This window comes from Emys orbicularis, chromosome 6 (genome assembly GCF_028017835.1).
Source record: "Emys orbicularis isolate rEmyOrb1 chromosome 6, rEmyOrb1.hap1, whole genome shotgun sequence".
Taxonomy (NCBI): domain Eukaryota; kingdom Metazoa; phylum Chordata; order Testudines; family Emydidae; genus Emys; species Emys orbicularis.
This window is the reverse complement of record NC_088688.1, coordinates 103,223,922-103,357,732: the sequence shown is the minus strand read 5'-3', so window position 1 is coordinate 103,357,732 and position 133,811 is coordinate 103,223,922. Positions and strand designations below refer to the sequence as shown.

General features: G+C 43.2%; 7 protein-coding genes and 1 pseudogene across 7 annotated transcripts; all 8 read right to left on the bottom strand.

Annotated features, from left to right (window-relative positions):
• Positions 1-18,681: 18,681 nt before the first annotated feature.
• Positions 18,682-19,215, bottom strand: LOC135879882 (interferon beta-like). The gene has a single exon (XM_065405915.1). The coding sequence runs from the start codon at positions 19,213-19,215 to the stop codon at positions 18,682-18,684; it is 534 nt and encodes a 177-aa protein (XP_065261987.1).
• Positions 19,216-28,541: 9,326 nt separating this feature from the next.
• LOC135879881 (interferon tau-like) lies at positions 28,542-33,899 on the bottom strand (annotated as a pseudogene).
• A 461-nt stretch (positions 33,900-34,360) lies between these two features.
• LOC135879880 (interferon beta-like) lies at positions 34,361-35,564 on the bottom strand. The gene is made up of 2 exons (XM_065405914.1): positions 34,991-35,564; positions 34,361-34,404 (listed from the first exon to the last, which is right to left on the bottom strand). Exons 1-2 carry the CDS (start codon positions 35,562-35,564, stop codon positions 34,361-34,363), a joined length of 618 nt encoding a protein of 205 aa, XP_065261986.1.
• A 6,928-nt stretch (positions 35,565-42,492) lies between these two features.
• On the bottom strand, positions 42,493-43,068 carry LOC135880618 (interferon beta-like). The gene has a single exon (XM_065406965.1). The coding sequence runs from the start codon at positions 43,066-43,068 to the stop codon at positions 42,493-42,495; it is 576 nt and encodes a 191-aa protein (XP_065263037.1).
• A 5,537-nt stretch (positions 43,069-48,605) lies between these two features.
• On the bottom strand, positions 48,606-49,178 carry LOC135880639 (interferon beta-like). The gene has a single exon (XM_065406989.1). It carries the CDS (start codon positions 49,176-49,178, stop codon positions 48,606-48,608), a length of 573 nt encoding a protein of 190 aa, XP_065263061.1.
• Positions 49,179-59,997: 10,819 nt separating this feature from the next.
• On the bottom strand, positions 59,998-60,654 carry LOC135879879 (interferon beta-like). Its single transcript, XM_065405913.1, has one exon. It carries the CDS (start codon positions 60,652-60,654, stop codon positions 59,998-60,000), a length of 657 nt encoding a protein of 218 aa, XP_065261985.1.
• Positions 60,655-72,011: 11,357 nt separating this feature from the next.
• LOC135880589 (interferon beta-like) lies at positions 72,012-72,587 on the bottom strand. Its single transcript, XM_065406932.1, has one exon. It carries the CDS (start codon positions 72,585-72,587, stop codon positions 72,012-72,014), a length of 576 nt encoding a protein of 191 aa, XP_065263004.1.
• Positions 72,588-88,143: 15,556 nt separating this feature from the next.
• LOC135880630 (interferon beta-like) lies at positions 88,144-88,716 on the bottom strand. The gene has a single exon (XM_065406978.1). The coding sequence runs from the start codon at positions 88,714-88,716 to the stop codon at positions 88,144-88,146; it is 573 nt and encodes a 190-aa protein (XP_065263050.1).
• Positions 88,717-133,811: the final 45,095 nt, after the last annotated feature.

Below are 133,811 nucleotides of genomic sequence, written 5' to 3'. Positions count from 1 at the left end.
TCAGGGTAGTACTGCTTTTTAAACTGTAAAGGATTTTCTGGTTATATTATTGTGCAATCTATTGTAACATGTTGCATCCTTCACTCCCATTACTACCTGTATTTGAGAGAGATATCAAGTGTGGTAATCCAATGAGTGACTCCTATTTGTGGGGGAGGAAGCTTTGTCAATGAATCAGTATTCCCTCCACTCCCACCTTCCAAAAAATATTAACCTCGAGATATGCAGTTTCCAGCAAACTGAAAAGTGCAGTTAACTAGAGATGGAAGCAAGAAACGATTGGCAGAGGACATTGAGAAACTGGAACATTCATCACTGTAATAGATACCAGCCCTGAGAAATTTGTGTTCCTGAAGACCAGGTATAGTTGTAGACACCAACGAGGCCCAGAAAAAGATCATCCTCATCGACGTCACGGTCTCCTTTGAGAACAGGACCCCGGCATTTCGCGAAGCCCGAGCTCGTAAGCTGAAAAAGTACGCCCCCCTGGCTGACACTCTGAGAGCGAAGGGCTACGAGGTGCAGATGGACTCCCTGATTGTCGGAGCCCTGGGCACCTGGGACCTCTGCAATGAGCATGTGCTTCAGACCTGCGGGATCGGTCGACGCTACGCATGGCTCATGCGGCGCCTCATGGTCTCAGACGCCATCCGATGGTCCAGGGACATCTACATCGAGCACATCACTGGCCACCGACAGTACCAGGAGGCGTGAGCCAGAGTGACATCGTTCTCCCACTACGAGAAAGGGACCAAGTGACCTTCTCCGTTGGATCATATGAACTGGAACCATAAACTCCCTGAACATTAAATCTCACCAAATGAGGGTCAATCCATCCTCATCATCATATCTACTCATTATACTCCACACCCGAACATAGCCACTCTATGAACTTCATACCCTCATCTCTCAATGCCTGTACTTTGACCCATCAACCTTTTACCCCCAATCGGGGATGTTGCAGATAATGTATTCCTTATGCCACCCGATTTTAAACCAAACTTGCACCCTCGATAATCTGTACGTTATTCCCTGATAACCAGAAACTTCTATTGCTCAAACTTTGTTCACTTTTTTTTTTAACATCATCTTAATAAAAATTTTTAAATATGAACTTTGCTTTGTCTTTTGGCTAGTTTAAAATTTAGGAATCTAACAGATTAAATCTATTAAATATACTAATAAAAGACCCACACAGATGAATGGAGGTTATATTGTGATTTAGAAGACTTTGTTGTGGTAAATCATACTGTCTGTTTTTAAAAAAAAATTACTTGTATTACTACTAACATCTTTGATGATCAACACTAACCATTTTAAAGACCTAATTTACTTTTCCTTATTTATGCTGGATGTTTCAGTTTTACATTTCACTCGTGTTGGACAGGGAAACTAGATCCATTTAATTAGCCTCATTTCCTGGAGCCAAATAGGCATAGAAGTAACCTATTTCTTGAGGAAAAATACTTATAAATATGGCTGATATTGCTAAGCTGCTGCAGTCCTTCTTCACCTAATTAAACTACCGTCTCCTCAGAGGAGTTTCCCACACTGTCAGGAAGCTTACCAAATGTCATCTTTGGAGTCTCCTGTTCCCAGAAAACTTACAAAGGGCTTCTGTCCAAGCCAACTGCCAAAATCTTCTGCACAAGCAGGAGACTTTTGGGAGAAGGAGGGGTACAGAAGAAAAACCTCTTTGGGAAAGAGGCCTAGTTATTTGAAGCATCAGTACAAAGTACAGAGTGGTCATCCAATTAAACACAAATACATAAGTATAGCAATTTTTTAGGGAGTGGAGAGGAAACTTTCAGCAAGAACAACTTTCCTAGGAGACGTTCCTCTTTATAAGGCCAAAGGGATCTGCCTACCTGAGAGATTGCCTGTCTTTCAATGCCAAAGTAAAAGTGCTTGAGCTTGATCCCCTCACTACAATGGAAGGGGTGTAGTAGGGCATTGGTCTTGAGGGCCCAATGGCTCTGGAATTCCCCCCGGTCTGAAATAGCATCAATTTGATGAATTTCAGGATGCATGACAAAAGCTATCATACATAGCCTGGGGAGAGGTTCAGGGTGGAGTGAAATGTAATATTTATTGGCTACTATGATGGGAGACCATGTCCTCTTTTGGTTCCTGAAGGGCATGGGGATACCACAGGACCCTAGGAGAATATCCTCTCAGCTATAACTTCAAGGCAGAGACTGCTTGATGAAACACTACAGTTAAAGACTACCTGTAACCAATGAGGCACTAGCTCACATCACATGCTCCCCTTGTTCTGCCCTCATGTATCATCATGGTTCATGGACAGACTCCACCAAATGAAGTTCAAGCAGAACATTTGAATAGACATGGTGAAAGAATTCACTTTTCATGGCCAATAACATCACGAAGCCTAGCACCAGTTATACGTCACATTGACAGAGGCCTAAAAAACCTTCTCAACTGCAAAAGCACCATCAAGTAACCCAAAAGAGCTGTTGTAGAATTGATCTGCATGATCAACCTGAATAGCAGGTGGCCTTCACCAGATAAGAACACCAGCAAGGGAGGAAAACAATTCCTGTTCATCTGGGTTTAAAAGCAAACAAGAATTCATAACTATTTAGGAACTGGATAGCTTCCCCTTCCTTCTTTAATAGGTTCCCTCAGGTATCCTGAGAATGCTGCTGGGCTCCAGCTGATTCTGGCCACTATCCATTAACCTCTTGTATGCCATCATAGTCCCAGATAGGAAACCCTGAATTTCCTGGCCCACCCTCTTTCCTCATAAATAATGCCATAGCCTTCAGTCTCTCACAGACTCAGACTTCTCCAAGTGTGATGAGCTCTCCTATTTCTTTGCAAAGAAGATTGGCAAAATCGGACATGACTTTTTAGAGAATGTAAGAGGGAAACAATGACCTACTCCCAAATGCCCAGTATGATGTAGGTCCCTAAACCAAACTTGATCCCTGGAATACCTGCAACTTGTCCAACCCATCACTTATGAACCAAACCTATGCCCCTTGCTAATGAATATCAATGTCTCATTCAAACAGTTCCCTACAAGTTACCTTGAAGCATACCTATTTCAGCCAATCCTGAAAAAGATTATGCTTGATGCAGAGGAATTTGCAAACTATTTCTCCATTTCCAATCTATCCTTCACAAGCAAAGTCTTCTAATCAGTTTGAACAGGGTGGATCAGACTGAGAGAAGCAGATCGTAACTCTCAGGGTATGTCTTCGCTGCAGAGTTAGCCCAGGTGTGTGCAGCCATACTGTAAAGCCACACATAAATTATTGTCTCCTCACTGGTGCTACACTCCACCCTATGTATTTCTAGGATTCTTGGGGGCATATCCCATGATTCTTTATGCTTCAGTAAGATGAACAGCCCTATGATTCTTTCCTAGTGAACTGTGAGAGAACTTGGCTGTCCTTCTGGAAATTGTAGGAAGGCATTGGACTAGCAACACTTTAGTGATTTAGCCTGCATCCTCACTGCAAAGTGGGTAGGTTATCAGCCTGAGTAAAGGTGGAAACTGTGATCTATACCACACCCTTAGTTAGGTCATCTAGCTCAGATTGAAAGTACTACTAAACTTGGGTGAAAGGGTTCTCTGTGTGGATGGATGGGTTGGAGTGGGGGTGGTGAGGGGGTCACATTGGTTAAAAGCCTGGGCTAACTCTGATGAAGACATCCCCTAGCTTGCCTGGACAAGTAAGAAGAACTGCAGTTAATGCTGTGAATGGTGACCAGGGTAGGTCACAGAAGGATCTGGGCTCATTAGGAGAATGCAAGTTGATTCTTTTTCATTCCTGTAATTTAAGAGGAACATAAGAACGGTCATACTGGGTCAGATCAAAGGTCCATCTAGCCCAGTATCCTGTCTTCCAAACTGGCTAATGCCAGGTGCCCCAGAGGGAACAAAACAGGTAATCATCAAGTGATCCATCCCCTGTCACCCATTCCTAGCTATGGACACCATCCCTGCCCATCCTGGCTAATAGCCATTAATGGACCTATCCTGCATGAATTTATCTAGTTCTTCTTTGAACCCTGTTATAGTCTTGGCCTTCACAACATCCTCTGGCAAGGAGTTCCACAGGTTGATTGTGCATTGTGTGAAAATTTATCTAATTTAGCTTAAAGGGTAGGGTAGGATTATATGTTATTAGATATGTGTGATGTTAGCTGTTTTAAAATCCTCTTTTTCTCTAATGCTTTATTCCAACTGCTACATACAAATATTTTGTCTTAAGAAGGCTGTTGGTCAATATCACTGGTCACAGGTTCCTGAAGGGAGGAAATACAGAAGTCCAAAAGCCAGGGTGATAAGTGGTTGGTATGCATAGGGTAGTGTACATGGGTCCTGATCTAAGCGTGGAAGCCAGATTCCACCCTGAGACAGGGTAAGGGCAAGAGGCAGAACACTTGAAGGGGATGTATGCAGAAAGACCAGAAAGGGAGAAGAAGTACAACTAGCCTTGCAACCTCCCTTCAGAATAATAGTATCTGCATTTGTACAAGTTTAGCAGGGGTAAAATCAATAGCGCAGTTATGAGGAGATAATGCTATGGACCTAATTCTGGATTCTTTGCACAAAATTAAAAATCAACAGGAGTTTGGGGGTGTGAAAGGAATACAGGATCAGATGTTTTTTTCCTATACAGTCACTATGCATTTATTGCAAGAAAATGTGGTCATTTTGTGGTAATTTACATGGTCAGACCCCAATCCTGCAAGCTTTTACACATTTGCTTAATTTTGAGAATATCCATAGTATAATTGAGTTCAGGGGACTGCTTATGTGCTTAAAGTTAAGTACTGACATATGTTTAGGTTTGTGGCCTAAATGTGCAATTAACTTAAGTAACTGTTTGTCTCAGGTTAAATAAATAATTAATCCAAGTCACTTATGCAGTAGACATGTTTTTATGAAGAAATACTTTATTACACATGTGACATTCTATATCTTGGGGGAAGCACCTTGTAACCCCCTGTAACAGAGTTCACGACCCACCCCTCTTCCTGGGGCCCGCTTGCCCTCCCCAATAAGGCTCAGGGAGGCTTCAGGATTGTGCAACACCCATGTCCTTATTAACTTAACTTCGTCCCACCACCAGTGTCCATCTATGTACAAGTTTTACAGGATTAAGCTCCTTTCCAGGCACAGCCAGCCTTCAGCTAGGAGACCTCCAGTTCCCTCCCTGACTGGGTTCTGCCTGGCTGCCCCCCTGCCTTCTGGCTCCCTCCCAGCCTTTATAGCCCTTGGCTTGTCAGGCCAGCAGGTGTTGCCAATCCTCAGGCCGGCATCAGGCCTTTTCCATCAGCCCCAATCTGCTTCCCCTGATTGGAGCTGACTGGGCAGGGGCTAATTAGGTGCTTTTGCACCAGCACCCTGCTACACCCCCATATTCCTCATTTACATATAATTGTGATATTTCATATAAAGCATGCATTGTAAGGTATCATGGGAAAGGTTATGATCTGCTGAAACCCACTGCTTCAGCTAAATATGTACATCATTAATGCATATGAAGTTATGAGATTGTGTTGTATGGTTGTCAGTAAAACATGCTGTAAATTGGGGAATCGGCCAGATATTAATTCCCCAGAGACAACAGCAAGAAAAGTAACCAAGGTCCGGGTGGGTGTCAAACAACCATCACCAGCCATTGTCCAGCAAGGGAGTTACAATTCAATGACTCACCGGCATAAGGCCACACCAGGAGAATGGCTCAACCTTGCCTGGTGACTCAGCAATACCCACAAGCCAGGGCTGGACTTGTGTTCTCCAAGCACATGATTTAGGGTATAAAACAGAACACAAGGGCCTCATGCTGGGCCTTTTCTCCTTCCCCCACCTATGCTGCAAGCAACAAGGACACTCAGAAGACTGAAGACTACAACAGAGGAGACTGGCCCAGGTTTCAAGGGTGAATCCTGTGTACTATGAACTGCTTAATCTAGATGCTGCCCAGTCTAATGGGGTTGAGAATTTAGATTGCATGCTTATGTTTTATTTTCTTTTGGTAACTAACTCTGACTCTTTGCCTATCACTTATAATCACTTAAAACCTATCTTTTGTTGTCAATAAACTTCTTTTACTGTTTCTCTTTACCCGTGAGTTTGCCTGAAATGATGGTAAATCTGCTCAGGTTTGCAAAGGCTGATGTATATCCACTTTCCATTGATGAAGTGGTGAACCAGTTAATAAAATTGCACTGCTCATTTTGAGCTGTGCAAGACGGTGCATTCCTGAGGTACAAGGCTGGGAGCTGGGGGGATTTGGCTGGTGCCTTTCTCTGTGTGATTCATGAGTGGCTCTGGGTGCATTCATGCAATCTAGCTGAGTGTGGGGCTCGACATGCTGTTTTGCTGAGTGACAACAGTGCCTGGAGGGGTTTGCTGCTTGTCATTAGCAAAGCCCTGTGAGAGACAACCCAGGCTGGAGAGATAAGGGGGCACAGTGGTTCCACAGTCCCAGGCTGCACCCCGGTGATCCGGTCACTACATAATATAAATGTTTTTTTGATATTTACAAATAAAGGTTGACTACTATGATAAATAGCACTGCAGATCCAGTGAAATGACCCGAAAATAGCTTGACAATGCACTTAGAGATTATGTACTAATATGCTTAACAATTATAAGCGACTACCTTTAGAACAGCCTTAGGCATAAAAAGGTATTGCTTGGTTCATTTATGTCTCAACAAAATGTTTGTTTGCCTTAGTTTTAAGCCTCCTGTGAGTTTGTCAATAAATAGAAAATATTGTATTTCTACTCAAATTGTCATTCAGGAACAGGGTATTGCTGTATTGCTGTATTGCTTCTATTTTGGAAATAGTTCATTCTTTGGAAATATTATTTTCCTGGTGAGCTGGAGGCCCTTGCTTCTTAAGTAGGTTATCTCTTTCTCCATCTCTTTACTCAGACATGCCCACAGCTGGTCAGTTTACAGGGTGAAGTCCATTTTGGAATGTCTGTTTTGAACTCCCATCCCAGGCAGCTTGGGAGAGATTTTTTCCTCTAGATGTTGCCAGATGAGTTTGAGGATTTCTTGGATTGCCACTTTAACATTCTCTTTCTGGGACTATTCAAGCTTTAGAACCTCTTGAGGGAACATGGAGTGTGTTGTTCTAGACTATGCTTTCAGGGATCATTTCTCTAGTTGGTGACTGGAGAAGGGTGGCTGTGAAAAGCTGATATTGCAGAGAAAATACCACCCCTTTTAAAATTATCAGAACTTGAGAGCAGCCTTGGTTCACATTGTCTTGCTGGAAACGAAACGTTAAAGTCTGGAGATGAGATTTCCGTGGGGAATAGTAGCATACAGCTAACTTTCAGCAAACACACAGTCACCATAATGATCAAGATGTTTTACAGTTCTTGTCTTTGTGAATAACTGTAAAGATTAGAGCTTGTTAAAGCTTTCATAGACTCCTTTGTTTTTCTTTGATGTTTCTTTATTGATTTATGTTTATGAGGCTTATTACTTTGCCTTTCTGTTTAGTAACTTGTTTTCTAGCACTTTTTCACCAACATCCTTCTTATTTAATTTTAATAAACTAAGCAAAGCGATATAGTAATATAACATACAGATGGTATTTTCATAGCAGGGTGATACTATTGTGTAATTCAAGGTATAAAATTTTAACTTGATGGAAATAATTATGGGAAGAAGCAACTGAAAAACAAGGGCTTCCAGTGCCCACATCAGTTTCATTTCACTGTTTTCATTGAATCAGAAATAGAAGCATGAATGAAAAAGAGAAAATATTTTAAAACTCAGATAGTCAATTTCTGAATAGTTCTATGTTTTCTAAAGGATGCTTGAGAACATAAATCCTAATCCTTCTTGCATTAATTTTACCCCAATTAGTCCTGTTATATATGATTTTACTAAAGTATTTTAAGCTAAACAAAACCAATAATTTCAAAATAAGGCCTCAGTAGAAGCTATCACCTCAAATAGAGTGCAGATTTTAAAAAGGAATAGAATATTCTCTCAGGTTTCTGGGATCCTGACTGGAATGTCATCTTGATTAGAGATTGTTTAAAAGGTGTTCATCTTTGTTCTCATCCATACCCCATCAAAACATTAGGCCAAATTACATCCTAGGATATCTATTTTTATAAGGTGTTTCTATTACTGTTGAAAACCATTTATTGGTTTGTAATAGCTGTATGATTCACAAGTGGTGAAGCAATATGCATCTTAGAGTACAAGAAGAAAAGATAACATACACATTTTTAGCAACTGAAAAATTAAGTATTTTATCTATAAAATATCACAATATCTAAAATTCAATATGTCTATTCCTGTCCTGGTTAAAAATAAGTGCTGAATGTACCACTGCAGAACTGTGAACCTGTTTTCTGGTAAAATGCTTCTTTTTCCTTCTGTCGCTCTCTGACATTAAAATTGTCACTGACTCTGGAATATTCCTATTTGTGTTACTCTCTTCTTCAGTTAACTCAGAACTATCTATCTGCAGATATCACTATAAGGCAGGTAGGAAAGTCTGCTACCACAACAGAAACTTCCTTCTGACAAAGTTACAACATTATGTGTGGGGGAAATGGTTGGACTGTTGCAGATCTCATTTCTCTATATAGTCATAAAATGTCCTGACTGCAGCAAAACCGATGAAGTGGTCTTTCTTGTCTGTGTGACCATGACATTGTCTATATCCTTTGAGGAATTTTAATAGTGTAGATAGTGGGGAAACACTTCTGTAGGAGAATTAAGGGAGTATTGCCAGATGACACTGGAAAACTTACTCATGTATCCAGGACTGAAAAATGGTACATGGGGAGTAATTCATAAAACGGATTGTGCAATTATCAATAAATGTTGGGGAGCGAGAGAACCCCATGTCCTTTAAAACATACTTTGACTGGCAAAATGATGTGTGTTTAAGCTGTTATCTCAATAGAGTTAGTTTAATATGATTGAAGAGTTCTGTCAAGATGGAGAGTAGTGTATGTGAAACAGTGTTAACTGGCTTTGCTTTAGCAGAGTCTCCCCCACTGGATTTTTTTTTTTCTTTTTAAAACCCAAACAGCTAAAACAGCTTTAAATGTTAGCCTGTGCCTTGACTGGGTTTTAAAATCATGTTAAGCTAAACTGAGTGCAGCTAACACATTTGAAAAACACCCGCTTTGCCTGTCTAGACACAGGGCCTTTTATAGTATGGTTAAAAGGAAATTATTATAAAACCATATTGTGTATATATATATTTAAAACCTTAAATAGATTACCACTATTACCCTAGATTATTAAAATTTAGATATTTTAATAAACTACTTTGACTTTTACCATTTATGCTATATTAATGATGTTATTGTTTCTGTCTTTGATTTATTTTAACACTTTGGATTTTACTTGGTTTGGACAGGGAAACTGGACTGGTCTGTTTTAATCTGCTTCCTGCAGTCAAATTTCACTTTCTGATTTTCATGCTCTAACACCAGTCTGGTATGTTGGAGTTTACATCATTTCAGGAGGCAGAGGCACTTTTTAATTCAAGAAAAAAAGAAAACAATTTTTCACACAATTAAGAAAGCAAAAAGGCATGAACAAAACATGACAACCTTTCTATTCATATTAGTTTGGGTAATTCCCCCAGGCTCCCAATACACTTCACTTTATCAGAAACTAAAGATGGCCCTAAATTAGTGTCTCTTTAAAGAAAATAAATCTGCTTATGTTCATGAAAAATATGAGTCACTGTGATTGGCTCTGCACTAAAATCTTCCATTAGTAGGTATTCTGGTTGTTTATTATATGGAAGGATCTTGTTGCAAGAGAGGATGACTAAGAGAAACAAACAAATTAAGAAGTATAAATACTAACAGGAAAGGCTAAAGTATCAAATAAAAAAAGGTTCAAAGGAGTAAAGGCAAACTCTTTGAATAAATCAGAATGTTAACAGCAAGCAGACGCAGAAGTTGCCCTGCTCACTGGAAAATGTTAGTTAGAGAACCGTTTTGCCTTCGAGACCCATGGATCCTTAATTTCCAGGACTCTGTGGACTGTTTTTTATGGGCCTGGGATCAGTGTTAGTGCAGGTCCTGAGGTAGGTACGTGGGGTGCGGTCAGACTGTTACAGGGCAAATCCTTGGAGCTGTATCTTCCCTTCATCAGCTCCATGCAGATTTCACTGAAAGATAGGCCTTAGGGATAGTCAGAGAAGACTGTGGATGTAACGGAGCTATGCTACCAGGGATCTGGAAGAGGGGCAGAGCATCTGATGGTTCCCCAGAACTGACTCTTTTACTCAATCTGCAGAGAGACTCTGTAGATCCTCTGTGACTTATGCAGATATCAGGGGATCCAGCGAGTATGGGGATGGACTTGTCCCTGCAATGATAGAACAATTTGAGATGAGCTCAGTGAGGGGTCCTGGCAGAGTTTTTCTTTCCTTTATCTCTTCCACTCATGGCTTTTTTTCCAAAGGAGAGTCTGGTTTGCCCAAAATATGGGTGATCTTGCCAAAGAGCTAAATTAATTATTCAACTTTTTCTTTTTAAAGAAAGGCAGAAACTAGTGTAGCAGCTCCTAGACTGGGCTATGTGCTTTTTAGAAGAAAACTTTTTAGAATGAATATTGATATGTTTTGCCCCCTGTACTGGAAGGGATAATGAGGCAGACAGACACTCAGGAGGAATCAGTCCCAACTGAATTGGATCTCGTAACTCTGAATAAAGTAACAAAGTAAACAGGAACCAGCTCAGCAAAGTTATTTTGCAGACAGGAATCAAGATTCCCCATAAAGGTAAAGGGTGTTTGGAGGAAAGACTGTGGATTCTGTGATAAAGAAAGGAAGAAGAGCATGTCCAATATACTACAGGCCTATAAATCTGTAGTTGCTGGGCTCTCTCATGACTTCCCTTTTGCTGATGTCTCCAAATCTTCAGGAACATTTCTTCTTGTTTTCAAGTGTCCTGCATCTCTGTAAGTGTATCAGCTGTATTCCACTTCGTTGTAACTATGTCTTATTGGGTAGCAGCCCTCTTGGCTTTTGAGGAAATCCTCCTGAACCAGCATTTCTCTGTTCCAGATTTTGCCTTTTCAGGCATGGATATGGTATGGGGGATATAGTCACTGAGGTTCAGGCAACCAGGGCCCAGGAGCTATGAGCAGTATGGGCCGGAACTCACTTCTTCCCTCAGGAGAGTGGGACAGCATTGACTCAGTGCCAAGCTGGCCTCTATCTAGGATTTTTGGGAGCAGAGTTGCTAGGAAATATAGACAGCAGCCCACTTGTCATCATGGTCTCTGGAAAGTACCCTGGTTTTATCTACTCCCTTATGTCCCAGATTCCCCCCACGCTCAGGAAGAGCAGGAAGGAGGTTGGTTAAGATGATGAGATTTTTTTTCCTGAAAATGTACCCAAGTTAACCCTTTTGTCTTAGTTTGTTTTGCTTTGTAATTGTTTTAAAGGCAAACATCTCTAAGGAGGATCTGCACCAGTTTCTAAAAAGAGTGTGGATAGTTGGGAGTGACTTGCTGGGGCAAACTGAAACAAAGCTCCTAACAGGGTAAATATCTTTTGAAGTCCAAAGGCCTGGCTTTTATTTGTTTGTTCTTTGGCCTGCCACAGAGCTATCAGGAATACTTCTAAGGGGTCAAGACTACATTTAGATTCATACACATACAGAAAATGACACCAATTTCAGATGACAACATAACTTTTTATGTTGTTAATGTTTTGTAAAGCACGTTGAGATTTCTGATGGAATGCAAATTACTATCACCGTGGGAGAAATCCTGGCCTTATTGGAGTTAATGACAGTTTTGCTATTGACTTCAAAGGGGCCAGAGTTTCACTCTGTCTTTATTTAACTAATAGGACAAACTTGGGTTTTGCCACATAAAACAGCAAAGACACATCACATGACAGTGATGTGAGATGACTTTTCATACAGCCTGAAAGTTACTTCAAGACTATGTAATATTCTACTAGCTGGGCAGGGATGGACCACATCGCTACTACTGTAGATGACTACCACTTTCCCTGACATTCCAAAGAGCACCTAAAATCTTCAGGAAGTAGTGTTTGTAATGTGGCGCATGGCAATTTGTGTGGAGCTATTCCTGCAGTCTATGAGCCTGATGGAAAGCCCTGTGGAGTTAATGGAAAAATTCCCATTAACTGCAATTGACTTTGGATCAGGCACTATAAATGGCTTCATCCATCACTGACTTTAGTGAGAGTTTCACTTGCTTAAGTGCTGCAACAGTAGGCCCCATGTCATTATGGAATGCCTGTCCATCTTGGTGTTGGGGTACTGTGGTGCTGAATGGTGCCATTTTCTTTTATGTAAGTAAAACAAAGACCTTCAGCAGTGAGGTCATTGAAGATCCCTGACATTTTAGGAGTGTTAATTCCAGTTTCCTGGCTGAATTCCAACTCAGTTATTCATATTCCAATACAATTATGTTCTTCTTGCAGTTTCATATAGATATAGAATTTTTCTTCACTTCCTCTTGTGCACTAATTTCTAGTGTTGCTGCATGCTGCTAACCAAATGAGTGTTACCTCATGAAAGTGGCTGATTTGGGGGGGTTGCAAAATCCTCCTTTCATATCCCTTTCTTACTTGGTAGGGCCAAATCCTGTTGGCTTTATTTGCTTGTGTGTATATAATCTGTGTGCAGCAGCTACATACGAGAATTAATTTTAGTCAGAGATTTATACATTAACAGATTTTTATTGGTGACCCACAATTTCTGGAAAGAACTGCACCAGAACTAACAATAAGCATTCATTTAAATAATTAACTCCTATGCAGCTATAACAGTGATTCACATGCTGTAGTCTCTGGATCACCAGCACTCGTGGTCTGTAGAATGTTTGATGGCAGGCCCTGAAGAACTGTCAGGTGAGATTGTCCTGGCACTCCTTGTTTCTGTCTGGTCTAGAATATTACAGACAGTTAAGAATATATACTATTCTAATTTTACTTGGCAATATAAACATCTACTGTAGTTGCCACAGGGATATTATACTATTACCCCTTTGTCCTGGCACTCCTTGTTTCTGTCTGGTCTAGAATATTACAGACAGTTAAGAATATATACTATTCTAATTTTACTTGGCAATATAAACATCTACTGTAGTTGCCACAGGGATATTATACTATTACCCCTTTTTGACCCAAATGGTTAGCTGAAATTCGGGGTCGAGTGGGTTGTTTAGGTTAGGAGGAGAAATTGATGATGGAAGCAGGTATTTTTGATGCAGTTCTGCTTATTTATAAAGAATGTACAAAGTCATGTTTCCCTGAACACAGCAGGAGTCAAACAGCAGGATACAATTTCTTTGCTCACAGGTTCAAGTTCCTTTCTAGCCAGCACTTGGTTTTTCTAGCTTTTTTCTCGGGGCCAAGCTTCCAGTGCCTGTGTGGCTGTTTCCATGGTGACATCTAGCTCCGCTTTTCTTGACTTTGTGCCTTTCTTTCACAGACACACAGACCTTCACAAAACAAGGTCCAGTTAAACCCATCCTCCCACATATGCTTTACATGAGCCTTTGTTTTGGATGGTGACAGGTGCCTGTGTTTTAGATGGAGGCTGCTGTTTCAGCTATTTGGTTGCATAAAAGAGCTTAACAGTTTCTTACATTTTTCCCAAATGAAGGGTGGCTGTTACACCCACCAGTGTCAATTAAATTTAGCCCAACCCATAATATGGATGCCTCTACAAATGTGGATTTGCAGACTGTGGACTGCATTTCCCCATCATAGAAAACCAGACTGGAGGGACCATCCAATATGACAGGTGCTACTGGTAAAATCCTCAGGAGGCAGGTCAGAGAGCTACAGGGGCAGGTGGGAGAGCTACAAGAGGAGATGGCTAGGCTGAGGAGCATCCATGCAGAGGAGGAATTCATTAAAAATATGCATATGGAGACCTCCAAGTTTGGAAAAAAAATCCAGCTGGAGAGGACTGTAGTTGCACCACAAGGGGAGAAGGAAACTGCTCCTTTACAGGGCGGAAGCTGGCTGCTGTTTACTTCTGGCAGCAGGCAGTACTCCACTGTTACTCCCAATCCACCATCCAGAGAGAGAGAAAAAATCTGTATGCTGCCCTGGCAATGAGGGATGAGGAATCACCCCCAAAGGGGAAGGAGGAGAATCCATGTGCCCCCAGGCTGGAAGGATTGTAGCCACCACTCCCAAGAGGAAACAAAATGTGTTCGTGGTTGGTGACTCCCTTCTAAGGGCCTGGCCTGGCATCCTGGGAGGCATGCTACCTGCCAGAGGCTCGTATCCAAAATGCTACTGAAATATTGCTGAGGATTGTCTTGCCCTCTGACTACTACCCCATGCTGCTTATCCATGTAGGCACTAATTGCAAGGTATGGCCCTGAGAAGATCAGAAGTGACTACAGGTCTCTGGGAGTGAGGGTGAATGAGCAGGGAGTGCAGGGGGTGTTCTCATCGATGCTTCTAGTTAAGGGAAGTGGTCTCGGCTGAGACAGACACATCCTGGAGGTAAATACGTGGCTGCATGAATGGTATTGTCAGCAGGGCTTTGGCTTCCTCAACCATGGGATTCTCTTTCGGGAAGAAGGACTGCTGAGCAGAGATGGGGTTCATGTATCAAGGAAGGGGAAGAGCATCTTTGGATACAGACAAGCTAATTTAGTGAGGTGGGCTTTAAGCCAGGTTCGATGGGGGCAGGAGACAAAAGCCCATAGTTAAGTCCAAATGTGGAGACCTGGGTGAAGGGTCGGAATCTGGGGGGGGAACATAGGAAATTATGGCATGGGCTAGGAGAGACAAGAGGGAATATAGAGGGGAAATCTAACAAACATCTTAGATGTCTGTATACTAATGCAAGAAATATGGGGAATAAACAGGAAGAACGAGAAATACTAGTGAATAATCACAAATATGACATAACTGGCATCCCAGAAACTTGGTGGAATAATTCACATGACTGGAATATTGGTATAGAAGGATACAGCTTGTTCAGGAATCATAGAATATCAGGGTTGAAAGAGACCTCAGGAGGTCATCTAGTCCAACCCCCTGCTCAAAGCAGGACTAATCCCCAGACAGATTTTTGCCCCAGATCCCTAAATGGCCCTCTCAAGGATTGAACTCAATGCTCAAACCACTGAGCTATCCCTCCCCCCTAAAATAAAGGTCATGGAGTCCAGCCCCCGGCCTTCACTAGCAGGACCAAGTGCTGATTTTGCCCTAGATCCCTAAGTGGCCCCCTCAATGACTGAACTCATAATCCTGAGTTTAGCAGGCCAATGCTCAAACCACTGAGCTATCCCTCAGGAAGGATAGGCAAAGGCAAAAAGAGAGAAGGCATTGCCTTGTGTATAAAATATGTATACACTTGCACTGAGGTTGAGATAGAAGGGGGAGGTAGACCTGTTGAACGTCTCTGAGTAAGGTAAAAGGGGTGAAAAAACAAGGGCAATATCATGGTAGGGGTCTACTATAGACCACCTCACCCGGAAGAAGAGGTAAAGGAGACTATTTTGGAACACCTAACAAAATCATCCAAAACACGGGACTTAGTGGTGATGAGAGACTTCAACTACCCAGATATCTTTTGGGAAAATAATACAGGATTTGGATAACGGTATAGAGAGTACACTTATAAAGTTTGCAGATGATACCAAACTGGGAGGGGTTGCAAGTGCTTTGGAGGACAGGATTAGAATTAAAAATGATCTTGACAAACTGGAGAAATGGTCTGAATTAAATGGGATGAAATTCAATAAGGACAGATGCAAAGTCTTACACTTAGGAAGGAATAATCAATTGCACAAATACAAAATGGGAAATGACTGTCTAGGAAGGAGTACTACAGAAAAGAATTTGGGGGTTATAGTGGATCACAAACTAAATATGAGTCAACAATAGCAAAAAAGTGAGCAGCATTCTGAGTTGTATTAGCAGGACTGTTGTATGAAAGACATGAGAATAATTCTTCCACTTTGCTCAGAACTGATAAGGGCTCAACTGAGTATTGTGTTCAGTTCTGGGCACCATGCTTCAGGAAAGATGTGGACAAATTGGAGAAAGCACAGAGGAGAGCAACAAAAATGGTCTAGAAAACATGATCTATGAGGGAAGATTGAAAAAATTGGGTTTGTTTAGCCTGGAGAAGAGAAGACTGAGGGGAACATGATAACAGTTTTCAAGTACATAAAAGGTTTTTACGAGGAGGAGGCAGAAAAAAATTGTTCTTCTTAACCTCTAAGGATAGGGCAAGAAGCAGTGGGCTTAAATTGCAGCAAGGGAGATTTAGGTTGGACATCAGGAAAAACTTCCTAACTGTTAGGGTAGTTAAGCACTGGAACAAACCACTTAGGCTATCACTCAACTACACAGTTTACAGTGGCGTTGCTGTAGCGCGGCTAGTGCAGATGCTTTAAGCCAACGGGAGAGAGCTCTCCTGTCGACTTAATTACTCCAGCCACCACGAGTGGCAGTAGTTATGTCGGTGCTTAGGTCGGCATAATTTACATCACTCAGGACAGTGGCTTATTCCCACCCTGAGCGACATAACTTATACTGACTTAAACTGTAATGTGTACATAGCCCTAGGGAGGTTGTTGCCAGGGATGGTCTAGATAATACGTAGTCTTGCCTCAGTGCAGGGGACTGAACTAGAGGACCTATCAAGGTCCCCTCCACTCTTACATTTCTATTATTTCTGTGAATATGATCGCTAATGGCAGGGAAGCTGGTCCATGAAACAATCATTTTCATAATGTATAAACATCTCAATAGTTTGAAAAGCCCTCTTCCACACTATAAAAATGGTTGAGAATGCCTGAGATCAACAGGAGAGGCATGTCTGTCTTCAATAATGCCAGCTAGTGACTTGTTCCCACACCACAGAAGTAATTCACTTTGGATTTTGTTTTAATGGAAATACTATTGTGAATAAGGGCATAAGGATTTGGTTATAAAATACTCTGACATCTGCTCTATATAAGTTCAAGGTATTAATAGCAATAATTGAGATTTGTATTTTATTCTTATTACTTCATCTTCATTTAAGAAATATTTTATTATTATATGAAACGCAGGCTTGATTTTGAAAGGATCTCAGAAAAAAACTAGTCTTGTTAGACTCTTCAGAATCAGAGGCTAGGTCTACACTACGGGGGGGATCGACCTAAGATACGCAACTTCAGCTACGTGAATAGCGTAGCTGAAGTTGCGTATTTTAGGTCGATTTACCTGGCTGTGAGGACGGCGGCGAGTCGACCGCTGCCGCGCCGCCATCGACTCCGCTTCCGCCTCTTGCCACGGTGGATTTCTGGAGTTGACGGCAGAGCCATCGGGGATCGATTTTATCGCGTCTTCACTAGATGCGATAAGTCGATCCCCAATAGATCGATTGCTACCCGCCGATCCGGCGGGTAGTGAAGACGTGCCCAGAGTGTCTGATATGTACAGGTACAGTTGGAATAAATTCAGTAAATATCAGGAGATAACAATGAGGGCCTGGTCCTGCACTCCTGGCCCTGAACATCTAAGACATCAGTTCCTGGCAATAGTAGTTTGGAAGTACAAGGGATGCAGATTCACACCATATAATGGAAAGATTGATTACCACACAATTGGTGGTATTCTCTAGGGAATTGTGAACTTAAAGTAAACCACTTCTGAGGTAAATGTTTTGGTAAATATGTAAATATTTTAAGATATCATAATTTTTATGTAATTAACTCAGACCATTTCTGTAGTAGATTTATAGTTTGAATAAAATAATTTTATTTATAAATATAAATATAAATATAAATACGGGCAATAAGTATATGTATAAATAAATAAATAAAAGTTGGCCTGTGGATAAATTATGACCAATCCAGAAAAATGATCTGAAAATATTTTCATAGTAGAGAAAGAGAGTAAATTAAAGCAGTTTGAGGCATTCTACTTTTTGCATTTAAAAAGTGAGCAAAACATTAAGGTAAGAAAACCTAATATATAAAATATATCTGAGTGAGTCTGCTGCTTAATTCAAGGTACAAACTTTGTAAAAGTAATTATTAGAAGCAGCAACTGAGACAGAAAAGATTCCAGCATAGGGTGCAGTTTCATTCAGCTGATTTCATTACTTCAGTAGTAAAAGTGCCCACCATCACGAGCTGCAATGAAAGAGGAAAATGGTTCAAACAGAGACAACACTTCAATAGTGAAATATTTAGAAAATGATGATGATTCTGTATCATAAGTCCTAAGTTGTCTTCCAGTAAGCCTAACAAAGAAACTCTTTTTACAAAAGGTTTTACTAAAACTGTTAAACTTTATAGGTGAACAGAGCCAGTGAAAGCAGATAGGGAATCTTGCCTGTCTTCCCCTGCAGAAGACCTAGATCTAAAGAGAGCATGGGATAAAAAGGGATGGATTTTCAGGTGTTATGAGTGGAATGTTATCTTGATTGGTATTTGTTAAGAGCAGGCCAGTTTTTATTCCCCTGTCCATTTCATCAATCTATTGAACAATGTCATATCCCTGGATATATTATATGAGGTGCATATTTCACTTTTGTATATCAGCAATATAAACAGGATATTCGCTAATAAAGGATACAACAGAACCTATAGAATAGTTTTTAAATGAAAGCACAGCACGTTTTACCTGTCTTTCCCCAAAACTATTTATTTCAATTATTCTAAAAAAAGTGTTTTGTAAAATACCTTAATTTTTAAGCCTTCTCATTTCCTCACGCATGATCTCCCAGGCACACAGGCTGTATTGCTTTTCTTTCAGGAAATTGTCTACCATATGGAAATATTTCTTCACTTTCAGCCTGGTGAAGTCCTCATTTTGTGGGTAGGTTGTCTCCATCTTTTTTTCTCCATCGAACCATGTCTTCAGCAGCTCAATTTGCTGGTGAAGTCCATTTTGGAATGCAACTATGGAACTCCTGTCCCAGGCAGTTTGGATGTGACTTTTGCTGAAGATATTGAAGATCTGTTGGAGGATCTCCTGGATTGCCACCATGGCATTCTCCTTCTGGAACTCTCTGGAGCTGAGAACATTCTGGAGGGATATGAAGTTTGAATTTTCATTTAGACATTGCACAGGAAATTGTCCTCCCATTTTTTCCAGAAGCTGTAAACTAGCTTGGTTCACTTTGTTTTGCTGGAAGTGAAGCATGTTACAGTCCACAGATGAGTTTTCGGTGAAGAGCAGGACAAGGCAAATGTGCAGGAAACTCCGGGTGGTCATGCTGATGATGACTTAGATTCCCTGTTTGTGTGTAGAGACTGGAAGACTGGAGATTGTGCAATGTCTTTCATAGGCTGATGTGTGGTATTTTTACCCATGTCTCTGAATTTAAGTATTCTGTAGTTTTTCTTTCATCACATTCTGCATCTCAAGGTTCCCATTCGCTAATTAGGACTTTTTATTTTTACTTTTCTGTTTTTTTTTTAAATACTTCTGTTAGTTGGTACTTTTCAGTGTTTCTTTCCTTTTTAAAAGAAAGTGAGCAAATTATTAAAAGCATAACAAGTTGCCTAATATCTGGTATTATTTATGTTATTGCTATAGCAAATTTCCTTTTGATCTGAAACATTTCCCAAACTGAAAATAGATCAGTTTAGCTGTACTAAGACATGAAAGTCCCTTGTAAAAGGCCATCTGTGTCCCCATCTCCTCCTAACCTTAATTCAGAACTCCCTTTAAACTTTACTAATCAAAGTAGTTTAATGAGTACATAAACTGATAATGGAAGAGTAAACACACTTGGAGAGGTTTGGGGCCAGATCCCAAGGACTAGTCCTTTGCTGGCCAGAATGACTCAGAAGGCTTATGCCTAAATGTGGCATAACAATGTGTTCTTAATATTGTTTCTTTTTTCTATCCATCCCCATCACCTCCTCCACTGCATGCTACACCTACATGTTATGTCTTGTCTTTTAGCTTTTTTCAGGTAGGAACTGTCTTTTACTGTATGTCTTTGTACAGTGAGCTTAGCAGAATAGTGCTCTGATTTTGCTTACGACCCTGAGCACTACTGCATTACAAATAAATTATAATAGATTACTCAGAACTGTCTACATGCAGATGTCAGCATGGAGCACATAGACCCACAGAAAACTTTCTTCTGTAGCATAATAACAGCAAGTCCAAGAGAAACAAAAATCCTCTTTCCAGATAATATTCGTGATATATCCTATGGAACACATAATCTCAACATGCTCCTGTGGACTTGTCTTTGAGTCTCTACCAATCTTTACATTAGTCGGTAATATTTTCTTTTCTTCTTCACCCTGGTTTAACTAATCATGTTTCTAAATTACTTAGGAACCTCTTTTAATTGTAAAGATAACTTTTTTCCATTGGGAATAATTACAATTTACAACAGACCAGACTTAGAAAGTTTCTTTACACTAGTTAAAATGTCCAGTTTTGAGTAATTGTGATGCAACAAATAATTATAATTATCAAAGTTATGTGAACTCTAGTGACTAAAATTAAACTTTTATTCATAATAGTCTTGCAGAGACTCAACTTCTACGGGAGGAAGGGGTGGGGCAGCTGGCTATTATATTCTTTTGCATTGCTGGATGTTAAGACATTTTTTCTACTTGAAAATTGAGTGTGTTGGAGATGGAGTCAGATACACTAAACATGGAACCCATAGTGCTGCTTTTTGTTTAAAAAATCATTTAGTTTTCAGATTTCAGAGTGGTAGCCGTGTTAGTCTGTATCAGCAAAAAGAACGAGGAGTACTTGTGGCACCTTAGAGACTAACAAATTTATTTGAGCATAAGCTTTCGTGGGCTAAAACCCACTTCATCGGATGCATGCAGTGGAAAATACAGTAGGAAGATATATATATACACAGAAGACATGAAAAAATGGGTGTTGCCATACTAACTATAAAGAGAGTAATCAGTTAAGGTGGGTTATTCTCAGCAGGAGAAAAAAAAACTTTTGTAGTGATAATCAGGATGGCCCATTTCCAACAGTTGACAAGAAGGTGTGAGTAACAGTAGGGGGAAAAATTAGCATGGGGATATAGGTTTTACTTTGTGTAATGACCCATCCACTCCCAGTCTTTATTCAAGCCTAATTTAATGGTGTCAAGTTTGCAAATTAATTCCAATTAATTAATTAATTAAAGAAAGTAACAGAACGCCACTAGCTGTCACCTTCAGCCCCCAGCTAAAACCTCTCCAGCGCATCACCAAGGATCTACAGCCTATCCTGAAGGACGATCTCTCATTCTCACAGATCTTGGGAGACAATTCTTGACATCTGATTTGTGTCCATTTATTCTTTTGCGTAGAGACTGTCCAGTTTGGCCAATGTACATGGCAGAGGGGCATTGCTGGCACATGATGGCATATATCACATTGGTAGATGTGCAGGTGAACGAGCCTCTGATAGTGTGGCTGATGTGATTAGGTCCTATGATGGTGTCCCCTGAATAGATATGTGGACAGAGTTGGCAACGGGCTTTGTTGCAAGGATAGGTTCCTGCGTTAGTATTTTTGTTGTATGCTGTGTGGTTGCTGGTGAGTATTTGCTTCAGGTTGGGGGGCTGTCTGTAGGCAAGGACTGGTCTGTCTCTCAAGATCTGTGAGAGTGAGGGATCGTCCTTCAGGATAGGTTGTAGATCCTTGATGATGCGCTGGAGAGATTTTAGTTGGGGGCTGATGGTGACGGCTAATGGCGTTCTGTTACTTTAATTAATTAATTAATTAATTAATTTGCAAATTTGACACCATTAAATTAGGCTTGAATAAAGACTGGGAGTGGATGGGTCATTACACAAAGTAAAACCTATTTCCCCATGCTAATTTTTCCCCCTACTGTTACTCACACCTTCTTGTCAACTGTTGGAAATGGGCCATCCTGATTATCACTACAAAAGTTTTTTTTCTCCTGCTGAGAATAACCCACCTTAACTGATTACTCTCGTTAGAGTTAGTATGGCAACACCCAATTTTTCATGTCCTCTGTGTATATATATCTTCCTACTGTATTTTCCACTGCTTGCATCCAATGAAGTGGGTTTTAGCCCACGAAAGCTTATGCTCAAATAAATTTGTTAGTCTCTAACGTGCCAGAAGTACTCCTCGTTCTTTTAGTTTTCAGAGTAAAACCTCACTTAAAACTGTATGTGGATTTGTAAAATGAAGGAAGTCCCATATGGATGGGTTGGGTGAATTTTCTATTTTGGCTAGAAGCAGGTTTTCATGATAAAATATTTACTTTCCTTTCACTTTCTTATTAACAACCTATATTATGAAAAAGGCCATTATTTTTAAAATCTAATTGACTTTGCACCATATACGCTTTTTATCATTGGTTTTAAACTTTTGCATTTCACTCAGCGAGGACTGGTAAAGTAGACTGGTCTAGTCAATCAAATTAAATTCCTTTGGTCAGCTTCACTTTCTTCTTCTTATGTCCCAGCCTGAGGCTGGTGCGTTGGAGTTTCCATCTCTATAGGAAAGTGGTTTGGTTATTGTAATCCAAAAAAGAAAGCTATTTTCACTGAAATGAAAAATGGAAAAAACCTCATGACCACATGTATAATTATATTGGTTTGGCTAAATCCCCCCCCAGGAGCAATATGCACATTCTTTTCATGTAATCTATATTTGAGGCCTTAACTGTTTGGCAATGTGTCTTTCAAGACATGAAAGCATTGGAGTGTGAACCTAAAATATCAGAATTCCAGTACTGCCATGAATTTATGCATCTTATTCTCTCACAATTTTCAGTGGGACTTCTGGGAGCATAGCATATCCCATAGTAAGATCAAGCCCCAAAAGAGGATGATTAAAAGAGAGAAACCAGTTAAGAAGGATGCATATTTACAAACTCTTAGTAACAAATTAAATAAATAGTCATGCTAGTAAAGAGAAATCTTTTTAAATAAATCCGTATATTAAAAGCGAGTAAGCATATAGGTAGTGTAGTTCCACGGGGAAAATTAGTTAGTTGTAAAGCCCTCAGCTCTTGCCTCCAAGATCCATACTTGGAGGAGTTGTTGTGGCAGTGCCTCTGATCTGCCCTGGGTTGGGAGAGGGGAAGGGGCAGGGGGAGGGAGAGAATGTGTGTGTGTGTGTGTGTGAGTATTGGCATATAGAGTCAGCTGCCTACAAGCATCGTTCCCTCCTTTCCTGGGTTGCAGGAGTTGTTCTGCATGGAATTAGAAATATGGAGGTGAGTGGGAAGGGACTAGGCTGGACTGTGCTGAGGGTGCACCCTATGAGCTACATCTCCCTTCCACCAGCCCCACATAGATTATTCTTTAATGGAAATCCCAGGGGAAGCTGTAGCCTGATGGAATACTAGTAGTGTGGCTGTCATGGAGCTAAGCTACTAGAGATCAGAAGGGGCTCCCGTGCTCCTGAATAGATGCAAAAGCAAAGAGCGCCTGTGCAGAGATCCTGAATATTCCCTGCATTCTACATAGAAACCTGAGAATTTTCCGTATTTGGGAAAAGAAGCTGGTTCCATGGGAAATGGGGCAAACTTCACCACCACCCCAATCCTGGTGAAACAAGTTGAATGGAACTGTGTGAGGAGTTCTGGTGGAGTATTCCTCTCTTTTTTTTTTTGATCCCCTAGGATGTGTTTTCTCACAGGAGGGGCAACTGAGCCAAGCAATGAGTGGTGTCCCCAAGAAGGAAGAAGCTAGTGTAGCATCTCGCACACTGGGGTATGTACTAGTCACTGGACAATTGAATGAGGGGGAATAGGGTTCCCTTGCACAGATGTCGATAATGAAACAGTTAGACATTATGAAGAATCAGTCCCATAAGTAACAAGGTAAATGGGAACCTGCACAGCAAAGTTGTTTCATAATTAAGAGCCAAGATTTTACCATAAAAATTGAAGTAGTGGTACAGAATACACGATAAAGAAAGGAACAAGAAACCCTCCATTCAGGGCAATCCTTCCAGGCCTATACATTTGGAACTGTTTGGTAGTTTTATGTCTTCCCTTTTGAAGGTAAAATTCATGTTATGTGATTTCTGGTTGTTTTCAAGGCTATTGCATCTCTGTCAGTATATTTCCCCTTTTCTATTTCATTGTAACTTTTTTTTCTGTTGAGTAAGACATTAGTAACGTATATAGCAGACCCCCCCACCCAGTGTAAAACATTTAGAATTGTATAATAAAGACACCCAGCATGGTTGATTTAGATTGAAAGCCTGGCCTCATGGACTCTGAGTTCTAATTCTGGCTGTCACTCTATGATATTGAACAAGTCAGTTATACTTTCAAAGCCACAGTTTATCTATAAGATGGGAATAGTAATATTTGACATAAGTTTATAGATAATTAAGGTTTAGCAAAGGGCTTAGAGATTCCCAGATATAAGGTTTTATCTAAATCAGAGGTTCTCAAACTGAGGGGAACACCCCCTGGAGAGGCACGGAATATATTCTGGGGAAGTGTGAGAAGCTTTTTGGGGAAAATAAAAAACTTACCGCAGGCATTTTACCCACACCAATGAATAACTAGCAAAGCTGATTCCTCCAGACATATCAGGTCTCCAGATGGTGCTGTGCATTTGACATGGATTTGATGGATTTCTGCTATGCTTGCATAGCATTATACAAAGTCATTGCCATATGTATGTTAATCTGTTTGCTACGACATGGTGTGCACATTTAATTGTAAGCATGGACCACAATCGCAGTTTTGCGTTTGCTCTTATTACAATCGATCATTGGCTTATTGGTGCAATTTGTGAAATTTCTGTGCTCCAAAAAACAGGTGCACCCATCACACTAGTAACAACGGTGTGATGCCAGTAAGCAGTATCTCACTTAAAATGTACATTACCATATACTTAAATGGCTCTGTTTGAATCAATGACTTACTGTTTTTAATATTAGTGAGAGTTTCATGTTGATATTTGTTATCAGTATATGTACTTGTGTGGCAGGAGGGGGGACGTAAACTACTAGACACAAAGAAGGTGGGGAGAAATCAAATAAATTTGAGAACCACTATGAGAATATTATCATAATTTCATCTTTTGAATATTTGTCTGATTGGACAAACTTGTGCATTTCTACATAACACAGTTGTGGCACATGGCATCATGGTCAGGGCCGGCTCTGGCTTTCTGGCCGCCCAAGCAAAAAAAAAAAAAAACGCAGCGGCCAGAACGGCAAAGCAAAAAAAAAAAAAAACCTGCGGTGCGGCTGGAGGCAGGGTGCAGGGGGACTCCCTGCCCTGCAGATGTGCCCCGGCTAGCGGGGGGAAGGGGAGGGAGCGGGGGGGGAGAGAGAAGGGGGGCAGCCAGGGCTTCAGCGGGGCGCTGCCACGAGGCCCCGACCACTGCGCCGCCTGCCGGGAGGCTCCGCGCCGCTCCAGTCAGCTGGGAGGGAAGGACGCAGGCTGCCCTGCCGAGCTTGCTGCAGGGCGCTCCCGTCCTCCACGCCGCCGCCCCCTACAGGGCGGCCGGAGCGGAACAAAAAAAAAAAAAAAAGCGGCCATGCCGCCCTAGGATTGGGCGGAATGCCGCCTCCTACAAGCTGCTGCCCCAATCACCAGCTTGCTCGGCTGGTGCCTGGAGCCGGCCCTGATCATGGTGCTGAGAGTCAATATTTCAGACAGCTTGAAAGTTAATACCCTGTAATGTGTTTCTAAGTGGGTAGGGATGGAGTAGAAGGCACCATCACTTTGTCCTGACCTTTTAAACGCCCCAGAGCTTCAGGAAGTGATCCAGGTGATGCAGTAGGTGACACTTTTATGAGGACACTCTAAGCAGTCTACCCTGAATAATTGGAGGACTAGGCCCTAAGTCAATACTGAATCCATGTCCAGCATGTTATTAGGGGGCACTTTAATGCTGGATGTTATCTTCTGGAGGAAATGTAGATCAAAGTGGGAATGGTGGGGCTCCCGAGCTCAGAGGTAACTGGAGAGGGAACCAGAAATTTGAAGCCTTGAGTTGAGGATGAAATTGGAAACTCTAAGAGGGATGGTCTTGGGCCTGAAGGGACAAAGTAGACCACACCTCCTAAAGAGTTAATAAATTGGACTGCAGCCAGGGGAACTGTAAGTACTCTGGACTGCAAACATGTTATTGGGAGTGCCAGGAGGGAACTGAGGGCAGCATGCCTGCCAGGACACACTGTCCCAAAAGCTCATCTGCTCTTCTTATAACTGTGTTTTATGGCAGAGATTAGAAACATTTCTGAGAGGCAAGATTATAAATCTGCTTCAATCATACAGTTTACAGATTGAGAATAGATTATTAAAGTTGGCAACTTTATGGTGAGAGCATAAACTTGTGTATTTGTTAAGGGACCAGGAAACAGGAAAACTGTGTTCTAATCTTGCTTTGAAATCGACACATTGTAAGACTTGGGTTGCCCACCCAACGTTAATTTAGCCCCCTTGTGCATCTGTGTTATGACAACTCAACATCAACCCCACACAGCGATTAGTGTTTGAGGAAAAATAAACAGGCAAAGGACTGAAGTGCAAAAGGGGCACTGAGTTGAAGTTGTGGTGCATAGAGTCACAGTGAATTTAGGTCCTGATTTGGCAATGTACTTAAGCATGTTCACAACTTTAAGCACTGACTTCAATGGGACTGTTCATATGCTTAAGGTTAGGCATGTGCTTAAGTACTTTTGTTGAATGGGTATATTAAGACAGAACAATAATGGGCTTTTTATTGGTTCATTTTTGTAAAAATGAAATTAGTAGAAATCACCACTATAATGAGCTGCTATTTTAAAAGTAAAATTATATTTTAATTTTTATGTAAAATTTAATAAAGATAAAATCTCTGATAAAAACATAAATAAATAACTAGAAATTGACCAATAGATAAATACTGTTATAAAACCAGTAAAATGATCTGAAAATGTTTTCATAATACACTAAGAGAATAAATATTAACAATAATTAAAAATTCCAGTGCACTTCATTTTAAATAACATAGAAAGGAATTATATGCTGTGTTGTTGTAGCCATGTCAGTCCCAAGATATTAGAGAGACAATGGGGGTGAGGTAATATCCAATATTGGACCAATTACTCATTTCAGTTCTTCAAAAAAGGTTACTATGTCAGTTTCTAAAGCTTATTGTGAGTTAGCTCCTACTCTGAAAGCATCTTAATTCCACCTGGATTCTGTAGCCAGCACTGAGAGCGAACTGTTTGTCTGTTCCAAAATAATGGATATCCCTACAGTGCCAGCCTCAGTAGCTGTAGGCCATGCTTCCTAAAAATGGTACCCCACTTTCCATCATTGCAACCAAACATGTCTCCTCCTGCTCAGCTTCTTGGTGAGTCCATGTTGGAGCTTCTATCACAGCCAACATGGGATATATTTTTGCAAAAAATGTAGGAAATCTGTTGGAAGAGTTCCTGGATTGCCACCTGGATGTTTGTCTTCAGAGACTCTGAAGTGAAGTGTGTTACTGGATTGCCAACTGGATGTTCTTCTTCAGAGACATTGAAGTGAAGTGTGTTTAGGGTGATCAGATGTCCTGATTTTATAGGGAAAGTCCCGATATTTGGGGCTTTTTTTTTAATATAGGCTCATATTACCTCCACCCTCCGTCCCAATTTTTCACACTTGCTATCTGGTCACCCTAAGTGTGTTACAGTTCAGAGATGCAATTTTGGTGGAGAAGAGCAATATAATGCAAATGTATAGCTAACGCCTAATGTCAGCGATAATTAAGAAATTTTATGATTCATTCCTTTCTTTTTAAAATGCTTCTTTGTCTTCTGACTTTTTTTCATCAATATACTTCATTCTGCATTTTAAAAAGTGAGTAAACCAATAAAGTATTATCACATAAAATGTAACGTGTAATTAGAAGCTCATAATAGAGTGAGTCAATTGCACAGAGCAAGGTCAAGAGTTATGGAGTCTCAGAAGTCACTGTTGGAGGAGGCAGTAGAGGAGGGATTCCATTCCACAGTGCAGTTTGATTCAACTGTTTTAACAAATCCAAAGTTGTAACATCAGCTGGAATGAAAAGGAGACTTGTTAAAACACATAGGAATGTGGCATAATTTTAAAAACCTCAACAAATTAAATGAAAATATCTTTCCTATACAGTATATCACCGGTTTTCTAACCAATTGTTCATATTTTTACATGTCTCCCTGAAGCGTCTCAGGGCTGGCAATATGAGAAATAATTAAACATACTCCATAAGTAGAAGAATGTAAGTATTATTTGATGGTGCTGGTGAGGTGACTAACAGTTCTGGATATATACAATTTATTGCATGTTCGCCATTTAGCCATTGCATAAGACCATCTCACATATGGTGGTTTACAAACATGTGCAAACATAAATAATAGTAGAAATACTTCCAAATGCTATTACAAATCTATGTAATTACAAATCCATTTTCAGCACAAGATGGGAAGAGCCTGATGTTGCTGCAGTGGATATCAGTTGCAATTTAGCCAATAATTATGTGGTATAAGGACTAGGTCCTATTTAATAACACTTAAAATATTATTGGCTATCTCTGTCCAGCAGTATAATTGACAGTAATGTTAATTCAGTTACTGTAGGCAAAAGTTTTGTACTATACCTTAATTTTTAAGCCTTTTACTGAATTTCTCAATCTGCAGAAAAAATCTCTGCACTTCAACGTGAATGATCTCCGAGGCACATGGACTGTATTGCTTTTCTTTCAGGAAAGCGTCTGTCCCCTGGAAGTATTTTCTCACTCTCTGACTGGTGAGCTGGAGGTCCTCACTTTCCAGGCTGGTTAACTCTTTCTCTAGACTATCTGTGCACCCAAACATACTTCCAGCGGCTGAATTTGCTGATAAAGTCCATTTTGGAACCTGGCTATGGAGCTCCTATCCCAGGCTGTTTGGGTGAGGTTTTTGTTAAAGATAGTGAAGATTTCTTGGAGGATCTCTTGGATTGCCACATCAGCATTTTCCTTCTGGGACAGTTGGAGTTGGACAACATCCTGAGTGGGCTTGAAAGCTTTCATTTCATTTATGAATTATGAGAGGAAATTTTCACTCATTTTCTTCAGAAGCTCTAAGCTCTCTGTTCACTTTGTTCTACTGGAAATGAAGCATGGTACAGAGCTGAGATGAGATTTCAGTGGAGAAGAGCAGTACAAGGCAAACATTCAGCAAACACCTGAGTTTCATCTGTGTGAGCCCATTAAGATAATCACTGGTGTTCCTAAGGCAAGAATTTTGTCTGTAAAGTCAGTATTATTGGTGATACTACACAAAGAGAACCTACCTTGTTTCTCAGATGCCAGGCTGAACTGACAATTAGGTAAAAACTAAAAACTGAGCAAATATCATCTAAAGGCAATTAGTTACTAACCATGCTGACCCCACAGTATTATATTTTTAGCAATCTGATTTTAAGAGCACAGATGCATTTTGAACTATACTTTTATTTGTAAATTTATACTTCATCCACTTAACCAGCAGGAGGAAACTGTTCCCTTTCTGAATAGGCAGCGAAAATCATAAAAGACTCCTATCAACTGGTAATTTTCCTTCATACCCTGTCATTTGAGAGAAGGAAATAGTGTAGGTATATTTAAAGTTGCTTAATCCAGGAGTAACTATGGGAGTAAAATCCTGGGCCCTCAGGAAATATTGGTTAATCTGCACTTTTCAGATTTCGTGCAGTTTAAAGAGTACATTTAAAATGTTGATGCCGGCCCAGAGGGGTTAAAAGCAGCCCTGAAGAGGGGTTAAAAGCAGCCCTGTGGCTGGGGAAAGGCTGATTGGGGAAGCAGCCGCAGCTGGCCCTATAAAGGGTGATATGGGTGATAATGTCAAAGAGCATAACTGACTTCTTTGCTCAGCATTGCCCTTTTTTTTATTAAAGGTCGGATGGAATGCATGGGAATAGGTCTACCCCCCAGCACTGAATAGGTTTGAGGTAGTTTAAAAATCAAATTCAGTGTTCACCATTTTTGCTGGTTCCTTGTCTTTTAACTTTTGCTTTCCCCTTGGCTTGGGCAGGGAAACTCATCTGGTTTGTTTAACTCTCTTCACTTTCTGTGGTCACATTTCATTTTCTGGTTCTAAAGCCCTAGCACAGGCTGTTTGCTGCAGTTTCCATCATGGCAGGGAAATGTGTTTTAATTCAACAACAAAACTATTTTCATTGAAATTAAAAAAGAAAAATCACATGAAGAAACCACAAAAACATTTATGTGCATATTAATTTGGTTAGTCTCCCAAGTCTTCCTGCACTTTTATAAGAAATTTCAGATTTTTGCTTCAACTATATGAAGGTTTCTGTAAAGCAGAGAAAGCAGACTTACCAGAGCCCCCAGACTGCCATGGGCTACGCTCCCCATTCTCCCATTACTTTCCATGGGTGTTGGGGATGTGTATTCCACACCAGGGTGAAGCCCCAAGGAAAGATGTACAAGAGAGAGGGAAATAAGTAATGTGAATACTAGAAGGAGAGGCTAAGGTAACAAAGTAAACCCAGGGCAATAAGGGGAAAGCCAGATCATGTCTTTCAGTAAATCTGCATGTTAACAGCAATTCAGGGGCACTGGAACAATTTTTATAGTGGGGGTGCTGAAAGCCATTGATCAAAAATGTAAACCCCATATATGATGGAAACCATGCAGTCACTTGCTAATATTACTTTAAGCTGCGCACCCCTAGTTCCAACTACCCTGAAGCAAGTATGCAAACAACTAATTATTAATTGAGGAAAATTAGTTAAAAAGGCCTCCGAGCCTGCTGCAAAGGATCTATGCAGGTATAGGTGCTGACTCCATGGGTGCTGCGGGGCTGGAGCACCCAGGGGGAAAAAATGGTGGGTGCTGAGCACCCACCGGCAGCCCCCCTATCAGCACTTTCCTTTCCCTCCCTGCACCTCCCTCCCGCCGCAATCAGCCGTTTCGAGATGTGTAGGAGGCTGGCGGGGAAGAGGGAGGAGACAGAATGCAATGTGTTTTGGGGAAGGGGCGGAACGGGACAGGAAGACGTGGGGCAGGGATGGAGCAGGGGTGGGAAGAGGTGGGGTGGGGGCAGGGCGGGGGTGTGGCCTTGAGGGAAGGGGTGCAGTGGGGGCGGTGCCTGGGACCAATCTGGTGCTGGTCGAGCATCCCCAGCACAATGGAAAGTCGGCGCCTGTGCATACAGGGATAGAGCCCTCTGCACATGACTCTTACCTATGCCATGTGGAAGTGTGTGTCGGGTGAGATGAGGTTCCATGGAGTCAGATGCTTTTGCATATAGTTCCCTCTTGGGTTGTTCTCCATACAGTTATGATCCATGTGTGGGGCCTGCAGTGAGATACTCACACTGGATTGGGGCAGTGAGATAAAGACAATCAAAGGCAACCCAAACTATGGTGTCACTAATAGGAGCCTCTGTAAATTCCTTGAAGTCAACAGATGGCATCCCAGCAGAAGCCTTTGCTTGTCTTTATCTCAGGGGTTCTCAAACATTTCATGATGTGGGCCTAATCTTACCAAAATTGTTCTGTGGACCATTTCCCCTCCCATTCAAGATCAGGTAACACCTTTGTGGCAGGCACACCAAATGCTTACAAAGAAAGGTAGTACTAGGAACACATTTATATAATTTGAGTTGTCTTTAAAGGAAAGTGGGAACCGTCAGTTCTCAGAATACCGCCATCCAGTACTACATGTACAGCCATGGGATAATGAACCTCAGTCTGGGACCTGCTGGTTTAGAGGCACGTACAACAAGTTAACTCTTAAAACAAACACCTATCATGTCTTGTGGTACAGGGTTTTTTCAGTAGCTGTACCTATCAGGAGTAGACGTTCTTTCCTGCCCAAGTCTCTCTGCCTTCATTCATTCTTTGGTGTAGTTGAAACCTACAGGTTATATTGACAAAAACAATTCATATGTAAATGATGATAGCCAAAATAGACTGTATGGACAAGTGAAGGATTCTGAACAGATTGGTTCACAACCTCCAAAATGTATCCCCCTCTCTGGTGGAACACGGAAGTCATATAGTACCTAGGAGCCATACAAACTCTTCAGCAAAGTCTTACTGCTTCATGACCCCTATATTGAAGAGTGGAACCTCCTGACATTCATTTCCAATGGGGCATACATTCCTGTTTTTTCCCCATAAAGGCAGGTTGCCAAAAAGTGTGAAAATTCACACACAGTTTGTTTTCATGCTCTTTGAACATTTAATGGAATGGTTGTTTGATTTCTCTTAATAACTTTTTAATAAGAAACCTCCAGATTTAGGCTTTGTCCTAGGCAGTGCTAGGATTGAGTAACAGTTTTTCAGAAATACTATCTACAGACCCAAATTTGGTAGAGAGGTAGATCCTCACTAGATCTGGTGCACTGGCTAGTTTTGTTTTGTTTTTGTTTTTCAATTAATTTTTAACTATTGTGTTTAGGGTAATTGTTAGTCATTATTCACATTACAACTGAAATTTTGATGCACTGTGCTCACAAACTGGTGGTTGTTGGTGGAACATGCAGTTCATGAACATACAAGCTTGATTTTGGGCCAGCAGGGAAAGGGCAAAAGGGTGCAGCACCAGCTGTTTACAAACCTGACCGACAGGAAGGATGGTTACGTACAAGCTTTATGCTGTTGATGCTGTGAGTCAAGTGTACCCTAGCCTGATTGATGGAGGGGGGAAATTAGGCCCCCACAAGCCTGATTGGTGGCAGATAGGGAGTCTGGGCACTTGGAAACCTGACTGATAGGGAGGCAGTTTGCCCACATATCTCATTAATGGGAGGAAGGGAGGGAGAAAAAGAGGGATGGACAAGCAACTTTGTACCACAACAGCCTGAACTCTTCCCCTTGGAATCCCAGTCTTTCCAACACCCCTTTCATCAGCCTTTTACCAAACTAGTCTATTTCATCACAATGAATTACTGCATCAGACACCCACAATTACAAATGTTGGGGTAAAATAATCTGGTAACAGGCAGAAATGCAACAACTGCAGAGTTGAAGTTGTGGTTTGTGGTCTGTTGGGGTAGTAAAACAAATTACCATAGCTGTTTTTCTTATGGAGTCACTGCTGAATCAGGATTTATATTCACAGTGTATTTCAACAGGTTCTCAACGTTAACCACTGATGTCAAGGGAGGCTTATGTATTTAAAGTTAGGCAAATGTTGAAAAGTCCTTTGCTGAACTGGAGTCTTAAGGCAGAACAAGAGAAGATTTTTATTGGGTGTTTACTTTTTAAAATATGTAATTACTGCAAATCACTACTGCTATAGGTTGCTGTTTGGTATAAATAAATATTTATTTATAAATATAAAATATCTCTGAAAAATGATAAATAAGAGCAATAAATAAATAGGAGTTGATCAACATCGAAATATTGTTACAAATCCAGTAAAATTGTCTGAAAATAATTTTCACAGTGCAGGAAGAGAATATAGGTTAGCAATAGTTTAAAATTCAAGTGCCCCTAATGATAAATGACCTAGAAATTGGGATGTTCTTTTTTGTTTTTCATTCTTGCAGCGAAACAGATCTCCAGAAGTTCCATTTTCTTATGAGTCCATGTTAGGATCTTTAAATGAGACTCATTCCAGGCAGCTAGGGAGAGAATGTGGCATGAGATGTAGGATATCTGTTGGAGGATCTCCTGAATAGCTAATGTCGCAGTCTATTTCTGGGTCTCTCTGGGCTTGAGAAACTTTTGGGGCCACATTAAGTCTCTCTCTTCTTTCTGACTTTATAGGAAAATTATCCTTCCGTTTTGTTTGGAAGTTGTCCTAGTCCACATCTGTAATGCTGAAGCAAATCCTGTTACAGTTCAGAGGTAAGATTTCATTTTTAAGAGCAGCCCCAAGCAAATTCTGAGCAAACACGTAACATGAATGATTTGGAAATCATAAGGTTTTTCTCATTCGGTTCCAATATTACCTTGTCTTCTGGCATATTTTCAGCAATATCTTCTGTTTTACATTTTCTCATGTGAGTAAATCAATCTGTTAATGGCAAGAAGTATATAAATTGTGCAATTGGAGTTCTGTAGGAGTTGGTCCCTTGTTTAATGCAGGGCGGACTGATAAGAGTCTAGAAAGGTACTGCTTGTAGAATCAACTTAGGCTAGGTCTACACTACAGCGGGGGTCCGACCTAAGATACGCAACTTCAGCTACGTGAATACCGTAGCTGAAGTTGCGTATTTTAGGTCGGCTTACCTAGCGGTGAGGACGCGGGAAAGTCGACCGCTGCCGCGCTGCCGCCGACTCCGCTGCCGCCTCCTGCCGAGGTGGATTTCCGGAGTCGACGGCAGAGCGATCAGGGATCGATTTTACCGCGTCTTCACTAGACGCGGTAAGCCGATCCCCGATAAACCGATTGCTACCCGCCGGATCGGCGGGTAGTGAAGACAAAGCCTTAGAGACAAAGGACTCCAGTGGAGGTGCAGTTTCACTCAGCAGTTTTCATAACATCATTACCTGAAGTATCACATGCTGGAATAAAAAAGGAGAATGATTCAAACATACATACACAGTTTCAAATGTCAAATATAGTTCCTGTTTTTCTAACCAGATGTCAAATCATAAATCCTGAGCCTTACTACACTTACGATCTTGTGACAATTTTTTTTTACTAAAACTCTTGAAATGTAGGGGTAAACCGAACAAAAAAAACAGAATAAGTACCCTTGACCATCCTATGTGCAGTGGTAACTGGCAGAATTCGATGGAGGGATTGAAGTGTGTGGACACAGACCCTCCGTTTTCTGGTGGTCGTGACTGGAATGTTGTTTTACTAGGCAGTTGTTGGAGGGAGGCATCTCGCTGTTCTTTTTTAGTTAGCAGTTATGATGTATTTCTGTGTTTTTCACATGGAATATTGCATGTGTGGTATGAAAGCACTAAACTATATGCTACTCTAAAACAGTTTTATTAACATGAGTTTGAAATAGATGAAATTACTATGGAAGAAAGATTGGGACCTACGTAATACAAGTTATAAAACTACCATCCATCTCTCTTCAGTTGTTTTATTGAAACAATACAATTTAGTTTCCCTAGAAAAATGCAAATATGGTACCTTCATTTTTAAGCCGATCTGTCAGTACATCAAGAATTAGAAAACATCTGGATATTTCTACACGGATAATCTCCCAGGCACACTGGCTGTATTGCTTTTCTTTCAGGAAATCGTCTATTATTTGGAAGTATCTCTTCAGTTTGAGGCTGGTGAGCAGGAGGTTCTCATTTCCTGGGTAGGTTATCTCCTTTCCCTTCTCAGCACTCAAACACGTCCCCAGCTTCTCAATCTGCTGGTGAAGACCATTTTGGAATTCCTTTATGGAAGTCCCATTCCAGGCAGCTTGGGTGAGATTGTTGGTAAAGATATGGAAGAGCTCTTGGAGGATCTGTTGGATGGCTACCTTGGCATTCTCTTGCTGGGACAGTCGGATCTTGAGGATATCTCTGGGCTTGAAAGCTGTCCTTTCATTTAGACATTGGAAGGGAAAGTTTCCACCCATTTTCTCCAGATGCTCTAAACTCTCACTGTTCATTCTGGTTTGTAGAACATGAAGCCTGTTACAGTCCAGACATGAGATTTCACTGGAGAAGAGCAGCATGAGGCAAAATTGCAGCAACCACCTGCTGATCATGATGATGTCTTAGATTCCCTGTGTTTGTGTAGAACTTGAGCAACTGGTGCCTGTTCAAGGTCTTTCGTAGACTTTTGTGTTTTTGACCCATGTCTCTGAATTTAAGTATTCTGTAGGAAAAGATTTTTCTTTCGTCATTTTCTACTTTTCAAGGTTTTTCCTGCTTGAGGTTTTCACTTTCAGTTTTCTTCTTTTTATTTAGTGGAAGCGAACAAGTCATTAGAAGAACAAAATCACAGTCATTACCTTTTTTAATATTAAAAAATCCCTACATTTCTTTCCTTAGCGCCCCCCCCACACACCCCCCGCAGCCCTCTTAGATAAAGAAAATTTAAAGGGTAAGAAGAGTGATGATTAACAGTGTCATCCAGTTACAGGTTAGAGTAGGGACCTGTCTGTCTACTCCCAAGTTCCTGTAGTTAGCACTGCTAGACAGGTCTGAATGTCTGTTACGGCAGCAAGACTATCCATGCTTTTAAGTGATAACAATCAATTTTGGCAGATGGGGGGGAAATTACTGCAGAGCTTCTTTTTGCTAGACTCTGCAGATAACAGCAGTGAAGTGATGTGTAAAGCTGCTGTTCCTTCACTTTGCCAGCAGGTGGAAAACTTTCCCTCTCTGGTGTCGCACTCAAAATCAGAAAACCCTGCTATGCTCTGGCTGCCTCATTTCCTCCTTCCAACCTAATATTATAGGGACCTCTTAAAATGTGATAAGCATGGAACAAATTCCTATGAGAGATTGGGGCCAGACAATTCTCTATTAATCTCACGCAATTTCCTGGCCATTTGAAATATGAGAGAGGAAAACCCATGTGTGTAGGGAATACCAGAGGATGGACAGAGGGCACTGAGAAACTGGGAGGTTTACTTAAGAACCTGATACCAGCTGTGAAAAGCCCAAGGAACAGGTACAGTTGAAGGGAATGAACATGCTGTCTTCTCGGGCACTTCTGAGTAGTTCCCAGTGATGTAGTGTAGTGACATGGAAGGAAGTTGTAGAAAAAGATTGTGTGGTTGGTAATAAATATGCCAGAGCGACTGACATAAATGAATGTCCCTTTCAAATGTGTTTGCCTTTTCACCATTCAAGCTTTATTCTTTTTTTAATGTGCATTTCACTGAGCTTGGACATTGCAATTCAAGTGGTCTGATGAATGAAGTTTGCATCCTCTAGCATTTCACTTTCTGTTTTTCATACTGTAGCACTAGGCTGTCATGTTGGAGTTTCCATCAGTGAAGGGGAATGGTTTTCAACCCAAAAAATGAAAAGGATTTTTTTCATATTAATTTTTAAAAAGGAAAAGAAGAAAACATAAACATATCTGTTCATGTCACTTCTTTTACATCTCCCTCCCCCATCACCTCAAGCACTTTCTTTAATCATAATCTAGAGTTTTGCCTAAACTATTTTGAAGTGTCACTTTAAAGAATGCAGTGTCACTTTAAAGGGACCCAATCATACCAGAGGCTCTGCACCCCAATCGTGCATTCACTCTAGTGGGAGTTCTCTGTGTGCATTTCCCGGCAAGTTGAAGCTTCAGGAGATAATATTTATATGAAAGAGAGAAATTTTAAAATCTGAATCTTAACAAAAAGCTAAAATAAGAAAGCAATGGAAGTAAAGGTGCATAGTCTTGCAGCATATTTACATCAGCCATTCACCTGTTTTCATAAATGTTTAATAAGTCTCAAATGCTTAGGCTGGAGCAGAAATATGTTGTTGGAGTGCTACTGTTGACTGATAGCTCTTCAGAACTACTATGCACGTACACCAAACTTGGTAGAGAAGTGGATCCTCACTAAATCTGATGCATCCTGCAGATTTATTACTAGAATTTTAAATGTTGGGTTTAGGTAATTTTTAGGCATTGTTGATGTTATAACTGAAAGTTGAACACATTCTGTACACCAAACTGGTTGTTGGTGGCAAGGAACACACAAGCCTGATGTGGAGGGGTGGCACCAGTTGGTCAGAAAACGGAGGGATAGAATTGCTGACTTGAGTGTACGCAAGCCTGATTCATATGGCTTGATTTGTGTGTGTGTGTGTCGGGGAGGGGGGGGGGGTCTGTCTGCAAGACGTGTGAATTCTAGTTGATATTATGAAGTTGTTGTCATGAAATTTCCTAATCATAGGAAACCTCTTTCTATGTGTATCCATCCTGTTGGACAGGACCTATAGCAGGTACTCAGGCTGAGGACAATGGGGTCACTTAACTTTAAATCTGTGATCTGATGACAGCATCATTACGCTAAGTAGGGTGCCCGAGTTGGGAAACCAGTTTGGCCAAGTTGGTGTTAAGGAGAATGGGGGTTAGGAGTGGAAAGCTACTGAAGGCCGACAAAGAGACAAATAACACAAACAAAAGGTTCTAAAAGAAATCACTGGGGGAAGACCACAGGACATTTGAGCAAGAGGTAGGAAGGGGATGAACTGGCCAAGGCCAGGTTATCTGAGCTGGGGGAGAAGGCTCTGTTTTTGTGCATATAAGTGATGCACTGCAACAGAAGGATGTTGGATGACCCCAAGTGACCCTGATCCAGACCCATAGAATGGCCTGGTGTGTTGAGGAATGTGAGGCAGGGAATTGCGTATATGGTTTACAATTTTTGTTCCAATCTGTGTATTTTCTGTGTGATGAAGTAAATAGCAATAGTGTGTTTGAATCCTGTGCAAAGTGTCTGGGTGTTATAATCTACACTTATTACATGGCCCCTGGAAAAGGTAAACGCCTCTGGGTGTACTTCTGGGAGAGGACATGTTAAAGCACATTCTGAGCTTCAAAGACTTCCCAGTTGATATCTCGGACGAGCCCCCACTTATAACGCCGACAGACCCCAGTTGTCAGCAGGCAGGATTGAACCTGGGACATTCAAACCTTAGTGTATGAGCCTTGACTGTAGGAGCTGAAAGCCACATGCCTCTTAAGCCAAAACTGTAGCAGACTCCTCAATCTCTAGATGGTTCAGGTGCCACTAGAGGATGACAGAGCACCACACCAACCAGGCATGAGTTGCATACTTCCCCTAGCTGAGGAAGCCCAACCTAAGCTTCAGAGACTTCCCAGCTGATATCCCAGCTCGGGTGACCAGACAGCAAGTGTGAAAAATCGGGGCATGGGTGGGGGGTAATAGGCGCCTATACAAGATAAAGCCCCAATTATCGGGACTGCCCCTAATAAATTGGGACAGCTGGTCACCCTAATCCCAGCTGCCCCAAAATGACTCTTTAAAAGGTTGTCTAAGGCAACTGCATGCAACCTGGAACAGCCCCGGAAAGTACTACTTGGAAAGACTGGGGCAGGGAATCTAATGGGACCAGAGCTGAGACAGATGCTGCGGATCTCTGTGTCTGGAGAGACCTTTTTGATCAGTGCAGAAACCACAGAATCTGCTGAGTCTGGAGATGGAACGACAGCCACTTCCATGAGGAACTCTACGGACAACCCACCCCTCCTTCCTCCTGCCCATGAGTGGAAGGCTGTGGTAGAATCTCTGAGGGAGATATTTACAAATTTTTCCTCACTTTTAAGAAGTGTGAGCTGGGATTCCCCACAGGCATGGCAGCTCCTTATGATACGGGTGATATTGTCAAAGAGCTCAACTGAACACTGCGTTCAGCATTCCCCCTTTTTTATTAAAGGTGTGATCAGGGCCGGCTCTGGCTTTTTTGCCGCCCCAAGCAAAAAAAACTGTGTGGGGGGGGGCAGGAGTGGTGAAGCAGGGGAGAAAAAAAAAAAAAAAAAAACCCCGCAGGGCGGCTGGAGCGGCAAAGCAAAGCAAAAAAACAAAACAAAACAAAAAACCCGCGGGGAGGCCGGAGCGGCAAAGCACACACAAACACGCACACACACCAAAAAGAAAAAAACACCTGCAGGGCGGCTGGAGCGGCAAAGCAATGCAAAAAAACCAACAACCTGCAGGGCGGCCGGAGCCAGGGCGCAGGGGGACTCCCTGTTCTGCAGACGTGCAGCGGAGCGCGTGCCTGGTCTAGCGGGGGGGATGGAGAGAAGGGGGGCGGCCAGGGCTTCAGCGGGGCGCTCGCCACGCGGCCCCTCCTGCTGCGCCGCCTGCCGGGAGGGCTCTGCGCCTCTCCGGTCGGCTGGGAGGGAAGGACGCGGGCTGCCCTGCCGAGTTTGCTGCAGGGCGCACCCCTCCTCTGCGCCGCCACCCCCTACAGGGTGGCCGGAGTGGCAAACCAAAAAGAAAAAAAAAAAAAGGGCAGCCGGAATGCCGCCCCTTAGAATCTGCCGTTCCAAGCACGAGCTTGCTCGGCTGGTGCCTGGAGCCGGCTCTGGGTGTGATGGAATGAAGGGGAATAGTTTTCCCCCAGAGCTGAATAGGTTTGGGGTTGTTAGACTTTTTCAGAAGAATTCCGTATTCTTCCTGGGTAGTTTCTGACTGACGTATTCCACCAATGGGGAGCTGCGTTTTAGAGGTGACAATGAGAAACTTTGATAGTCCTAATACAAAATGGCCTATTCCTGCTGTTATTATTCACATGTAATTTTGTTTGTGGTGTACACCCAAGAATGAATTTAGCCTGGGCGCGCACAGAGGTAATGACATCAGGCAGTGGGCCACTAACCTGATAAGAGTGCATGTGAGCACAGACTTAATATTGGGGGCAGTGCTAGTAAATGTATTGTGGGTAGGTGCTGGATACTTACAAACCTGACTTGATTTTGGTTGGGGGAGAGGTTATGTGAATGCAGATAAACCTGATTGATGAGGTATGGGCAGGCTAATTACAAACTAACAATTGGTGTGTGTTAAGGGGTGCATGCTATCTTGCTTACTGAGGGAAAGAGCACCAATCTAGCCTCTTCCAACACAACCGTCTACTACACCAAACATCCAAATTGACAATTTTTTTTTGGGGGGGGGGGAAATAACCTGGTAAAAATTAGAATAGTAAAAGGTGGCAAAGTTCAGGTATTCAGGTGTGGTCTGTTTGAATGGAAAGGCCAATTATCATTCTGTAACAATTATTTTTAATATGGAATTACTGCGAACTGGGACACTGATTCATCAATGTATTTAAGCATGTTCCTAACTGGAAGCACTAACATCAGTAGGATGGCTCACATACTTTAAGTTAGTCACGTGCAAAAGTAATCTCTGGAATTGGGGTTTTAAGGCTGAACAATTACAGGGTTTTCTTTTTTTATTCTCCTTTTTGGTTCAATAGGTATTTAATTCAAATCATTACTACTATAGGTTGCCATTTTATATAAAATATTTTTTTTATTAATAAGTAACAAATATCTATGATAAATACATAAATAGGAACAATAAATAAATAATAGATTGACATAAATATCCTGTTACAAATATCCTAAAATGATCTGAAAATATTTTCACAGTGCACAGATAGAATAAATAGTAACAACAGGTTTTAAAATTCCACAGCATCTCATTTTAAATCATGTATAAAATATTACTTGATTTCAGTTAGTACTTCTAAAAATGTTGGTATTTAAATTTCTTAAACTTCTTTGTGAGTTTGTCCTATATTTGAAAACTCCATAATTCCACATGGATTCTCCTGCTAGCCCTGAGGCTGAACTGCTAGTCTTTTATGAAATAATTGGTATGTCTTCACTTTCAGCCTGGGAAACTGTAGGTCCTTACCTCCTGGTCAGAGTGTCCCATTTTCCATCACAGCAACCAAATATGTCTCCAGATGCCCAACTTGCTGATGAGTCTATGTTGGAATCTCTGAATGGAACTCTCACCTCAGGTAGTTTTGGAGAGATTTTTGCAAAAGCAGCTGGAAATATGTTGGAAGATTTTCTGGATTGCCACCTTGACATTCCCCTTCAGGGACACTCGAGGCTTGACATTAGAGGAAAACTATGCACATCTTTTTTTCTTTGAATGTTTTTCCAGTTCACATTTGTTATGCTGTTATACTGTGGTTAAGCTGCATGTTACAGTTCAGAGATGAGATTTGATCAGAGAAGAGTTGAACCACAGAACTATATAGCAAACCCATAATGTCAACAATGTTTAAGGTCTAACCCTTTAATTTTCTTGTAATTTTTTTGCATCGATATCCTTCATTTTGCAATTTAAACTTTGAGTAAATCAACAGAGTATTATCACATAAATTGTAATATGGGCAGTTGGAATTTCATTATGGAGTGAGCGTATTGCATAATAGAAGATCAAGCATTATGGAGTCTTAGAAGTCACTATGGGAAGAATCAGTAGAGAGGAGGGAATCCGCTGCATGGTACAATTTCATCCAACCATTTTAACCTCTGTAGTCGCTGCATCCTCAGCTGGAATGAAATGAAATTTGGTTGAAACACAAAGGGAAAAATTAATTTTCCATTGTATTAATGTCAATACATTAAATGAAAATAACTTTCTACACCTCATAATCTCACAAGTCTTATGCTCAGTTCATATATTTTATAAATGTCTCTAGGAAACTTTGCAAGCTGTGGTATATGATGAGGACAGATTAATAAATAGCAACCATGACCATAATAGAAACACACTACATATGTAGAAGTCAGAGTACCTTGGGGGTGGAGGGGAAGTATCATTATTTGATGATCAAAATACTGGTGAGGTGGCTAAGGATTCAAAATATATGTACTTTGTTGCATGGACTGCCAATTAAGTAGTGCATAACAGCACTTGATATGTGGGAGATTATGAAGAATCGCAAACCTAAATAAAAGTAGAAACACAGGAAAAGAAATCCATGTAATTGCAAATCCATTTCCAGGAGAGGATGGGAAGAGCCGGAAGCTGCTGCCATGGAAATCAGTTGCTATTTGGCCACTGATCCTGTAGAAGATGATCAGGCCCGATATAAGCAGAGTTATAAAATATCCGCTATCTCTGTTCAGCTGTATGATTGACACTAATATTAATTCATTTACTCCAAGGAAAAGATTTGTACTGTACCTTAGTTACTAAGCCTTCTAGTGAGTTTGTCAATAAGTACAAAACATCTGGGTATTTCCACACGAATGATCTCCCAGGCACACAGGCTGTATTGTTTTTCTTTCAGGAAAGCATCTATCTCCTGAAAGTATTTTTTCACTCTCCGACTGGTGAGCTGGAGTTCCTCACTTTCTGGGTTGGTTAATTCCTTCTCCATCTGTGTTCTCAAACATGTCTCCAGCCGCTGAATTTGTTGGTAAAGTCCACTTTGGAACCTGACTATGGAAGTCCCATCCCAGGCACTTTGGGTGAGGTTTTTGCTAAAGATGTTGAAGATCTCTTGGAGGATCTCTTGAATTGCCACCTTGGCATTCTCCTTCTGGGACACTGAAAGTTCAACAACATTCTGGGTGGGCTTGAAAGCTGCCCTTTCATTTATGCATTTTGAGGGGAAATTTCCGCTCATTTTCTGCAGAAGCTCCAAGCTCTCTTTGTTCATTTTGTTCTGCTGGAAGTGAAGCATGGTACAGAGTCGAGAAGAGATTTCAGTGCAGAAGAGCAGTACAAGGCAAACCTGCAGCAAACACCTGGTGGTCATGATGATGTCTATACACTCCTTTTCTTTGTGTGGAACCTTGAGCCTGGAGTTTGTTGAGGCTCCTACGTAGACTGCTGTGTCTTTCCGGTATGTCTCTGAATTTAAGTATTTGGTTGGAGAATGTTTTTGATCATTTTCTATTTACAAGATTTTCCTTCTTGGAGGTTTCAGAGTTTTTCTTTCTGTTTTTCTTGCTATTTTCTAGTTCTTTTACCATGTTTCCTCCTTCTTTTTTGTGTGTGAAAGTGACCACCCATGACAATACACAACCCTGTTAACTCATGTTGGATCCACATACATACAGGCTTTTTATCATACATTAATTTCTATAATTTAAGAAGATCATCCACAATTCCAAAGTGGTATGGAAAAGACCTCCAATTCATCAGCCAGTGCACCTCCCATTCATAACCTTCATTTGAGAGATTAGGAATATTTAAATTTTTCTAGGCATGGAGGAAGTAAATGCGGGAGGAAAGGGTTAGGCCTCCCAAAAATATTGGCAAATCTCCCCAACTTTAACCATTTCCTCCGATTCAGAAGACACATTTAAAATCTAGACAGCACAAACCATCGGTATCTTCCTTCTGTGAAACCACAGGAGATAGAATGTTCTGAGGAAATGGAACCTTAAATCATTGTTATTTCCAGGTCTTAATATACATACTGGAGCTGAGTAATAGATCCAGCTGAAAGGTGTGAATATCATGTCCTGTTAATCACTCCAAGTAGCTGACAATAGTGAAAAATTGAGAATGATTCATAAAACAGGATGAGCAATTAGTATAGTAACACATGATAGAGAGGTACCCACATGGATGACTGTGATTTACAATGTGGTCAGAAGGAGGTTATGCAGAGAAGTCACATTATGTATTTTTTACCAAGTGTGTCCCTGGGATGAAAGAATTCAAATAATGTTTTAAAAATGAAATTCAATGTTCACCATTTTTGCTGGTTCCTTCTCTTTGAACATTTGCCTTCCCCTGGGCTTGGGCAGGGAAATTCTTCTAGTTTGTTTTATTCTCTTCACTTCCTGTGGTCACGTTTCATTTTCTGGATCTCAAGCCCTAGCACAGACTGTTATGCTGGAGTTTCCATCAGGGCAGGGAAGTGTGTTTTAATTCAACAAGAAAACTATTTTCACTGAAATTAAAAATGAAAATCACATGAAGAAATTTTGAAAATATTTATGTGCATATTAAATTGATTAGAGACTCCCACGTTTTCCTGCACTTGTATAAGAATTTTTAGATTTTAGCTTCAAATTTTTGAAAGACACTCTGCAAAGCAGAGAAAGCAGACTTACCAGAGCCCCCAGATCATCATGGGCTAACCCACTATATGAATGAGACCATGCTTTTGGTCGCTCTTATTACTTGAAGCTTCACACCCCCAGCACCCATTGTTCCAGCCTGGGGCAGCCCTGGCAGGATGGCTGTAATGGAACCACGCTGATAGGGACCAGAAGGGAGGTCTGACAAAGCCCTAGAAGTGATGCAGACACTCAGGTGCTCTGTGTGGAAAGATTTTGTGTTCTGTGCAGAAGTCATCGGGTCATCTATTTCTATGATGAAAGCTGGGGCAATTATTTCTTCTTGCCTGCTAGTGGAATGATAAGGGAGAGCTTAAGTGGGGATGAATTAGTGGTGATTTCCTTCTTTTTTATCCACCTGTGGTTGGCTTTCCTACAGGAAGACCTAAAGTCATAGATGATGGATAACATCAAATGGCTCTTAAGTAGATTAAAAGATTCTTCCACGTAGCACAGCTTAAAAACAATGTGGTGGAATGATTGTCAGGAGGTTCTCCTCTGCACTATAGAGAAAATGAAGACGTTAGACTTTGAAGAAGAGTTTGTATGGCTCCCAGGTGCAATATGACTGCCGTGTTCCACCAGAGAGGGGGGTACATTTTGGAGGTTGTGAACCAATCTGTTTATAATCTTTGACTTGTTCGTACAGTCTATTTTTACTCTCATTATTTCCCTGTAATTGTGTTCTTTCAGTACAACTTGTAGGCTTTAACTACACCCAAGAATGAATGAAGGAAGAAAGACTTGGGCAGGAAAGAATTTCTACTGTTGATAGGCACAGCTACTGAAAAAGCCTGCACCATAAGAAAGGATAGGCATTTGTATTAAGAGTTCACTCCCTGTACATGCCTCTAAACCAGCAGGTCCCAGACTGAGGTTCATGAATAAGGTGATGGTATAGAGTACTGGATGGTGATTTCAGAGAACTGACAGTTCCCACATTCTTTTAAAGACAGCTCAAATTATATACATGCGTTCCTACTACTCCCTTTCTCTGTAAGCATTTGGTGTACCTGCCACAAAGATATTACCTGATCTCGAATAGGAGGATAAATGGTCCATAGAACACTATTTTTAAGATTAGGCCCACATTATGAACTGTTTGAGAACCCTGGAGATAAAGATAAGCAAAGGCTTCTGCAGTGGTGTCAGCTGTTGACTGTGAAGAATGAACAGAGGCTCCTATTAGCAACTCCAAGTTAGGGTGATAAAAGGGATTTCCAATGGGGCATACATTGCTGTTTTTTTCCTAAAGGGAGATCGCCATTCAGTGTGAAAATTCATATTGTTTTTATGCTCTTTGAACATTTAATGTAGTGTTTATTTGATTTCTCTTAATAACTTTTTAATACGAAATCTCCAGATTTAGGGTGAAATTTGTCATAGGCAGTGCTATGACTGACCAATAGTTCTTCAAAATACTATCTATGTACCCAAACTTGGCAGAGAGTAATTTTTTAGTCACTATTTACATTACAACTGAAATGTTGATGCACTGTGCTCATAAAACTGGTGGTTATGGGTGGAACATGCAGTCCATGAGCACACAAGTTTGATTTTTCAGGCAGCAGGGGAAGAGAAAGGGAGGCAGCACCAGGTGCTTACAAACCTGACTGTCAGGAGCAGTGGGCACCTGCTAGGTTGATTCATGCCCTTTGTGAGACAAGTGCTCCCAAACCTGATCGATGGAGGGGGAGAATTTGGCCAAACCCGGATTATTTGTCGGGGCTTAGGGCGTCTTGGCACCTGACTGGTGGGGAGGCAGTTTTCTCACACATCTCATTAGCCTTTACCAAAGCAGCCTATTTCATCACAACTAGCTACTCTACCAAACACCCACAACTACAAGTGCTGGGGAAAAAATAATCTGGTAACAGGTGGAAGCAGAGTCTAAATGAGCTCTCCCCTGACATCTAGTGGTGAGCTGTGGAAAGACTACAGAAGCGGATCTTGTTTGCGTCGACACATCCACCCTGTCTAGGTGTTCAGCATGATGGGATTGCTTGCCCAAATGATCACTTATGGCTGGTGTTGGATCCCCAGTCTCCTTGTTATTGGGGCAGGAGTAATAAAGGGTTGTTATCCTTGTTGTGTGAACCGAGGGCAGCAGAACTGTACCTGGCATACCCCAATGGAGGGACTCACCCTCCACTGAACGGCACTCGCTAGGCAGGGGACATGGGTTCCAAAGTCCAATGAGTTGAGAGAGGGGAAGTATTGCCTCTTAGAGGCGCCCAGGGGGAGGTGTGTAATTGTCCCAGGTCACTGGGTGGGGGGCTTGAGCCAGTTTTGGGTTCTATTGTTGAAAATGAACCCCTTGATACTGAACCCGGACCTTGTTGCTGCTTGCTCCACCTGGCAGAAGGGTTACAGAGGCAGAAACGCAAAAGCTGCAGAGTTGAGGTTGTGGTGTGTGGTCTGTTGCAGTGGTAAAAGTAATTACCATACTTAGTTTTCTTATAGAGCCACTGCTGAATCAGGGATTATAGTCTGTGTGCTTCAGCAGATACCCAACGTTAACCACTTATGTGAATGGGAGGCTCCTGTACTTAAAGTTAGACAAATGTTTACAACTCCTTTGCTGAACTGGAGTCATAAGGCAGAACAAGAGAAGATTTTTATTGAATCTTTAAAAAAAAAAATCTTATTAATACATATCACTAGTGGTTTAGGTTCCTATTTTGTATAAATAAATATGTATTTATAAATATGATAAAATAACTCTGAAAAAGATAAATAACAGCAATAAATATTATAAATAAATAGAAATTGGATCATAAACATACTTTTACACATACAGTAAAATGATCTGAAAATATTTTCACAGTGCAGGAAGAGAATATATAGTCGCACTAGCTTAAAATTCCAGTACACCCAATTATAAATGACCTATAGATTGGGATATGCTTGTACGGTTTTTTTTATCCTTGCAGTGAAACAGGCCTCTCCAAAAGCTCCATTTTCTTCTGAATCCATGTTTGGATCTTTGAATGGGACTGTCATTCCAGGCAGCGAGGGAGGGAATTTGGCATGAGATGTAGGAAATCTGTTAGGGGATCTCCTGGGTGGCCACTTTGGCAGTCTCTTTCTGGGTCTCTTTGGGTTTAAGAACCATTTTGAGATGACCTTACAGGAAAATTATCCTTCCATTTTGTTTGAAAATTGTCCTAGTTCATATCTGTAATGCTGAAATGAAGCCAGTTACAGTTCAGAGGTATGATTTCATTTTTAAGAGCAGCCCCAAGCAAATTCTGAGCCAACGCGTAATATCAATGATGATTAAGAAATCATGAAGCTTTTCCCCTTCTTATCAAATACTCCGGCTTGTTTGGAGCAATATCTTCTGTTTTCCACTTTCTCATGTGAGCGAATCAATCCAGCAATATCAAGAAGTAAGTAAAATGCGCATTTAGACTTTTGTAGTAGAGTTAGTCCCGGGGTTAATGCAAGATGAACTAATAGGAGTCTCGAAAGGTAGTCTCGAAAGTCTACTGCTTGTAGAATCAACTCCAGTGGAGGTGCAGTATCAGTCAGTAGTTTTCATAACATCATTACTTGAAGCATCACGTGCTGGAATGAAAAAGGGAATGGTTGAAACACACAGCGTGTCAAATTTCAAATATAGTCCATGTTTTTCTAAGCTGATATCAAATGATAAATCCTGAGCCTTTGTGAACTTATCACCCTGTTACAACCTTTTTTTCCACTAAAGCAGCTTAACTTAGTGGTAAACAGCACAAAGAAAAGCAGAATAAGTACCCTTGGCCGTCCCTATGTGCGGAAGTCACTGTCAGAATTCAATGGTGGGATAGAAGAGTGTGGTCACTGACCACCAGTTTTCTGGTGTCCTGACTGGAATGTTGTCTTACTAGGCAGTTGTTGAAGGGATGTTTTCGCTTTTCTTTTCCCCAACTAAGACACTTACTGGGCAAAGTTATATTCAATGTGGTTAGTTATCACTCATGATATTTTGTCTTTAGTTAGTAGTTATGATGTATTTCTATGTTTTTCATATAGAATATTGTGTGTGTAGAATGAAAGCACTAAATTAATGCTACTCTAAAACGGTTTTATTAACATGAATTTGAAATAGCTGAAATTACTGTGGGAGAAGTGTTGGGCCCTATATAATACGAGTTTTAAAATTATCCCCATCTCTCTTCAGCTGTTTTATTGAACTAATATGATTCAGTTTCCTGAGGAAAAATACAAATATGGTACCTTAATTTTCAAGTCTCTTTGTGAGTATGTTGAGCATGAGGAAACATCTGGATATTTCCACACGGATGATCTCCCAGGCACACTGGCTGTATTGCTTTTCTTTCAGGAAATCGTCGATTGTCTGGAAATATCTCTTCAGTTTGAGGCTGGTGAGCAGGAGGTTCTCATTTCCTGGGTAGGCTATTTCCTTTTCCATCTCAGCACTCAAACATGTCTCCAGCTTCTCAATCTGCTGGTGAAGACCATTTTGGAATTCCTTTATGGAAGTCTCATTCCAGGCAGCTTGGGTGAGATTGTTGGTAAAGATATGGAAGAGCTCTTGGAGGATTTGCTGGATGGCTACCTTGGCATTCTCTTGCTGGGACAGTCGGATCTTGAGGATATCTCTGGTCTTGAAAGCTGTCCTTTCATTTAGACATTGGAAGGGAAAGTTTCTACCCATTTTCTCCAGATGCTCTAAACTCTCGCTGTTCATTCTGGTTTGTAGAACATAAATCCTGTTACAGTCCAGACATGAGATTTCACTGGAGAAGAGCAGCATGAGGCAAAATTGCAGCAAACTCCTGCTGATCATGATGATGTCTTGGATTCCCTGTGTTTGTGTAGAACTTGAGCAACTGGTGCCTGTTCAAGGTCTTTCGTAGACTTTTGTGTTTTTGACCCATGTCTCTGAATTTAAGTATTCTGTAGGGAAAGATTTTGCTTTCATCACTTTCTACTTTTCAAGGTTTTTTCTGCTTGAGGTTTTTACTTTCGGTTTCCTTCTTTTTATTTAGTGGAAGCGAACAAGACATTAGAAGAACCAAACCACGGTCATTACTTTTTTAATATTAAAGAATCCCTACATTTCTTTCCTTACGTCCCCCCTGCCCTCTTAGATAAAGAATATTTAAAGGGTAAGAAGAGTTTGATGATTAACAGTATTATCCAGTTACAGGTTAGAGTAGGGACCTGTCTGTCTACTCCCAAGTTCCTGTAGTTAGCATTGCTAGGCAGGTCTGAATATCTGTTACATCAGCAAGACTATCCATGCTTTTAACTGATACAAATGAATTTTGGCAGATGGGGGGAACTAATGGAGAGCTTCTTTTTCCTAGACTCTGCAGATAACAGCAGTGAAGTGATGTATAAAGCTGCTGTTCCTTCACTTTGCCAGCAGATGGAAAACTTTCCCTCTCTGGTGTCCCACTCAAAATCAGAAAACCCTGCTATACTCTAGCTGTCTCATTCCTTCCTTGCAGCCTTTGAGAGGGAGTAATACTATAGGGACCTCTTAAAATTTGATAAGCTTGGAAAGAATTCCTGCGGGAGATTGAGGCCCAGACAATTCTCTATTAATCTCACACAATTTCCTGGCCATTTGAAATATGAGAGAGGAAAACCCATGTGTGTAGGGAATACCAGAGGATGGACAGAGGGCACTGAGAAACTGGGAGGTTTACTTAAGAACCTGATACCAGCTGTGAAAAGCCTGAGGAACAGGTACAGTTGAAGAGTGTGAACATGTTATCTTCTCGGGCACTTCTGAGTAGTTCCCAGTGATTTAGTGTGGTGACATGGAACGGAGTTGTCCAAACAGATTATGTGGTTGGTAATAAATATGCTAGAGAGACTGACATAAATGAATGTCACTTTCAGACATGATTAACTTTTCACCATTCAAGCTTGGACATTGCAATTCAAGTGGTCTGATGAATGAAGTTTGCAGCCTGTAGCAAGTTTCACTTTCTGTTTTTCATACCATAGCACTAGGCTGTCATGCTGGAGTTTCCATCAGTGAAGGGGAATGGTTTTCAACCCCAAAATTGAAATGGAGCTTTTCATATTAATTTTTAAAAAGGAAAGGAAGAAAATCTATAAATATTTCTCTTTAAGTTATTTCTTTTACATCTCCCTGACCCATCACCTCAAGCGCATTCTTTAATCATAATCTGGAGTTTGGCCCTAAACTATTTGGAAGTGTCACTTTAAAGAATGCAGTTTATTGTACATAAATATACTGTATACGGGACCCAATATTAATATAGGCTCTGCACCCCATCTCCAATTGACTCCAGTGGGTGTTCTGTGTGTACATTTCCTGGCAAGTTGAAGCTTATGAATATTTATGAGAGAGAGAGAAATTTAAAAATCTGAATCTTAACAAGAAAAGCTAAAAGAAGAAAGCAATAGGAGTAAAGACACATAGTCTTTCAGCATATTTTCATCAGCAATTAGCCTGTTTTCTGGGAAAGGTTAGATGCAGACTCAGCTGGATGAAATAGTTGCTAGAATTTGATGAAATACTGTATATTTAAATTTCAGTGAAAATAGCAGGACATTTTATTGGACTATTTTTCCTTTGTGTCAGCCAGCTTAATCTGACTGTAATAAAAATTAGTTTCTCCCCTTTTCCTATTTGCAAATAATCTGCAAATAAATTCAGATTTTTCTGATGAATTTATTTAAAGTGATTTCACAAATGGTTTATATGAACATATTCCACTCTGATTACTTAGGACTTCCTCACCATATCTTTTCCCTATGAGTATTTGCTATTCATAATTTGCTACTTGTTCTGTATGATGGTTCACCTGAGTCAATGCTATTGTGTCTGTTCCCGGACTGGTTGCCTTCAAATTCAAAACTGCAATCAAGAACATTTCTGGAGAGATTTACCTGTTATACTTCCATATGCAAATGTTCTTTTCTGGTATATAGGTGGATCCTCACTAGATTTGATGCAACCAGCAGCTTTATTACCAATATCTGAAATGTTGAATTTAGGGTAATTTTTAGTCATTATTCATGTTATATAACTGACAGTTTAATGGATTCTGTACACAAAACTGGTTGTTGGTGTCAAGGAGTGCACAAGCTTGATTTGGAGGCTGTGGGGGGGTGGCACCAGTTGGTCAGAAAACTGACTGTGACTTGCCTGATTCATACAGCTTGATTTGTTTGTGTCGGGGGGGGAGAGGGGCGGTGGGAGTTGGTGATATGAAATTTCCTTATCATGAGAAAACTCTTTCTATGTGGATCCATCATGTTGGACAGGACCTACAGCAGGTACTCCCTAGGCTAAGGACAATGAATGTGGAGTATTTAACTTTAAAACTATGTTCTAATGACAACATACTTATGCTAAGCAGGGAACCAGTTGGGTGGGGAAAGTCCTATTGCAGCTCTGCTGGGCTGCACCTCATTATGAGAGCTGCCCAAAAATTACACTTTAAAAGGCTGTCTGAGGCAACTGCATGCAGCCTGGAGCAGCCCCAGAAAATACTACTTGGCACTGAAAAGATGGGGGGTGGGGAGTCTAATGGGTGAAGAGCTGATCTCTGTGTCTGGAGAGACCTTTTTGTTCAGTGCAGAAACCACAGAATCTGCTGAGTCTGGAGATGGAACGACAGCCACTTCCATGAGGAAGTCTATGGACGAACCCGCCCCTCCTTCCTCCTGCCCATGAGTGGAAGGATGTGGGAGAATTTCAGGGGGAGATATTTACAAAATTTTCCTCTCTTTTAAGAAATGCGAGCTGGGATTCCCCACAGGCATGGCTGCTCCTTATGATTCGGGTGATATTGTCAAAGAGTTCAACTGAATTCTCTGCTCAGCATTGTCCTTTCTTTTATTAAAGGTCTGATCGAATGAATGGAAATAGTCCCCCCCTCCCCCAGCACTGAATAGATTTGGGGTTGTTAGACTTTTTCAGAAGAATTCTGCATTTTTCCTGGGTAGTAACTGACTGACGTATTCCACTAAATGGGGAGCTGCATTGTAGAGGTGGCAAAGAGAAACTTTGATAATCTTAATTCAAATGGCCTATTCCTGCTCTCATTATTCAGATGTAATTTTGTTTGTGGTGTACACCCAAGAATGAATTTAGCCTGGGCACACACAGAGGTAATGGGATCAGGCGGAGGGCCACAAACCTGATAAGAGTGCATGTGAGCACAGACTTAATATTGGGGGCAGTGCTAGTAAATATATTGTGGGTCGGTGCTGGAAATGTAGAAACCTGATTTCATATTGGTGGGGGAAAAGGGTATGTGAATGCACACATCTGACTGGTGGGGTATGGGCAGACTAATTACAAACAAACTTAATTGGTATGTGTTAAGGGGTTCATGCAATCTTGATTAGTCGGAGAAAGGACACTAATCTAGCCTCTTCCAACACAACCGTCTATTACATCAAACATCCAAATTGACAAGTTTTTGTGGGGGACAAGTAACCTGGTAGAATTGGAAAAGGAGTCAGAGTTCTGGTGTGGTGCGTGGTTTGTGAGAATGGAAAGACTAATTATCTTTCAGTAACTATTTATTTTAATATGGAAGTACTGCAAACTGGGACACTGATTCATCAATGTATTTAAGTATGTTCCCAAATTGAAGCACTAATATCAGTGGGACGGGTCACATACTTTGTTAGTCACGTGCAAAAGTACTTTCTGGAGTTGGGGCTTTAAGGCTGAACAATTACAGGGGGCGGGGGTTTGGTTCTCTTTCTTGTTTTTGTTTGTTTGGTTTGGTTAAATAGGTATTTAATACAAATCACTACCACTATAGGTTGCCATTTTGCATAAAATAATACTTTATTTATAAATAATACAAAACTATGATAAATACATAAATAAGAGCACTAAATAAGTAGTAGACTGACAAATATAATGTTACAAATCTTGTAAAACGATATTAAAATATTTCCGCAGTGCAAAAATAGAACAAATAGCAGCAACAGTTTTTAAAATTCCACGGCATCTCATTTTAAATCATGTATAAAATTTTAATTGATTTCAGTTAGTATTTTTAAAAGGTTGGTATTTTAATTTTCTAAACTTCTTTGAGTTTGTCCTAGAGTTGAAAACTTAATTCCACTTGGATTCTCTTGCCAGCACTGAGGCTGAACGGCTTCTCTGCTAGGAAATAATTGGTATCTCTTCACTTTCATCCTCGCAAGCTCTAGGTCCTTTCTTCCTGGTTAGAGAGTCCCATTTTCCATCACTGCAACCAAACATGTCTCCAGATGCCCAGCTGGCTAATGAGTCTAGGTTGGACTCTCTGAATGGAACGCCTGCCCGAGGTAGCTTGGGAGAGATTTTTGCAAAAGCAGCAGGATACATGTTGGAAGATTTCCTGGATTCTCACCGGGGCATTTTCCTTCAGGGACATTCATGGCTTGAGAATGTATTGAGGCCACCTGAAATCTCTCTCTTCATTCTGATCTTACAGGAAAATTATCCACACCTCTTTATTTGGAAGCTGTTCCAGCTCACATGTGTTATGCTGTTATACTGTGGTTATGCTGCATGTTAGGGTTCCAAGATTAGATTTGATCAGAGAAGTGTTGTACCACAGAAATATATACCTGTAGTGGGGTGGTCACCTGCTCCTGCCCTGAGGGGTTTAAAACTGCCCTGGAGGAGGGCTCTGGAAGGGCAAGACCCCTGGGCTGATTGGGAGGAAGCAGGCTCAGCTGGGGCCACGCCCCAATCAGGGACCAGCTGGCCCTATAAAGGCTTGAGCCAGGAGCTTAAGCAGAAAGTCTCTCTCTTTGACTGGAGAGGGAGATAGGATTGGCTGCTGGGGAACTCACCTGGGGACCTAGAGTGAGGCAGGGTTGGGGAAAGGCCTTAGGAGCTGGGAAGCCCTAGGCCAGCAACTCCCCAGGCTGCAGGGCCTAGTCTTAGGTATTGGGCTTGCAGAGGGGCAGCCTGAGGGTGGGTAAAGGCAGCCAGTCCAAACTGCTTTGCCTATGATGAGTGGCTGATACTGCAGTCTGCCCCAGTGAACGGGGGCTAGATGGAGACTGGGCAGTAGCCAAAACTGAGGCAAAGTGGGGATAGTGGGTGGGGAAACCCAGGGATAGTGGGATACTGCCGGGGGGGCAGCACCCAAGACATGGGCACTGGGAGGGACGCGGGGGGCCAATGGCAAGCAGATCACCAGCCTGCAGAGGGCGCTCCTGGGTCAAAGCTAATTCCCAAGGATGACTAGCAGGAGGCGCCGCAGGGGTGAGTCTGCGCTGTGCTACAATACCAAACACATAATGTCAACAATGTTTAAGGTCCCAATCCTGTCTTTTAAAATTACAATTGTCTGGTATTTTTGTTTTGCATCAATATTCTTCATTTTGCATTTTAAACACTGAGTAAATGAACAGACTATAATTACATAAAATGTAATTTGTGCAGTTGAAATTGTATAATAGTCAATTGCATAATTCAAGGTCAAGCGTTATGGAGTGCTAGAAGTCACTCTGGGAGGAATCTTCAGATTGAAGGGATTCCACTGCATGGTGCAGTATCCTCCAACTGTTTTAACCTCAGTAGTGACAGTATCTTGAGCTGGAATGAAATAGGAATTGATTGACACACAAAGGTAAAAAATAAATTTTCTATTGTATTAATGTTAATAAATTAAATGAAAATATCTTTTCTACACCTAATTATCTCAAGTCTTATGGTATGTTCATATTTTTTATAAATGTCTCTAGGAAACTTCTCAAGCTTTGGAATACAAGAAATAGTTCTGATGAGGACAGATTAATAAATAGCAACCATGATCATAATAGAACACTACATAGGTAGAAGTCAGAGTACTTTGGAGGTAGGTCGGGGTGGGGGGAGGAAGTATAATTCTTTGATGACCAAAGTGCTGTTGAGGTGGCTAAGGATTCCAGGTATGTATACTTTGTTGCATGGTCTGCCAATTGCCTACTGCATAACAGCACCTGATAGGTAGGAGATTGTGAAGATGTGCAAAAATAAATAACAGTAGAAACACAGAAAAATAAATCCATGTAATTGAAAATCCATTTCCAGTACAGGACAGGAAGAGCCTAAAGCTGCTGCCGTGGAAATCAGTTGCTATTTGGCCACTGATCCTGTAGAAGGTGCCAGCTTCCTCCGGGCCCCAGGGGTGCTCAACTCCCCTGCTCCACCCATGGCCCCACCCTGCACCCACCCACTTCCCACAAGCCCCGCCTCTTCCTGTCCCTGCTCCTCCCAGGTCCTGCCCTCACCCCTTCCCCAAACCCCCGCCCTGCCTCTTCCCACCCCCATCCCTTCCTCGCCTCTTCCTACCCAACCCTTGCCCCCTCCTATGAGCGTGCCTTGTCCCCGCTCCTCCCCCTTCCTCCCAGTGCCTCCTGCACACCGTGGAACAGCTGATTATGGCAGGCGGGAGGCGCTGGGAGGGAGGGGGAGGAATTGACCAGCAGGAATGCTTGTGGATGGGAGGCACTGGGGAGGGGAAGGGAGGGAGCTGGCTGCCGGTGGGTGCTAAGCACTCACTAATTGTTCTCAGTGGGTGCTCCAGCCCTGGAGCACCCACGGAGTTGGCGCCTATGGTAACAGCAATTCAGGGGTGCTGGAAGCCATTGAACAAAACTGTAAACCTCATATATGATGGAAACCATGTATTCACTTGCTAATATTACTTCATGCTGGGCACCCCAGTGCCCCTAGTTCCAATTCCCCTGCAGCATGTATGCAAACAGCTAGTCTGTTTGAGGAAAGTTAGTTACAAACTGCTCAGAGCCTGCTGCAGAGGATCTGTGCAGGGATAGAGCTATCTGCATGTGACTCTTACCTGTGCCACATGGAAGTGAGATGAGGTGCCAGGTGGGATGAGGTGGAGTAAGATACTTTTGCACATACTTTCCTCTTGGGGTGTTCTTCGTACAGTTATGATCCACATGGGGGTCTTTAGCGAGCAGACGCGCATTGGGCTGGGGCAGTGCTAGTACAGCTCTAGTCTGTGTAGCTTGCAATGTCAGCGGCACAAAAATTACATTGTGTGGAAAGACCTTGTGTTCTGTACAGAAACCAGAGCCGCCTCTGTTTCTATGATGAAAGCTGGAGACAAACCTGTCACTATTTCTTCCTGCCTACCAATGGAAGGATAAAGGAGAGCTTATGTGGAGATCTATTAGTCCCTTTTTATCCCGCTGTGGTTGGCTTAAAATCATAGATGATAGAAATCATCAAATGGCTTCTTAAAGAAATGAATTGATTCTTCCATGTAGCACAGCTTAAAAACAGTGTGATGAAATGATTGTCAGAAGGTTCCCCTCTGCACCGTAGGGGTAATGAATTAGTTAGACTTCGAAGGAGAATTTGTGTGGCTCCCACATGCTCTGCTGCTGGCATGTATCACCAGAGAGGAGGATACATTTTAGAGGTTGTGAACCAATCTGTTTATAATCCTTGACTTGTTTATACAGTATTTTTTTTTTTGCTCTCATTTTCATGTAATTGTGTTTTGTCAATATAACCTGTAGACTTCAACTCCACCAAAGAATGAATGAAGGCAGAGAGACTTGAGCAGGAAACTACTACTACTGATAGGCACAGCTACTGAAAAAACCCTGCACCATAAGAAAGGATAGGGATTTGTTTTAAGAGTTAACTCCTTGTACATGCCTCTAAACCAGCAGGTCCCAATTGAGGTTCATGTATTGGTGGTGGTACATGGAGGACCTGATGGTGGTCTTCAGGGAACTGGCAGATCCCATGTTCCTAGTACTGAAATTACTATAAATGCGTTCCTAGTACTACTTCTCTTTGTAAGCATTTGCTGTACCTGCCACGAAGGTGTTACCTGATCTCGAATAGCTGGGGAAATGGTGTATAAAACAATTTTTGTGAGATTAGCCCCATGTAATGAACTGTTTTAGAACCCCAGAGGAAAGACAAGCAAAGGCTTCTGCAGTGGCACCATCTGTTGAGTTTGAATGTACAGAGGCTCCTATTAGCAACTCCATATTTTCGGTTGCATTATAAACGAGATTTCCAGTGGGGAATATGTTCCTATTTTTTCTCTAAAGGCAGATTGACAATCATTGTGAGAATTCTCACACAATTTGTTTTTATACTATTTGAACATTTAATGTAGTGGCTGTTTGACTTCATTTAAAAACTTTTAAATAAGAAATCTCTGGATTTAGTGTCTGGCTTAAAATTGTCCTAGGCAGGGCTAGGATTGACTAGTAGCTCTTCAAAATATTATCTACGTACCCAGATTTGGTAGAGCGGTAGATCCTCACTAGGTCTGGTCTAATGGCTAGTCTTGTTTTCTTTTTCTTTTTCAAATAATTTTTAATTATTGGGTTTAGGGTAATTTTTAGTCGTTATTCACATTACAACTGAAATGTTGATGCACTGGGCTCATAAAACTGGTGGTTGTTGGTGGAACATGCAGTCCATGAGCACACAAGCTTGATTTTGGGGCAGTAGGGGGAGGGCAAAAGGGGTAGTCCCAGGTGCTTACAAACTTTAGCAGGAGGGATTAGGTACATGCAAGTTTGATTGATGTCATTTGTGAGGCAAGCGTACCCAAGTCTGACTGATGGAGGGGGTAAATTAGGCCCACACAAGTCTAAAAGGTGGTGGATAGGGAGGCTGAGTATATGGAAACCTGACTACTTGGGAGGAAGTTCACACACACACACACACACACACACACACACACACACACACACACACACACACACACACACACACACCATTAGTGGGAAGGAGGGGCAAGCAATTTTGTATTGTGACAGCCTGAAGTCTTCCCCTCGGAATGCCCATCTATCTATCACCCCTTTTATTAGCCCTTACCAATCCAGCCTATTTTATCACAATGAGCTACTGCACCATACACCCACAACTACAAATGCTGGGGAAAAAGTAATCTAGTAATGGGCAGAAATGCAAAAGCTTCAGAACTGAGGTTGTGGTTTGTGGTCTGTTGGACTGGTAAAATTAATTATCAGGGTTTATGTTTACATAAGACTCGTGCACTTAACCTTAGCCAAATGTTGACAAGTCCTTTGCTGAACTGGAGTCTTAAGGCAGAACAAGATAAGATTGTTATTGGGTCTTTGCTTTTTTTAAATATATAATTAATACAAATCACTACTGCAGTAGGCTGCTATTTTGTATAAATAAATATTTATTTATAAATATTATAAACACATCTGAAAATGATAAATAAGAGCAATACATAAATATTATCAATAAATAAAAGTAGATCAACACCACAATACTGTTACAAATCCAGTAAAATTATCTGAAATATTTTCACAGTGCAGGAGGAGAATATATAGTAGCAATAGTTTATAATTCCAGTGCACTTAATTATACATGACCTAGAATTTGGGATGCTCTTGTTTGCTTTTTATGCTTGAAGCAAAACAGGGATCCAGAAGCTCCATTTGCTTATGAGTCCATGTTTGGATCTTTAATGGGACTGTCATTCCAAGCAGATTAAGAAGGAATTTGACACTTGATGTAGCAAATCTGTTCGAGGATTTCCTGGATGGCCACTTGGCAGTCTCTTTCTGCCAAGGCTTGAGAACCTTTTGGGGCCACAAAGTCTCTCTTCTTTCTGACTTTAAAGGAAAATTATCCTTCTATTTTGTTTGGAAGTTGACCTGGTTCACATCTGTTATGCTGAAGTGAGCATAACAGTTACAGTTCAGAGGTGAGATTTCATTTTTAAGAGCAGCCGAAGGCAAATTCTGAGCAAATGGGTAACATCAATGATTTGGAAATCATAAGGTTTTTCTCATTCGGTTCAAATACTACATTGTCTTCTGGCATATTTTCAGCAATAACTTTTGTTTTACATTTTATCATGTGAGTAAATCAATCTGGTAATGGCAAGTAGTATATAAATTGAGCAATTGGAGTTCTGTAGGAGTTGGTGCCTTGTTTAATGCAATACAGACTGATAAGAGTCTGGAAAGGAACTGCTTGTAGAATCAACTTAGAGACGAACCACTCCAGTGGAGGTGTAGTTTCATTCAGCTGTTTTCATAACATCATTACATGAAGCATCACGTGCTGAAATGAAAAAGGGGAATGGTTCAAACATGGAGAGTTTCAAATGCCAAATATAGGCCATCTTTTTCTAACCAGATGTCAAATCATAAATCCTGAGCCTTATTGCACTTATGATCTTGTGACAATTTTTTTTTTAACCAAAGTTGTTGAAATGTAGAGGTAAACAGAATGAAGGAAAGCAGAATAAGTAGTCTTGGCCATCCCTGTGTGCAAAAGTAACTGGCAGAATTAGATGGTGGGATAGAAGTGTGTGCGCACAGACCATCAATTTTCTGGTGTCCTGATTGGAATTTTCTCTTACTAGGCAGTTGTTAAAAACAGCAACAAGCCAACTTTTCCCCAACTAAGATGCTTACTGGGCAAAGTTATATTTGGTATGGTTAATTATCAACGGATGATATTTTTTCATTCGTAATCAGTTACGATATATTTGTATATTTTTCTTCCAGAATATGTGTGTGGTAAGGAAGCACTAAACTATATATGCTACTCTAAAACAGTTTTATTAACATGAGTTTGAAAAAGGTGTATGGGTAAAATTACTATGGGAGAAAGATTGGGCCCTACGTAATAAGAATTATAAAATTATGACCTCTATCTCTTCAGCTGTTTTATTCATATAATATTTGAGTTTTTCTAGGAAAAACCAATATATGGTACCTTCATCTTCAAGTCTTTTTGTGAGTATGTTGAGAATTGGAAAACATCTGGATATTTCCAAACGGACTATCTCCCAGGCACACAGGCTGTATTGCTTTTCTTTCAGGAAATCATCTATTGTCTGGAAGTATCCCTTCAGTTTGAGGCTGGTGAGCAGGAGGTTCTCATTTCCTGGGTAGGTTATCTCCTTTCCCTTCTCAGCACTCAAACATGTCTCCAGCTTCTCAATCTGCTGGTGAAGACCGTTTTGGAATTCCTTTATGGAAGTCCCATTCCAGGCAGCTTGGGTGAGATTGTTGGTAAAGATATGGAAGAGCTCTTGGAGGATCTGCTGGATGGCTACCTTGGCATTCTTTTCCTGGGACAGTTGGATCTTGAGGATATCTCTGGTCTTGAAAGCTGTCCTTTCATTTAGACATTGGAAGGGAAAGTTTCCACCCATTTTCTCCAGATGCTCTAAACTCTCGCTGTTCATTCTGGTTTGTAGAACATAAATCCTGTTACAGTCCAGACATGAGATTTCACTGGAGAAGAGCAGCATGAGGCAAAATTGCAGCGAACTCCTGCTGATCATGATGATGTCTTGGATTCCCTGTGATTGTGTAGAACTTGAACAACTGGTGCCTGTTCAAGGTCTTTCGTAGACTTTTGTGTTTTCGACCCATGTCTCTGAATTTAAGTATTCTGTAGGGAAAGATTTTTCTTTCATCACTTTTACTTTTCAAGGTTTTTCCTGCTTGAGGTTTTTACTTTCAGTTTCCTTCTTTTTATTTAGTGGAAGCGAACAAGTCAGTGGGAGAACAAGACCACAATCATTACATTTTTGAATATTAAAGAATCCCTACATTTCTTTCCTTAGGCCCCCCCCCCTGCCCTCTTAGATAAAGAATTTAAAGGGTAAGAAGAGTGATGATTAACAGTGTCATCCAGTTACAGGTTAGAGTAGGGACCTGTCTGTCTACTCCCAAGTACCTGTGGTTAGTAGTGCTGGGCTGATCTGAATGTCTGTTACATCAGCAAGACTATCTGTCTTATGAGAGAGGAAAAACCATGTGTGTAGAGAATACCAGAGGATGGACAGAGGGCACTGAGAAACTGGGAGGTTTACTTAAGAAACTGAGAACTGAAAAGATTGTGTGGTTGGTAAGAAATATGCCAGAGCGATTGGCATGAATGTCACTTTCAAATGTGTTTGACTTTTCACCATTCAAGCTTTATTTATTTATTTTTTTTCTTCAATGTGCATTTCACTGAGCTTGGACATTGAAATTGAAGTGGTCTGATGAATGAAGTTTGCATCCTGTGGCAAGTTTCATTTTCTGTTTTTCATACCATAGCACTAGGCTGTCATGTTGGAGTTTCCATCAGTGAAGGGGAATGGTTTTCAACCCAAAAATTGAACATAATGTGTATATTAAATTTAAAAAAGGAAAGGAAGAAAACATAAGAATATTTCTGTTTGTTAGTTCTGTCATATCTCATGCCCCCATCTCCTAAGGCACTTTCTTTTATCATAATATCGAGTTTGTGCCCAAGCTACTTGGAAGTGTCGCTTTAAAGAATGAAGTTAATTGTATATAAATGTTCTGTATACAGGACCCAAGGCTTATACACCCCAGTCTCCCATGGGAGTTGTGTGTGCATTTCATGGCAAGCTGAAGCTTAGGAGGCAATATTTATAAGAGAAATTTAAAAATCTGAACCCTAAGAAGAAAAGCTAAAGTAAGAAAGCAATGGAAGTAAAGAGACAGTCTTTCAGTATATTTGCATCAGCAATTAGCCTGTTTTCTGGGAAAGGTTAGATGGAGACTCAGCTGGGTGAAATATTTGCTAGAATTTGATGAAATACTGTATATTTAAATTTCAATTCAAAAGCAGAAATTTTTGGGGGAGATTTTTTTCTCCTCTATATGTCAGCCATCTTTATTTGAATGTGTAATTAGAGATTAATTTGGCGCCTTTTCCTATTTGCAAATCTGCAAATAAATTCAGATTTTGTTAATGTGTTTATTTAATATGACTTGACAAATGATTTACATTCTACTCTCTGATTGCTCAGGACCTTCACACCACAACTTTTGCTTTGACTATTCCCTATTCATAATTTACTACTTGTTCTGTATGATGGTTCACCTGAGGCGATGCAATTGTGTCTCTTCCCTGATTGTTTGCCTTGGAATTCAAAACTGCTTTCAAGATGGCTACATGAACTTTCCTGGAAAGAATCCTCTTTAAAATGTGTATTTACAGAAGTAATTGTTAAACTTTGTCTTTACCCAAATGTTCTTTTCTAACAAACTCACACGTACAGATATTTCTGAAAACGTTTACAAAGGGCCAGACATTTTTCATACATTTTAATAAGTCTCAAATGTTTAGGCTATGGCTGAAATTTGTTGTTTGCAGTTCTAATTGTTGACTGATAGCTCTCCAGAAACACTATCTACCTACCCAAAATGTGGTAGAGAGGTGGATCCTTACTAGATCTGATCCAACAGGCAGTTTTATTACCATACTTTTACATGTTGGAGTTCGGGTAACTTTTAGTCAATACTTGTGTTTAGTCAATATAAGTGATGCACTGCAACAGAAGGATGCAGGATGATCCCAAGTGACTGTGATCCAGGCCCATAAAATGGCCTGAAGTGTGGAGGAAACTGAGGCAGGGAGTTTCATGTCGGGTTTACTATTTTTGTATAAATCTGTGCATTTCTTGTGTCATTAAGAAAAGAGCAATAGAGTGTTAGGATCCTGTGCAAAGTGTCTGCGTGTTATAGGCTACACCTACATATGGTCCTTTGATGAGGTAAACAAGAAGGCTCACACCTCTAGGTGTACGTCTGGTAGAAGACATGTTAAGCTATGAAAATATTTTGGTCCTGAGGGCCTAAGGTTGATCGGCTGCAGGACTCTATTTCCATGAAGAGGTAATAGAGTGAGAGCCCAGGAAATGTGCCAGAGAGGCCAAGGGAAGAAACAGGGCTGCCACCTACTGAGACCCAGGGAATCTGAAAGTCCAAGGAGGATTCAGTGTCTGGTGAGCTGCTAAGAGGAGGTAGCCCAGAGAGATTTGTGACATGGAGATAAATGGGCTCGTGCCTACAAGCCTGGGAGATGAAATTTGTGAACTAAGTGTACACAAGCTTGATTGACAGGGATAAAGGGATAGGTGCATGCAAGCCTGATTGATGGAGGAGGGTGAAGTATGTCCTCACAAGCTTGATTAGTGGAGAGAGTGAGACTGGGCACACTAAAACCTGCTTGATGGTGGGGATTTGAAGGGCTGATGGCTGCAGCAACCTGTATGGAACTGGGAGGGAGGAGCACAGGTTGCAGGAGGGATGTTTAGAGGTGGCACTGAGAAGCCAGTCTGTGTGCACATGGCTGGAATGCTATCTGCAATTACAGCAATCAGGGAGTCCCCACATGTTAATACCTAGTATGCAGTATATGAAACGGTTGCATGCCAAACTGATTGATGGTGAGGGGAGATGGCTGTGCTTATGCCAATCTCATTAGTTTGAGAGGGGGAGGGGCAAGCAAGCCAGGTTGCTGCAGGGGAGCGTACGCAAATCTAATCTGGGGGAAGTGTGGGGAGTGTATGAAAATGTGAGTGGTGGTGTTTGGGGAGGAAACACGAGCCTGATTACTGCATGGATCTCCGTTGGGGGGAGATAGGAGTAGCCAGGCACATACAAGTCTGATTGAGGGAAGTGGGGTAGGGTGCACTTGAACCATCTATCGGGAGCTATGCTGTCTGGCACATTTTACCTTGCAAGAATGAATTTAGTCTAGGCTGGACACATACAAAGGAGTCAGCTGCGGGGAAGGAGAGGACATGCAAATCTGCTGGGAATGTGTTTTCACACACACTTAAAGGGGGGACGATTGCTTGTGGAGAAGTGCTGGATACATGGAATTGTAATTGATTTTTGGTTCGGGGGTGTGAATGCAGGCTAACCTGATTTGGGGGGGGGGGCATAGACAGGCTGGTTACAAATGAGTTTAATTGGTGTGTTTTTGGCGGGGCATGTAAACTTGATTGATGGGGGGAGAACACCAAACTAGCCTCTTCTAACATAACCATCTTCTACACCAAACATCCACAACTACCGGTGTTGGGGGGGGAAAATAATCTAGTAAAGGGTAGAAGAGGAAAAAGGGGTAGAGATCCATGTGGAATGTGGTCTGTTACAGTGGAAAGACTAATTATTACACAGTTAGTATTTTTTTCATATGGAAGCCCTGTGAACTTGAGATTCATCAGTGTATTTAAGTGTGTTCCCAGCTTGAAGCAGGAACTTCAGTGGGATGGGTCTTGTGCTTAAGCACTTTCTGGAATTGGAGTTGTTTTGTTTTTGTGTTTTTGCTTATATAGGTATTTAATGCAAATCACTACAGTTGGAGGTTGCCATTTGTATGAAATATTTTATTTATAAGTAATAAATACCTAGGATGATGACATAAATAAGAAGAATAAATAAGTGGTAGACTGACATAAATATACTGTTTCAAAGCCAGTAAAATGATCTGAAAATATTGTCACAGCGCACAAAGAGAATAAATAGTAGCACAGCTGTTAAAATTCCACTTCATCTAATTTTGTATGCCATATAAAAGATTCATTCATTTCAGTTAGTACTTCCAAAAAGTTGGTATTCTTGTATATAAATTTCCTAATGAGTTCGTCACATATTTGAAAGCTTCTTAATTCTCCTTGGATTTTCTTGCCAGCACTGAGGCTGAAGCTACCAATTATTTCATAATAAATATGCAGTTATCTCTTCACTTCCATCTCGGTGAGCTGTAGATCCATCCTTCCTAGTAAGAGTCCCACTTTCCATCACTGCAATCAAACATGTATCCAGATACCCAACTTGCTGATGAGTATTTTGGAAGTATCTGAATGGAACTCCTGCCTTAGGTAGCTTGGGAGAGGTTTGCAAAATCAGCAGGAAACGTGTTGGAAGATTTCCTGGATTGCCACCTGGGCATTCTCCTTCAGGGACTCTGTGGGCTTGAGAACTTGTTGGGGCCACCTGAAATCTCTCTTCAGTAATGCTAATTCAATTACTCTGGGGAAAAGTTTTGTACTGGACAAGCCTTCTACGGAGTCTGTCAATAAGTAGAAAACATCTGGGTATTTCCATGTGAATGATCCCCCCCCCCCCACACACACACACTGTATTGCTCCCCCCCCCCCCCCCCCCCCAGGAATGCATCTATCCCCTGGAAGTACTTTTTCACTCTGGTGAACTGGTGCTCCTCATTTTCTGGGTTGGTTAATTCCTTTTCCATCTGTGCTCTCAAACATGCCTCCAGCCACTGAATTTGCAGATAAAGTCCATACTGTCACCTGACTAGGGAACTCCCATCCCAGGCAGTTTGCATGAGGATTTTGCTAAAGATGGTGAAGCCCTCTTGGGCATTCTTTTACTGAATGCTTGTATAACACCCATAATCATGTGCCTGGGCACTGATAGGGCCCCAGGGAACTGTAATACCAATAATAAGTAATAATCAGCTTGTGTTAGCCCTTCTACCTGCAACTGTCACTGTAGTGCATGTTAGCCCTGGGGGTAACTGACAGGCTGGCTTTAGGCCAATTCCCCCGATTCCCGTGAATCGGGCCCCACACCTAAGAGGGCTCCGCAGCGTCCGGAAGAGGGGCCCCGCAAGGTAAGGCCCTGGAAGACAACTGCTGCCGAGGAAGGACCCTCCGCCGAAGTGCCGTCGGAAACAGCGGCAACCGGTTGAGCTGCTGCCGAATTGCCGCTGCTATCTTCGGCAGCAGCTCAATCGCTGCCGCTGTCTTTGGTGGCATTTCAGCGGCAACTCTTTCGAATCGGGCCCCGCACGTCCTAAAGCTGGCCCTGGTTAGCACAACAGACTTTCCCTCCAGTTAAGGGAACACAGTTTGCATGTTGCAGAACTTCTATATTTAGATCAGTGATAGTCAGACCTCGGTAGTTCAGGAGCCAAATTAGCAATTAACATTACCCAAAAGGGCCACGGTTGTGTGAATTCATTGATTAATTTAGTATACTATAGTACTATTTGTATTTAAACAGCATGACGGGGAAATACTTAGTGTATATATGTGTGTGTGTGTGTGTGTGTGTGTGTGTGTATATATGTATATATGTATGTATGTATATATATATGTATGTATATATATATATAAAACTAATTTTCAGAGCAAATAAGTTAACAATTTAGTGCAAGTTGATAAGTTAATTGGCTAATAACATAGTAAGAGCATCCTGATTGGTTAATAATTAAATCACCCAGTGTTTTTATATCATGTACTGCAAAGAGCGACAGGAGACACGGTAAAGGGCCACTTGTGGCTCACGAGCTGAAGTCTGAGTATCATTGATCTAGATCATGAAATGTTCTGAGAAATACATATAATCAGAATAGTCCCCTTGTCTGGGCCCTGAGATCATGATATCTTCTCCATTAGTTGTTGGTTTTTCTCTCTCCCAGCGTTTCTTCTCCATCAGGGCTTGATTAACCAACATGGTATCTTTTTTTTTTTTTTTTTTAATTTTTTCAGGATTATTTTTGTTCAGTTGCAAAACTATATTTTCTCTTTTGCCTCAGTTTATCTGTTCCAATAGTCCTGTCCCTTTGCCTTTTCTTAGATTGGTCAGGCTGAACTGACAGTTAGAAACAAGGTTTTTTACCTAAAAACTGAGCCAATATCATCAGAAGGCAATTAGAAACACTAAATATGGTGCTCCCACAGTATGGTGTTTTTTTTTTTTTTTTTTTTTTTTTTTTTTTTTTTTTTTTTTTAGCAGTCTCCTTTTAAAAGTACAGCCTCATTTTAAACTCTACTTTTTATTTGTAAATCTACATTTCATCCTCTTAACCAGCAGGAGGAAACTGTTCATTTTCTGGATGGTCACTGCAAAACATAATAGCCTCCTGTAAACCTATAATTCTCCTTCATACCCTGCTTCATTTGAGAGAGGGAAATAGTTTAGGTATATTTAAAGTTGCTTAATGCAGGAGTAACTATGGCCCTCAGAAAATATTGGTTCATCTGCACTTTTCAGATTTCATGTAGTTTAAAAAGAACACTTAAAATGTTGATGCCAGGAAAACTGGTGTCTTGGACACTGGAAACAAGAAACCTTTGCTTACTGTCAGATCTGAAAATACAATGCAGTTGGTAATCCATGTTCGACAGAGGTACCCACACAGATGGATGTGGTTTACAGTGTGGTTAAAAAGTGCTTATGAAGAGAAGCCTTACCATGTGTTCTTAACATGTGTGTCACTAGGATGTAATAATTCAAAGGTGGGTTTTTTTTTTAAAATCAAATTCAGTGTTTACTATTACTGCTGGTCCCTTGTCTTTTAATGTTCGCGTTTCTCTCGGCTTGAACAGGAAAATTCTTCTGGTTTGTTTAATCCCCTTACCTTCCTGTGGTCACATTTCACTTTTCACATGCCCTAGTGCCGACTGTTGTGCTGGAGTTTCCATCATGGCAGGGAAGTGTGTTTTAATTCAAAAAGAAAACTATTTTCACTGAAATTGGAAAAGAAGATTCCCTTACAGAAAATATGAAAACGTTTCTGTTCATATTAATTTGGGTAGAGCCCCAGGATCCTAATGCACTTTCTTGTAAGAAATTCAACATTTTTGCTTCAGCTATTTGACAGGGACTCTTTAAAGAAACATAGAAATATAGGGCTAGAAGGGACCTCAAGAGGTCATTGAGTCCAGCTTCCTGCATTGACAGGACGAAGTATACCTAGACCAGGGAGGGCCACATCAGGGAATATAAATTGTATGGCTGGCCATGAATGCTCCCAAAATTGGGGTTGGGGTGCGGGAGGAGGTGTGGAAACTGGGGTGGGGCTGGGGATGAGGAGTTTGTGGTGTAGGAGGGTGCTCTGGGGTGGGACCAAGGCGTTCGGAGGTCGGGAGGGTGATCAGGGCTGGGGCAGGGGTGCGGGAAAGGGTGCAGGTTCTGGCTGTGAGTGCGGGCTCTGGGGTGGGGATGAGAGGTTTGGGGTGCAGGAGGGTGCTCTGGGCTGTGATTGAGGGGTTTGGAGAGCAAGAGGGGGATCAGGGCTGGGGCACGGGGTTGGGGCATGGGGAGAGGCTCAGGGGGTGCAGGCTCCGAGCAGCGCTTACCTCACGCGGCTCCCGGAAGCAGTGGCATGTCCCTTCTCTGGCTCCTACGCAGAGGCACGGCCAGGTGGCTCCGCATGCTGCCCCATCCGCAGGCACCGCCACTGCACTCCCATTGGAGCACGTAGGAGCCGGAGTGGGGCCATACTGGCTGATGGGAGCCATGTGGTGTGTCAACTGACCCAGTGCTCCGGCCAGAATGGGGCCGAGCCGTGATATGCGGGCCTGACCCAGTGTCCCCGCTGAAGCGCCAGAGTGGGGCTGAGCCGTGTGGTCCGACCTCGGGCCAATGCCCCAGCCAGAGTGCCGGAGCGGGGCTGAGCCGCTGGTGCGGCTCACAGGCTGGCTTAAAATGGCTCGTGGGCCGGATCCAGCCCGTGGGCCATAGTTTGTCCACCCCTGACCTAGACCATCCCTGACAGGTGTTTGTCTAACCTGCTCTTTAAAATCTCCAATGACAGTGATTCCACAACCTCCTTAGGCAATTTATTTCGGTGCTTAACCACCCTGACAATTAGGAAGTTTTTCCTAATGTCCAACCTAAACCGCCCTTAAGAATACTATTAATACTAACAGGAAAGACCAAGGCATCAAAGTAAATACAGGGTAATGAAAGAACAGAATCTGTTTCAGTAAATCTGTATATCAACAGCACATAGGCGCAGAGGTAGTGTATAGTTTGAGGAAAGTTTAGTTACAAAGGCCACAGAACCTGCCCCAGAGGCTTCATGCAGTGATAGAGTTCTCTGAGTGAGCATCTCAGCTGCTGCACATGGAAGCATGTGTGATGTGGGCTGAGGTGGAGTAAGGTCTGCTGCCTTCACCCATCATTCCCTCTTTCCTGGGACGCCCATGGATTATTCTCCTTGACACTGAAAAGATGGGGCAGGGAGTGTAATGGGTGGTAATGCAAAGTGATGAGACCTTTGTCATCTGTGCAGAAATCATAGAATCTTCTTAGTCTGGAGATGGAACTACAGCCATTTCCGTGAGGAAGGCTGGGGTCCAACCTGCTCCTCCTCATTCCTTCCCACCATTGGAAGGATGTGGGAGAACTTCAGTGGGGGATATTTACAGAATTTCCCCCTTTTAAGAAATGCGAGTTGGGATTCCCCACAGGCATTGGCTGCTCCTTATGATACGGGTGATATTGTCAAAGAGCTCAACTGAATTCTCCACTCAGTATGGCCCTTTTTTTATTAAAGGTCTGATGGCATGAATGGGAATAGTTTCTCTCTAGCACAGAATAGGTTTGGGGTAGTTAGAGTTTTTCAGAAGAATTCAGTATTGTTCCTGGGTAGTAACTGACTGACATATTCCCCCCAAACTGGGGGCTGCATTTTAGAGGTGACAGAGAAACTTTGATAATCCTCATTCAAATGGCCTGTTCCTGCTCTCATTACTCACATGTAATTTTGTTTGTGGTGTGCACTCAAGAATGAATTTAGTCTGTTCTGTGCTCACACACAAATAATGGAACAGAATGTGTGTGGGGGACACACAAATGAGAAGCATTCATGGAAGCCCATACTTAATGGTCGGGGGCGGTGCTTGTAAATGTATTGTGGGCAGGTGGTATGTGAATGCACACAAACCTGATTGATGGAGTTATGAGCAAGCCAATTAAATGCTAACTTAAGTGGTGTGTTTTTGAGGGTGCATAGTGTTGGTGATTGGTGCCCTCTCTCCCCCCACCCAGTAGTTTGGCCTCTTCCAACACATCTACTAAACCAAACATCCACAACAAGAAGTTATTTGGTAGGGGAAAATAACCAAGGAAAAAGTAGCAGAGGAAAAAGAGGCAGAGGTCAGGTCTGGTGCATGGTTTGTTACAGTGGAAAGACTAATTATCACTCCATAGCTACTTTATTAATATGGAAGTACAGTGAATTTGCACACTGATTCATCAATGTATCTAAGTATGTTCCCAACTGGAAGCACGAACATCAGTGGGATGGGTCACATACCATAAGTCGTGTGGATTAGTACTTTCTGAACTTGGGGTTTTAAGGCTGAACAATGATAGTTTTTTGTTGGATTTTTTTAAAATGGGTATTTGATACAAATCACTACCACTATATATTGCCATTTTGTATAAAATAATTTATTCAAATTTATCTATGATAATTTATAAATAAGAGCAATAAATAATAGACTGACATAAATATCCTGTTACAAATATCATAAAATGATCTGAAAATATTTCCACAATACACAAATAGAATAAATAGCAGCAACAGCTTTTAAAATTCCGCTGCATCTCATTTTAAATCATGTATAAAATGTTAATTGATTTTTGGTTAGTACTTCTAAAAATGTGTTTAATTTCTAAACTTCTTTGTGAATTTGTCCTATAGTTGAAAACTGTTTAATTCCACTTGGATTCTCTTGCCAGCACTGATGCTGAACGGCTTCTCTGCTAGAGGAAATAATTGGTATCTCTTCACTTTCATCCTGGTGAGCTGAAAGTCCTTCCTTCCTTCCTGGTAAGAGTCCCACTGTCCATCATTGCAACCAAACATGTCTCCAGATGCCCAGCTGGCTAATGAGTCTAAGTTGGACCCTCTGAATGGAACTCCCGCTTAAGGTAGCTTGGGAGAGATTTTTGCAAAAGCAGCAGGAAATGTGTTGGAAGATTTCCTGGATTGTCACCTGGGCATTTTCCCACAGGGACTTTCAGAACTTGAGAACTTCTTGCTGCCACCTGAAATCGCTCTCTTTGTTCTGACAGTATAGGAAAATTATCCACACACCTTTGTTTGGAAGCTGTTCCAGTTCACATGTGTTATGCTGTTATACTGTGGTTAAGCTGCATGTTACAGTTCAGAGGTGAGATTTGATCAGAGAAGAGTTGAACCACAGAACTATATAGCAAACCCATAATGTCAACAATGTTTAAGGTCTAACCCTTTCTTTTAAAATTCTTAATTGTCTTGAAACTTTTTTGCATCAATACCCTTAATTTTGCATTTTAAACACAGTAAATTAACAGAATATTATCACATAAAATGTAATTTGTGCAGTTGGAATTCCGTAATAGAGTGAATGTATTGCATAACACATCAAGTGTTGTGAAATGTTAGACGTCACCGTGGGAAGAATCAGCAGAGAAGAGGGATTCCACTGCATCCTTCTGTTTTAACCTAGTAGTTGCAGGATGCAGAGCTGAAATGAAATTGGAAATAGTTGAAACACAAAGGGAAAAAATATAATTTTCATTGAATTGATCTCAATAAATTAAATGAAAATATCTTTTCCCCATTTAAGCTTGCAGGTCTTTTAGTATGTTCCTAGAGACTTTTAAAAAAAATATGAAGCTTCTCAAACCTTGGAATACTAGAAATAGTTCTCATGAGGACAGATTAATTAATAGCAATGATGATGATCATAGAAACACACTACATATGTCGAAGTCAGAGTACTTTGGTCATCAGATAATACTTCCCTCCCTCCCACACCACATATATATACTTTGTTGCAAGGTCTGCCAATTACCTACTGCACAACAGTACTGATATGTGAGAGATTATGAAGATGTGCAAAAATAAATAATAGTAGAAACACAGAAAAATAAATCCATGTAATTGCAAATCCATTTCCAGCACAGGAAGAGCCTAAAGCTGCTGCCATGGAAATCAGTTGCTATTTGGCCATTTTACCCTGTAGAAGAAGGATCAGGCCCTATATAAGCAGAGAGATAAAATATCTACTATATCTATTCAGCTGTATAAATTACAGTAATGTTAATTCATTTACTCCAAGGAAAAGATTTGTACTGTACCTTAGTTACTAAGCCTTCTAGTGAGTTTGTCAATAAGTACAAAACATCTGGGTATTTCCACACGAATGATCTCCCAGGCACACAGGCTGTATTGTTTTTCTTTAAGGAAAGCATCTATCCCCTGAAAGTATTTTTTCACTCTCCGACTGGTGAGCTGGAGTTCCTCACTTTCCAGTTTGGTTAATTCCTTCTCCATCTGTGTTCTCAAACATGCCTCCAGCCGCTGAATTTGCTGGTAAAGTCCATTTTGGAACCGGACTATGGAAGTCTCATCCCAGGCACTCTGAGTGAGGTTTTTGCTAAAGATGTTGAAGATCTCTTGGAGGATCTCTTGAATTGCCACCTTGGCATTCTCCTTCTGGGACACTGGAAGTTGGACAACATCCTGGGTGGGTTTGAAAGCTGCCCTTTCATTTATGCATTGTGAGGGGAAATTTCCGCTCATTTTCTGCAGAAGCTCCAAGCTTTCTTTGTTCACTTTGTTCTGCTGGAAGTGAAGCATGGTACAGAGCCGAGATGAGATTTCTGTAGAGAAGAGCAGCATGAGGCAAATGTGCAGCAAACACCTGGTGGTCATGGTGATGTCTTCCACTTCTTTTCTTTGTGTGGAACTTTGAGCCTGGAGTTTGCTGAGGGTCCTACGTAGACTGCTGTGTCTTTCCTTCATGTCTCTGAATTTAAATATTTGGCTGCAGAATTTTTGTTTCATCATTTTCGTTTAAGGTTTTTCCCTCCTGGAGGCTTCAGTCTTTTTCTTTCTGTTTAATTCACTGCTTTCTAGTTCTTTTACCACACTTCCTCCTTTTTGTATTTTTGTGAAAGTGACCACAAATGACAATATACAACCCCTTTAACTCATGGTGGAACCACATACATACAGGCTTTTCATGATACATTAACTTAAAGATATAATTTAATAAGATCATCCACACTTCAGAAGTGGTAGAGAGAAGACCCCCAATTCATCAAACCCTACACTTCCCATTCATAACCTTCTTCATTTGACAAACAAAAATAGTGTAGGTATATTTAAAGTTTTGAGGCATAGAGGAAGTGGGAGGAAAGGGTTAGGCCTCAGGGGAGCTGGAACAATTTGTATAGTGGGGCTGTTGAGAGCCATTGAACCAAACTGTAAACCCTGAATATGAAGGAAACCACTTCAAGCCAGGGGGTGTGGCAGCACCTATGTTAGGCCTCCCAAAAATATTGGTAAATTTCAACTTCAACCTGGAAAGCACACTTAATATGGAGACACCAGAAAATATCAGTATCTTCCTTCTAGGAAAACAAAGGAGACAGAGTGCGCTCTGCAAGAATGGAAGCTTTTTTTCACTTTTTGTTTACTTCCAGATCTGTGTGTGTGTGTTATATACATACACACACACACTGTAGCTGAGGAATAGATGCAGTTAGATGGTGTGAACATCATGTCCTATTGGTCACTCTGAGTAGCTGACAGTGGTGAAAAATGGAGGGTAATTCATAAAACAGGATGAGCAATTAGTTACACATACTAGAGAGGTAACCACATGGATGATTGTGATTTACAGTGTGGCCAGAAGAGAAGTCATGCTGTGTATTTTTAACAGACATGTCCCTGGGTTGTAATAATTCAAAAAAAAAAAATTAAAAAATCAAAATCAGTGTTCACCATTTTTGCTGGTTCCTTCTCTTTTGACTTTTGCTTTCCCCTTGGCATGGGCAGGGAAACTCTTCTGCTTTGTTTAAGCCTCTTTGTTTTCTATGGTCACATTTCATTTTCTGGTATTCTTCCCCTAGCAAAGACTGTTTTGCTGGATTTTTCCATTATGTCAGGAAAATGTGTTTTCATCCAAAAAGAAAACTGTTTTCACTGAAATTGGAAAGGAAGAATCACACGAATAAACCATGAAAACATTTTTGTGCATATTAATCTGGTTAGTCTCCCAAGTCTCCTGCACTTTAATAAGAAATTTCAGATTTTTGCATCAGCTACATAAAAGTTTCTGTAAAGCAGACTTACCAGAGCCCCCAGATTGCCATGGGCTGTGCTCCCCATTCTCCCATTACTTTACATGGGTGTTGGGGATGTGTATTCCACATGAGGGTGAAGTCCAGAGGAAGATGTTGAGGAGAGAGGGAAATAAGTAGTATGAATACTAGGAGAGGATAAGGTAACAAAGTAATCACAGGGTAATGGAAGGGGGGCAAATAATCTTTTTCAGTAAATCTGTATGGTAACAGCAATTTAGGGGCGCTGGAATAATTGTTGTTGTGTGGCTGCTGAAAGCCATTGAACAATACCGTAAACCCTGTATATAATGGAGACCATGCATTCACTTGCTAATATTACTTGAAGCTGCTCAACACCCCTACTTCCATCTCCCCTGCAGCAAGTAGGCAAACAACTAGTCTATTGTTTGAGAAAAGTTGGTTACAAGGGCCTCAGAGCCTGCTGCAGAGGATCCATGCAGGGATAGAGCCCTCTGCTTGTGACTCTTACCTGTGCCACATGGGTGTGTTGGGTGAGATGAGGTTCCATGGAGTCAGATGCTTTTGCACATAGTTCCCTCTTGGGGTGTTCTCCATACAGGTTACGATACAGGTCTGGTGGGTGCATCTCGCCATGTCAGCTGCACAGAAATGACACTTACAGGGCATGCAGCAGCTTGGTAAAGAGGTTTCCACGGTAAAAATAAAGTCCTGTTGAAGTTTGTTAGTACCTTGCCTGGTTGATACAACATTTTGGCGACGAGGATGGATCTTCTGCCTCTGAACCCACCTGCACCCTTTCTGCAAAGCCCAGGTGAGCCTCCAATTGCTTTTACTGTCTGGATTCATATGTTTGAGACTTATCTGCTTGCAATCAGTGCTACAGAGATTTCTGAAGTAAGCAAGCATGCTCTGCTAATCCACTGCCTTGGAGCAGAAGGGCAGCATATATTTTACACTTTTCCCCTTGCAGACGATAAATATGAGACTGCACTCACTGCATTAAAGAACTTTTTTGTTCCAAAAGTGAATGTAGTAGCTAATTGCTACAGATTTCGCCAGCGTGAGCAGAAACCAGGGGAGACTATAATGCAGTATATTGCTTCCCTGAGGAGTCTGATTTTAACTTGTGACTTTGGGTATATGGCAGATGAGATGATTAGAGACCAGCTTCGTGTAAGAGAACGCTTACTTCTAGAACCACAACTTGCACTAGAAAAAGCAATAACCATTGCTACTCAGCTTCAGCTGTAGCTGACTCAATCTAAAATAATGAGCAGAGATACAGAAGGCACAGTCCAGGTTGTGACTCCTTTGCAGAAAAGTTCACTATCGCTGCAGACAAACAGTTGCAAGAGGAAAACTAATGAAAAGCCACTGAATCAGTAAATTCAAAATACAGTAAAAGCATGCTTTCGCTGTGGATCCCCACAACATCTTGCAAGCTACACAGGATGTCCAACAAAAGTAGCTCAGTGCAATCATTGCATTGGGCAGTTTGCTAACGTATGTCGCAGTAGCCAGTTCAATCAACAGGTGCATGCAGTTACAATACCAGATGTTACTGTGCTGAGTGTGGACAAACTCACTACTGCACATATTCCAGAACAGATAGTGCACTGTAAATGTTTCTGCCATACCCTCAGGCAAATCTCACTCTAGTCAGCTAATGTTGGACACTGGCTCAGCAGTATCTATACTACCTGATTCCATCCATTTGCATTACTTTAAAGATGTGCCTCTTACTGAACCCAAACTTCAGTTGGTGTGCTATTTGAAAAAACATATTTCAGTACATGGCTGCCTGCCAGCAATAGTTACTTTTGGTGATTGCTGTGTAACTGCAGAGTTCTACGTTGTCCACAAAGGCACTCCTATCCTTGGCAGAGATTTATTGGCTGCTTTAAATCTCAGGGTAGTTAATGGATTAATTGATCTTCCTCAGCAAAGCACTCTTGCGGTACACACACCAGTTTCAGCTGGGACCCAACACCAGGTTGAGGAGAAACTCGGCTGTGCTTATGGGTTTCTGCATAAATTAAAAATGCGGAATAATGTGATGCCTGTACGACAGAAATTACGTTGCTTACCATTTTCAGTCAGGGAAGCTGTTTCAGAGGAACTTAGAAAACTTGTTCAAAAGGACATTATTGAAGAGATTAACTCCTCGGAATGGGTTTCACCTATAGTAGTGACGCAGAAGAAGGGTGGAGGCATTCGCCTTTGTGTGGACTTAAGGGAGCCAAATAAAGCTATTGTGATTGACAGCCATCCTCTTCCTCACACAGAAGTATTTGCAGAACTCCGTAGAGCAAAGATATTTTCTACTCTTGATTTGCAGAGCGCATACCACCAGGTTATGTTGCATGAAGATAGCAGAGACCTCACAGCATTTATTACACATGAGGGACTATTTTGTTTTAAACGTGTTCCATACTGTCTCGCATCAGCCCCAAGTGCCTTGTCATTGATTCTGAAGAATCAACATGGAGTTCAGTGCTATTTGGATGATATTATCGTGTTTGGAAATACTACTGAGGAGCATGACAATAACCTGCAGTCTGTACTAAACTGCATCAGCAAAGCAGGCCTCAAGCTCAATAGGTCCAAATGCAAATTTAGACAAACTGAACTCTCCTTTCTGGGGCATACAATTTCACAGGCTGGACTAAAATTTGATCCAGATCATATCCTGGCAATTTCAAATGCTCCTCCAACAGTTTTGCAAACCTTATGTTCCTCCTTGGGTCTTACCTCCTGGTATGCAAAATTCATTCCCAATTATGCTTCTGTCCTTGAACCATTGAGAGAATTACTATGGAGAAGTTCAACCTTAGTGTGGACAACGGATGCACAAGCTAGTTTCGAAATGGTGAAAGACTTGATTCTACATAGTCCAGTACTTGCACTATTCAGTCCTGCATTGCCCACAATTGTAACTACTGATGCTTCTGATTATGGACTTGGGGCTGTCCTCCCACAACTTCATGAGGACAACACAGAGAGGACTGTTGCATTTGCTTCAAGGACACTAAGTAATGCTGAGAGAAAATATTCTACAGTCAAAAAAGAAGCACTTGCTTGTGTCTGGGCTACTGAAAAATGGAGAACTTACCTGTGGGGCCGCACGTTCAAGTTGCGCACAGACCACTGCCCTTTGACGACGTTGCTCACCACGAAAGGACTGGTAAGAGCAGGATGTCGTATTGCTAGATGGTCTGCAAGACTACTCTTTCAATTATGAACTGGAATATAAGCCTGGAAACAAAAATGTGGTAGCTGATTGCCTTTCTCTCCTGCCTTTGCCTTCACCAGATGGTCCAACGGAGGATGAGGCTGTAGAAGTTGCGCTTATTACAAGTACTGTTACTGCAGTTACAAGAGAACAATGTGTCCAATTCAACAAAAACGACGGGAATTTCTGACAAAGAGATGGTCAAGGTTTTTAGGGTTACTGGGCCCAGTTTTGCTGCCTTATTTTAGAGTTCGGGATGAACTTTCTTTGCTTGATGGCTGTGTGCTACGAGGTACACACCAGCTACTTGTGCCAGAAGAATTACAGTCAAAACTCATACATCTGGCACACGATACTCATCAAGGAATTGTCAGAACCAAACAACGACTAAGGGATCTGTATTGGTGGCCAGGGATAGACTCTCAAACTGAAGCATTCATAAAATACGGTGTCACTTGCCAAATGCATGATAAGATAGCAGTGACATGTACCCCTCCATTACAGCCTGCTCCTCTTCCTGAATCTGCATGGGGAAAAAGTGGTGATTGACATTGTAGGACCCTTTGATACTGCTCCAATTGACTGTCCTTATGCCATCACTTTAATAGACTATTTCAGTAAATGGCCTGAGGTAGCGTTTACATAGCAAATCTCTTCTGCTACAGTAATTAAGTTCCTCTTTTCAGTTTTTAGCAGGGAAGGTAACCCCAAAGAACTGGTTTCTGATAATGGTAGTCAATTTACTTCCCTGGAGTTTGAAACTTTTCTAGCAGAGAAGAACATTTAACACAGAAGGTCATCCCTATATTACCCTCAAGCCAATGGGGAAATTGAACAGTTTAACAGAAGTTTGAAAGAGTTTGCAAACAGCTAAACTGGAAGGGCGATTGTGGATACCCTTCACTACTGATTTCTTGCAAGCATACCGGGCTACACGACATGCCACAACGCAAAGATCACCCGCAGAGTTACTGCATGGGAAACAGATGAATACTAAACTGAACATTGCTGGATTGTTAAAGGCACGACCTGATGCCCCAAATGAGGATGATGTGGGAAAAACAGTTGAATAGAACCAAGCAAAGTATAAAGCTTTCACAGACAAGCGGTGGGGTGCTAAGGAACCAAAGTTTGAGTGTGGTTCCTTCGTTAGAATATGAAAACCTGGAATTTTACGTAAAGGGGACCATAAATTCACAGCTCCTCTTAAAATCATAAAGAAGGGACCTTACACTATCGACTTTCTGATGGGCGGGTATGGAATGCTTCTTATCTTGCACCTGTCTATGCACCAAGAGGAGATTATGCCAACGCCCAGTCTGCATTGGATGACTTCACCGTAGAACCAATGCAACAAGACATTGCACTGGAACTGGGGCTTGAGAGACGGTCTGTCAGACCCAGAGGACCACCTGTCTGGACTAAAGACTATGTTATGTAGTATCTGCAGTGTTTCCAGTGTAATATTTCTGCCAATAGTATAGTGTCTTGTTTCCTATTTGTTCCTGTGGTTAGAACAACAATGTTTATTTTAATTGGGAGAGTTTCAAGAGAGGAGGGAATGTGGTGTTTAGATGTGCTTGTAATTATTAGAACTGGGAGCACTGGCTGTTGGTAATCTGAAAGGACAGGAAGGAGGGGGGAGGAGTTGAGGAGGCTGAGTGAGAGTTAGGGCAGGTCTTCACTACGGGGGGGGGCGATTTAAGATACGCAAATTCAGCTACGCGAATAGCGTAGCTGAATTCGACGTATCGCAGCCGACTTAACCCGCTGTAAGGACGGCGGCAAAATCGACCTCCGCGGCTTCCCATCGACGGCGCTTACTCCCACCTCCGCTGGTGGAGTAAGAGCGTCGATTCGGGGATCGATTGTCGCGTCCCGACGAGACGCGATAATTCGATCCCCAAGAGGTCGATTTCTACCCGCCGATTCAGGCGGGTAGTGTAGACCTAGCCTTAGAGTGTGCAGCAGCAGCTTGGTAAAGAGGTTTCCACTGTAAAAATAAAGTCCTGTTGAAGTTTGTTAGTACCTTGCCTGGTTGATGCAACAGGTGGGCAGAGGTGGAATAGGGTCGGCTGCCTTCACCAATCATTCCCTCTTTCCTGGGATGCCATGGATTGTTCTCCATAGGGTTATGATCTGTGTCGGGCCTGGACTGAGCAGACCCCCATTGGGTGGGGACAGTCCTATTGCAGCTCTGCTGGGCTGCACCTCATTATGAGAGCTGCCCAAAAATGACACTTTAAAAGGCTGTCTGAGGCAACTGCATGCACTGGAGCAGCCCCAGAAAATACTACTTAACACTGAAAAGATGGGGGGTGGGGAGTCTAATGCGTGAAGAGCTGAGACAGATGCTGCAGATCTCTGTGTCTGGAGAGACCTTTTTGATCAGTGCAGAAACCACAGAATCTGCTGAGTCTGGAGATGGAACGACAGCCACTTCCATGAGGAAGGCTACGGATGAACCCGCCCCTCCTTCCTCCTGCCCATGAGTGGAAGGCTGTGGGAGAATCTCTGAGGGAGATATTTACAAATTTTTCCTCACTTTTAAGAAATGCGAGCTGGGATTCCCCCACAGGCATGGCTGCTCCTTATGATTCGGGTGATCTTGTCAAAAAGCTCAACTGAATTCTCTGCTCAGCATTGCCCTTTTTTTTATTAAAGGCCTGATAGAATGAATGGAAGTAGTTCCCCCCGCACTGAATAGGTTTGGGGTTGTTAGACTTTTCCAGAAGAATTCCGTATTTTTCCTGGGTAGTAACTGACTTATTCCACCAAATGGGGAGCTGCATTTTAGAGGTGACAATGAGAAACTTTGATAATCTTAATTCAAATGGCCTATTCCTGCTCTCATTAGTCACATATAATTTTGTTTGTGGTGTACACCCAAGAATGAATTTAGCCTGGGCGCACACAGAGGTAATGGGATCCGGCGGTGGGCCACAAACCTGATAAAGCGTGCATGTGAGCACAGACTTAATACTGGGGGCAGTGCTAGTAAATGTATTGTGGGTCGGTGCTGGATACATACAAACCTGACTTGATTTTGGTGGGGCTGAGGGGAGAGGGGTATGTGAATGCAAATAAACCTGAGTGATGGGGTACGGGCAAGCTAATTACAAACTAACAGTTAGTGTGTGTTAAGGGGTGCATGCTATCTTGCTTACTGGGGGAAAGAGCACCAATCTAACCTCTTTCAACACAACCATCTACTACACCAAACATCCAAATTGACAAGTTTTTTGGGGGGAGAAGTAACCTGGTAAAAAGTAGAATAGGAAAAGGTGGCGGAGTTCAGGTGTGGTATGTGGTCTGTTTGAATGGAAAGGCTAATTATAATTCTGTAATTATTATTTTTAATATTTATTTTTAATATGGAATTACTGCAAACTGGGACACCAATTCATCAATGTATGTAAGCGTGTTCCTAACTGGAAGCACTAACATCAGTGGGATGGCTCACATACTTTGTTAGTCACATGTAGGGTGACCAGATGTCCTGATTTTTATAGGGACAGTCCTGATTTTGGGGTCTTTTTCCTCACAGAGGCACCTATTACCCCCCCACCTCCTGTCCCCATTTTTGACACTTGTTATCTGGTCAGCCTAGTCATGTGCATAAGTACTCTCTGGAATTGGGGTTTTAAGGCTGAACAATTACAGGGTTTTTTTTATTCTCAGTTTTCTTCCTTTTTGGTTCAATAGGTATTTAATTCAAGTCATTACTACTATAGGTTGCCATTTTATATAAAATTATTTATTTATAAGTAACAAATATCTATGATAAATACATAAATAGGAAAATAAATAAATGACTGACATAAATATCCTGTTACAAATATAATATCTGAAAATATTTTCACAGTGCACAGATAGAATAAATAGTAACAACAGTTTTTAAAATTTCACAGCATCTCATTTTAAATAGTGTAGAAAATATTACTTGATTTCAGTTAGTACTTCTAAAAATGTTGGTATTTAAATTTCTAAACTTCTTTGTGAGTTTGTCCTATATTTGAAAACTCCATAATTCCACATGGATTCTCCTGTTAGCCCTGAGGCTGAACTGCTTGTCTTTTTTATGAAATAATTGGTATGTCTTCACTTTCAGCCTGGGAAACTGTAGGTCCTTACCTCCTGGTCAGAGTGTCCCATTTTCCATCACTGCAACCAAACATGTCTCCAGATGCCCAACTTGCTGATGAGTCTATGTTGGAATCTCTGAATGGAACTCTCACCTCAGGTAGTTTTGGAAAGATTTTTGCAAAAGCAGCTGGAAATATGTTGGAAGATTTCCTGGATTGCCACCTTGCCATTCCCCCTCAGGGACACTCAAGGCTTGAAAACCCCTTGGGGCCATCTGAAATTTCTCTTCATTCTGACATTAGAGGAAGATTATGAATGTTTTTCCAGTTCATATTTGTTATGCTGTTATACTGTGGTTAAGCTGCATGTTACAGTTCAGAGATGAGATTTGATCAGAGAAGAGTTGAACCACAGAACTATATAGCAAACCCATAATGTCAACAATGTTTAAGGTCTAACCCTTTAATTTTCTTGTAATTTTTTTGCATCGATATCCTTCATTTTGCAATTTAAACTTTGAGTAAATCAACAGAGTATTATCACATAAATTGTAATATGGGCAGTTGGAATTATGGAGTGAGCATATTGCATAATAGAAGGTCCAGCATTATGGAGTCTCAGAAGTCACTGAGGGAAGGATCAGTAGAGAGGATGGAATCCACATACATACAGGCATTTTAGCATACATTAATTTCTATAATTTAGGAATATCATCCACAATTCCAAAGTGGTACGGAAAAGACCTCCAATTTGTCAGACAGTGCACTTCTGATTCGTAACTTCCTTCATTTGAGACAGAAATAGTTTAGGAATATTTAAAGTTTGCTAGGCATGGAGGAAGTAAACGTGGGAGGAAAGGGTTAGGCCTCCCAAAAATATTGGCCAATCTCAACTTTAACCCTTTCCTTGGATTTGGAAGTCACAGTTAAATTCGAGACAGCACAAACCATCAGTATCTTCCTTCTGTGGAACCATAAGAGAGAGACTGAAACCTTAACTCATTGTTATTTCCAGGTCTGAATATACATACTGGAGCTGAGGAATAGATGCAGCTGAAAGGTGTGAATATCATGTCCTGTTGATCATACCAAGTAGCTGACAACAGTGAAAAACAGAATAATTCATAGAACTGGATGAGCAATTAGTATAGTAACACATGCTAGAGAGGTACCCATATGGATGACTGATTCACAATGTGGTCAGAAGGAGGTTATGCAGAGAAGTCATATTATGTAACTTTTACCAAGTGTGTCCCTGGGATGAAATAATTCAAATGTTTTAAAAATGAAATTCAATGTTCACCATTTTTTTCTGGTTCCTTCTCTTTTAACATTTGCCTTCCCCTTGGCTTGGGCAGGGAAATTCTTTAGTTTGTTTAATTCTCTTCACTTCCTGTAGTCACGGTTCATTTTCTGGATCTCAAGCCCTAGCACAGACTGTTGTGCTGGAGTTTCCATCAGTGCAGGAAAATGTGTTTTAATTCAACAAGAAAACTATTTTCACTGAAATTAAAAAAGAAAAATCACATGAAGAAATCATGAAAACATTTTTGTGCATATTAATTTGGTTAGTCTCCCAAGTCTTCCTGCACTTGTATAAGAAATTTGATAATTTTAGCTTCAAATTTTTGAAAGACACTCTGCAAAGCAAAGAAAGCAGACTTACCAGAGCCCTCAGATTGTTATGGGCTATGCTCCCCATTCTCCCATGACTTTCCAGGGGTGTTGGGCATCTGTATCCCACACCAGGGTGAAATCCCAGGGGAAGATGTTGTGAGGTACTGAAAGCAAATGAACAAAACTGCAAACCCAGTATATGAATGAGACCACTCTTTTGGTCGCTCTTATTACTTGAAGCTTCACACCCCCAGCACCCATTGTTCCAGCCTGGGGCAGCCCTGGAAGGGTGGCTGTAATGAAACCACACTGATAGGGACCGGAAGGGAGGTCTGACAAAGCCCTAGAAGTGATGCAGACACTCAGGTGCTCTGTGTAGAAAGATTGTGTTCTGTGCAGAAGCTATCGGGTCATCTATTTCTATGATGAAAGCTGGGGCAACTATTTCCTCATGCCTGCTAGTGGAATGATAAGGGAGAGCTTAAGTGGGGATGAATTAGTGGCATTTTCTTCCTTTTTTTATCCCCTGTGGTTGGCTTTCCCACATCATCCATAGATGATGGATAACATCAAATGGCTCTGAAGTAGATTACAAGATTCTTCCACATAGCACAGCTTAAAAACAATGTGGTGGAATGATTGTCAGGAGGTTCTCCTCTGCACTATAGAGAAAATGGAGACGTTAGACTTTGAAGAAGAGTTTGTATGGCTCCCAGGTGCAATATGACTGCCGTGTTCCACCAGAGAGGGGGGTACATTTTGGAGGTTGTGAACCAATCTGTTTATAACCTTTGACTTGTTCATACAGTCTATTTTTGCTCTCATTTTTTCCATGTAATTGTGTTTTATCAGTACAACTTGTAGGCTTTAACTACACCCAAGAATGAATGAATGAAGGAAGAAAGACTTGGGCAGGAAAGAACTTCTACTGCTGATAGGCACAGCTACTGAAAAAGCCTGTACCATAAGAAAGGATAGGCATTTGTATTAAGAGTTCACTCCCTGTACATGCCTCTAAACCAGCAGGTCCCAGACTGAGGTTCATGAATAGGTGATGGTACATAGAGTACTGGATGGTGGTCTTCAGAGAACTGACAGTTCCCCCATTCTTTTAAAGACAGTTCAAATTGTATAAATGCGTTCCTACTACTCCCTTTCTCTGTAAGCATTTGGTGTACCTGCCACGAAGATATTACCTGATCTTGAATAGAGGGTAAATGGTCCATAGAACACTATTTTTAAGATTAGGCCCACATTATGAACTGTTTGAGAACCCTGGAGATAAAGATAAGCAAAGGCTTCTGCAGTGGTGCCAGCTGTTGACTGTGAAGAATGAACAGAGACTCCTATTAGCAACTCCAAGTTAGGGTGATAAAAGGGATTTCCAATGGGGCATACATTGCTGTTTTTTTCCTAAAGGGAGATCGCCATTCAGTGTGAAAATTCATATTGTTTTTGTGCTCTTTGAACATTTCATGTAGTGTTTGATTTCTCTTAACTTTTTAATATGAAATCTCCAGATTTATGCTCTGGGTGAAATTTGTCATAGGCAGTGCTATGACTGACTAATAGTTCTTCAAAATACTATCTATGTACCCAAACTTGGCTCATAAAACTGGTGGTTGTTGGTGGAGCATGCAGTCCATGAGCACACAAGTTTGATTTTTCAGGCAGCAGGGGAAGACAAAGGGAGGCAGCACCAGGAGCTTACAAACCTGACTGTCAGGAGCAGTGGGCACCTGCTAGGTTGATTCATGCCCTTTGTGAGACAAGTGCACCGAAGCCTGATCGATGGAGGGGGAGAATTTGGCCAAACCCGGATTATTTGTCAGGGCTTAGGGCGTCTTGGCACCTGACTGGTGGGGAGGCAGTTTTCTCACACATCTCAATATCAGTCTCCTTGATATTGGGGCAGGAGTAATAAAGGGTTGTTATCCTTGTTGTGTGAACCGAGGGCAGCAGAACTGTAACTGGCATACCCCAATGGAGGGACTCACCCTCCACTTAACGGCACTCGCTAGGCAGGGGACATGGGTTCCAAAGCGCAATGAGTTGAGAGAGGGTGGCGACAGGTACTTGTACCTGGTGGTGTGGGCCCTGTTTAAGGGGCCTAGGCACCATTTGACCCTTCCTGTCTCCATGGTATAATAAAAGAGCTAATTTAAACTCAATTGGGAGTCTTGTTACATGCTGCAGAGCTGAAATTGCTGATACCTAGGTCTAAGTTTTAAATCTACTTTGGGACAGTGTGCACCAGCAGTGAGGCTCCCACACTAACAGGTGAAATCACCGAGAGCTGTGTGGTGTGTGTGTGTGGGGGGGAGGGGGGCTGAAGACATCTTGATGAGTGGGCAGCTGGTGTAGCGGGGTGGCAAGCGGCCAGCAGAGAAGCTGGTGGAGAGGGCCATAGCAGAGCCCCGTGGAGGTGTGGCAATTGGCCATTGGGCCACAAGTGAGTGCCTGAGCAGTGCAGCGTGTGAGGTGCCTCCTTACCCCACCCTGCCTTCCAAACAGGGTGGGAGATGAACTCTGCTGATGAACCTCTGAACTCTGGGGCTACACTGGCCAAGGACAGCAACTGTGAGTGGGGTATAGCGAAGGGATGGGCATGTTAAAGGGACTTTCCGGTTGCTGGACTTAAGACCCTGCGGGGAAGAGGACACTACCCGACTTACTTGGGTGTTTGTATTTTTGCTCATGGTTTCTGATTATGAACCTTAGTTGTGCTGTTTTCCCAAATTAATGTTGAGTTAATTCCCTCCTTTTATTAAATGTTTTTGCTACACTCGGACTCCGTGCTTGCGAGAGGGGAAGTATGGACTCTTAGAGGCGTCCAGGGGGCGGTGTGTAATTGACCCAGGTCACTGGGTGGGGGTTCGAGCCGGTTTCGGGTTCTATTGTTGAAAATGAACCCCTCGATACTGAACCCGGACCTTGTTGCTGCTTGCTCCACCTGGCAGAAGGGTTACAGAGGCAGAAACGCAAAAGCTGCAGAGTTGAGGTTGTGGTGTGTGGTCTGTTGCAGTGGTAAAAGTAATTACCATACCTAGTTTTCTTCTAGAGCCACTGCTGAATCAGGGATTATAGTCTCAGTGTGATTCAGTAGATTCCAAACGTTAACCACTTATGTGAATGGGAGGCTCCTGTGTCTAACTTTAAGAAAATGTTTACAACTCCTTTGCTGAACTGGAGTCATACGGCAGAACAAGAGAAGATTTTTATTGGATCTTTAAAAAAAAAAAATCTTAATACATATCACTACTGGTTTAGGTTCCTATTTTGTATAAATAAATGTATTTATAAATATTATAAAATATCTCTGAAAGATAAATAACAGCAATAAATATTATAAATAAATAGAAGTTGGAACATAAAAATACTTTTGCACATACAGTAAAATGATCTGAAAATATTTTCACAGTGCAGGCAGAGATTATATAGTCGCACTAGCTTAAAATTCCAGTACACCCAATTATTAATGACCTATAGATTGGGATATGCTTGTATGTGTTGGTTTTTTTTTTTTTTTTTTTTTTTTTTATCCTTGCAGTGAAACAGGCCTCTCCAGAAGAAAACGGAGCTTCTGAGTCCATGTTTGGATCTTTGAATGGGACTGTCATTCCAGGCAGCTAGGGAGGTAATTTGGCTTGAGATGTAGGAAATCTGTTAGGGGATCTCCTGGGTGGCCACTTTGGCAGTCTCTTTCTGGGTCTCTGGGTTTAAGAACCATTTCGAGATGCATAAAGGGTATGTCTACACTACAGGATTAATCTGAATTTATATAATTCGAATTTAGGAAACCGATTTTATAAATTCGAATGTATTCGGCCACACTAGGCACCATTAATTCGGTGGTGTGCGTCCAAGCTACCGTAGTAGCATCGATTTCCAGAGCGTTGCATTGTGGGTAGCCAATAACATCTAATTGCCAATAACATCGAATTGCGGCCACACTAACCTTAATTCGGATTAACAATACCGATTTTGACGCTACTCCTCTCGTCGAGGAGGAGTACAGAAATCGAATTAAAGGGCTCTTTAATTCGAATTAAATGGCTTCGTTGTGTGGACGGTTCCAGAGTTAATTCGAATTAAAGCCACTAAATCCGAATTAAAGGCGTAGTGTAGACCAGGCCAAAGTCTCTCTCTTCTTTCTGACCTTATGGGAAAATTATCCTTCCATTTTGTTTGAAAGTTGTCCTAGTTCACATCTGTAATGCTGAAGTGAAGCCAGTTACAGTTCAGAGGTATGATTTTGTTTTTAAGAGCAGCCCAAAGCAAATTCTGAGCCAACGCGTAATATCAATGATTAAGAAATCATAAAGCTTTTCCCCTTCTTATCAAATACTCTGGCTTGTTTGGAGCAATATCTTCTGTTTTCCACTTTCTCATGTGAGTGAATCAATCCAGCAATATCAAGTAGTAAGGAAAATGTGCATTTAGAGTTTTGTAGTGGCGTTAGTCCCAGGCTTAATACAAGATGAACTGATAAGAGTCTCAAAGTACTGCTTGTAGAATCAGCTTAGAGATGAAGGACTCCAATGGACGTGCAGTGTCACTCAGCAGTTTTCATAACATCATTACTTGAAGCATCACATGCTGGAATGAAAAAGGGAATGGTTGAAACACACAGCATTTCTAAGCTGATATCAAATGATAAATCCTGAGCCTTTGTGAACTTATCACCCTGTTACAACCTTTTTTTTCACTAAAGCATCTTAACTTAGTGGTAAACAGTACAAAGAAAAGCAGAATAAGTACCCTTGGCCGTCCCTATGTTCAGAAGTCACTGTCAGAATTCAATGGTGGGATAGAAGAGTGTGGACACAGACCCCCAGTTTTCTGGTGTCCTGACTGGAATGTTGTCTTTCTAGGCAGTTGTTGAGGGGAGGCTTCTTGCTTTTCTTTTCCTCAACTAAGACACTTACTGGGCAAAGTTATATTCAATGTGGTTAGTTATCACTCATGATATTTTGTCTTTAGTTAGTAGTTATGATGTATTTCTATGTTTTTCATATAGAATATTGTGTGTGTAGAATGAAAGCACTAAATTAATGCTACTCTAAAACGGTTTTATTAACATGAATTTGAAATAGCTGAAATTACTGTGGGAGAAGTGTTGGGCCCTATATAATACGAGTTTTAAAATTATCCCCATCTCTCTTCAGCTGTTTTATTGAACTAATATGATTTAGTTTCCTGAGGAAAAATACAAATATGGTACCTTAATTTTCAAGTCTCTTTGTGAGTATGTTGAGCATGAGGAAACATCTGGATATTTCCACACGGATGATCTCCCAGGCACACTGGCTGTATTGCTTTTCTTTCAGGAAATCGTCTATTGTCTGGAAATATCTCTTCAGTTTGAGGCTGGTGAGCAGGAGGTTCTCATTTCCTGGGTAGGCTATTTCCTTTTCCATCTCAGCACTCAAACATGTCTCCAGCTTCTCAATCTGCTGGTGAAGACCGTTTTGGAATTCCTTTATGGAAGTCCCATTCCAGGCAGCTTGGGTGAGATTGTTGGTAAAGATATGGAAGAGCTCTTGGAGGATCTGCTGGATGGCTACCTTGGCATTCTCTCGCTGGGACAGTCGGATCTTGAGGATATCTCTGGTCTTGAAAGCTGTCCTTTCATTTAGACATTGGAAAGGAAAGTTTCCACCCATTTTCTCCAGATGCTCTAAACTCTCGCTGTTCATTCTGGTTTGTAGAACATAAATCCTGTTACAGTCCAGACATGAGATTTCACTGGAGAAGAGCAGCATGAGGCAAAATTGCAGCAAACTCCTGCTGATCATGATGATGTCTTGGATTCCCTGTGTTTGTGTAGAACTTGAACAACTGGTGCCTGTTCAAGGTCTTTCGTAGGCTTTTGTGTTTTCGACCCATGTCTCTGAATTTAAGTATTCTGTAGGAAAAGATTTTTCTTTCATCACTTTCTACTTTTCAAGGTTTTTCCTGCTTGAGGTTTTTACTTTCAGTTTCCTTCTTTTTATTTAGTGGAAGCGAACAAGTCAGTGGGAGAACAAGACCACAATCATTACCTTTTTGAATATTAAAGAATCCCTACATTTCTTTCCTTAGGTCCCCCCCTACCCTCTTAGATAAAGAAAATTTTAAAGGGTAAGAAGAGTGATGATTAACAGTGTCATCCAGTTACAGGTTAGAGTAAGGACCTGTCTGTCTACTCCCAAGTACCTGTAGTTAGCAGTGCTGGGCAGATCTGAATGTCTGTTACATCAGTAAGTTACATCGGCAAGACTATCTGTCTTATGAGAGAGGAAAACCATGTGTGTAGGGAATACCAGAGGATGGACTGAGGGCACTGAGAAACTTGGAAGTTTACTTAAGAAACTGAGAACTGAAAAGATTGTGTGATTGGTAATAAATGACAGGTTTCAGAGTGGTAGCCGTATTAGTCTGTATTAGCAAAAAGAACGAGGAGTACTTGTGGCACCTTGGAGACTAACAAATTTATTTGGGCATAAGCTTTTGTGGGCTTAAAACCCACTTCATCCGATGCAGGTAGTGGAAAATACAGTAGGGGTGTGTGTGTGTGTGTTTTTGTGTGAGAGATACACACACACACACACACACACACACACACACACACACACACACAACATGAAAAAATGGGTGTTGCCGTACCAACTCTAATGAGACTAATCAATTAAGGTGGGCTATTATCAGCAGGAGGAAAAAAAACTTTTTTGTAGTGATAATCAGGATGGCCCATTTCAAATGGTTGACAAGAAGGTGTGAGTAACAGTAGGGGGAAAATTAGCATGGGGAAATCGTTTTTATTTTGTGTAATGACCCATCCACTCCCAGTCTTTATTCAAGCCTAATTTTATGGTGTCCAGTTTGCAAATTTAATTCCAGTTCTGCAGTTTCTCATTGGAGTCTGTTCATTAAGTTTTTGTTGAAGAATTGCAACTTTTGGGTCTGTAATTGAGTGACCAGGGAGGTTGAAGTGTTCTCCGACTGGTTTTTGAATGTTAAAATTCTTGATGTCTGATTTGTGTCCATTTATTCTTTTGCGTAGAGACTGTCCAATTTAGGAGGCACTTTTAAAATGTAGACGGCACAAACCATCCATATCTTTCTTCTGTGAAACCACAGGAGATAGAATGCTCTGAGAAAATGAAACCTTAACTCATTGTTTATTTCCAGGTCTTTATATACATACTTTAGTGAGGAATAGATGCAGTTGGAAGGTGTGAATATCATGTCCTGTTGATCATACCAAGTAGCTGACAATAGTGAAATGCTGCAGGGAAATTCTTTAGTTTGTTTAATTCTCTTCACTTCCTGTGGTCACGTTTCATTTTCTAGTTCTCAAGCCCTAGCACAGACTGTTGTTCTGGAGTTTCCATCATGGCAGGGAAATGTGTTTTAATTCAACAAGAAAACTATTTTCACTGGAATTAAAAATGAAAAATCTCATGAAGAAACCATGAAAATATTTTTGTGCATATTAATTTGGTTAGGGTCTCCAAGTCTTCCTGCACTTTTAAAAGAAATTTGAGATTTTTGCTTCAAATTTTTGAAAGACACTCCTCAAAGCAGAGAAATCAGACTTACCAGAGCCCTCAGATTGTCATGGGCTATGCTCCCCATTCTCCCATGACTTTCCAGGGGTGTTGGGCATCTGTATCCCACACCAGGGTGAAATCCCAGGGGAAGATGTTGTGGGGTACTGAAAGCAAATGAACAAAACTGCAAACCCAGTATATGAATGAGACCACTCTTTTGGTCGCTCTTATTACTTGAAGCTTCCCACCCCCAGCACCCATTGTTCCAGCCTGGGGCAGCCCTGGCAGGGTGACTGTAATGAAACCACGCTGATAGGGACCGGGAAGGCTGGTCTGACAAAGCCCTAGAAGTGATGCAGACACTCAGGTGCTCTGTGTGGAAAGATTTTGTGTTCTGTGCAGAAGCCATCGGGTCATCTATTTCTATGATGAAAGCAGGGCAAACTATTTCATCCTGCCTGCTAGAGGGATGATAAGGGTGAGCTTAAGTGGGGATGTATTAGTGGTGTTTTCCTCCCTTTTTATCTACCTGTGGTTGGCTTTCTCACAGGAAGACCTAAAATCATAGATGATGGATAACATCAAATGGCTCTTAAGTAGATTAAAAGATTCTTCCATGTAGCACAGGTTAAAAACAAAGTGATGGAATGATTGTCAGGAGGTTCTCCTCAGCACTATAGGGGTAATGAAGAAGTTAGACTTGGAGGAAGCGTTTGTATGGCTCCCAGGTGGAATATGACCAGGTCAAGGCCCCTCTCCAGCCACTCCCCATAATTGTGGTTCTATTTCAGCATGTAGCTGTGGATATTCTGGGTCCTTTCCCTAAGAAGACACCCAAAGGAAAGCTGTACATACTGACTCGCTTGGCCGTAAGGCCAGGGCCAGCGCCACCTCTGGCCGCAAGTTTCCTAAAGATGTGTTCAGATATTGAGGGTCTGATCCTCCCAGACGAAATGTAACATTTTCATGGTGTGACGTTCTGTACCTCCACCACTTAGGCAGTGCAGTTCCCCCTTTCGCTCTTAGAGCCATAACTGAGTCCCACATGTATATATTTGTTATAACATTGAATTGTCCAGGAAGCATCACTTTATATTGCATATGCTACATTGTACATATACATACGATCATATTTCCTTTTGTAAAGATGTAGCCACCTTATGTAAAATTGAGCAAAATGCTTAAAACAGTTCAAGCACATTATGTGAGGGAAAGATACTCTGAAAATGTGTTGCGGTTACTGAAGTATTTCCCAGGCCTATCTCCTTCAGTCCTGCATCTCAGGATATAAGATGCTCTAGATCAGCAATAAGCTGTACAAAGGGAGACTGTCTCTACAATGTAAATAGGTGAAGTGGTCTAAGACATACTTGCTTTTCTTGGGCAAGATCTCATAAGATCAGATTACATGTCCTTCAATTTTGCTCAGTTTTGCTGTGTAAAAGAATGAAAGCTGGCACCTCCTAGAGTAGAAAACCTCCCAAACATTTTAGAAACTAATCAACCACTATATTAAGTCACACGTTCTGCCCTACCCTCTGTTTATATACAAAACCAGAATACAAGCAGAATAGCTGTACTGTGCTGAGAGCAGGGTGTGTGCTGGGAAGTCTCTATGCTTCTTGGACTCTGTCATGCCTTTCTTTGCAACAGAATGGAGGGCTGCGGGTGTAGCCACTAGACAGGTCTGTGCTGCAGTAGGTGACAACCAATGTATGAGGTGTAAAGGAACCCCATTTGTCTCTACCACTAGAGCACCAGTGCAGCTATTCCATGCCAACCCAGCAGACTAGGGGGCAAAATATTCCACCCAAAGCTAGATTTTTGAGCTTTGATGAGAGGTGGCACCATTTGGCCCCATGTGTTCTGTAGCCTCATGTTCTTGCTAAGGATATTTGCATACCATAATCTTCCCTTTTCTGTGACCTCATAACTTCCATAGCAAGTTGTTTCTAATGTCATAAGCAGTGATGATATGTGGTAGATAAGCAGCAGTAGATGAACTTAAGATGTACAATGTATAGCATGTCTTCAAGCTTAAGGGGGAAAAAAGCCTGAGTATTGATTTGTTCTCAATCCTTATTTACAACCTTCTACCAAATTTTTCGAATTTATTTGAACACACTGGATTAGAATGAACAATCCTGGATCCGTAGATAATTAGGGTAGTTTAATGTCTAATAGCAATGGAAACCAAGTGCTCCACCTAACAAAAGGCAATAACTTGGGAGTTCTCAGGACTAGGCAGATACAGGGCCAGAATAAGGTGTAGTGATCCTTTCCCCAAGTACAGGGTATCTATCTAGTGCTCAAGATAATGTTAAAAGGTGCAGTCCAGGTTCCCCACGCTACTACATTGCCCAAGGAAATGTGGTTCACCAACAAGGGGGCAAAGCTATACACCAGCTAGTGCATTCCAAATTGCTAATACCTAGTTGTCATCTTCTGCACAGAAGCACAATTTATCTGCATGGCCATGAACAAAATGATGCTTGTTTGACTAATGGCAAAATTGTCAATTCCATATCCATGCCATCTTATTTTATGTTTTTGTCTGACCACTTTTCCTTGCCAAACTCTAAAGCAAAGATCAAGCGGAGTGAACGCTAGCTGTTCTGAAGCACCAAGGTAAAACAGTTTGATGTCAAAATTGCAAAACCCATATGGAGTGAGGCTAACCCAGATATGATCCCATACTTTATTGCATTTGATAACGTGCCACACAGAATTGAAAATGGTGGTATATTACACTATAATACAAACAAGTAGCATCATAGTTTTTCTATATTTCCCAAACTTGGATGACCTGCTGAGGGGGAAAATTGCTCTAATGAAAACACTAGAGGTTAGCACATAAAGTGTAGACACTTTACTTTGACAGAATGGGCAAGAAAAATATTGGCCCAGCCAAAGCATAGAAGCAACTTGATGTAACCTCTCTTCAAGCAGGTAATTTTAACTTCACTTTTACATACTGTCGTCAGAGGCTTTATGTAAACTCCCCATCAGTAATGACTAAACTGGGAAAAGCATAGGATAGAAAAAGCAGGTGTAGATCATTCAAATAGACTGTTGTTGCTAAGTCTGTTGGCATCTACAGAAAACCAAGAATGTCAGCAAGGCCAGGGCCGGCGCTGACTCTTTTCATGGAAAAAAAAATCCCATTTTTAGACCTGCTCATGAGATTTTTGGCTACTTTATAACTGGACCTGGAAGAAGCACACCTACTGATTTTTTTTTAATCTGTTTTCGATTCTTAACCATGGAGCAAATTCATATCCCACCTGTCAAAAAACACAGAAAGCAAGATACATATTTTTCCTGTGAATATTGTCACAATTTTTAGTGTCTCTTTTTTTTCTTGTTCATCCCTGTATATTTATACAAGGCACCCAGTTTACTGTTCCACCATTTTTGTTTCGGGGAGGATGTTTTCTCCATTCTACTAGACACTGTTATGTTTATTGTCCTGCTGTATGGGGAGATTTCGGCAAACCAGTAAAGCGCCTTAAACCACTATTGCTTATTGCTAAAAGAAGTCATATCAGCAGGCCATAAAGTGGCCATGCAGCAGCCTCAGCTTGACCAAGGCAGGAGGGAAGGGGGATTTGGGTGCCACAGAAAGGGCAGCTTGACCCGTGTCCTTCCTGATAAGAATTGTGTTGAAGTTGCTGATACATGCATTTTAGAAGAGCAGGATGTGCCCTCAGGAATGTCTATTAGGACCTGAAGCCTGCAAACTCTGGGAAAAACCCATACCTGGTTAATCAATAATCAGAAGAAAACCTCTTGCTTGACCATTGAAACTGCTTGCTTAACAAGTTTTCTTTAAGGAACACTTCATTGTGTTACTAATGTATAAAATTAAGGGGAAAAGTTTGAAGTAGTGGGACTCTTCGGGACAGGATTCTCCCTCTGGATGCATCTTGTGTTCCCCACCAGCAGATGGGTTGCCGCTGTGCTATTTGACAGCCACACTCGGCTTCAATAATATCAAGGGTTGGGGGTGTTTTACTAACCTGCTGCGGACGTGTGAGAGTTCTTGAGACTAAGTAAAGTTTAGCTTTAAGTGAAAGCACTCTTGTCTTGTCCTGTTTGTGCCAGCCATCTATCGGTCGGACGGCTGTGTCTCCCCTGATTTATTTCCTGACACCACCTCGCACAGAGTAAAAGTTACCAAGAGCTTTGGGTTGAAAGAACCCTGGGTAACACTGACACCATCATCAAAACTGTTTCACAAAGCTAGAGGTTTTATAAAATGCCAAATGCTGTTAGGCTGTCCAGTCCATAAATACCTTTTAGAAAATAACAGATATTCCAACTAGGTCTAAATAATTATCTTCTATATTTCCCTTACTCCTACTTTTCATCTAACAATTATGGCACCACAACAAAGTTCATGGCATATTTCCCACATCATTTCTCCTCCTTTCCCTCTCTCTTGGTCTGTGTCATGCTTGCCTGTACTTTTCCTTTTATAGACCGCTTCATCTCCCTGTTAGAACAAAACTGTGCTAGATAACCAGTAAGGGCCATCAAATAAACCCCTTTAATCCTAATTTCCCTTGAGGGGCTTTCCAACCTTGGAGCTTTTCGGCTAAAAGACAAACTCATCTTGGCCTATATTTGTCTGAACTTCTGACAACGTGGCAACCCTTCAGCACAACTCCTTTCACAAAAGAACAATTTCATATCTAGTGGGGTGATTGTTTTAAATTTCTTGACTGTGTAATCATGCTGGTGATGGTCAAATGCACAGATAATTGCAGCATGTATGCAACTGCCATTTGCAAAATAAAATGTTAAACTATCTTCTACGTTGAAATTTTATGACTTTCAAAAACATATACTAATTATGCGAGTCAGAATGCATCAATTCTCCCTATGTATAACTCTGTGTGGTATAAATCTGCTCCTTGAACATCTGTCAGATACTTCTTTGTATAATATATGAGAAAATGTAAGTGCAGTATGACATGACACACAGGATCACAATACAGACTGACATAAAAGCAGAAGGACATAAATAGACAAGACAGAGGTGCTATAGTTGTTACCTAAATACAAAATCTTAGACAAGGTGAAGAACCTCCACAGACTATGGCAAAGATGATTCCCAGGATGTTTTTCATGCTCATACTCACAGAGTAAAACATACTCTTCAGTCTAGATTTGTTTTCATTCAGATCAAGGAAAAACATCAAAGAAAGGGCTTAAGCCTGAGAGGCTCTAACTGCTTCCTGCAAGGTACCGAGCACCCTGAACTCCCACTGAACTAGTGGGTGCTCAGCACGTCTCAGAATTGGACCCAAAGACTGAACAAATAGAAATTTTCCATGACAGAGAAAACACAGTGACCCTAACATGCTGCATCTTAAGGACAAGATGGCAGCTGCATTAGTCAGGGAGAAAATCTACTTTTAAAAGTGTAGTATTTAGAAAACAGCCTTTATTTTACATTGCTACGTGTAGAAAGAATAGTTAGACATAATAGGCAAGATTCTGCCACTCCTACTCACACTGAGTAATACCTCACTCTACTAACACTGGTTTCAATGGGTATTGCTTGTGGGGTATTGTACTAGTCAGCATAAAGGTGGCAGAATCTGGCCCAACACAAGAACAATGGGCCAGATGTTCAGCTCATGGAATGCAGCATGGCACTATTGGCTGGCCCAATATCATTAGAAGAATCCAGATAACCCAGAGTAGAAGTCAGTTACCGTGATTGGTGTAAGAGGGTCAAAGCCAGAAGCTGACAATAAAATTTATATATCTAGAGAGAGAGCGCGCGATTGATCGATCGATCATCCAGGTGGGGTAAATACTTGTCCCAGTCCTGTGGGTGCTGGTTCATAAACGTTTTCAGCATCATCTTTAGGCTCCCATTAAACCTCTTCACCAGCCTGTTGGACTGAGGGTGATATGCTGAGACCCAGGTGTGTCAGACCCCACACTTCTCCCACAAGCACCAAAGTAGAGTTGACATGAAATTGGAGCCCTGGTCTGTAAGGACCTCCTTGGGGAATCCCACTCTGCTGAAAACGGTCAGCAGTGTGTCTGCCTCAATAGAGGACAAGGCCACCACCTCGGGATAGCGAGTAGCGAAATCTACCACCAGCAGAATGTATTTTTTCCCTGTCAGAGTTTCCTTGCTGAGGGGTCCTACTATGTCCACGGCCACCTTCTGGAAAGGCTTCTCTATGATGGGCAGGGGCCTCAAACCTGCTTTCCCCTTGTCCCAGGCCTTCCCCCACCCTCTGGCAGGTGTCTCAGGACCTGCAGTACTGCTGGATGGCATCAAAGATCCCAGGCCAGTAAAAGTTCTGTAGCAGCCTCTGCCTGCTGTGTTGGATTCCCTGGTGTCCCGAGAGAGGGACATATTGGGCCAAGTACAGTAGCCTGTGGTGGTACTTCTGGGGGACCACTAGCTGTCTCCTGATCACCCACAGTTCCACTTCCCCTTGGGGAGCCCATTCCCAGTACAGGAATCCCTTCTCCACTGGAATCTTTCCTGGCAGCCTTCCCCCAGGGTTTTTGGTGTGCTGTGGCCAGCATTTTCCCTTAGCTTCTCTAAGGAGGGATCCTTCCGCAGCTCAGCCTGGAATTCAGCAGCTGGGAAAGGGATGGGGACTTACTCCCTCTCAGTGGCTGGGTCCGAGGCAGCAGCCCCGCCAAGTCCTGTCCCCAGTGACTCCTTTCCCACTGGGGTAGGGACCTGCACCCCCGGCAGGGTACCCTTCGCTTGCTCTGGCTCTGGGTGATGACTAGGGCACTCTGGGGGCCGCCTGGCCAATCCGCCAGGTTACCCCCCCATCAGCACCTCCGGTTGGCAACTGGTGCATCCGCACATCTTTGGGCCCCTCCTTGGCCCTCCATTTCAGATGTACCCTTGCCATAGGTACCTTAAACGGGGGCCCGCACACACCCGTCAGGGTTAGGTAGGTGTTGGGCACCACCCGGTTTGAGGCCACCACCTCGGGCTGGGCCAGCATCACCTCAGCACCTGTGTCCCAGTACCTAGTGACCTGCTTCCCATCCGCCTCCAGGGGAATGAGGCACTTGCTCCCCAGGGGCCACCCCACACCCACCCTGTAGACTGAGAACTTTGAATCCAGAGCATCAAGGCTTCCTGAGGAGCTGGTCTGGGAGACTCCTCCCTCTTGGGCAATTGCTAAACTGCCAGCCCCTCCCGCCTGGGGAACCAACCCCTCCTCCTGCTGGGCTCCCACCCAGTTAACCCTGTGAGGGCTCGGTTTGCTCATCCTGTCCCTGAGCTTTTGGCACCAGGCCCATCTGTGGCCCCTCTGCCCACAGTAATTATACCTCAGGTCCCATTGGTCCCCTGGGGCTGGTCGGTCAGCTCTGGTATTGGCTGTGCCTCTTGGGAGGGATTTATCAGAGACCCCCTTCAGGGAAGCCCCTGGGTGACCCCCTTCTGCACTGATTTGGGCCTGTTCCCCTGGGATTCCATTCCATATCCCGACCGACTGTCTACAAACTCGTCAGCCAGCAGCTCTGCGTGGCACAGATGCTTTGGCCTCTTGTCCACGAACCAGATCCTCAGGTCAGGGGGACAGTTCATATAGTCGCTCCAGTCCCATTAGTTCAATCACGTTCTCCTTGGTCTGGGCCCCGGCCCCATTCACCCACTTGCGGGTGTATTCCCCCATCAGCTGACCAGTTCCAGATAGGTCATCCCCTTGGTCTTCTGCACACCATGGAACCTTTTCCTGTACGGCTCGGGGGTCAGCTCAAACTTGCGCAGCAGGGCTTGTTTGAACAGTTCATAGTCCCCTGCTTCCACCTTATCCATCTGGCTGAACATGATGCAGAAGCCTGTCTGCAAGGTCAACCTGGTGCACATTGCAGGCCTTCTCAAAGGCAGTCAGGAAGGCATCTATATCATCCCCTTCCTTAAACTGAGGCCTGGTCTACACTAGGAGGTTATGTCGAATTTAGCAGCGTTAAATCGAATTAACCCTGCACCCGTCCACACAACGAAGCTATTTATGTCGACATAGAGGTCTCTTAAATTCGATTTCTGTACTCCTCCCCAACGAGGGAGGCCATGTCGAATTAGGGTAGGTGTGGATGGAATTCGATGCTAATAGCTCCGGGAGCTATCCCACAGTGCACCACTCTGTTGACGCTCTGGACAGCAGTCCGAGCTCGGATGCTCTGACCAGCCACACAGGAAAAGCCCCGGGAAAATTTGAATTCCTTTTCCTGTCTGGGCACTTTGAATCTCATTTCCTGTTTGGACATCGTGGCGAGCTCAGCAGCACTGGCAACGATGCAGAGCTCTCCAGCAGAGGTGACCATGCAATCTCAGAATAGAAAGAGGGCCCCAGCATGGACTGATCGGGAAGTCTTGGATCTGATCGCTGTGTGGGGCGATGAGTCCGTGCTTTTGGAGCTGCGATCGAAAAGACGGAATGCAAAGATCTATGAGAAGATCTCAAAAGCCATGACAGAGAGAGGATACAGCCAGGATGCAACGCAGTGCCGCGTGAAAATCAAGGAGCTGAGACAAGGGTACCAGAAGACCAAAGAGTCAAACGGACACTCCGGATCCCAGCCCCAGACATGCCGTTTCTACGAGGCACTGCATTCCATTCTAGGTGCGGCCGCCACCACTACCCCACCACTGACTGTGGACTCTGAGGATGGGATATTGTCGACGGCCACTTCCTCGGAGATGTTAGCGGACGGGGAAGATGAGGAAGGAGATGAGGAGGACGAGGCAGTCGACAGCGCTTACAACGCTGATTTCCCCGACAGCCAGGATCTCTTCATCACCCTCACAGAGATACCCTACCAACCCTCCCCAGGCGTTAACCCGGACCCTGAATCAGGGGAAGGATCAGTCTGTAAGTGTTTTAAACATGTAAACATTTATTTTGAACAGAACAGGAATATTAACAATGGGTTTTTCATGATTAGTTTGCCCTAGGCGCTCTACTGTTTAGTCCTTGCCAGTGCAGTTACTGGAAAATAAGGTCTATATGTCCGGGGATAGAGCCGAAATTCTCATGGGACATCTCCACGAAGCTCTCCTGGAGGTAATTGGAAAGCCTTTGCATGAGGTTCCTGGGGAGAGCGGCCTTATTGTGTCCTCCATGGTAGGAAATTTTTCCACGCCAGGCTATCATCAAGTACTCTGGGATCATTGCCTTGCAGAGCATGGTGGCATACGGCCCTGGTTTTTGCTGGCTTTCACGCAGCATGTGGTCTTTCTCTGTCTCCGAAATCCTCAGCAGAGTGATGTCGCTCATGGTGACCTGATTTGAATTAGGGGAATGTTACTATTGGGACTGCTTGCCTGTTCCTTTACAGAACTGTAACCGGCGGTTTACAGCCACGTGGTGGAGGCGGGAGAGGGGCAGCATACAGGGATCTTTCCCGGGGACAGCTGCGAGGGGGTGGGACAGGGGCAGAGTTCATGCTTGCCGGATTGCCGGCAGCAGGAACTGGCCAATGCTAGGAGCATTGCTTTGAACGTGAAAGGAGGGCACTGCTATAATTTAAGTTTTAAGCAACCAAAAGTCTACGGCTTACCATGTCAGCCTGCTACCCGAATTCCGCTGTCCTGCCCCACTTGTCTGATCTCCACTGCAAGACCCCAGGCACTGAATGCGAAGGCCGAAAATTCGACCTTGTCCTGAGTGCGCATGTGATAGGTGCTGTGCATGGTCTTGTTCACAGAGAAAGACTATGTTCATTGTTCACAAAAATTTATCTTTGTGAGGAATTCACTCCCTTTTTCCCATCCCACAGCTGCGACTGTCTCCCGACCTACCCCGGCATCCTCCTCCCAGAGGCTGGCGCAGATTAGGCGGAGAAAGAAAAGGACACGGGACGACATGTTCTCAGAACTTATGGGCTGCTCCCGAGCCGAGGCGGCCCAGCAGACCCAGTGGAGGGAGAACATGTTGCAATACCAGCGATCACACAGCGAACGGGAGGAGAGGTGGCGGCAGGAAGACCAGCAGGCGACTCAAACGCTGCTTGGACTAATGAGGGAGCAAACGGACACGCTCCGGCGCCTTGTGGATGTTCTGCAGGACCGGAGGCAGGAGGACAGAGCCCCGCTGCAGTCTATCTCTAACCGCCCTCCCCCACCACAAAGTCCCATACCCCCCTCACCCAAAGTCCCAAGAAGGAGGGGCGGTAGGGGACGTGAAAACTGTCACTCCACCCCTGCAGACTGCTCCAGTACCAGAAGGCTCTCATTCCCAAAAATTTGATAAGTCCTTTCCTTCCCGTCTCACCCAAGCCCCCGTCCCAGTTTCATCCCCTAACTGTGTAGTTGCTAATAAAAAATACGTTTCTGTTAATTACTGTTTCCGTCATGTTCTTTTAGAGGAGAGTGTGTTTGAAGGGGGGGGAAGGGGGTTGGTAATTGGAGAGGACAGTCACCTTTACCAGGGTACAGACACGGGGGCAGGTTCAGCAGAAGGTCACACACACATTGCAGTCACTAGGCACCCTGGTCAGTCTGGGAGGTGGTTTTCATGTTCAGTGTGGGGGGGGGGCTATGTGACTTTGTGGCGGGGGAGGGCGGTTAGAGATCTTATGCAGCGGTCCTTATCCTGGATCACAGAGCCACGCAGCAGGGGATCTGTAACCGTCCTCCCCCGCCACAAAGTCACATAGCCCCCACACACAGAGTCCCGAAAAGGAGGGGTGGCAGGCTCCGTTGAAACAACCAGTCTACCACTGCGGACCGCTCTAGGAGCAGGAGCCTGTCATTCCTCGAGTTTAGAAGCGTTCTTTCCATCACTACGCCCGCTCCCCACCACAGTCTGCGTCCCAGTTTCAACACTTTACCGCGAAATCCATAATAAAGAAAACGGTGTTCATTAACAAAGTTCCATTTATTTTATTTTTAAACGTGTGTTGGAAGGGGGGGAACGGGGTGAAGGGGGTATGTAACTGGAGAGGATAGTCAACATTAACTGGGTAAAGAAAGGGGGGCAGGTTCAGCTTCTCTTTAAACAAACGTAATAGTCACAGGTTACCCTGCTCACTGAGGAACCTAGCTTTCAAAGCCTCCCGGATGCACAGCGCATCCCGCTGGGCTCTTCTAATCGCACGGCTGTCTGGCTGGGTGTAATCAGCAGCCAGGCTATTTGCCTCAACCTCCCACCCCGCCATAAATGTCTCCCCCTTGCTCTCACAGAGATTGTGGAGAACACAGCAAGCTGCAATAACAATGGGGATATTGGTTTCGCTGAGATCAGAGCGAGTCAGTAAGCTTCTCCATCTCCCCTTGAGACGTCCAAAAGCACACTCCACCACCATTCTGCACTTGCTCAGCCGGTAGTTGAAGAGTTCTTTTTCAGTGTCCAGGGCGCCTGTATAGGGCTTCATGAGCCAGGGCATTAGCGGGTAGGCTGGGTCCCCGAGGATCACTATAGGCATCTGCACATCCCCAACAGTTATTTTGTGGTCCGGGAAGTAAATACCTTCCTGCAGCCATCTAAACAGACCAGAGTTCCTGAAAACACGAGCATCATGAACCTTGCCCGGCCATCCGACGTTGATGTTTGTAAAACGTCCCCTATGGTCCACCAGTGCTTGCAGCACCATTGAAAAGTAGCCCTTTCGGTTAATGTACTGGCTGGCCTGGTGGTCCGGTCCCAGGATGGGGATGTGAGTTCCATCTATAGCCCCACCGCAGTTTGGGAATCCCATCGCGGCGAAGTCATTTATGATCACCTGCACGTTTCCCAGGGTCACTACCTTTGACAGCAGTAGCTCAACGATTGCGTTGGCTACTTGCATCACAGCAACCCCCACGGTAGATTTGCCCACGCCAAAGTGGTTCGCGACTGACCGGTAGCTGTCTGGCGTTGCAAGCTTCCAGAGGGCTATGGCCACTCGCTTCTGCTCGCATCCAGGTGTCCTTGCGCTTCAGGGCAGGGGACAGCAACTCACAAAGTTCAAGGAAAGTTCCCTTCCGCATCCGAAAGTTTCGCAGCCACTGTGATTCATCCCAGACCTGCAGCACTATGCGGTCCCACCAGTCCGTGCTTGTTTCCCGGGCCCTGAATCGCCGTTCCACAGCATCAACATGACCCATTGCCACCATGATGTTCATGGCGCGGGGTCCCGTGCTTTGTGAGAGGTCTGTGCCCCTCTCAGACTTAATGTCCTCACCGCGCTGCCGTAGCCTCCTCGCCCGATTTCTCAGCATCTGCCTCTGGAAAAGGTGGATGATAAGGTGCGAGGTGTTGACAACGGCCATAACTGTAGCGATGATCGCAGCGGGCTCCATGCTCGCAGTGCTGTGGCGTCCACGCTGTCAGTCACCAGAAAAGTGCGCGAACTGATTGCTCGCTGGCGCTTTCAGGGAGGGAGGGCGGGAGTGACGGTTGGATGACGACAGTTACCCAAAACCACCCTCGACACATTTTTTTCCCAAGCAGGCATTGGGGGCTCGACCCAGAATTCCAATGGGCAGCGGGGACTGCGGGAACTGTGGGATAGCTGCCCACAGTGCACCGCTTCCAATGTCGACGCTTGCCCCATTAGTGTGGACTCACAAAGTCGAATTACTGTCCTTAGTGTGGATACACACGTTCGACTTTGTAATATCGGTTCCACAAATTCGATTTAAGTAAAATCGAACCACTCTCGTAGTGTAGACATACCCTGAGGCAGCACTTTTATATCAGAGTTCCCTGTGGGCTTAGCCACCATGGGCCCATCCCCGCTCACCACGGTAGGGGTCTCTCTGCTTCTCAGCTCCACCATCACCAGTTCGTGCTGCCTCTGTCTCTCATGGTCCTGCCATTCCTTCTCATGGTCCTCCAGCTCTTTCGGTTTCAGTCCCGTTTCCAGCTCCAACAGTCTCAGCTCCACCAATGGGGAACTCGGTCGGGAAGATCCGCTGCTGGTTGGGTAGGTGGATCCTGGGGCTACTTGGCTGCTTTCAGCCCCTCCTGCATCCCCGGTTGGGTCAGTGGCTGGAATGACCCCTGGGGCAGCCTGGCTGCTCCCAGCCTCTCTCGTGGCCCCAGCTGGCTCAGGAACCGGCTCCTTAGAGTGATCATTCTCTTCCAACTGGCAATCAGCTGTGCCTTGGTGAATTTGGTGAACTCTAGGGCCATGCTGAAGTTACTAGGGATGCATACACCAGCAACCCAGAGGAAGCCCTTCAGGCCCCAGCCTCCTCAGCAGAGGCAGTACCAACCTCGCCCCAGGCACGACCCATATCACAGATGGGGCAGAAATAATAGGCGTAGGCTGCCAAATAACATGCCTAACTAAGGCCAGAATAAACCCCAGCCAGGGAACAAGCAAGGGTTTTGAAGGGACGCTCGAGGACAGACTACCAACCCATTTCCAGAATCCATCCCCCGGTTTTTAAACTGGCTATCTCACTTCTATCGTGCTAGGTCCCGTACAGTATTGGACTGCTGGATCCTACGCATGGTACAGGTGGGATACTCCCTCCAGTTCTCTTCCTTCCCTTCCTCCCACCCCCCTTCCCCGTCCCTCTTCAGGGACCCCTCTCACGAGCAACTCCTTATGCGGGAGGTCCATTCGCTCCTCGAGATGGGGCAGTGGAGGAGGTTCCCCAGGAGCTAAGGGGAAAGGGATTTTACTCCCATTATTTCCTAATTCCCAAGGCAAAGGGGCAGGGGGTCTCCAACCCATTCTAGACCTTCGCGGACTCAACAAATTTATGGTCAAGCTCCAGTTCTGCATGGTCTCCCTAAGCACTATCATCCCATCACTAGATCCAGGAGATTGGTACACCTATTTCCACGTTGTCATCCATCCGGCACACAGACGCTTCCTCCGGTTTGTAATAAACCAAGAGCACTACCAGTTCACGGTACTCCCGTTCAGCCTATCCATAGTCCCCCACGTGTTCACGAAGTGCATGGCGGTGGTGGCGGCCTTCAAACCTCTGGCCACTTGTTTCCTCCTCCTACTTTTCATGGAAGGTAGCATTCCTGGTGGCCATTACATCGGCAAGGAGGGTGTCTGAGCTGAGAGCTCTCACCTCGGAACCCCCTTACACAGTGTTTCATAAGGTACAGCTTAGATCGCACCCTAAATTCCTCCCCAAGGTGGTCTTGCAATTCCACATGGGACAGGATATTTGCCTGCCGGTGTTCTTTCCAAAGCCCCACACGAGCCCACAGCACCACAGCTTACACACGCTGGATGTTCGAAGAGCCTTAGCGTCCTACATAGAGTGCACAAGGCCTTTCCGCAAATCAACCCAATTGTTTGTGGCCATAGCCAATAGCATGAAGGGCCTTCTAGTTTCCGCACCGCGCATATAATCTTGGATCACAGACTGCATCTGCACGTGCTATGAACTGGCCAAGGTCCCAGCCCCAGCAATCACAGCCCATTCGACCAGAGTGCAAGCGTCTTCGACCACCTTTCTGGTGCAGGTTCCCATCCAGGAGATCGGCAAGGCAGCTACCTGGTCTTCAGTGCACATGTTTACAGTCCACTATGCTGTCAACCAGAGATGATGTGGCGGTTGGCAGAGCTGTCCTCCAATCAATCGTTCTGACTCCTACCCACCTCCAATAGTAAGCTTGGAAGTCACCTAATTGGAATGGACGTGAACAAGCACTCGAAGAAGAAAAGACGGTTATTTACCTCTCATAACTGTTGTTCTTCGAGATGTGTTGTTCACGTCCATTACAATACCCACCCCCGTTCCCCTTTGTCGGAGTCAATGGCAAGAAGGAACCGAAGGGGGGCTGGGCTGGAAGGGTACTATATATACCGCCATAAGGGCACCACTCTAGGGTGCTCCCCTGCCATCCTGATGGGAGCTGCTAAGGGGAAAAGTTTCTGACGTCCGTGCACGCAACACGTGCACATCTAATTGGAATGGACGTGAACAATACATCTCAAAGAACAGTTACGAGGGGTAAGTAACCGTCTTTCCCCCCCCCCCCCCCCGTCTAGACAAATTGTTAAAAATAATTGAAAGCATCTACCTCTACATCAGCTTTCATTGTAAAGTAACAAGACCTCTTTTATATATGTATTTCCATTCTGTCACACTGATGACTGGGTTATATTAATTCAAATACTCAAAGTATGTGCTTTAGTTGTGTCTGTGAATTTCTTGTGTGTATCTTGCTAGCAAAATTTAGCCCTAAATGTCTAAAAGTAATTCTTAATTGAGATCGAATAACTCATTGAACTAAGAACGAAAAAACCTACTCAGGGAGATTAACCAAACAGTTTGAGAAAAACACTTGGACGCAAGAGCTACAGCAATGTGTAAGGAAAAGAGCTGAATCTGACACAGAATTTGAATTGAAGAACACAGTTTCCAGTTCTCACTTGGACTGGGATCACAGTTCTATCAGCTAAAATAATTAGTTCAACAGACCTATCAGCAGAAGCCAAAATGGTAAATACTTTTAATTAAATATTTACCATTTGAACTCTGATCTTCAGAGATGCTATATCTTTTCTCTCGGTCAGTCTGAAGAACTTTGTCGTCTCTTGCCCTTCTTCTATGAAAGAAATTACACACACAATTTGTTCATAAAGCAAGAGAATGGCGAAAGACTGCCCTCTAGTGACATGTCACAGTAATGTTTCAGAGGTTGCTTTACTCTTTACCATGGACCAAGATATTCCAAATCTGCCAGGCCTGAATTCTTTTTGGATTAAGACATTTTGAAAGTCTTTCTATAAAGTAAAGAGATACTTGGGAACATGGTTGAATCAAAAATGTATAGGGTTACACTTCATTCTTTGAAATTGTCCTGGGATCAAAGATGTTGTCGTCTTAGTTTCCAGGTAAACAAGCAAGCCATAAACAGAGCAGTCAATAATACTTATGAGTCTTCGCCATGGTAAGAATTTCTGATGGTTGTTGGTTTGGGGTTTTTTGTTGTTTCTTTGTTGTCTTTTGGGAGGGGAAGGGGCTTAGAACTGCTTTTCTTCTGGGTTCCCCTGGAAACCTGTTACACCTGTATAATATTTGTTCATCGTTTTTTATTGCTACAGAGCCAACAGAATGTCACTTTTTAGGGTGAGTATATTTCTGCCCACAAGTCATAAAGCTTAGTTGATAGATACATCTCATCTTCTAAACTATATGTTCCACGGGTCATTAGCTGTCATTGATTTACTTCCGGAAGCTCCCATCAGTTTGTTTCCTTATAAACAGGGTTTCTAGTTTTGGGTTTCAACTGATAAAATGATCTCAAATCTATTTTAACTGCCTGGAAGTTTTAAAAACTAGAACAGAAATGAATCAAATATGGATATTTTAAAGGTTTTATTTATTGATTGATTGTATTTAATCTTTCCTGTTGGAGCAGGTCTCCCAGTCTGTTACTGGGACGTTAAATAATACATCTGTGAATGGAAGGATCTCTGTAATGTTATTTTACTCTGTTAAAACAATGGCTTAGATTCTTTCCTGCTATGTGGCAACATTGTGATCCTCTGCTGGTGAAAAGCTGCTTTCAAGCTGGCATAGGCAGCCAGTAGATGATCCTCTCTCTCTCTCTCTATGCTAAGGAATTCTAAATGGTGTAGAGCCTCCTTCTCCTAGTCCTTGGGGTAGTGGACAGGGTTGAGGAAAAGGAGGTATGACTGGGATTTTCTTACACATTGGTCATTCTTAGCTGTCAGATGTGTCCTGGGGGCTGTGGACAGATGGCACAATTTAGAATAGCCCTGAGGTTGCTTTAAACTGCTTAAACTGAGTTTGAGCACAAAAAGCACACAGACCCAAGGGTCCTGTCCCATTTCTATAATCCAAGTAGGTTCATCACAAGTCTATACTACATTAGTTATGGACTGATCTGATAGCAAAACCTATAATACCTCACATTTTCCATTATAAGGCCCATTCTCAGTTGCTTATAATTTTTCAAAACTGTAACAACTTGGGCCTGATTTTTTTTTTAAGTTTAGCAAAAATGGGTCAGCTGTTTCTGAGAATGGGATGGGGGGGGGAAACATAGTTTTGCCAATGTTTAAAAAAAACCCTTTTATTTCTGATTTTTAGAGGGGTTCTAGCACCTTCAGAGTTTGGAACTTGGAAATTTGGCAGGGGAACAGTCTTGGGGCAAGAGAGATGTCTTTTGCTGCCCTTGTGAGTATGTAAACAGATTTGAACAAGTCATCAGCCACTGAAAATCACCATTTCCACATATTCACTGGAGTTTGTTAGAGGCTTGCTGCTAAAATCTCTAAACATTCCATCTCCATGGAGCATGCTCTCAGGCCTCAAGGAGCTTTATGGTAGGTACAGAGCTAAAGACTTGGATGGGACATAGTCAAAGCAGTATAATTAGCAGCAGAATATTGTATGACTTAGAGGAAGGTGTGCGGAACTGGGAACCTGGAAATCTTCAAATCTGTCTTGTGTTAATAATTCTGCCTACTTCAGCCCTCCTACCTTGGGAGACAGGCAAGTATCATTCTCTGCATTTCTGCAGGAGCTGAGAGATTGCACACGGTCATTTCTAATGGAGCTAGGAATAGAACACAAATCTCTAAAATAGCAGACACAAAACTCATCCATAGCTATGCTGCCTTTCAGACACAATGTGCCAAATCTGTGTGTTTCAGCGTGCTGTCTGTGTTAATTTTTTTCACAGGTCTGGTCAAATTTAAACCAGCATGTGAGCTGTTAATCTCCTAGAGGAAAAGGATATCAAGGGAGGGAAAGAATGGGGATAAAAAGGCTCCAGGTAGGTGCCCAGCCTTTTCTCCCCCAGTAAATTTTCCCTTCTGTCACCATTCTTTTAGCCTTCTGCCCCCTAACTTTCCCTCCATTGCATCATTCGGTGTACAGGATAGACAGCAAGTGAGGCAGAGTAATACTGAAGAGAAAAGATGTTCTCTTATGTGAAGGCACTGCCTGAGGACCCAGGAAAGCACAGTTCTATTGCTGATTCTGCCAAAGACTTCCTATGTTATGCTGGTTGAAATCTGCATAGATTTCATAATCATGCATAATCATGCATAGATGTGTGGGTAGGTACTAAGGTGGCACAGGGAACCTAGATTCTGGCATTTCTTAAGTTTTGAGTGCTTCACTTTGCAACTTTAACATTCCTTTAACAATGTGTTGTTGGGTTTTTTTGCAATAAAATAGTAAAAACAATAGATATATTGACAAAAAATTGTGACTCTCATATAACGGAGTATGACTTTTCTCATGTGATCTGAAGGAGTTAATTAAAACAGATTTTTATAAATATTTAAGTGCCTGAAGATGCAGATAGGTTGCTTAAGTGCCTAACTCTGACTTCAATGGGAGTAGGTGCTTTTGAAAATTGCAGTGGGTGCCTAACTACTTCTAAAAATTTGGCCCTTAAAAAATTCTTATTGATTATTCTCAGTTTGGGTAGCTTGGTAATAGTGGTGCTATTTAGCTTCTACTGTGACTCATGGTAATCACTGTCACCACTTGTATTGGAGTGAAATGACAATATGCCCCTTAATTATCTGGGAAATAAATGGTTTCTCATGCGTATCATTGAACTGTCTGGGACACATCACAAAACGATTTTCTGTTAACAGGTTGCCACCTTTGACACTAAAACTTCAAGTAGTTTGGTGTCACAAGACCTGTCTGCTGGGTGTGTGTAGTGTTGTTCACCATTTCCCTGTATTGCAGTTCAAATGTTTGGGGAGGGAGAGAGAGAGAAAATCATGAAAATCTCCTGCTTGTTAGTAACAGATACAGACTCCTTTGTGAGGATACACAGCAGGCGCTAGACATGCTTGCCCCACTCTTGTGAACAGATAGGAGAGCAGAAGAACCAAGTGTTCTGGATTCTCTTAAAACCATCAGTATTTTAACTGCTCACAGAAGCAGGGCTAGGGTAATTGCGATCTGCACATTCATCTAAGGGCTTCTCCGTGCATCCGATTGGCTCTGTCGCTCTTGGTTAGCTTGTATGTTCTTTAGGACACTGTTGTATTTTCCCCCCGCTAAGAAACTCAGGGCCTTCTCATGTTCAGCTCCTAACAGAATAGCACAGTGGTTGGTTTTCGTTGGACTGCTGGAAATCATAATGGTACGTTACAACTCCTGGGGGTCAACCTCGAAGAGACCCGGCTGGGCTTCACCAACTTCAAGTCATTGTCCTCACCTGTCGGACGGTTGCAGCCAAGCCCGCTGAGGTCAAGAGTGGTCCAGGCCACTTCCAGCTTTTTAGTCCCCTAGCCATAATAAAAAATAACACATGGTCCAATCTTGTGCCATTAGAACGGATATATTTGTATTAATATTTATGAACATTTTTAACTCCTTCATATGACAAAATATCAGTTAAAAAAAGTATCTTTTACTAAATCATATCTTATGCTTAAATTTGCAGCTCTAAACTGTGGGAGTGTGTCACATTTTGGTCTGATAGTGATGCACATAAAATGTTGCAAAACTGACGAAACGCTAAAATATTAACAATTTGAGGCCCCCTTTGAGCTTGAGGCCCAGGCCAAATGGCCCTGCTGCCCCCTCTGATGGGCCCTGGTGGCAGCAGCAGGAAGTCCAGCAAAGCCCTGTTCTCAGCCCAACCCGGGCGCAGGAGGGGCGCGCTGTGGGCCCTGGCGGCTGAACAGGGCCGGCTCCAGGCACCAGGCAACCAAGCTGGTGCTTGGGGCGGCACCTGGAGGGGGGCGGCGCGGCGCACGGGCCGCCGGGTAGAGCGGGGCCACAGCCGGGCTCGCCGCCCTCCCCCCGGCGCTCTGGCCGCCCTCCCCCCCGCGCCCTCCCCCCGGCTGCCGGGGGGAGAGCGGCGAGCCCCTCCCGGGGCTCGCCGCCCTGCCCCCGGCGCTCTGGCCGCCGGGGGGAGAGCCGAGCCCCCACCGGGGCTCGCCGCCCTCCCCCCCCGGCGCCCTGCCCCCGGGGGGAGAGTGGAGCCCCCGCCGGGGCTCGCCACCCTCGCCCCGGGGCTCCGGCCGCCCTCCCCCCGGCGGGAGAGAGGAGCCCCCGCCGGGGCTCGCCGCCCCCCCCGCGGGGGGGGGGGGGGGGGGCGGCCGGAGGCTTTTTTGCCTAGGGCGGCAAAAAAGCCAGAGCCGGCCCTGCGGCTGAAGACGTGTCCCGGCCAGGCCAGCTGCTCGCGCTAGCCGCTCTCCGTGCCCGGGTGGCCAAGGACGGACCCTGTGCGCGGGGAGGCGCTCGGCCGGCTGGGGGCGCAGAGCGGGGAAGCAGTGGAGGCGGAGGGGCAGCGCTGCGTAGGCCGGTGCCTGGGGGCATGGCCGGGAACAGGCCAGCCCCTGGCTTTGGGGCTTGTGCACTGCTACGGGGCGGGAGGGAGGAGCCGGGCAGGCACCGGTCCATGCTTCTGCTCCGGGGCGTGGGCGGCCGCCTGCTCCTCCTCCCCCGGCCTGGGCGGCGGTTTCCACGGAGACCGCGGGGCACAAGTGCCTGGAGCCGCGCCGGGGAGCCGCCGCCCCAGCCCGGCTCGCCTTGGCCCGCAGGCGGCGGGTGTTAGCAGCCGCCCCAGACCCGCTCCCGGGGCCCTGCCCGGGCTCTCACGCCGCGCTCTGCTGGGCTGTGGACGGGGGTGACTCGCCCAGCCCGACCGGCCCCTCCGGCCCCGGCATAAATAACTCTCGTGTGGCCCGGCCCGGCGGAGGGGCCGCGCCGCAGACAGAACCCGAAGCCCCCGGGAGTCAGCAGGTCGGCGCCCGCCGTGATCACTGCAGGCAAGGTGGGTGGGGAGTCCCGGGCTGGGCTGGGCTGAATGTGTCACCCACACACCCGAACACCTGGCCAGCCGCCCCCTCTCCTGCCATGCAGCCGCCCCTCCAACTACACAGTAATGCAGCTGCCCACTCACCCCTCCCGCAATGCCCGTTCTGCTATGCAGGCAAAGCCACCCATCCAACTACCCGTACAGCCATGCAACTGCCTGGCCATCAGTCCAGCTACCCAGACACCTTTCCACTCCTCTAGCCATGCAGTCGCCCGTCCACCCTGCCACCTACCTGTCTGGCCATGCATCGCCAGCCAGTCCTCCAGTCATGCAGCCACCAGACCAGCCGCATTGCCACCTGTCCATGCATTCTGCCACCTATGCAACTGCCCAGCCTTCCCAATCAGCCATCCACCCGCCCAGCCACAAAGCTGCCCACCCTTCCAACCGCCCAACCATGCAGCGGCCCGTCCAGCTTTCCAAGTACCTGCCCAGTCATGCAACCACTCACCCAGCCTTCCAGTTGCCCAGCCACCTCTCTAGCCTCCCAATCACTCATCCGCTGTCCCAGCCATGGAGCTGCTCAGCCACCCAGGCTGCCAACCCTCCATCCATCCACGTCCACTCACCCAGCCATATGACCACCCAACCACTTGCCTCACCATCTGCCTTCCTATCATCCATACATCTATTCACTCATCCATACACCCACCCACTAGCTTAGCCACTCACTTTCTCACTCAGACACCCACCCATGCACTCAGTCATCTACCCATCCACACACCCATTTGAGGAGCCATCCAGCCAGCCACCCATACAACTGCTCACTCACCTGGACATCCCCCTATACACATCTGCCCACTCCCCGAGCCATCCAACTGCCCAGTCATCCATACACTCACCCATTCTCCTAGACATCCTTACATTCAACCATTTGCTCATTTGCCAAACCATATGTACCACCAGTCCATACACTTAGTAAATTTCTTATCCCACTCTTCTCCTCCTGATTCTCTGTGCCCCAACCCACTTTCCCATCCATCTCCCAACCCACAAACTCAGCCATATCCTCACTTACACACCCACACACTCAGCTGCTTTTTGATCCATCCCTCCACACACCAGTCCACCCATCCATCACTCAACTTTAAAATTATGTTATAGTTGTTTATTATATAGCACCACAGGTGGACATGGAACTTTCCAGAGCTGATGAAGACTGTCCTGTTCGTGAGAGCTTACCCTCTAAAGCACTGGTTTCCAAGTTGTGGGCCATGAAGCACTTGCTAAGGGTTCACAGACAGCTGGCTGGTCACAGGGTGTTGACTCACTTCCTTGCTTCCACCTGCTTGACTGCATTTAAAAAAAGTTAAAAATACATTAGACACTTTCCTCACACTACTTTTGTATGTGAGCAGTTGCAGTAATTGCTACAGGAATGTATGCAACAGAAAGGGAGGGTCCATGAGATAATCTCTCCATTAAGAGGTGATCCATACTATAAAAACAACTTTGAGAGCCTTTGCTATAAGGTAAGATGATAGATAGCACAGGGAGGGCTAGGAGAGAGAGAGAGAGAGGGTGAGGATGAACACAATACAATTATTCAATTGATTGGGGAATGTACTGTTTTTTTCTTTAGGATTATGCAGGTTATTTTAAGTGATAGGACTATGTTTTATAAGCAGGGCTTGAAAAATCCACTTGTCTTTGGCTAATTGGAAAACTTCTGCAGTATATAAACTTTCATTTAAAAAACAAATTCTAGTTCTTATGGTTGGGAAGATAAACAAATGTGAACCAAGTGCAAACTGGTGCAGTACTGCCTCCTGGATCTTCTACTCCTGAGGAAATTCTGTGCCAAAAATTAAAAATTCTGCACCAGAAAATTAAGAATTCTATCACAATAATTTAAAATTATGCAAAATTCCACATATCTTAGTTGTCAAAATAACGCTATATAATCATGCCAGTTTCAATTATTTTGGTAATTTATTCCAAAATACCTATCAGTATACTGTAACAATACAGACACATGAAAAATTCCCTCAGGAGTAGAGAGTTAAAGAAACCCCGACGACAATCCAGCTCCTGTTTCTATTCCCCTTACCCTCCAGAGCCCAGCCATGAGGTGCCCCTTCCCCTCAGCCCAGACACTCGCAACCCCTTCCCTCCCAGAGCCCATGTATGCAGAGGGAGAAGCAGCCTGATGCTGACCCGGGCTTGTATGGCATTTCCTGCACGCCGTCTCCTTCCTTCAGGGTGTGCCAGGAACTGTAGCTTCCAGGAACCCTCCAGCTCCTCCTCCCTCTCCCCCCAGCAGTGTCTTCTATTTGGAAGTTGGGCTTTTCTGGGTCCAGCTGCCCCTAGTGACAGCTAACAGCTCTGCAGTGCCAGTTCTGTTGGGGGGAAAAGAAAATTCTGCGCTGAACATTAATTCTGCACAAATTCTGCATTGCGCAGTGGCACAGAATTCCCCCAGGAGTAATCTTCAGATAGACAGCTCATGTTTCCAGTATGCTGCTGCTCAAGGTGAAAACTGCAGCACAGCAAACACTAACCAGTCTTGTTAGTTTATGTAGCTGCTATTCAGAACCCTCTGGGGAGCAGTGTAATTGACAAAAATCAGTTCCATTTTACTCTGCTGCTGCTGCTACTTGAGAAAGCTTTGAGCAGTTGTAAAAGGAAGCACTATTCACTGGGGAGAAGGACTCAGACAGAAGCTGAGGGAGGAGGAGTATACCAGGGTAACTTCCTCTTTGAGCAGTCAGGGAGGAGCTAGAATAGAGATCAACGCAGACTACCTGTCCTGGTATGTGGTGTTCCATTTTGCTCAAAGCAGCCTGGTCTCATCACTCCAGTGAAGATACAGCATTGTTTGCTGGTGTGATATAACTTATCTCTAAAGTCCTAAAGATATTTGCGTTACTATGGTAACTCCCTTGGGTCATTTCTTCTGGATAGGGGATTTCTAAAAAGGGTGAAGTGGGCTGACTATAGGATAAACTATTAGAAGTGAAGTGAGAGGTTGACCTGAGCCAGAGAAGTAAGTTTGACCTTCATGTTAAAGAGAGCTCTAAAGCAGCAGTATTTGAGATCTACTCCTGTAGAAACCCGCCTGGGTACATGAAGATTGAGGAAGCCTGGTTTAAAGGTCAGAGACTAAGTACTAAAAGGGCCAGGTTATTGAGTATACAGGGATGTACCAAAAGGTGTTGGAGAGCTAATGTGTTGAAGAAATCTCTTCTGACTTTGTTCTATTTTGTTCAGTTGAAATGGACTTCTGTGTATCTAGTAAATATTATTTGTCCTTTTATCATTTGGAAACTATTTGGAAATACTATTTGTTTTATGTCGCTTCATTTGTGTTGCTTTCTAGCAAAAGTGGATGAGATCTGGGCTGTATTCCTATCTGTGCCAGATATCTGTGTGCCTTTGGGCAAGTCACTTAATCACTCTGTTCTTCAATTTCTTCCTCTGTGGCAACTAGGATAATATTTACCCATCTTACTGGTAATGTTTGTAACGTCTTTTGAGGTTCTTTAAGGGAAGGTACTGTAGCAGTGAAAAGTATTGTTTCTAATTATTAATTAATGGAGATATCGCATTTCCTAGAACTGGAAGGGACCTTGAAAGGTCATCGAGTCCAGCCCCCTGCCTTCACTAGCAGGACCAAGTACTGATTTTGCCCCAGATCCCCAAGTGGCCCCCTCAAGGATTGAACTCACAACCCTGGCCAATGCTCAAACCACTGAGCTATCCCTCCAGCCCTGCATTAATCTGGTCTGCATTAAAGAAAATGGAATAGAGGAGAGATTAGAAATAGATGGTGGTAAAATCAACAAAAGAAAACTAAATCCCTAGAAAACTTGGATGTTTAACACTTGTTCTGCATCCAGAACTGTCATATTGTTGAACCAAAGGAGGGCAGTTATTGTATAGTTTTCTTGTTGTGGGTTGAGACAAATTGGGGGTAAAATAGGCGATCTATGAATGGGAACTCTGGGCCAGGCCAGACAAAGCAGGTTAGGCTTTGCCTACTTTATTAAGTTAGATCCAATGTGATCTTTACTCACGTTGTAAATTACCAACGAACATTTCTTTTAGTTTTGCCTAACCATGTTCAAATATCATCTGTCTCTACTGGGAACAAGAAAAACCCTTTCTCTGCATTGTCTCACCTCTCCTCCTTCAGTTGCCAGTCTTACCATCCCTTAGCCTCCTCCTAATTTTCTGTCTCCCCTCCCCCCGCCGATGTTGTTTACCAAGTTATTTCCCTGCTGAATTGCTCCACTTGACATAGCTTGTATCTGCAGCATTGTCACTGAAATGAACTAATATTCTGTCTTTCACACTGTACTATTAAAACACAAGTATAATTTATTTATACCTCTAGGTGGCAATTGCAGACTGTGATCTGTTTTAGAGACTCATATGATAACACATTGTTCTCTCAAGGGTTTAATCTGGTGGTATCCAGTTTGCTTTGGAACAGTGATTACTCCTGGTGGAATTCTGTGCCAAAAAATTAAAAATTCTGCACACAATATTTTAAATTTCTGCATATTTTATTTGTCAAAATAACACAATATAATCACACCAGTTTCAATTATTTTGGGTCATTTAGTTCAAAATACCTGTCAGCAAGTATGTCTGTAACCATACAGACAACAAAAAAAATTCAGGAAAGGTTTTTTGACAAATAGATTCCTTACTAGGCATATTAATACAGAACTCTGAGTAATAATTCATTTAAACTACAATACAGAACTGTATTTCCTGCACCCGTCAGAAGCAGAGCAAAGGCTTGGGGGAATCAGGGGTACATGAGGAGTTGAGGGAGAGGGAAGTAAATTGCTGGGCAGGAGCCTGGGTGTGAACTTGGAGGGCTGTTGGATATGGGTGGGAAAAGTATGGTGTGACATTGCACTCCATATGCTTTATGAAAATATGCTTATGAATGTGAATATGATGTAACTGGAATATGCATTATGCAAAAGGTCTCTTGTAAGGTATCATTACAAAGCTTATAATCTACTGAGTGTGTTCATCCTATTTGTATGTAGATATCATTCTTGTGTCTGAAGCTAGAAATATGAAGTATAACTCTGAGGTCCTATTGTAATTATGCAAAGTATGGGCCTTTAATGGTGGCTTAGAATCTTGATGGCTCCCATTGACTAGGACAATTGGTTGTGAATGGGTTTATTTATCTGCAAGCCTTCTTGTGTAAGTGTGGGCCAGCCTGTGGGTAATGAAGAATGAGGTCTTACAGTGACATGTGACCATGTCACCTGAGACTGGAATCCATCTTAAATCTGGTACTTTTCCATTTAGAAGGAGGGGTGAGGACCCAGAGAGACAAAAGATTCCTGCCTTGAGCCAAAGCTATAAAAGGGGGTGAAGCAGGACAAAGGAAGCTGTCAGTCATGAGAACACCCCTGCTTTCCACCCAAGGCTGCCAGTCATGAGAAAACCCTTAGTTTCCATCTAAGATGTCTGCTGTAACTAATGTGGCAAAGTACCTTCTTCTCCTCAGCAGGCTCAGTCCTTTTTAGCCTTGGAGACACAGGCTTGGGCAAGGCAAATCCTTGCAGGTAGCACAGGGTCTGGCTATTCCTTTTCTCAGTCAGCCCCTTGTGCTTGTTTATCTTCCCTTCTGGGGACAGAGTGCAGCCTTCCTTGCAGGAAGGGTTCAGAGCCTTGCTGCTCCTAACTTACTGGCAGCTTCTCTCACTCTCTCTCCCCCCCTCCTTCCACGCCGGGGAGGGTTTAAAAAGGTCCCAAGCAGTTGGAGCCAGCTGAACCTAATTAGTTCCCTAGTAACCCCTTGCCCAGCTGAACCTTATTTCCCCATGGTTCTCTCTCTTCAGTGGCTTGGGAGAGGCCTTTTTAACCCCCTGGGACTGATTACTACCCCCTTTGTAGCTGTTTGTCCTGGGTTTGCCACATATCCCACCCCCCCTGCTCAACACTACGGGGTTGGGCTACTTGGGTCGGAAAGCAGTGCACTCTCGACAGGCCATCCGCATTGCCATGTCGGGTCCCAGACCTATGTCGTACTGTGAAGTGGAAGGGTTGAAGCGACAGGAACCATCTTGTTACTCTCGCGTTTTTGTCCTTGTTTTGGTGCATCCACTGCAAAGGGGCATGGTCTGTGACAAGGGTAAATCTCCGTCCAAGTAGATAGTAGCGGAGGCTCTCTATGGCCCATTTCACAGCCAGGCATTCCTTCTCCACCACGGCGTATTTCCGTTCCCTAGGTAGGAGCTTCCTACTGAGGAAGAGGACGGGGTGTTCCTCATCTCCGACCATTTGGGAAAGCACCGCTCCCAGCCCTACTTCAGAGGCGTCGGTTTGTAGGATAAACTCCTTCCCCCAGTCTGGGGCTACTAGTACGGGGTCTGTGCAGAGGGCCGTCCTCAGATCCGCAAAAGCGCCCTCGGCCGCAGCGGACCATTTTACTATGTCAGGGCCCCGAGCTTTTGTTAGGTCCGTTAATGGGCATGCCCTGGTGGCGAAGTGGGGAATGAACCGCCTATAGTACCCCACTAGTCCCAGGAATGCTCTGACCTGTTTCTTCCGGAGTGGTCGGGGCCACTTCTGTATAGCTTCTAACTTGTTGAGCTGGGGCTTCACCACGCCCCTCCCCACTATATACCCAAGGTACTTAGCCTCAGCTAACCCGATCGAACATTTGGAGGGATTGGCAGTCAGCCCTGCCTTCCTGAGGGTGTCCAGGACCGCTTCCACCTTCTCCACATGAGTCTCCCAGTCGGGGCTATATATGATGACGTCATCGAGATAGGCTGCCGCGTACTTCCCATGGGGTCGCAACAGTTTGTCCATTAGCCGTTGGAAAGTAGCGGGGGCCCCATGCAACCCAAAGGGGAGAACAGTGTACTGATATAGACCTTCTGGCGTTGCAAAGGCGGTCTTCTCCTTGTCGGCTTTGGCCAGGGGGATTTGCCAATAGCCCTTGGTAAGGTCAAGGGTAGACATAAACCGTGCCTTTCCCAATCTGTCAATCAGCTCATCTATCCTGGGTATAGGGTAGGCATCAAATTGGGACACCTCATTGAGTTTGCGGAAGTCATTGCAGAACCTCATACTGCCGTCCGGCTTAGGCACTAAAACCACGGGGCTGGACCATTGGCTATGAGATTCTTCAATGACTCCTAAGGCCAGCATTTTCCTGACCTCTGTCCTAATCTCTTCTCTCTTGGCCTCTGGGATCCGGTATGGCTTAACGTTCACTTTCACTCCAGGCTCCGTGAGGATGTGATGGTGAACCTCCGTAGTCCTGCCCGGCTTTTCGGAGAACACATCCTGGTTGCGTTTGATCAGGCTGATCACTTCTGATCGTTGTTCCGGAGTCAACTCCGGGGATATCCCCACCAGGTCGGGCTGGTTGCTTTTAGGGGATGGCACCCCCAGTGCAGCCACCGGAGCTTCTCTATCGTGCCAAGGTTTCAGCAGATTTATATGGTAGATCTGCTCCAGCTTCCGGTGGCCCGGCTGTCGGACCTTATAGTCGACTTCTCCTATCGCTTCTATTACCTCGTATGGCCCCTGCCACCTGGCCAGGAGCTTGCTCTCGGCCGTGGGTATGAGCACCATTACCCGGTCCCCCACCTGGAACTTCCGGGTCGTTGCTCGGCGATCGTAGTTTGTCCGTTGTGCCCCTTGGGCCTTCTCCATGTGTTCGCGCACAAGGGGGGTGACTTGGGCTATTCTGTCTTTCATCTGCAACACATGTTCAACAACGTTTCTCCCAGGGTTCGGCTGTTCTTCCCAGTCTTCTTTAGCCAGGTCCAGTATGCCCCTGGGGTGGCGACCGTATAACAGCTCGAAGGGGGAGAATCCAGTGGAAGCCTGAGGTACCTCCCGTACGGCAAACAGCAAGTAAGGCAGCAGGGCGTCCCAGTCTTTCCCGTCACGACTAATCACTTTACGTAACAGGTTCTTCAATGTCCTATTAAAGCGTTCAACCAGGCCATCGGTCTGGGGATGGTAGACCGATGTTCTAAGGGTCCGTATGTGGAGCATTGTACACAGGTCCTTCATCAGCTTAGACACAAAGGGGGTCCCTTGGTCCGTCAGGATCTCCTTAGGTATTCCTACTCTGGAAAAAATCTGGACTAATTCTTTGGCTATGGTCTTGGACGTGGTATTCCGTAGGGGTATGGCCTCGGGGTATCGGGTGGCATAATCTAGTACTACCAGAATGTATTGATGGCCCCGGGCTGACTTTTCCAATGGCCCTACTATGTCCATAGCTATACGCTCAAATGGGACCTCGATAATTGGCAGAGGTACCAGAGGGGCCCTTAAGTGGGGTCGGGGCCCATGTATCTGGCATTCTGGACAGGATGTGCAATATCGTCGGACCGCTGCATAAACGCCAGGCCAAAGAAACCTCTGTAGAATCCGATCCAGGGTCTTATCTACCCCTAGATGGCCCCCGAACAGATGGCTGTGGGCCAGCTCCATTACGGCTCTTTGATGCTTCCGTGGGACCAAGAGTTGTTGTATGACTTGCTCTTGGACCCGGACTACTCTGTATAGCAGGTCATTCTTAACCATATAATATGGCCCCGCGCCCTTAACTCTCCCCTCCACGGGTACCCCATTTACCTCGACTACTTCTTTGAGAATATTGTGGTATATGGGATCATTGGCCTGATCCTAACCAAAATTCCCGCGTGCGGTCCCCATTTGTCTAAACTCGGGGGGGTCTACCTCCGTCTCCCCCTCGGGGAAAGCCCCTGGGGAACCAGGTCCGGCGATAGGGTTGTTGATCACCGACCCAGTCCCACTGTCAGTCGAGCCCCTTCTTTCCCCTACAAGCGTAGACTTCTGGCACTGGGTCAGGACCCTTGTCCCCCTCCTTTTATCCGCCCTCCGTTCCCTCCTAGTCTTCCTGGACTTCCCCGGCGGGGAGAACAAATCCTGGCTAAATTCATGGAAGGTTGGGGGAGGGTTAACGATCTGGGCCACGCCCTGGGTCCCAGGGTCATTATTTTCTTCTACCTTCTCCCCAGGGAGTAGGCTATCAAACCCCGGGAAGTCTCGTCCGATAAGGACAGGGTAGGGGAGTTTTGGAACTACTCCCACCGTCAACCTAGTGGGGCTTCCGAAAACTTCTATTTTTACGGGGATGGTTGGATAATAGTTGACGTCCCCATGCACACAGGATATTCCTGAGCGTTTGGCCCGGGATAGTTGGTCTTGTCCGACCAGCTTCCCCGAGACTAACGTGATTGCACTTCCCGAGTCTACTAAGGCTGTGGTCTTTATACCATTCATCTTAACTGGCCTAGTGTATCTATGAGGGACCATCGCAACCCCGACTAGACTTATTAGATCACATGGTCCCCCTATATCTCCCAGTTCGCATTGCATAGGCTCTCCTAGATTCGGGCATTGGGCAGCGATATGCCCCATTTCGCCACAGGCATAACATCGGTACCCCGCTCGGGGCAGCCCCCTATTTTTCGGGCTGCTGGGCTTTATCTCTCGAGTCTTTCTCCCCCAGTCCTCAAGTCTCTCCGGGACCACGGGCTGCTCTTCTGCCTCCTTCCTCCCCTCCATTGTCCGGCCTGGCGCTAGGGCAAACCGGGGCCTCGGTGCAGAGACTGGTCTCCGATTCTGGCGCCTTCCTTCCCCGGGGGTCCGAGAAAGTTCTTGGGCTGCTAAGTGTCTCTCTACAAGGGCAACTAGCTCATCATACGAGGAGGGATCATTTTGGCGGACCCACCCTCGTACGCCCGGCGGCAACCCCCTCATGTACCTGTCCAACACCAGGATTTCCACCACCTTCTCCGGCCCATGGGTCTCAGGGCGAAGCCACTTCCGGGCGAGGTGGATCAAGTCAAATAGCTGGGACCTGGGCGCTTTGTCGTCCCGGTACTTCCACTCGTGGAAGCGCTGGGCCCTTATGGCCGGTGTCACCCCTGACCTCGCCAGGATTTCCGCCTTCAGCTGGGGGTAATCCATAGCTGCTTCTATGGTCATATCGAAATAGGCCTTCTGAGCCTCCCCACACAGAAATGGAGCCAGGAGGCCTGCCCACTGATCTTGGGGCCAAGCCTCCCGCAGTGCCGTCCTCTCGAATGCAAGGAGATACGCCTCTATATCGTCATCCGTTGTCATCTTCTGTAAATAGTTGCTTGCGCGTAGCGGCCGGGTCCCCTGGGGCCCATGCGTCAGCGCGGTCAGGGCTTTCAACTGGTTCACTACATCATTCAGGGTGGCTCGATCTTGGGCCGCCTGGTTCATCAGCAATTGGTTTGTCTCCTGTTGGACACGTACTGACTCTTGCTGGGCTGTCATCTGTACTCTGGTAGCCTCTTGTTGGGCCGCAGTGGCCTGAATCAACGCCTTCACTACGTCCTCCATTTTGTGTGTGTGTGCGTGTGTGTGCGTGTGTGTGCGTGTGTGTGTGCGTGTGTGCGCGTGTGTGCGTGTGCGATTTACCTTGCCCTGAGATGGCTTGCCACAACGCCTCACTCAATCCCACTTCTTTCACCAAGTGTGGCAAAGTACCTTCTTCTCCTCAGCAGGCTCAGTCCTTTTTAGCCTTGGAGACACAGGCTTGGGCAAGGCAAATCCTTGCAGGTAGCACAGGGTCTGGCTATTCCTTTTCTCAGTCAGCCCCTTGTGCTTGTTTATCTTCCCTTCTGGGGACAGAGTGCAGCCTTCCTTGCAGGAAGGGTTCAGAGCCTTGCTGCTCCTAACTTACTGGCAGCTTCTCTCACTCTCTCTCCCCCCCTCCTTCCACGCCGGGGAGGGTTTAAAAAGGTCCCAAGCAGTTGGAGCCAGCTGAACCTAATTAGTTCCCTAGAACCCCTTGCCCAGCTGAACCTTATTTCCCCATGGTTCTCTCTCTTCAGTGGCTTGGGAGAGGCCTTTTTAACCCCCTGGGACTGATTACTACCCCCTTTGTAGCTGTTTGTCCTGGGTTTGCCACACTAAAAAGGACTGTACCAGGGGAAAGGATTGGGCCCAGACTAGGAAGGAGTCTAGTCTGTGAAAGAAGCTTATTGGAACATCTCTGAGGGTGAGATTTTACCTGTAATCAGTTTCTTAATGTATTAGGCTTAGACTTGCATGTTTTTGCTTTATTTTGCTTGGTGACTTACTTTGTTCTGTCTGTTATTACTTAAAACCACTTAAATCCTATTTTTATACTTTAAAAAATCACTTTTGTTTATTAACCCAGAGTAAGTGGTTAATACCTGGGGGAGCAAACAGCTGTGCATATATCTATCAGTGTTATAGAGAGTGGACAGTTTATGATTTTACCCTGTATAAGCTTTATATGGAGTAAAACGGATTTATTTGGGGTTTGGATTCCATTGGGAGCTGGGTGTCTGGGTTCTGGAGGCAAGTAACCTGCTGAGCTGTTTTCACTTAAAGCCTGCAGCTTTGGGGGCGTGGACCAGACCTGGGTCTGCGTTGCAGCAGGCTAGCGTGTCTGGCTCAACAAGGCGGGGTTCTGGAAGTCAGGGCCACCCGGGGGGGGGCAAGTGGGGCAATTTGCCCCGGGCCCCACAGGGGCCCCGTGAGCCCTGGCCCGGCGGCAGTCCGGGTCTTCGGCGGCGGGGGGCCCTTCAGTCACTCCGGGTCTTTGGCGGCATTTCGGCGGCGGGTCCTTCAGTGCTGCCGAAGACGCGGAGCATCTGAAGGGCCCCCCACCGCCGAAGGGCCCCCCACCGCCGAAGACCCGGACTGCCACTGGGTGAGTATAAGCACTGTAGCCAGGGCCGGAATCGGGCCCTGCGCCCCTAAGAGGGCCCCGCAACGTCCTGAAGGAGCTGCCGCCGAAGTCCCGCCACTGTCTTCGGCGGCAGCTCAATCGCTGCCACGGAGGAAGGTCCCTCTGCTGAAGTGCCGCCAAAGGCACCGGCAGCCGATTGAGCTGCCGCCGACGTTCTGGTAATGTCGGCGGCAGCAGCTCAATCGTTGCCGCTGTCTTTGGCGGCATTTCGGCAGAGGGTCCTTCCTCCGCGGCAGCGATTGAGCTGCCGCCGAAGACAGCGGCGGGACTTCGGCGGCAGCTTCTTCGAATCGGGCCTAAAGCCGGCCCTGGCCGCAGCTCCCCCGCTTTGCCCCAGGCCCCATGAATCCTCTGGGCTGCCCTGCTGGAAGTCCCAAGCTGGCAGGGAAAACGGGCTCAGAGGTAATTCCAGCATGTCAGGTGACAGTCCCAAGAGGGTCTCTGTGACTGAACCTGTCACATATGAAACAGGTTTTTTAGGGGGAGGGCAGGGAAGGATTGTTAGGGAGCTTACCCCATGCAGACCCTGGCTGGCCCTAACCTCTCCCATTCAGGCAGGCACATCTGCCTGCTCCCATGTGTTTCTGTGCTCTCACCCAGCCACTCCCTTGTCCCTATGTAGCTCTGCACCCTTCCCACATCACCATGTGTCTGTGCCCTCACCAGCTATTCCCCTGTCCCTATGTCTCCCTGTCCCCTGTCCCCATGTGTTTCTGTGCCCTCACCCAGCCACTCCCCTGTCCCTATGTAACTCTGCCCCCCTCCCCCGTCCCCATATGTCTCTGAGCCTCCCTCCCCCTGTGGTCCTGTGCCTCACTCCCATTCACACCCTGCCCCAATCTGTCTTCCCCCACTAGCCCTTATGAGCCCTGAGATAATGCTCCTGGTGGATTGAGATAGTATGCATTTTTTGCAGTTCTTCAGCAGTTTCCGGAGTTGGCCTTAAAAACAAACGAAACAACTGACTGCCTTTGGCCTTTGGGTGAAATGCTGTCCCCATGAAAGTCAATGGGAGTTTTACCATTCACTTTAGTTGGGCCAGGATTTCACTCCCAGTATTTTGGGGGCTCCACATAGCTTCAGTAACACCCAACCTGATCACCATCTAGTAGAAGGATGGCTTGTTTTGTTTTGATCTTGGTTAAACCTTCGCTATTCTTTTGTTTTGTGTCATCCAGAAAGTGACTCTACAGAAATGACATTGTGGGTTCCATGTTTGTCTTTCAGTTATTTCATATGAAATTTGATCAATTTTTTTATCTGTCAAATGCAGAAACCTGGATCTGAAAGTCAAGTCGGATTCTTTCCTTCTTGAGTATAATTACTGGTATTTCAAACGAAACTGAGGTGTAGTATAGGTGGAATGATTGTCCAGTTCATTACACCTGTACTAGGGATGTAAAATGCTAACTGGTTAACCGGTAAGCATAGTCTTACTGATTAACTGCCTTAACCGTTAACGCCTGGGCTGGCCGGCCAGCCGGCTCCCGCGGCCTTGTGCCAGCTGGAGCGGGCCCAGCCGCAGCGCCCAGATGGAGCAACACCACCTGGACGGAGCGGGTCCAGCTGTAGCGCCCAGCTGAAGCAGTGCCGGCTAGCCAGAGCAGGCCCAGCCACTCCGGCGGGATGGGCCCCAGCCACATAAACAGTTAACCGTTTAAACAGTTAACTTTTTAAACTGTATTTTCCTCCCTAACCTGTACACTTCTTATGGTATCAAAATACTATATATTGTATTTTATCATTTGTGCTATTCTATTAAATATGAACCTCCTAATTTTCACCAGAAATTAAAAGATACAGTGCCAAAAGTGAAATCTCTGCAAGCTGAATGGAAACTTTTTAAAGACACCCTAATAGAGGCTCTATTTAAATGTATGCCTCAAATTAAAAAAACATAGTAAGAGGACCAAAACAGTGTCACCATGGCTAAACAACAAAGTAAAAGAAGCAGTTAGAGGCAAAATAACCTTTAAAAAAGTGGAAGTAAAATCCTATTGAGGAAAATAGAAAGAAGCATAAACTCTGGCAAGTGAAGTGTAAAATATAATTAGGAAGGCCAAAAAAGAATTTGAAGAACAGCTAGCCAAAGACTCAAAAAGTAACACCAATAATTTTTTTTTTTAAGTACACCAGAAGCAGGAAGCCTGCTAAACAACCAGGAGGGCCCTGGCCGAACGAGATGCTAAAAGAGCACTCAAGGAAGATAAGGCCATTGCAGAGAAACTAAACAAATTCTCTGCATCGGTCTCCATGGCTGAGGATGTGAGGGAGATTCCCAATTCTGAGCCATTTTCTTTAAGTGACAAATCTGAGGAACTGTCCCAGATTGAGGTGTCATAAGAGGAGGTTTTGGAACAAATTGATAAATTCAACAGCAATAAGTCACCAGGACCAGATGGTATTTACCGAAGTGTTCTGAAGGAACTCATATATGAAATTGCAGAACTACTAACTGTGATATGTAACCTATCATTGAAATCCGCTTCTGTACCAGATGACTGGAGGATAGCTAATGTGATGCTAATTTTTAAAAAGGGCCCCAGAGGCAATCCCGGCAATTACAGCCTGGTAAGCCTAACTTCAGTACCAGGCAAATTGGTTGAAATTATAGGAAAGAACAGAATGATCAGACACATAGATGAACACGATTTGTTGGGGAAGAGTCAAAATGATTTTTGTAAAGGGAAAACATGTTCCACCAATCTACTAGTATTCTTTGAGGGGGTCAACAAGCCTGGGGGACAAGGATGATCCAGTGGATATAGTGTACTTAGATTTTCAGAAAGCCTTTGACGAGGTCCCTCACCAAAGGCTCTTAAACAAAGTAAGCTGTTATGGGATAGGAGGGAAGGTCCTCCCATGGATCAGCAACTGGTTAAAATATAGGAAACAAAGGATAGGTATAAATGGTCAGTTTTTAGAATGAAGAGAGGTAAATAATGGTGACCCCCAGGGCTCTGTACTGGGGCCAGTGCTGTTCAACATATTCATAAATAATCTAGAAAAAGAGATAAACAGTGAGGTGGCAAAATTTGCAGGTGATACAAAACTACTCAAGATAGTTAAGTCCAAAGCAGACTGCGAAGAGTTACAAAGGGAAATCACAAAACTGGGTAACTGGGCAACAATGACAGAGGAAATTCAATGTTGATAAATGAAAAGTAATGCACATTGGAAAACATAATGCCAGCTATACATACAAAATGATGGGGTCTAAATTAGCTGTTACCACTCAAGAAAGAGATCTTGGAGGCAATGTGGATGGTTCTCTGAAATCATCCAGTCAATGTGCAGGGGCAGTCAAAAAAGCGAACAGAATGTTTGGCATCATTAGGAAAGGGATAAATAATAAAATAGAAAAATCATATTGCCTCTATATAAATCCATGGTACACCCACATCTTGAATACTGCGTGCAGATCTGGTAGCCTCATCTGAAAAAAGATATATTAGAATTGGAAAAGGTTCAGAAAAGGGCAACAAAAAGGATTAGGGGTATGGAACAGCTTCCATATGGGGAGAGATTAATAAGACTGGGACTGTTCAGCTTGGAAAGAGATGACTAAGGGAGGATATGATTGAGGTCTGTAAAATCATGACTGGTATGGAGAAAGTAAATATGGAAGTGTTAGTTACTCCTTCTCATAACACAAGAACTAGGGGTCGCCAAATGAAATTAATAGGCAGCAGGTTTAAAATAAACAAAACCAAGTATTTCTTCAAACAACATACAGTCAATCAATGGAACTCTGTCAGAGCATGTGGTGAAGGCCAAAACTATAACAGGGTTCAAAAAAGAACTAGACAAGTTCATGGAGGATAGGTCCATCAATGGCTACTAGCCAGGATGGTTAGGGATGCGAAACCATGCTCTGAAGTGTCCTTAGTTTCTGTTTGCCAGAAGCTGGGAATGGGCGACGGGATGGATCACTTGATGATTACCTGTTCTGTTCATTCTCTCTAGGGCACCTGGCATTGCCCACTTGCAGAAGACAGGATGCTGGGTTAGATGGACCATTGTTTGACCTAGTATGGCTGTTCTTACGTACCATTTATCATCACATATTCCTTCCCCTAAACTCTATCCAGAAGCTTTGTAATGTGATGAGTATTTTAATGTTGTTGCCTGAGAAGATAATTGTGTGCTTAAAGCAACTGTTTGGCCTTAAAGCCAATAAGCTCACGCAGCTTTAAAAAGTCTGAACTGAGGCCCTGACTCAGCAATATACTTAAGATTGTGCCTAATTTTAAACTCATGAGCCATTCCATTGAAGTTAATGGATCTACTCACATGCTTAAAGTTAGACGCATGCCTAAGTACTTCGCTGAGCTGGAGCTAGTGCTTCTACAGCTGATTCTGGACCCATGTAAGTTAATGGGAATTTTGCCATTGACATCATTCGATGCAGGATCAAGTCTTTAGCCTCAGAATGGAAAAGTAAAATTGCATCTTGTTTTAATTACTTAATCCAAACTAATATGCATTTTTTACCTTTTTTGTCTATAGTTAGTTGCTTCAGTCCTGTAATAATGCATTGAATATGTTCATGGATTGCCTCAGTTCATCTATAAGAATTATATTTGTAGTTCTACTCTTGCTGAAAAATTTCATTTTTGTGTACATATGTTTTTTGCAGATGGAGCATTTATCTGAAAAAGCAGCTGAACGGCTCCATGCTGAAATCATTAATGAAACAGACACACCTCGCACCCGCGACCTCAAGCTCTTACGGGCCAAGCGCTTAGCTTACTATGGAAGGTGTGGAAGGACAAAGATTTACTCTTGTGGTACTGATAATAAACCAAGTTCATCAGCTTCCAGAGGAGCAGTTTTACATTCTGCAGTGAGCACAAAAGAAGAAAATCAGATTTCCACATTAAGTGGCTCTCAGCAACCTAATGATGCAACAAATGGAAGGAAACCTTTAATTCAGAGATCATCTGGAGTAAACCATGAAGGAAAAGAACAAGAAACAGTTATCACAAATCCAGAAACACATAGCAAATATATGAGCCAGACTTGTATTTCAGAATTAGATCATAGACTACTTGAGGATCTGACTGTTCCGGAGACACAAAAACTCCAGCATGTTATGAGTTGGGCACAATTTGTCCTTAGTAAATCTCAGCAAGCAGCTCATATGCTGAAATGTTCACAGTTATCTCAAGGACTTATTTTGCCTCAAGACAGTGAAAGTGAAATAGCACTAAGTAGGGAGAAGAAAGAAACCAGAAGCTCATATGGTTCTTTGTCACAATCAACAGATGCTTTAAACCTCAATGCACATGCTAATATTTTTAAGAGTTCCGGCTTTTCTTCAATCTCTGAAGTTAACTCAGAGCATACAGAGAGGTGCATTTCTCTCGATCCTTTAAGAGATAAAGCATTAGCCCCTGAAAACAAATATTTCTATAACATTCAGGCTAATAATAATAATAATCAGAGAAAGACAATAATTAGGATCAAGAGAGAAAGAAGGGACCCTGAGATCTCCCCGTGTATTTTGGGCCAACTTGCACTTGCTGATGAAACCTGGAACAGCAAAGAAAAATCAAATTTTCAAAATATAGGTGAGAAAGATATGTGGTCAGAGATACATAGTGTCCAGCCACAACCTCAAGTTGTGTGTAAAACTGACAATTATTCAAGTAAAACCGCAGAGGCTCCACGTGAAGATCCTAGTACTTATTTTTGGGCTCCCCTAGTTGATAGTTCAGATGAGGAATGCACAGACAGAACTGTGAAGACAAAGAGATCAAATAGGTCTGGTGCTGAGATCAAGGAGCACAAAAAATCTTCACACAGCATATTTTCATTTAAAGAAAAAAATATAAAATATTTGAGTTCTGGTGTGCTGGGCGGTAGTATTGCCTCCATGAGGAAGATGTGCAGCAATGGAAAATGGTCCGTGGGAGAAAAGCTCATATTAGAGAACAAAGAAAATTATAAACACAAGGATTTCAACTTGGCCTTAAAGGCTCATGGCTGCAGTGAAGGCAAGGTTATTGCAAATAGCATCAAGGGAGAGGCTGAAAACAGATGTATCCCCTTCTCTAGTGAATCTGAGGTTGAAAATGATGAATTGGAAGATCTGGTGGTAGATTTTACACCTCTGAAGAGAGACACAGATCAGAGAAATGAATCAAGGTTCAAGGATATGGAAGTCTCAGATTCCACTGTTGAAGCGAGAAAATGGATTGGAGAAGAGCAAACAGAAAATATCTTCTGTAGCACAAGTTTTGACAATAGTATGGGTAAAGGAAATAACTACAAGAGAGCTCAAAAAGAAATAGAGCTAAAATGCTCTAAGAAAGATCCAGCCATGCAAAGTAGCAATCCTTTGCTGAATTCATTAGTGAACCCTCCAGAACACACTTTTAAAGTTTGCCCTGACTGTGCAAGTCTCAGTTATCCAGATATGACTTGGTGCAGTGGATGTGGTTGTGTTTTATTAGGTATATTAACACAGTCTAGTAAAGACAATATGGAACATAAATCCAAAGTATTCCTAGGAGATCTGACTGACAAGCAGAAGAATGTTTTCAGTCAAGTCATCAAATCTTCACAAGTTTCAGAAAGCAGCTCAGAGGAATTCCCCAAACTAAGAGAAAGAAGTAATGATTGCCAAAAGATATGCTGGGATGATAAGCCACTCTTATATTCAGACTGTGATATTAGTGTTTTGGATAAATATTATTTTTATTTGGATCAGTTAAATAAGGCCAGATGTCTTCATCCTAAAGAGAGAAACCAGCCATTTTCTTTCCAAGAATACCTTGGATACTCGAAAGAAGAAAAGATCGCCAAACATCTTGAGGGTAAGGTGGTTGAGCAAGAGGAGACTGAAGAAACTCACCGTGATTGCGGAGCTACTGAACTAAGCTCTGTTAATGACATAAATCCTGATGCCATAGAACAAGAGAACAGCCATCTTGAAGAACAGGACACATCTGAAGGAGAATCTACTTTTATGAAACTTTTGAATGATCTTGAGTTGAATAGTAAAACAGAGCAGAAAAAAAGCCAAGTTTCAATAGGTAAAGAAATTTTTCACATTTGTTAAGTTGTTCATTTTTAATTATGTAAAATATATAACCATTGCTAATGACTACTTTAAGGAGAAATGTGCTAATCCTCTGTTGTTGAATATATACATGATCCAGTTGTTTATTCTTCTCTGACTGTCATAATTCTTCTCTGACTGTCATAATTATTTATTTTGGGTGTTTATATGTAAATCTAAAATTTTATGACCTTTGATATAAAAATAATAATAATGGTTCAGCACTGATAAAGTAGCATCCATCTCTCCAATTCCTAATTCATTGTTAACTGAAATTGATTCATGTGTTTTGAGATGCTTAGTTTTTGCATTAAAAAAAGCTGTCAAGTAATGACACATAACAACTGTTTGTGAAATTCATTGCTTTTATTAGCCCCTTTTTATCACTTGCATGTAAATAAACAGCTCTGATTAGGCTGTTCTTGGGACTCAATGAGTAAAGATGATGTATGTTTTTAGGAAATGTTTCTTGTGGAGTACAGTAGAATGTGGAACTACAGTACTATACTTTGGTGTCAGAATTTACTCATAGTGAAGTAAGATTGCTCCCTATGATAAAAAATCATAAATTCATTATATGTAAATGTTTGGTAACATTTAGTGTTGTTACATATTTTTAGATAGGAAATTCTCAGAAACCAAAAGCATTAGGACAAAACTGACTGGTTCTAAGAGGTATTGGGAGAAATCCAGCATTGCATGGTCATCTTACACACATGGAGAACTGAAGCCAAGGTTTGCTTACCTTTTTTTCGAACTTACAATCTACTAAAAATTATCTGTAATAAATGCTCCAGTTAGGGCTTTAATACTTACATTCTACCCATCAACATCCTTAATCTTATCAACCTTGCCAATTTTTTTCTAGCTCTGCAGTATGTTGTTCTAAAGTTACAATTTAATTTGAAACATTCTAATTTTAACTCAAATTAGTCAAATTAAGTTAGTCAGAATTGAGACACTAGATTGGCAAATAATTAAAATCAAGATTTTTCTTCTACAACTCTAACTGCTTCTGAAACAAATCAAGCAGTGGAGATTTTCAAGGCAGCTGAGTGGGAAAGAACAAGTGTACTCACCACATGGTTAATATCTCTTGGAGTCACAATAAGGTCTGTGGAAGACATTTGTTTATAGCGCTTCCCTCTTCCTTCAGGTCAGCGATTAGATGGCAAATGGTTAAAGAAAGGGGTTGGAAAATACAAAACTGTTATGGGAATATTTTTATTGTCTCTTAAGTAGAACATTATTTATTATGGTCTGATTATCCCTTATACTAAGGCCCCTTTAAACCAGTTTAGCAGTGTAAAGGGGCTTAAAATCAGTGTAAATGACATTTACACCTGCTTTAAGGTAAGGAGCCTTAGCATAAATGAGAATCAGACCCTGTGCTGGGGACACACTATAGAATACTTTTGAATAGAAAAGAATAAGTAGACGCAGTGGGAAAAAGGGGCACATAAAATATATCTACACAGCAGATGGGCAGAGTCTGGTGGAGCAGCCTTATGATGGCATCTGGCAGAAACAGAATTGAGTGGGGGGAGAGGGCGGGGTTAGCTCTTATTGTGGCACCATCCATATCAAGTGGAATGAGCACGAGGATCCTCTCTCTGACTTCCCAGCAATTTTAATTCCTAGAAGCCAGGTAGACAGTGGCAGCAGCAAGGGTCATGCACAGGAGGTGATGGTGGTTTGCTGTGGGAGCTGCTTTGATGCAGCTCACTCCAATGACATTGCTTCCTGGATTTGGAGCCCAGTGGAAAAGGGCCAAGTTCATGGGGCTCAACATTTTCCCCATAATTAAGTTGGAGATAATAATATTTCCCTACATCACAGGAGAGGGGAGGATTAATTCATTAGAATTAGCAAAACGCTTTTAAATTGCTGGCTGGAAGGCACTATAGAAATGCAAAACTGTTTCATTATTGTTACTAAGCTAAATTCACCCTGGTGTAAATGCATTGACTTCAATAGAATAACACTGTGCTGGATTTGCACCATTGTCTGTTATAGAGCTAATAACAAAGAAATCAGAGCAGCAACAAAAAGATGATAAATTTACATATTTCCAATCTAGTCAGTCAAATTATTAGTTGTATTGTGTATGTCTAAAAGGTGATACTTGTATTAATTTAGGGACCCAAATTTAGGCACCCATGTTTGAAAAGGTTGTCCTACCATTTTTGTGGTGAAATTTCCAGTTTTAACAAATTCTGTTTCTTACCCATTACACCATTAAACTGATTCATTGCTTCCTGCAATGGATAGTACCAATAGTAACGAGATAAATCATAGCTTGGGAAAGTCTCATTAACATCTCATAGTCTCTGACCCTGGACATTGTTTCACATGGGCAAACCTCTGTGTTCATGTGGGGTACCTGAAAGGATTGGGCCCATTTTTGGAGTCCAGCTTATAGTAAGCATCGTTTGTTTTGAACGTTTATTTTTATATTTATTTTCTTTTAAGAGAAATAAAATAATTAAACTAGAGGTTTTATAAATCCTATCTGAAGAAAGCATTCCCCAAGTACTCTTAGCTTATCAGAATTGGTGTGAGCGTATTATAAAAAGCATACATCTAAACAGTGGAAAAAGTCAAAGTGTATGTAGAATTGGGGAGAATTCAGGCCAAACATGAAGCTGCACAAAGTAATTTTCTTCATCCACCCACTCAAGAGGGCTAAATTCTTATGATTTCATGGCAGAGAGCTGAAAACGTTTTTTGTGTTAATATTAAGATGCTCTGGGTTGGTTTGTGTAGGAAGGCATTTTTTATGTGTAAAAATCCAGTTGTGCTTTTCCCATAATTAATAAATTTCTTAGCACTAGTGATCAATAAGGAAGAGAGTTGTTTTAATCTGGATTCAGTTACTAATGGCCTCTTTTCTTATTTTCAATTGATTTGTTCTTTGGTGGTAAGAATCTGTGCATGTGCTCTTTCCCACGTCCTCTGTCATGTTTTGCCTCATTTCTGTCCTTGTTAAGGGCCTGACCCTGCTTCCTGTGAAGCCACTGGGCTGGATTCTGTGGTCTACTAAACCCACTTTGCACAAAGCAGTCTTAAAGTTGCTGGAAATGGACAGTGGAGAACTCCCCTTGCACACAGGAACTCTCCACAGCCAGCAAGCTGGCAAAGCTGGCTCCACCATCTCCTGTGCCTGCCACCCCTGTGCCACCCAACTGCACTTACAGTTAGACATTAGGAAAAACTTTCTATCTTAAATCTCCCTTGCTACAATTTAAGCCTATTACTTCTTGTACTGTCCTCAATGATTAAGGGAAAAAATTGATCACCCTCCTTGTTGTAACAGCCTTTTACATATTCAGTGACTGTTATCAATCATGTCTCCTCTCTCTCCCCCTCCCCAGCAAGCCTTCTCTTTCCCAGACTAACCAAAGCCATATTTTACAGTCTTTCCTGGTATGTCCTGTTTTCTAGACCTTTAATCAGTTTAGTTTCTCTCATCTGGACTTTCTCCAATTTGTCCACATCTTTCCAAAAGTATGGTGCCCAGAAGTGGACACAGTACTCCAGTTGAAGCCTTATCAGTGCTGAAAGAATTACTTCTCATGTCTTGCTTACAACACTGCTTTTAATACAACCCAGAATGATGTTCACTTTTCTAGCAACATTTTTACATTGTTGACTCATATTTAATCTGTGATCCACAGTATCCCCCAGATCCTTTTCTGCAGTACTCTGTCCTAAGCAGTCATTTCCCATTATGCATGTGTGCAATTTAGTATTCCTTCCCAAGTGTAGTACTTTACAGTTGTTCTTATTGAATTTAATCCTATTTACTTCAGAACATTTCTTCAGTTTGTCAAGCTCATGT

Excerpts from the sequence above, each read along its gene's own strand:
- LOC135879882 (XM_065405915.1), bottom strand. The coding sequence starts at position 19,215 with ATGACCACCCGGAGTTTCCTGCACATTTGCCTTGTCCTGCTCTTCACC.
- LOC135879880 (XM_065405914.1), bottom strand. The coding sequence starts at position 35,564 with ATGATCAGCAGGTGGTTGCTGCAATTTTGCCTCATGCTGCTCTTCTCC. Across the intron at positions 34,405-34,990 it reads AGATCGGCTTAAAAATGAAG|CATGTGATACTTCAGGTAAT; the intron begins GTACCATATTTG and ends TTTTTATTCCAG.
- LOC135880618 (XM_065406965.1), bottom strand. The coding sequence starts at position 43,068 with ATGACCACCAGGTGTTTGCTGCAGGTTTGCCTTGTACTGCTCTTCTGC.
- LOC135880639 (XM_065406989.1), bottom strand. The coding sequence starts at position 49,178 with ATGATCAGCAGGAGTTTGCTGCAATTTTGCCTCATGCTGCTCTTCTCC.
- LOC135879879 (XM_065405913.1), bottom strand. The coding sequence starts at position 60,654 with ATGATCAGCAGGAGTTCGCTGCAATTTTGCCTCATGCTGCTCTTCTCC.
- LOC135880589 (XM_065406932.1), bottom strand. The coding sequence starts at position 72,587 with ATGACCACCAGGTGTTTGCTGCACATTTGCCTCATGCTGCTCTTCTCT.
- LOC135880630 (XM_065406978.1), bottom strand. The coding sequence starts at position 88,716 with ATGATCAGCAGGAGTTTGCTGCAATTTTGCCTCATGCTGCTCTTCTCC.